Source organism: Vipera berus, assembly GCF_964194415.1.
Source record: "Vipera berus genome assembly, chromosome: 6".
Taxonomy (NCBI): Eukaryota; Metazoa; Chordata; class Lepidosauria; order Squamata; family Viperidae; genus Vipera; species Vipera berus.
Genome location: NC_138208.1, coordinates 63599180 through 63742439, shown reverse-complemented (window position 1 = coordinate 63742439; position 143260 = coordinate 63599180). Strand labels below are relative to the sequence as shown.

Here is a 143260-nt window from a genome sequence, read left to right as displayed (position 1 = left end):
ATTCTAGCATATGTTCATTAACTTTCAGATAGCATATGAAATTTTATTTGCCACAGCATGGTGCTGTTGATATGTTTTTGCAGCATATTTTGTGACTTATTTATTATAGGAAATTTTTGGATTTCTGATATATTGTATTATTTTCACTTATGTCAGATACTTGAAGACTGACTGAATGGAAAACTCAGAGGCAAATACTTCAAATACAATGATTTATAGCTTTTCTTTAATTGTAGATGCTGTGTTCCTGATTTTGTACAAGGAGTTGTATTACAGACACATCTATGCTAAAGTCAGTGTGAGTATCAGATTTAGATTGTCCTTAATGAAAAGTACATTTACGTGTTCAATTGCTCTGATTACTTAGAACTCTGAGATCATACATTCATTCAGTTCAGAAATTTAGGCATCTATTTACTCTTTTTTCATTTATTGTAGGGTGGTCCAACCCTGGAACAAAGATTTGAGTCTTATTACAATTACTGCAATCTCTTCAACTATATTCTTAGTGAGTCTCTAAAATTATATATGTATAATTCTTTGTATTGTGTAAGGGGTAATAAGAATATATCTTCTATATTTAGAATAAGATGCGGGGAGTAGGATGTTAGCATCGTAATATATAACTCTGTTCCCAGGTGTGTTTTTGCTTGAAACCTTCTGATCCCATGTGTGTGTGTGTGTCTGTGTGTGTGTGTGTGTGTGTGTGTGTGTGTGTGTGTATCTCTACCTACCTTATTCTGGTTTTGTATAGCTCTCTGGCTTTTTCTCTTCCCTTTTACATTTTGTTCTGCTAAGGACATGATCATCTATGATATAATGTTTATTTAGAATACCTAGAAGACAATACAAGTATGTAAAATTAAACCAAGAAGCAATTGTGCCAGCTCTAGTTAATTTGGTAAATATTCAGTTTTCATTAATTAATGGTGGGGATCTACTTTGGATTAAAAGTAACTGTCCATAGGAAAATGCAGCAATGTATATATTTTCCCCTAAAATCGGTAAATAAATTAGATTCTGAAGTGGGCCTTGGCATAATGCAGAGTTGTTTAATAAAGCTATAAAGTTAGGCTTCTACTGTAAGTTGTCTTTGGAACTGCTCACTCAGCAGTCCAACATTTCCTATTTATCCTTTTATCAATAAGATGCAGGGAGAATGAAAACGTACAGACTCTTTGTCTGGTATTATTCATTTCATATTCTATATGAATGTTCCTTTCTAGATGCAGATGGCCCAGCTCCTCTAGAACTACCCAATCAATGGCTCTGGGATATTATAGATGAATTTATATATCAGGTATAAAAATGGATTGTTCTCTTTGTCTATTCTGCATGCCTTTTTTTAAACGATGATGAAAAACTGCGAAAATCATTAGATGCTAAGCGCGCAAGCACTTTGCACAAAACTTTCCAAAGCAGTAAGACTTCCAGATACTTTGCGGTTAAAATGTATTTCTGTCTTTTTGTTTGATATCCAATTATATATATGCATGGATGGAGGGGTTTATTTCTATATTGACATATAAGAATTCAATTTGTATATAATTTTGTGTGCTCTGCTTAACATATACTACAGATATTTTAGATAGAAATATGCCTATTGTTAGTGATTTGGAATAATATTTTTGTGATGAGTTGTAATTTTATTCAGTGTTCTCACACTATTTGTCTTTCCTCCTACAAATTGTTAGAGTTGTAATTTGGTTTCTGGTTAGCACTGTGAAAACTTGTGAGAGGGTTTTTTTTTAATGTGTAGGGAGGTTGGTAGAGATTTTCATTTGTAAAATAATGTATAGTTTGGTTTTGTTACAATACAGCATAACATTTGTACTCATTAATAGATTGCTCTTCCTTTCTTCCTTTTGCCTTTGGGTAATTCCAATTTACTCAGTCATTTCAATTTTATTCTGATTATGTTAAAAAAAAGTATCCTAGGAGGAAAACAATACCATCCTCATTTTCTCTTGTATTCTCTATATCCTTGTAAAGTTTCAGTCCTACAGTCAGTATCGCTGCAAGACTGCCAAGAAATCTGAGGAAGAAATTGATTTCTTGAGGTTAAATCCTAAGATCTGGAATGTCCACAGTGTTCTTAATGTGTTATATTCCATAGTGGACAAATCCAACATCAACAGGCAACTGGAAGTTTATACTAGTGGAGGTAAGAGAGTAAATATTTTAAAATAAGGGGTCTTTACCACTATCAGTTATCAATAATTATCCAGTAATTTATTAATATGGAAGGTCTAGCAGTTTTCATTCTGATTGTGAGTCTCCAGCTATTTCTGATCAGGAATCAAGGTGGCAGATTGAAATTTGCATTTTTATTCATTGTTGTATTTAGAGTTCACATATATAGTTTTACATTTTTTCCCTTAGGTGACCCTGAGAGTGTTGCTGGAGAATACGGTCGTCATTCTTTATATAAGATGCTGGGCTATTTTAGCCTTGTGGGTCTGCTACGCCTCCATTCATTGCTGGGTGATTATTATCAAGCCATTAAAGTTCTGGAAAATATTGAGCTTAACAAGAAGGTAATAGAGCCACCTTTATGTGAAGACTGATTTTTTTTAAGAAAGACCTTTGGCTTCTAGAATATTTATTTATTTGCGTGGATTTATATGGGCATCCATCTCACCAATATGGCTCCGGGCAGCTGTATTTATATAAATAAAGAATTTTTATTTGGTAGGAGGCTAAATGTTCTGCAAAACAATTTTTATGTAAACAGTGGGTGTTAAGTTGAGCCTGGTGAATGTCTCAACTGTGTGGTAAGATTTTCCGCTTTCTTTTATTTTTAGTACTGAAAAGAGATGTGGAGTCTTTTTAAAAGATTCTGAAGCTTTTATATTCTCGGGCAATTAAATATTAAGTCATCATTACTGTTCATATTTTGCATTTCATTTTTTTTTCAAGCTATAACCCATTTTAACCCTAATATAATTTAGAAAATTAAGGCATATTCCAAAATTACTTCTTTTCTTCTCTGGTAGTTGTTAGCTGCGCTTTTCCCCTCATACATTAACTACTTTTTCCCCAAATCTGCTATTCCCTTGATTCCAAATAAATCAAGTAGGTTGTATACCATAAACAAGGTAATATGAAGAAAACCAGTAATCTGTATCTATATAGATATAGCCCCATCTATATTTGGGCTATGAGCTGAAAATAAACAGCTCCTGTGATTTCATATAGGATTGCCACAGTTTCTCTTGACAGCTACTTGCAATTTTTTAGACCACTAAGTACAAAGTTGAGGAAGGTTGCAATATGAGATCTTTACAGTGGTGAAACTGTTACATTGTACCTTTTAATCACAGAAACATGTGTATCTTTCCTTTTTTGCTAGCTAGCTGAAAATAACTATTTTAAAATATATATAATCAAGTTTGTGTTAAAAATGCTGAATAAATTTGCTTTTAAAATCATAGACAGGTTTAAATAGAATAAAATAACAATGTCTTGTTGCTCAAGTTTAAGATATTCTGTATCTCTTCATTATGTTTGCTGCAAGAAACTTAACAGGCCTATCTCTCTGAAAGTTGTAGGATTAAAATGCTACATTGAGATTGACAGAGCAGGTTCTCTGCTGCAGTGCTTCTAAGACACTATGGGACAGTGCATATAGTCCTCCACTTACAATAGTTCATTTAGTAACCGTTCAAAGTTACAACAGCACTGAAAAAAGTGACTTATGACTGCTTTTCAAATTTACATCCGTTACAACATTCCCATAGTCATGTGAACAAAATTTGGACGCTTGGCAACGGACTCATATTTATGATACAGTGTCCTGAGGTCATGTGATCACCTTTTGAGACCTTCTGACAAGCAAAGTCAATTGGAAGCCAGATTCACTTAACAACTGTGTTACTAACTTAACAATTGCAGTGATTCACTTAACAACTGAAAAGAAAGGTTGTAAAATTGGGCAGAATTCACATAACTGTCTCGCTTAGTAACATATTTTTGGGCTTAATTGTGGCCATAAGTTGAGGACTGCCTGTATTTCTGAACCTCAGCAAGTTTAAGATGTGTGGACTTCAACTTCCAGAATTTCCCCAGCCAACATACTACCTAGGGAAATTCTGGGTTTTGGAAGTCTACACATCTTAAACTTGCTGAGATTACTTTGCATCTACCCATATAATATTCATTTATAGATTGAATGCATTTGGAGCAAAGTTCTTAAATCGTAGCCTTTGGAATGATGCTGTTCTCTCTCCATAGAGACTGTTAACATTTCTTTTCTGATTCCTCACGTGCTGTACAATCTCTCCCTTTTCTCAGAGTATGTATTCACGAGTGCCGGAATGCCAGGTCACCACCTATTACTATGTTGGTTTTGCATACTTCATGATGCGACGTTACCAAGATGCAATCCGTGTCTTTGCTAATATTCTCCTATATATTCAGAGGACCAAGAGCATGTTCCAGAGAACAACCTACAAATATGAAATGGTAAAATGGCAGAAGGTTTCTGCCCTTCTTTCTAAGAGGTGTCCTTGGAAATTCTTTCCTATTTGCTAACAGTGCCATTTCTTCCCAGGTATAGTGATCTTCTTACAGCACAATTCTATCAGTATCTATTTCACTGATATCAAGAAGCATGTTGTGGTAGTCACTCCTATTATGAATTCTCAGAGGTAGTTTTCCTTATTGAGTTGGTCTTCAAAATTAATTTTCAAAGAGCTGAGAACTCTTTGGGATTTTATTTTTGAAGTGTTCCTGAAGAGAAATGGAAGTGGCAAGAATAGGCCAGAATAGCCTAAAAATAGGCTAAAAATAGTTTAAAGCCACCAAAAGCATAAGTATTGATTTCAAAGCACTTTTTAAAAATATGTTCTTTATATAAATGAAAAAGAAGCTGGTCCAGTTAGTTGGTTCATTAATCAAAGAAATACAGAACTAGAATGCTGCCACTGTCTGCTTAATGGATCGAGACAGCTTTTACTTTCCAATTATGTGTCTCTACTTTAGCTTCTCGAGTTTTTGCTTTTGAAAGCTACCTGGCAGAAAGCTTCATGGCAGAAGTGAGACTTAATAATGTGGCTTTCTTCTACTTTGCCAATAGCCGCTACACCTATATCTTCTTAAATGTAAAGAGTAATTGATCTTGAATGTTTCTCACAGGAATTACTTATTTTTCAGATTAACAAGCAAAATGAGCAGATGCATGCTCTTCTGGCCATTGCTCTTGCCATGTATCCAATGCGCATCGATGAAAGCATTCACCTGCAGCTCAGAGAGAAATACGGGGATAAGATGCTACGGATGCAGAAGGGAGACCCCCAGGTATACGAGGAGCTGTTCAGCTATGCTTGTCCCAAATTTGTCTCACCCGTGGTACCCAACTATGACAATGTGCATCCCAATTATCATAAGGAGCCATACCTGCAGCAGTTGAAAGTCTTTGCTGATGAAGTCCAGCAGCAAGCTCAACTGTCCACCATCCGCAGTTTCCTAAAACTGTACACTACTATGCCTGTGACTAAGCTGGCTGGCTTCTTGGACCTCACAGAGCAGGAATTCTGCATCCAATTGCTGGTCTTCAAACACAAAATGAAAAACCTGGTCTGGACAAGTGGCATCTCTGCCTTGGATGGAGAGTTTCAATCGGCTTCTGAGGTGGACTTCTACATCGACAAGGTCTGTCATTTGACTTTTCTCCAACCCTTCTGACAGTAGTGCATAACATTTGAACTTGACAATGTTAAGATGTACTGAAATCTAGTCAACAGGGTAGATGGAATGCATTATCATCAAAGTCATCTACATCTTCTCTGGAGTTCGAGTTCCTTTATACATCTGAGATAAATCTGTGTTGGAAACTGAAGTGAAAACTAGAAAGCCCCACCATTCCTTTGCCTTGACCATTTCTCAGGGGCCATATAGTAGTAGAGGTGGGGCCTCAGCCTTTCTCTGAAGGCCTTCCCTTGTGAAACCAGATCACTAGGCTGCCTCTGAGGGGCGTGAGCTTTAGATAGAAACTCCCAAACATACTAAAACCAGCCTAAGATAATAGCAGGTAACATGGCAAGTCTGTTTTCATTTTCATGAGGACAAGTTCTTATCTGGACAAACATCTCATGTTTTAGCACAATGTAAGGCAATATAAAAATAAAACCCTAATCCCAGCAGTTGTCTCCTAGCAGAATCCTAATATGTTGCCAACTTCTTCTTGTCTCTTGGCAGGACATGATCCATATTGCAGATACAAAAGTTGCTCGACGCTATGGAGATTTCTTCATCCGTCAGATTCATAAGTTTGAAGAGGTAAGTTAATGGCTGAATGCATAGGAGAAGCTTATAAACAAATAAATGGCATAGTTTCCAAAACCTGGTGGCCACGAAGTTACACTTCTTTATTGCTTCAGTCTGGGCTTTTTTCCATACAAAGGTGGTAAAATACTAAAAGAGCACCAGTTCCAAACAACATTTGTGTGCAGCCTCCAAAGGAAGCAATTGCTGGTGTTGCTGCCCTCTTTCTGAGAGAGAAGGGAATTGTCAAAAATGTCTCACGCATTCTTGGCAACCTGCTGCCCAGAGAGCAAAATGTGGCTGTTTTAGTTATCCTGAAGAGGTCACTGCATTACCCAGAAATCTATCCAAAAGATTAAAGGGGTGTGTGTGCATTTGTGTGTGTGTCTGTGTGTGTGTAAGTAAAATGGTTATCCCTAATTCCTATTTTGTTTTTTAAAAAATGAAATAGCTTGCTACCCTCTGTACAGGTCATTTAACATGAGATCATGGTGGGAAAATTGAGGGAAACTACCAGAGGACCATCATATAAAACTGCCTTGTAATTAAGTCCTCAGAGATTGTTTTACTGCTGGGAGCTGGCAAGTCTCTTCTGGAGGGGAAGAAAGGCTCTCCCCTCCTTGAATACCTGGCTTGTTTTTATTCTGGATAGAAGACTAAGAATGGAGAGCTTCAACCTTTCTTTGCCACCCCATTAGTTCAGGAGAATGCAGTTCCTAATTCTTGCAACCACCAAATTGTATATTAAATACAAGGTTCATTCAGAGTTGTGCGGTGCATTTTATCATCGTAACTTAAAATATAACAAATACCAGCCAGCTTCATAAGAAAGTGCATGGTTAACATGGCATTAATTATAACTATGCATTCTTATTTAATCCTAACCATTGTAGGTAACCATATTACTTTGAGTAAACATGTCTGTATTTATGTTGAAAAGTAGGGGTCAGGGGATCCCTACTGCACAAAGAGTTTGCCCTCGTAAAAATGAAAGGTCAGAGTTGGTGAAAGATGTTCTCCTCGACTGCAACTTTTTTGCAGAGGCTTGCCAAGATTTGAAGCAGCTTATGTTACAAATAATGCCAGGCAAATCTGATTTTTGTAGATGCTAATGAAGATCGCAAGGTGACTCTTACACTGTCAAGCAAAGGATACAACAAATGGTTTAAACAGAAATGGCTGAATTATTTTGAAAGTATTGTGTATAGTTGAGCTATGGTACATATTTATGGTCTATTTTCATATTGCTTACTGTAATAATTTCTGTAATATGTACTTTTGTTGGTTTTCTTGATTACAAAAAACTTACAACTTTATATATGCATGCCCATTATGCTGTTCCCTGTCAGGATAAGCATCATTGTGTAAGGAGCCAAAAGGAATAAGAACCAATAAACCAAAGCTGTTAAAACATCTAAAATAAGAGAAAGAAAGCAGCTGGTTTTAATTTATATCATCACTTCTGCATTTCTCTATACCTCTCTATAAATACTCACAAAGGATCTCTGTTTCCATCATATTCACACATTGCCTTTTTGTTGTTTAAACTTTGATTTTTTTGGAGGATTTCATTAATTTCTTCTGTCTTTCCCTGCATCATAATTCATCTACTTTCCCTTCCTTTTATTCCATATTTTATTTTTTCATCTGCAATTCGATCATCATTCATTTTGTCTATATGGCTAAACCAATTCAACAAATTGGTTACTTATATGCAGTTTACTATCTTATTGCATCCACTCATTTGTGACTTTATTTCCTTTTTTTAATCACATAAACCTAAGTACACCATTCCTACTCTATTTAGCTTTATGCTTCTCTTGATGTATCCAAACCTCATTCTTATATAACAAACTGGGCAGAAGTACACTTTTTATGCAGCCATTTCTGCTATTTCTGATGAACTCTGTGGAGTGGATTATATACTGCTCACTACCATTCTCCCAGTATTCATACATCTTAAAAGTTTCTACATTTTCCTTTTTTTTATTAAAGAGTTTTACAAAAACAAAATTTTACAATATATCCCCAAATCCCTCCCACCCCAAATCCACCCACTTCCCCCCCCCACTTCCCAGAGCTAAATACAGGATTATAGTTACAATAATCATATTCTAAATAAAAATTATGCATAATATACAATTAACCAAATTCATAATGCGCTTTAACTCTCTTTTAACATAACTACAAACAACATACCAATAACAATATCCCACTAAAGTCTACTCATAAGCTAAATGGAACTTTTTAGTCCCATATTTGTTTTGAATATAATTTATCCAGTTTCTACATTTTCCTATGTAAGCATTTTATTAAGATAAATTCATCTACTTGCTCTATTTTCCCCTATTTTTGTATAAAGCATGTATATTTATATATAATTTGTAACTGTTCACTGTTTTCCTTGCAAAATTTCATTTAATTTTGCTGCACCATTATTCAGGTTCTCGGACAACAGTATGGCAATAGAAATACTTGTACCAAATCAACAAGTCTCCAACATGATCACAAATATTCCTTACACATTTCTTTACAAATGCATTAAACAATCAAGGACACATCACATATCCTCCCACTTAAATACTCAGCCATTTGCTAAGCAATCTGTTTATTCCTACACTTGTGATACTTGTAGCATACACTGATTTTATTAATCAGCAGTTAATACTCCATAATAATACAAAACATTTCATAATTCTGATCTTCATCACTTTATTGGACTTCTTTTCTAATATAATATATTGGAATAATCTTTCTCCATATATATCACTTATCACCTGCTTAAGTCTTTACTGTACATCTCATGTACAGTACAATTTCCTGCATCCCACCAGCTAGGAGGTGTAGTGTAGTGTTTTGACTCGCCTTCAGAATACATAACTAGTTGGTATAATAATAATAATAATAATAATAATAATAATAATAATAATAATAATAATAATAATAATAATAATAATAATAATAATAATGTTGAAAGGGACCTTGGAGGTCATCTAGTCCAACCCCCTGCTCAGGCAGGAAACCTTATACCATTTTAGGCAAATGGCTGTCTAGTCTCTTCTTAAAAACCTCCAGTGTTGGAGCATTCACCACCTCTGGAGGCAGGTTGTTCCACTGGTTAATTGTTCTAACTGTCAGGAAGTTTCTCCTTAGTTCTAGGTTGCTTCTCTCCTTGACTAGTTTCCATCCGTTGCTTCTTGTCCTGCTTTCGGGTGCTTTGGAGAATAGCTTGACTCCCTCTTCTTTGTGGCAGCCCCTGAGATATTGGAACACTGCTATCTAATTTACATGTGGGGGGCTAACATAATTGCTGAAGGAGAGAATAAGGAATTATCTAGAAATGCATAGTATAGCACGAAAATTTGGAGAAATGGTGTAGGAGATGACATACTATTGTGCAATGAGGTTTCTGAAAGCAGTCCCAAGAGCAAAAAGATTTGAGATAACCAGCTGGATCAGTGAGTACCAATTCTTTGTAATCACCTTCCATCTTTGCTATAAACCTCCTAATTTCAATAACACAAAAAATATTTTTCAGGTTTTTCTTTTTAGCAGTTGAATAGTCATTTTCCAGGAATGATTATTTCTAAGCAATTTTGTCAGTATATATTTGGACAAAATGCTGTGAAAATCATTTGCAGCTTGTGTAATTTGCAGATGTCCATCTGTTTTCACAAACACCACAGATCTGTCCAGCTTAGTACAGTCTGCATGTGGGCTAGATTTAATTTACTCATTCAGCTGCACTCAGCATTTTGGTGGGATGCAGACACTTGTTTGGAGAATGTATAATTGGGGCAATGACACTGAAGTGCTTAACTATGTGGGTATTTCTCCCCCCCACCCCCAAATTAACTTGTAATTAGATGTCTGTCTCTTTCAGTTGAATCGTACTCTGAAGAAGATGGGCCAAAGACCTTGAAACTCTTCTTGCATCAGCTATTTGCCCAATTTGAAGAGGGTAAGCCTGGGAGAAATATGAGCTAAGAATTCTGGAATTTTCTATAATCTCTGCCATTTTTACTTACATAGCAGATGGCTGTGCTCATACCAAAAACTAGAAGGTCTAATTAAATAAATGAAATTTCTTTGTGTCTCTGGAGTTTGTTCATTTATCCCTTTGAGGGAGAAATAGCTAATCTTTGGCTTCTTTTGATATCTTGGTTGTGGGGCCTGCCTAATCTCATTCTATAGGAAGTGTTTTTTGATAGCTGTCAGAGTGTTTGCCAGGACTCAAGCACAGGTCTTCACCTCTATTTTGAAAGGTGATCTGTTTTAATGCTGATTTCGCAAAAATATGAGCTTGTCTTTTCTTTTATAACTTTAAAATGTAAAACCACAATGCCCTCCCTGCTTTGCTAAAAGAAAGAGAAAATGCTATATGTCAAAATTGTTTCTGTGAGACACTAGATTTAATCCCTCTTAAGACTGAATGCCTTCAGAGTGTCTTCCAGATCTTTTCTGATGTACTTCTTTTTCTTTTAACGTAAAGCTGAAGTCTCTGAATCAAGCTTAGCTCTTGGTGACCTCATGGATATGTCCACACATGATTTTTGGAAATATCCATGTATCCTCTTTTATTTTTAATGCCCCAAACTAGTCTACACCCAGTAGATAGTGGACATCAGATAGCATCCTTCTTATCATTTATGATTAAATTTCTCTCTCTTTTAAAAAAATGATATTGAAAAATACTGCAAACCTTCAGAGTCCTTTTATATGAAATAAAATAAATTATGACTTCAGTCCCATGTAAATTGGAAATCATTCTCTTAAACTTGGTAGTTTTGGAAAACATATGTAGGATTGGGCTGCACAAAGGATACGTTCGCTTACATTGGGTCAAATGTTAGGGGTTCTCCATGTATGACAAAGTAACACATGTTATGGAAAGCTTCTGACAGCAATGAATCAACATTACTAAAAAATAGCAATTTGTTCATGCCAGACTCCTTCCAGCTTTCCTAGTGAGGATAAGCACATGAAATTAGGACTGCCAATTGTTTCAATTGTACACTTAATGTGAGGCTAGCTAATGCCTTTTGGAAAATGTTTGTTTCTTAGAATAGGCATATTAGGAAGTGCTGAGTTCATACAAAAACTACAAATCTGCAAGCTCCTTTCCTAATACAAGGTTGCCACAAAGTAGCTAAACGAGCACACTTTACAGTTCTAGAATCAGTGTGTGTTTTACTGTTTCTTTGAAACCTTGTTAGGGATTTATTAATTTCCAGTGGTGATTTCATTGTGCTTTGTTCTCATCCTCAGTATTTTTGTTTATATATTTTAGTTTCTATATTCTTGCCAGAAAAAAGGATGAAAATCAATAATGGAAAAATAATAAATTTGTCTTGCTTCCTTTTTCTAAAGCATAGATGGAGAAGATAAAAAGCTAAAGCATTTTGTAAAAGTCCTTGTTGCAGGTGTTAATCACTCAGCTGGCGATCTGTGTATTAACAAGAATACATAAACAAATTTGAACAATTTACATTTTTCAGGACTTTGTAAATGCTAACATGATTTTCAAATATAATGAGCTGTTCTAAAAAAAAAACTTCGTCAGCTGTTCATATAAAATCTAAAGTGTATGGGCCTCTAGTAGCATCCATGTGGAGCCTACAAGAATACTCCCTACTTTATGTAGCAATATTGACATGAAAAAGTAGAGCCATGCTTCCTTTGCTAGAGATTCCATCTTACCGTAAAACATTGTTAACAGATTTTGGCAGCAGACAATGTGACAATCATAGGAATTGAATATTTCCTAACTTCTAGCACTGGAGATAAATTCCTTGGCCAAATATTCTGTTCTGTTCTAGTCTAGTCTAGTCTATTCTACTCTATTCTAGACTAGACTAACAATAAAAAATATTGAATAATTTTATGCTTTGCAGTCTAATATAGCCACACATATTTAAAACTTGAGATTTCAATGGAGCTTGTTTTGTCGTAAATGAACAGTTCTAATTATAGCTATATTGTAGAACTATATATTATGATACATTTCAGTGCAATATGAAGCCTGTTGTTGACTTCTGGCAGAGACATATGAACTAAACAAATCTCTCTGGAGAGCAGATGACTGTGGCAATGACCAAAGAACTGGTGAGACGAGATCACCCACGTGCTCCAGATTGCTGTTCTTCATGAGGAAACCACTGGTCTCCCATGGGTTTGAGTACTAACAGATGAAGGGATCAATATGTTCACAGATGGCAGGAGTTTTTTTTTTAAAAAAAATGAGTTTGCTAACTTCATTTCTAATTACTTTCAGAAATTGTTTATCTAATCATCTTAAAGCTATTAGAGATCTTCCAAATAACAAGTTTGAAAAGCCACCTGGTGAATCTCTCTTCATTAACTGAACAACTAACTATAACTTAAAGAATTTGAAATGAATGGCAAAAATCGAAAGATTTTGAACCAAAAAAGTTGTAACTGAATTAAGGGTACAGACAAATTTGGAATATTGAAACTTACTGTAAGATTTTGGAATTATATAAAACAGCTTTTTGTGGGAACCATACATTATTTTGTCTACTATAAGTCATAACAGAGATTAGAGACTTTATGATTTAAATTAGACACTAGAAGGGACTAGATTCTAGGCAAAAAGAAAAAAAACTTTTTTGATTTCATTATTTGGATAAGTTTTAAAAATTAAAAGGGAAATGCAAATGACAAATGTAGAGAATGGCCTGTATAACGACTTTCTAGTAGAGTTAAGAAAGAGACTTGTTAAAGTTTCAAGAGGCCTATCAGGGAGACAAGTTTTGGAAATCACACCCTACAACAATATTTGAATGAATTAAAGGTTTAGATTTTCAGAAGTAAAAGGAAGAAATATAAAGTTGATTTATTTGATCATGGTTAAAATAATATGTTTTTATGAAGTTCTGGCAATTCTTTATGGACTTCTTTGCTGACACCAGGATTGAAAAGTTGATGTCTTACAGATTTGCTTATAAATAAGGGATGGATGGTGGGAAGAAGAGATACCTGTTTCTAATCTTACACTGGGGTAAAGACCTACTAAACTCATTTATACTTGTGATGAACATTGGAAATTACTACTTTATGATTTCACCCTTTTATTTTTATTTTCTTTTTTTCTTTGCACTTTTCACTTTGTTTTTTACTTTCTATCTCTCTGACTTTAAGTTTGTATTAATTTTTATTACTATAATTAAAATTTTCAATAAAAAAATCATAAGGAATTTGAAGCCTGGTCTTTTATGTGTTTCCTTGGAAGTAAAAAAGCCTGATTCTACATGTGTTTATATAGAACTGATAGTTTTTGTTCAGTGGAATTCTTCCAGTAACTGAAATGCAGTTTTTAGCTTTTTTGTAAAAGATCTTTGTCCTGCCGTTTGTGTAGAAAGAAACTATATTGTAACATAGATTGGACGGCAAAGGTTTCAGGGGTACTCTGGTTGTGTATGATCTCCTGGTTATAAATAAATTCTTCAATCTTTTGCAATATTTTTGTTACTGATAGCATTTTTACAACTATATATTGTAGCTGTCAATGCTGCAAACATTGACATGTTTTTGCACTGACAATGTAAGAGACAGCCTTTTGTTTAAACTGCTTCACTTTGAATCTTGTAGGAAGGGAATTTTCTAACAACTATTTTGAGAAGATAAGAAGCCCGTGTACAGAATGGGAGGAGAGACCTCATATGTGAAACTAATTGGATAATGTGATTTATGACGTGTAGATAAGGGCGGGGATTGTGTGTGTGTTACAATGGGTTTGGGGGGAGGAGATTTCAGATTCTGGCATCCCTCCATGAGTGCCGATATTTTGTTTCATTACTAAGGCTTTTTAGGTAAATAATATGCCTACAATTTGTTTGATTTGTCTCATTCATCGGAACCATGACACCTTGCCAGAATCTCCTTTCTTTCAAAGTGGGGTCCTGAACCCCCGCCACTGTCTCCGGTAAGAGAGATAAGCTGGCAAAGATTCAGGGAAGAATCCTCAAGATGGAAAAGGAAGGCCTGATTGCTGGCGAAACTTCTGAAGAGGAAATAATAAATAGTTTTCTGTGGGAAGAGGTTTGGAGAAACACGAAAACGGCGTTACAGAAGACTTCTGAGACTTATAAAAAACAAGCTGATAAAAAGAGGGCTCCCCAAAGAACATTCCAAGTGGAGGAAAAGGTTTATCTGTCAACTAAATATTTACATCTCACATTACTCAGCAAGAAATTGGGACCAAAATTCTTGGGGCCTTTCCCCATTGTGAAAATCATCAACCCAGTCACAGTAAAATTGAAACTCCCCAGACTTTTGGAAAAAAATCACCAGGTGTTCCAGTGCAGCTTACTGAAACCTTTTCGAGCCTCCACTTTAACACCTCCTCCTAAGAAACCTCCTGGACCCCTCATAGTAGTGGGTCAGACCCATTATGAAGCGAAACATATCCTTGACTCTAGAATCTTTTTAAGGGAAAATTGCAGTACCTAGTACAATGGAAGGGATACCATTGTCTGAAGCCATTTGGGTGAAATCTAGTGATGTGAAAGCTGATAGGCTTATCAAAAAGTTTTATGAGAAACACCCCAACAAACTAAGAGTCAGCTCCTAACTTGTGTTTGTTTACATTACGGGATCTGTTCTTTTTGTAAGGGGGGCTGGATGTCAATGCTGCAAACATTGACATGTTTTTGCACTGACAATGTAAGAGACAGCCTTTTGTTTAAACTGCTTCACTTTGAATCTTGTAGGGAGGGAATTTTCTAACAACTGTTTTTAGAAGATAAGAAGCCCACATACAGAATGGGAGGAGAGACCTCATATGTGAAACTAATTGGATAATGTGATTTATGACGTGTAAATAAGGGCGGGGATTGTGTGTGTGTTAGGATGGGTTTGGGGAGAGATTTCAGATTCTGGCATCCCTCCATGAGTGCCAATGTTTCGTTTCATTACTAAGACTTTTTAGATAAATAATATGCCTGCAATTTGTTTGATTTGTCTCATTCATCGGAACCATGACAGTAGCATTGAGTATGGTATAGCAGATAGCACCTAAAATTTAAACTGAAACCTTGAATTCAAGTCCTTACTTAGCCACAAATCTTTATGGGTGATTTTTGGCTAGCCTCTTCATATTTTTCTGTTTACCATTTTTTAATAATGTTTAATTGTTATTATCCTAGTTTGCATTGAGAATAAATAAGACTTGATATAATGTTATGGATCCACTTTAAAAAGTGGCTATGTAGCACTTCAGAAATAAGAATCTCTGTCTGCATCAGACTATAGGATTACCAAATCCAGATTTCTGTCCCCTCAGTGACCAACTAGATGGCTGTTGAAAGTTCATGAAGATAACAGCATTCTTCCCAGCAATTAGTGTTAACAAGCACTCTGTCTCTGGTGGTAGAGAAAAATAAAGCCACTGTGAAAAGCTATTTTGATAAAATGTATCTGCCAATAATTTGTCAATTCTTCTCTTAAGGACTCTGCAAAGAATTTATCATATCAGTGTCATGCTATTCTTCATTTTTCCCAGCTATTTTCCCCCCAGCTATTTTAGAATTTTATAGATCAATAGGTTCACTTCAAACAGCCAGAAGAATCCCCTCAGGCACTTTCTTCTTATGAAGATGCCTCCTGCAGCATTCTCAAATCTAGTTTAGGATTATCTTTTAGCAAGTGTGCTCAAATAGTACATGAAGTGGTCTTTGCATTTGCACCTGTTACCATTCCCTCCACAATTTCTGAGAATGAAAGAGATATCACATGCTGCACATTTATGCCTGCATCACACTTCTGTTAAGTGGCAAAAGGTGTGGGTGGGTTTACTTCATCACAGCTGACCTTCTGAAAAGACCTTCTGGCCAGTTGCTCTTTGTAGCAAGTGGAAGGACAGGCTGGTTCAGTCTGTGCCTGGCACCAACTGAAACTAACGGAATTCAAACTATGCAGCCACATTAACAGAGAGCCCAATTGTTGAAATGCTGGTGAAGTTTCTGTATAGCCACATTGTTTTTAAATCTCAGCTCCGGGCTCAACTGCTGTAATAAATTCTGGGCTGATGTAGCTCAGTGATAAACCCCCCACCCCCAGAACTCTTAACTGCTGAAATCATGAAATTAAATTGGTGCTATCAGTGATTTGTTTCACATTTCTTGACAGGAAGATACTGCTTTACACTGACCAGATCTAATGTAAAGTTGATGCTGACCAAGCAAAATGACCTATCTGTATGACCTATCACAATTTAAATTGGCTCCATGACCCACTTGCATCCAGTATTAATTTAGTATGGTGATCAGTATTGTAATCTTCGAGTCATGTCATGGAAGTGCCTAATGAAAAATGATTTTGTTCAGACAAGACACCAAGCAGACATAATACTATACTGATATATTTTTATACACAATGTTGTTTGACATAAGACTGTAAACTTGACCAAAGGCATACTTCCTTATTTATGGCATCTTTAAAAGTCTCAGTATGAAGATATAGGCATCAATCCGTCTGTCAATGCCACTCTGTATACCAAGTACTCTGATCTACCTGATTTCATAAAAAAAACAATTAAAAAAATAAACAAGAAGCAAAGCAATAAATTCAAGCCTAATTTGTATTTTCAACAATTCCTCCAAGTCTTGCGTGGTGTTCGGCAGCACTCATAAAATGACAGACAATTTCAGCCTGATATTCTTATGGAATTGAGTCCACCTACTCAGAAAAAAAAGCAACACTATAGAGTGGGTGGCTTATTATGAAGTAAACTTATCGGTTTATGTTCTGGTGTTTTCTGATTAGCAGCCATTAAGGTAGCCATTTTTTGAGCAATTCCTCATTAATCCATGGTTATTTTAACTATAATTTCTTGAAAAATCCATAAAGGCTGGGTTCATACAGCATGTCTGGAAGAAATATTTATTTATATTTATATTACATTTTAAACCAAAGCCAAATAAGACATTCTATGAATTGGCATTATGCCAAATCCTGACTTATGGACAGCTAGATTCAAGTCAGTCAATAGACTTAGCAATCCAGGAATGGCTGTGCCTGTGTTTATCACCTCAGTTATTTTAAAAGTCTGGTGTTTTGCTTGCCATTTCTAATTTATTATAGAAGATGTTTACCTTAATTTGCTTTGGAATGTTGCTGGCATCATACCACTTTTGGAATCTTGAAGTCTAGTCTTAAAATGATTTCACCCTTTCCAATATTATTCTGCAGAATAAAATCCCCTTGAAAAGCCCTTCTACCTTCTTTGCTAGCTTCAAGTAAAGAGATTCAGGACCAGTTTAAAAGTTTTACACAATGAATAATTAAATGGTATTTGCTACCATCAGGTGCAACAAGAAACAGCAATTTTGATGGTATTGCAAATATGCATACAGAGGTGGTTATCAGTGTCCTTTATGTCTATAGTACTACATAGTAGTATATATGTAATACATGAAGGTAAAAGGTAAAGGTTCCCCCGCACATGCGTGCTAGTCGTTTCCAACTCTAGGGGCCGGTGCTCATCTCCGTTTCAAAGCCAAAGAGCCAGCGTTTGTCCGAGGACGTCTCCGTGGTCATGTGGCCAGCATGACTAGACGCCAAAGGCGCACGGAACGCTGTTACCTTCCCACCGGAGTGGTCCCTATTTTTCTACTTGCATTTTTACATGCTTTCGAACTGCTAGGTTGGCAGAAGCTGGGACAAGTAACAGGCGCTCACTCTGCTACGTGGCACTCGGGATTCGACCTGCCAAACTGCCGACCATCCGACAAGCTCAGTGTCCTAACCCACTGAGCCACCGCGTCCCTTGTATGTAATACATAGTATATGTTAAATACCATATGCTAGAAAAGAGCAACTGAAGAGGGAAATCAATTCCTTTCTGCATTGACAAACTTCCCAAATTCCTGTGTACTGGACTAGACAGGCTGCTGGTCTAATCCACTATCCACTCTTTTTTAATCTTATTTTGAAGACAGTCAGCCATTGAAAAAGCCCAAACAAGGATTGAAAGGCAGGTGGAGAAGGGCAGAATTATACATGTGAAAAAGCTGTACAGGACTCCGCTTCACAGAGGTAAACATATTCTGAAACCTGGTTTAGCTCACTTCAACAGGTTTGCACATTTATCAGCCACCATAAAGGATCAGATTAGAAATTTGCTTTTAAAATGGGAAAGTTTACATCTGTCATAGTCTGCAGTTAATTAGTTGTCTAAGATATTTTTCGTGGAGACAGGCTTAGAATATTTTGGCCTGGACAGTGACAATGAGTTGTCATCTAACTTGATAATAAAGGTTATCTTATCTTATCTTAATTTTCCATCTCTAACTTCAGACTCATGTTGTATCTCAGTTATGAATTATCGAATGTACTGATAATTTTGTTAATAAGTTACAGAGCACAGCATAAAAATGAGGTGAATGTGGGGAGAGCCGAGGAATGAACGTATCTTTGAAGCCTATTCTATAAATGTTTATCATCCATTTTATTCTTCTATGATTAATGCAAGTCAAAAGAAATGGTGTGCTCTGTATTATCGTGCTCTGCAAATCTCATCATTATGCAACACTTTGCGTGTCTGAAAAATAACAAATCTTGATCTTATGACAGATAGATTTAAAGAGATAAACAACTTTCACTTTGTGTAATTTCTAGCATCTTCAAATAGTTAGGTTAAAAATCCATGCAGTGCTGCTGCCTTTTCTCCACTGTTAGTATTGCTCTTAGACTTTTTTTTGAATACCTCAATAAAAAGGTGCACTTTCATGATAACTAAAAATAGATGAACTTCTTTTTCCTTCCAGCCATTTATCATGTTCACTTCCTGCCCATCCCTAAAGTACAGCTGCAGCTGGAAAACATCTCAGTATTCAGTTTCTTTGTATGCTGTTTTCCATCCTACAGCAACATTTTTTAAAAAAAATTCATTGCTGAACAGAGCTGAAATTATCACAAAGATACTAATGCCCTAATTAAAAGTTATATGAATTAACATACAGTAAGATTTAAAGATCGAGTGGTGATTCAGACAAAGCCTAATCGTAAGGGATTTTATCCCAATTACTGTAACAGGGAAAAATAATAGACCTGGGAGAGTGGAGGTCTGACCATGCCTAATCCACACTCGTGGCCTTTAGACATTTTAAGCAGTAGAAGTAGCCATTGCAATAGAAAAGCTCATGAATAGAAATGAATCAGGAGGAAGCTGTTTCATCACTAAATAAAGCATTGGGCAGTTATTGCAAAGATAAAACAAAGGGTATTATTTTGGTACAATGATGCTTCAAGTGGAGATTCTGCCAAAGAACAGCTTCCTGGCCTTGTAATATTCATAGCTAGAGGGTATAACAGGAGGATGAGCTCAGGCAATGCAGCTTCATTCCCTCCAAGGTCCCACTCAGGACCTTTCCAGTTCTTAGGAAATACCAACAGGAAGAAGTCAAAGAATGGTTCTTCTGCGGACTGTTTGGAAATATATAATTACAAGCCTAACCAGAACACAGGGGTTTGGACTAGTAGACCTCCAAGATCCCTTCCAGCCCTATGATCCTATATAACACTTCCTGCCATGGTTATGGTTCAACATCTGCAGCAACACCATAAAGCAGTGTGCAACATTCTTTGGAATTCTTTCAAATGCCAATGGTTCAGAATCTAATTTCTATTCTTTATACCTTAGATGCCACTCGATCTGATGGCTTTTTTATCTAATGGCTTTACAAACTCATGCAATTTTTGCAATCACTTAAAACAGTGTTTCTCAAACTTTAAGAGGTACGGACTAAAACTCCCAGAATTCCCCAGCCAGCATGAGAAACATTGGCTTTCATAAAGGCTGGTTAATTATAGCACTGCAAGGCTATAATCAAACATTTCTGCGTGCATACGTAAAGGTGAAGTTGATGCTTTGCTTGGCTGGAACAGCTCTAACAAAAGTCACACCCATCCACACCTACCTTGTGCAACTCCTCATTCCAGTCTTCCTTGTCTGACTGGTCTATGCAGTTTGATAAAGTTTCAGGTAAAGTCTCTGATATCCCAAACCACACAGACCTGCTACTATACTTTTATAGAAAAATTGGTGTAATTCTGTCCACTACAATCCTTATAATGCATGTTATTTGCTAACTTGTTCTAAATATATATATAGATACAGTGGCAAAGGATTTATAATGAAGTCCAGGCTTTGAACAGCACCTCTGTTCCATTTTCCTTTTCAAGCTGATCCTGAGATACTCTCATTTTTATCATCCCTATACTGTACCTTTTAAAAGTTTATACAGGAAGAAAGCTTTTATAATAGAGTGATTATTGAAGGAAACATGAGATTACTACAAGGCAATGCTTATTAATAACCTGCCTGCCTGCCCACACAATTTTCAAATGCAAGCTTTTCCTTCTTCCTTCTCCCAGATCTGTCTATTATTTCTACAAGCTTAGTTGTCATTCCTTTGTTATTTTCTTTCTTCTCCCTCTATCCCGTTACATATCAGATATTTTTCAGCCTCTTCCTTTTCTCCTGCTGAATATAAAACAAAGGCAACAAATAACACCCTGAAACTGATTTAGAACTTTCTGCCCAATCTTTCCCACAAAACCTGCAGCATCCTCTGTCCTGTTAGCCGCTCCTGAGTTGTACATAGCTATTCATCAGTACTGTTTAAATGCTATTTCCTCAGTGATTGCTACATCCCCTTTAACTGAGTGCTTTATGTGAGAAAACCAGAACAGAGGAAGTCAAGAATGGATGAATACTAAATTAATGCAGACTGGATGTAAACATGTATGAACAATACAAAGGAAACCTGTTGAAGTTTAGTCATATATAAGAGATTGAATAAGAATCCAGAAAACTAGGAACAAGGAGAGTGTGAGTTCCAGTCCCATCTTGTGCATGAAAACCATCTGGGTGACTTTGAGCCAGGGATTGTCTCTCAAGCCAACCTCACTCACAGGATTATTTTATGTGGGAAATGGGAGGTGAGCACATTATGTTTGCCACCTTGAATACACATGTGTGTACACATACATACACACACACACGCACACACACAGAGGAATGGTAAGAATGAGAATGTTGTTGTTTTATATTGGGAAGATCCTAAAAAACAGTGAGATATTTAAAGAACAAGAGGTTTCATACAAATCTGACTGGATGTCATAAAAGCTAAGATGATTTGGAAAGAAAAAGAGAAGGGCTAGCTAGAGAGAATGGCAATGATGCAAAACAAAATTTAGTTATGTATTCTTTTCTTATCATGGATTTTTTTTGCCTACCAGCTCTCTTCTGAGTTCTGCAGAGTTTTTTGTGCTTTGCATAATGTAGCTCTGAAATGGGATAACTTGATGAATCTGCCTGAATGAACACTACTTTTCCAGTGATTATGAATTCTCTTTTATTGATATTCTCTTCAATGAAATTTAATTTTTTTGTCTGAGGAATTTGCTATGTTGAACTCCATATTTGCTCTGGTATGTATGTTTAAATATATTTAGTATGCCAGTCTCTCTTGGAGACTTCCTGCAGAACAACCTATAGAATAAATAATGGGGGGCATCTGTTGGAAGGGTATGCAATTTTTTGGGGCGGCTGTGTATTATTTGATATTACAAAGCTATGCATTCCAAAATGAGCCTCTCTCTGAGGGAGATGGTTAGTTAAGGAATACAAGATATAAATAAATAAAAGGTGGGCAAGGGCAGAGAAAAGCTATATTTTAATTAAATGCCTTAGTAGGCACACAAGTAATCATATGTTTCTATTATATGACAGGGCTGTATCCAAAACATTAGGGGAGGCAGACATTATGTATCCTAGATCTAGGGTAAAGAAAGCTTTGGAAGCAATTCTGTTATTTGAATTTATAAATTGCAGGATAAATTTCCTTACTGCTGTATTTATTCCCAAATCCTCAAAAGCTGGGCATTTCTACTTGGGGATTCTGGATTTGAAATATGATTTAAAAAATGAAAATGGTGAAAGAATGGAAGTGCCTGCTGTCTGAGCGCTATTTATAGCATATTTATAGCATTATTAGACTTGACATCTTCTGATCTGAAATGTGAAAAATTAGCAGTGAAAATTCCCAAGTTTTCCCGACTGGCTTCTGCTGCAGCAATAAACTGCCCACAGTTTCACTCCAAATAAGGGAGAAGTATAGTGCAAGCAATAAAATTCCCCCCAAACCTGGTGTTTTCCATGCATCCTTAACCGGTTCTGAGGAGAAAGGCAAAACAGGAAAAACAAGATAAATTCAAAAAGTTCTTTTTGCTTGCGCTACTGAGGGGAACAGCATGGAAATAGATGATCCTTACAATAGGACAGAAGCATTAATTCTTAAAACAAACAAATAAAAATGTATGTAGCACTATTAATGCCAGAAATAAATCACCAGAGCTCTTTGATGACACTGCTGATGTGGAAATACAACTGGCTGCATTGTGAATAGGATTGAGTCTGTTCCGCTGTTTCCTGTAGAGCCATTTCATTTCTTTCTAATTTCATTGCAGATAATTCAACCTCTCAAAACAGCATGAAAACATCCATGTGGAAGCATGTACACATCCATCCACACCCTCTATTAATTCTGGATAACATGTCCAATTATTCCTATATTTTCCTATGGATAGCATAGTTACTAACAGTAAATAGTTAGTCCTCGGCTTACAACCATTCAGTGACTGAAGTTACAATGGCACTGACAAAAGTGATTTATGACTGATTTTCACACTTATGACCATTGTGACATCCCCATGATTAAATGATCAAAATTAAGGCACTTGGCAACTGGCATGTATTTATGATGGTTGTAGTGTCCTGAGGTCATGTGATCACCTTCTGCTACATTCTGACAACCAAAGTCAAAGGGGAAGCCAGATTCATTTAACAACTATGATACTAACATCTGCAGTGATTCACTTAACAACTGTGGAAGGTCAAAAAATCGGGCAAAATTTACTTAACAACTGTCTTACTTAGCAAATAATTTTAGGCTCAAGCAAATTAAAAAAAATCAGTATTTCAAATTACTAGATCTTTACCCAGAACCCCTGAAGTTGTCTCTTGTAGGGAAGGGCATCTTGATGAGGGTATGAGTCAATGCGTAGATTTCGAATTTCGTTAACTTTAGGTATGTGGTTCCCACTAAATTATGAACAATGGAAGGATAACCTGGTATGAAGTGGTCTGATCTAATTGTGAATCTTTCTAGCTTGAATGCTCAGGATCTCCATTTCCAGTCAAGCCCTAACGGTGGATTAAATCAAATGTCCTTTGGCACAGCACCCTACTTCCACAAAGGTCAGAGCCGGCCGTCAAGGTGGTCGTACTACAGTTTCCTTGCGGTTTCTGAACATGGAAGGCTCTACTGAGTGACCGTGAAGGGACGCTCCGAACTAGCGACCTCCCCAGAATCGCGAGGCGGCCGCAGGGTGACTCTTCCCGGGCCTCCGTTCGCGCCCAGCCGGCTTCCCCCGTCCCCGGGATGGCGGATGACTAAGAGGAACGCGCTGCGCGGGGATGATCATGGGCGGAGAAGGGACAGGTCTGAGCAGAGTCCGTCGGTGTTGCTGGGCGGGAGAGGAAGGAGGCGCCCCCCGGGGGTAGGAGGGGAGCGGGGAACCGCCAGTGAACCCGAGTGGGGAACGGCGGAGCTCAGCCTCCCCGCCCAGGCACCGGGCCGGGAGCCGCAACTAGCTCGAAGGCTCGGCCGCGCCGCCTTCCGTTGGCTCGCCCGGGAGGCGCGCCCAGTCCGGGCTGCTCTCCGCTCCGTCCATGCCGCTTTCCCGGGCGGAGGTTCCCTCTTCATTTCCTCCTCTCCGATGTCGGGCCCCCGCAGCGCCCTGCAGGCCTGGTGCCGCCGCCAATGCGAGGGCTACCCGGGCGTGGAGATCCGAGACCTCAGCAGCTCCTTCCGGGATGGCCTGGCCTTTTGCGCCATCCTCCATAGGAACCGGCCTGATTTGCTGTGAGTACCGGGCGACCGCCTCTCGTTCCCCACCCCTTAATCTCCGCATACAGGACGTGGGGGACTAGGCCCAGCAACCTCGAGCTCGGCTCGACCACCAGCCGCTCGAGGAGGAGCTCCTCTCCAGCTTCCGAGTGGGGGGAACCAGCGCCTTCCTCCTGGGAGTTTGGAAGAGGGAAAAGATGGGCTACTGGCTAAAAAACCTTGCTGGACAGAGGCGCCCTCTCCAAGAGACGGACATGAAGTCCTCCTAAAGTAGTACTTAGAGCAGGGGTCTTCAAACTTGGCCCTTTTATGACTTGTGGACTTCAACTCCCAGAATTCCTCAGCCAGCTGGCTGAGGAATTCTGGGAGTTGAAGTCCACAAGTCATAAAAGGGCCAAGTTTGAAGACCCCTGACTTAGAGCCTTGGAGAGACCTCCACCCAGCTGTTCATACCCCTCATAGCAAAAGCACCAACTGGCACCCTTTTACTCCATAGCAACTGATCCCAAACAAGGACTGTTTCCAACTCTGCAATCAGTAGTGCAGTGCAACTGGAAATTCGTTGTGTCAAAAGAGCTGGGCCATTCAAATGTCTCTGAAATGGGATCTCTGATTCAGAAATTTCCTGAAATAGGGTGACTATTCAGTTGTGAATAGTGTATCAATCGTATATAAAATAGTGTATAAAACTGATTCCTGATTTTTTTTTTGGCTGAAAATTTGATGGACCCCTTAATAAACTTTCTTTCTGCTACAAACTAAAGGATAACCAAAGTTCATGTTTTAATAATTGTAATTTTGCCTGTCTACAGTAATGAAAAGGATGTGTCCACATTCATGACAAAAAATTGATGAAACTGAGTTTTTATACTTAATCAGATTTAGCTGAAAGTCAGTTTCAAGTCTTCCTCCTTGTTCCTCATCTCTGAGATGGCTTGTGCAAGAAATTGAAATCTCATCCTACAATAGAATGGCATTTTTAACATCACAGACTCTTAGTTCAAGCTGGTCGACAACCTGGCCTGTGTCAAAATAGCCAATCTTTATCAATAGAAAAAACAAGTATAGAATATGTATACTTTAGAAAGTGACTTTCTAAAGCTAAAGCTAAAACTAGACCATAATCAAGGAATACTATTTGAAGCTCTATGAAATACGATTTTGTACACTCTGCTGTAAGATTCTTAACTGACATAGCCAAATAATACGTAAGAGAAGAGAGGAGGAGAACCTCTTCTTTTTGACTGGAAAAATATGAAGTCTTACTTTATGGTTATACTTTCAGAGGCTTTCTCAAATGAAAATTTCCACCCAGCATTGCTTGATGCTTTATAGTCTTTTTTGATGTTGCATGGATGTATGGCTCTATGTCTGCCATTATTTTAATTATTTTGTTATCCTAAAGGAGCTTTCCAGTTTGGAGATAGGTATTGGAGTTCTGGTATTAATCATGAATTAGAAACTCAGTTTTAGTATTCAAGATCAAACTTATTTTATCTAAGCCAAACAATAATATCTTAATTTTTATTTATTATAGCAAACACATTATTTATTAAAACTGTATGCTACACATTTTGTCAGAAGGTGCTTCTAGGTGGCTTACAACCATTAAAACACCGATATAAAGGATTAAATGTTAAGACAAATAGTCATAAAATGTTTGATTAAAATTGACAAGGAAGGGAGCCAAATGCACATTGAAGGAGGTGAGGTCTTATCTCAATTAACCACCTCCTGAAGGACACGCCCCCACTTTTGTAGATCATTTACAATTGTAAACACATTCACAAACATAGCCTTTTAACATGGTCACTTACAAAATAGTTGGCAGTACATGATTGAATTTTTTTTTTAACATTATTTCTGGTTAGTGCAAATTCAGAATTTTTGAGAAAAGAAATAGATAAATGTTCATTATCTTAGAAACTATACTGTTTAAATTAGTATGTTCCATCCCTGATATTTAACAGAACTACAATTTTCAAATGTATTCCTGCAGGCAAATATTAATGCTTCTCTTTTATAATGTTATCTTGCAAACTTGTGTTGCCCTAGCCTAGTCAAACTACTTTGTTGTCCATGATGTTATGGATGTGTTTGAAAAAAACACGGATCTAGGCAATAACCACTGAAGCTAGCAAAATATGATCCCATATGTGTCCTATATTTATTTCTGTGTTGTATATAATGGAGATGGAGCTAAATTTGTTTATTTGCTAGACTTTTAAGCCATTGCAATTGTATGACTCATTTTATAGAGAGTAAAACTTCCATAATAACAATAATATAACAATTATTATTACAAATATAACCATAAACTATAGTTAACATTTAAACTGGAATAATGTAGAAACAATTCCTGTGGTCTATTCTAAATAGTTAAAAGCCCTCCAGAAGAGCTCTGTTTTAATATATTGCTTTTTCTAATCAGAATAAGTGCTTGGGTGGAATAACAAGCAGGAAAGTGGGTGCAGGAAGGTCTCCACGCAAAGATCTCCTCATTTTTAGTTCTGGATAAGACTGAGCTGCTTTCAAACAATAGGAGTCTTTAGCCGATGATTATGTAAATACATTTACTGAGTCCTGATCCAATTTAACTCTGGGGGAAAATATTGCGAATAATTATTTAGGGGATATTTGTCTACTCTACATATCTGTTAATCCTCCTTCTCCTGTTTGCCTACCCTAATATAATGCTATGATACAACTGCAGAATTATAGAGTTAGAAAGTATAGCACCAAATTTATTTTTTTGTTTAGCACTCTTCTCTTACAACTGGGTAACTTTGAAAAATGTGATAATTAGCAGAAAAATCAAGAGACAATTGTTGCCATCATCCTTATCTCATTTTTATGCCAGCAGTTATCTCTATAAGGTTTATAATTATTGGCTATGAGAATAAAGAATAGAAATGTCTTTAGTAAATTTATGCATCTATATGGAAGTACTGTGTTAACAACCTTTTTCATCTTGGTGCCTTCCAGATATAGTGGGACTGCAATTGCTAAAATTCTTGAATTATTGAAGTACAATACCTGTAGAACATCAGATTTGGGAAAGCTAGACTAGATTGTTTATTTTTATCCCCCTTTATTTTTATAAATAATTCAAGGCAGAAAACAAACAGGATACTTCTTCCTTCTCCTATTTTCCTCACAACAAACATTCTGTGTGGTGAGTTGGGCTAGAGAGAATTACTGATCCAAAGTCACCCTGCCAGCTTTCATCCGTATGGCAGGACTACAGTTCACAGTCCTATGGCTTCTAGCTTGGTGCCTTAAACACAAGACCACACTAGCTCTCTACTACAGGGGTCCCCAACCTGAGGGCTGCAGCCCACTACCGGACAGTGGCCTATTTGCAACTGGGCCATGTGAGAGGTGGGCCAGCATGCACGAGCGTGTGCGTGCACACAAATCCCAATTCATGCCAGCGGTGGGCATCGGTGCTTGTAGCCCCCCCTCACGCAAGCGGTGGGCATGGGTGCCAGCCACTCACACAAATGAAGCTGTGTGCATACGCACCTGCCCCTCACACAAAACTATCCCCACTTCCCCTCCTCCCTCCCCCCCTCCCCTGTGCCGGGCTGCCAACTTGCAAAGGTTGGGGAACACTGCTGTATTAGACCAAAGTAGATTAGGTATGACATTGATGAATGTCTGATAAAGATACTTGGTGATAGTCATTCAGTAATTTTAACATAAATGTGATAGTGTTGAGATCCTATGAAGCAGCTGTCTAATAAGCACAAGGCCTGATGTGGCCTTGAAGCAAGTTGCTCCAAAGAGGTGAATTCAGCCCAGAGCTCTGAAATATCTCAGCTATGAATCTCTCCTCTTGCAAATGGTCTAAGTAAGCACTTCTTATTTAATGGGAGTGAACTGAGTTGCCAACCTGACACATTAGAGCCTTACAAGGACATAGCATGTTAAGAAATAACTTTCCAAGGAACATCTGAAGGGAGTGTTGAATCATTTTAACTACTTTAGCATGTCTTGACTTGGAAGCTAGAGGATTAAAGTATGGAAAGAAATGGTCAAAAATCACTCCATTGGTAGATCAAAAGAAATCCTGTATTCCCTTATTTTATCAGAGTTCTTGGTGAGCTGTTTGGGTAATAAAGTCCTGTCTGATGCTGGCCATGGGAAATCACGTCTCCCTTCTGTGACTTGTGATTCCTATGTTCTCAGCTCTTGGTTAGGGAGAGTATTCAGTTATAACTGTATTTTACTTTGTGTACTCACATGGAAAATGAAGATAGAAGTGTAAGTGAATTTGTATGAATTTGTAATATAGTCTACTTGTATAATCTATATACTACTAAAAGCTTTGTGTCTGTAACCTTTAACTGGATGAACAGTGCATTATAGGGAAAACCTTTGGACAAAACATTTTGAACCAAATGTACTAAACCTATGAAATATGTCCTAAATCTGGGATCCATGATTCCCATGGAATTGAAATTTGGCAAATTTTATAAAACGTGACATACAAATTACAAAAATAATACAAAATGTCATAAGAGATTTCCTTTAGTCAGCTGCTGCTATTTGACTATGTTGCATAGTTCAACATGGGCTGTTTCAAGGCAGATGCATCTCTGAATATCTTGCTGAATTTTAAAGAACTTTTCTAGTATATTAGAAGCTCTGCCTTTGTTGATATTAATTAGACTGTGGAAAATCCTGTAATACAATAATTGTCTAAGTTTATGCTTTAATCACTGTTGCAGGAAAAAAAAGGAAATTCACAAGTTTTCTAGTCAAATTCAAACTGAAACTAACGGAAATTGTGTCAGGGCCAGCTCAAACTGGAAGGAGTCTAAGGAGGTGTCTTAGAAAGCAGCAGGGACACACCTGGGGCTGATATGGTAGCAGAGCATTCTGAGCAGCTGGAAGCAGCAGAGGGTGAGATTTCTGATCCAGGATCTCCTCCTAGCCCAGGGGTCGGCAACCTCGGCTCTTTTATGACTCATGGACTTCAACTCCCAGAATTCCTGAGTCAGCATAGCATAGCTGACTCAGGAATTCTGGGAGTTGAAGTCCATGAGTCATAAAAGAGCCGAGGTTGCCTACCCCTGCCCTAAGGCATATAGGACTGAGTGAAGGGCAGAACAGAGGAGATTTGAGCAGCTCTTTGCCACACAAGGGTGTTCCCACTGGTAATTGCTTGCACCTGGTGGAACCACTTCTAGAAATCAGTCCCTTGTTGGGAACAACTACCTAACTGCATCTTGTGAAAAACTATGACCTGCAATTGTATCTTAGATTTTTGCCTTCTGACACTGACTCTGCATCCTGCTCTGGACTCATGTGCTTGGACTTCTCCTGAGGCAAACTGCTCAGGGAGGTGACTTGCATTTGAGGTGCGTAATTAATTATACACTCTGTTTGTGCTGCCTGTATTTCCTTTCCCAGTAACATTTACAGCTTATTATGTGCTGCTTCTTGGAGACGAGAAAGTCAGATTGGGAAAGAGAAAAATGTAGTTGAACTATATAGCCTAGGAGGCTGAAATGAAGCAGAACAACAGATTTTGTTTTTCATTGCTAGCATACTCTTTGGACGGCCAAAACAACATCTATATGCATGGACATCACCAGATAGAATACCCAGAAATCAAATTGACTATATTATTGGTATAAGGAGATGGAAAAACTCAGTTGCAAAATTGTAGCCAGGGGCTGACCATGGAACAAGTCGTGAACTATTCATGTGTAAGTTCTAAGTGAAGCTAATGTAGAAAAGCAGAGCCAAATAGTTTCCCAAAATTATATCGAATACACACACACACACACACACACAAACATACACACTATTTTCAAGGGAAATATCAGAAATCATTTTGAAGTCCTGAACCTTATTGATAGAGAACCAGAGAAATTAGGTAGTGAAATCAAAGAAGTTATTAAGGATGAATGAGAAAGCAGGCTGCCAAATATCAAGAAACAAAAAAATAATAAAAGCAAAATGGGTGTTGGAACAGATGATGGAAACTGCTAAGAAAAGAGAAGCCAAAGCTAAGAAAAAAAATCTCACGAAAGAGCTTAACAAAGGATTTTGGAAAACTGTTAGAAGATACAGAAGTAGTATTGCATTGATATTGAAGATGAAAAGAGACATGGAAAAGCAGGGAAGGACTTCAAAAATATTTCTGAACACAGAAGCTGGCTCCAACATTAAATTAATATGCCATCGGCTAGAATAGTACCTTATTCCAAAAAGATCAAATAGGGTTGGGAGGAATATATTGAAATTCTGTACAGTAAAGATTTAGCATCTGGGATATCTTAGAAGATATTCCATACTTTACAAGAGCTTCTGGTACTAAAAGATGATGGAATAGCATGCAGCAGAAGAGAAACCAGAAAGATTTAACTAAGCTATGCCAGAAATTTGAAGAATGAAACAATGTTCAAAAAATTAGAAGAAGTATGTCTATATACCAAAGCCGAAACAAGGACATTTAACAGATTATGCAAAATATCACATATCATTTTAGGATCATCCAACACAGATTAAAGCCCTACATAGAAGGAGAGATACCAGACATTCAAAATGATTTTAGAAAAGGTCAGGGAACCCAGACATGATTGCTGATGCATACTGGATAATTGAGACGGCTAAAGATTGCTGGTGATGTATTCTTAAACTGGTCATTGTTGTTTTAACTTTGGATGCCATAGATTTTATTTTCTTGTTTTAGTTTTAATCTTTGTATACTGTCCAGAGTCACTGCTATGAAATGGGCAGCTGTATGAATTATACAAAAAAATAAAACCATTTTTTAAAAAGTAAATAATGTGCTTCATTATTTGTAGAAAAAAAACTTTTGATTATATCTATCGCATCAAACTATGTAATGTCCTTAAAAAATAGGAAACCTAGGACATCTCATTGTCCTTAAGCAAGTTACACAGAGTCAGGAAGCTACAGTCTGGATGGAACATGGTGAAAGAGACTCGCCCCAGATTGGCAAGAGTGAGACAAGACTTTTTCTTCCTGTATCCAACCTCATGGCTGAATATATAGTGAAGGGGGCTGCATTTGAAGCATGGTTTTAAAATTGGAGGAAGAAAAAGCAATAACCTGTGCCATACTGATTATGTTATTCTGATAACTGGAAATGCAAATTATTTGAAAGTCTAGTAATGAAAGTCAAGGGTCACGGAGAAAAAAAAGGAGTAAGATTAAATATAAAAAAGTCACAATAATGACAACAGATACAATAACCAGCTTTAGGATTGAAATGAACATATTGAAGTGGTAGACAGTTTTTGCCTTTTGGGCTTGACTAATATCAACAGTAAAGGAAATAGCAGTCAAAAAATATTCTATAGGCTAGCCGCTAGTACTTGTTAGAGTAGTAGCGAAGGCCTTGGATATACACATGCCTTGACAATCTGTATCTAGAACAGCAATCACCAACCTTTGCGGCTTGGTGGCCTGGCTGGGTGGTGGGGGGAGAGGGGAACCAGGCTACTTGAGTGGTGGGCCTGAGCAAGCGCAAACAGCTTCACTCACACGAGAGAAAAGAAGCCTTTGGAGCACTGCTTGTGTGAGTGGAACTGCGCATGCACATGGCCACCGGCCCACCTCTCAGACAGCCCGATTTTGAATAGGCCATGGCCTAGTAGTGGGCTGCAGTTCCCTGATTTAGAAGCTCAGAATCTGTAAAAGAATTCAAAGATGATTTGGGGTGAAGTGAAAGATCCAACCTAGAGCTCTTAGTTGACATATGATTGACTGCTAAAATTATCATACTTTGGACACATTGTGGATCTAGCTCTTTGTAAAAGTCCATAATGCTGGGAAATGAGAAAGGGGAAAATGGGACAACTAATAGAAGGTGATGGACTTGATTACAGCGGCAAAAGATCCTTGTCAGAAGCCCTGAAAGGCCTGGTTCATCTTGGAGAAAGTATATCTACAGTATCTGATTATTAAGAGTTAAAACACAGACTTGAAAATACATATTAAAATCCATCAGCAAGTACCGCTGACTGAAAATGCAAAATCGTATCAAATCATACCAAAGTCCAATACTGAGGCTAATTTCTGGGATCATAAATAAAACTTAAGGAGATGTATATTTTTACTCCCAGAGTTACTAAGTTCTGCTATATAACAGTACAGTTGCTGCAATGTTGTGTGTATTCACTATTAGTACATACAGCCTCAAATTAAATTACTCTTACTAAGTTTCCATAATAAGTAAACATGATAAATAAAAAGATAAAGGCTGATCCTGCAAATATATGAGTGATAAATAATCATAAAACTCACTTCCAACTATATATGCAATTATTTGATTATATTGACATATAGTCCTGCTGCCTTCCTTTTGTACATCTTAGCAAAATAGGATTTAATCAACTTTCCCCTCTCCAAATATGTTGGGGTATTGTCATTCCTGGCTAAAGTGACTATTTATTGTATTAGAGCGCTCATAAACCCTCACTTGAAGGAAAATTAGAGTGTTCCTGAAGAATATTTGGTGAAGGAGACTTTTGCAGACAAATATGGTAGCCAAGGAACAAAATCAAGTTTAACAAAGTTTAAAAATGTACCCATCAATTAAATAAATTTTGCCTGAATTCACAGATTCATCCATACGGTACAAGAAAAAGCAACTTACTGTGGTTTTCAACTTTACCTTGGCTTCAAATGTGCACAGTATAATGTAAAAAACCCCTCTGTGATCACAGAACAGATAATGCTATTATAACCAATGAGGTTTACTCATAGCAACTTAGCTATTTGTAGACCAGTCCTAACTTGTTTATTTTCTTCTGTTGATTAGAACAACTGACTATTTCTGAACCTATTAGTAAGTTCATAGAAAAGATGTTGCTTAAGAGAAGTATCTTTTAGTGGCAGGGCTGAGGAAAAATCACATAATTCAGTCATAGCATATTCCAAAGCAGACATACAAGACTAGAAAACATGTTTATAAGATAGAAATTGATGAAATTGAAGATTGAAGTTTTGCATTGAAACATATGCATATGCATTTCAAATGTAAGTGTCACATGAATAGATATTGACATCATGTACCAATAATCTGCTTTTGTCCCCCTCCTCCCTTTATTTTTCTAATTGTTGAATGGAGAGAAAAATCTAGGCTGGAAGTTTTGCAGCAGCAAAACACTACGAATCATGAAGAGGGTATTAAATAAGTGTTGAATTAAGAATTATTTCCTCTTGACAGCATGGAAAGCATGCTTGAAACTGCTTTCTAGAAACATAATCGCATGGAAATTTAGGAATTATTAAAAAGACCCACCTTAGAACTGTAGACATGTTGGTATATTCCCTGGGTATTGTAAAAATGTATCTCCTATCTGGTCTCGGCCTTGAATTCTCTTTTTTCTTGACTTTAGCTTCATTGTCAGTACAATTGTGTGAATTCACACTTTCAGTGATTTTTCTCACATAGTGGAAATATGTGCAAGGAAACTAAAGGAATTGAGAAAATGGAATGCATCAAAGAAAAATTGTTTTGAACCTAGATTTCAGGTGAACCCATTGGGACATAAGTTGCAAAGAAAGAGCTGTAAAGCTGTTCCTTTGCTAATCAGAATGCTTTTTTTGCTAGATCTCTTTTTTTAAAGGCACTTTTATTGTGATTGTTTAAAGTTAGAGTTTCCTTCCTTCTGTATTCTTGAAAAACTCAAAATTTAAAGCTTTCTTATTCAACTGTAATGTCAAAGAATGAACTATAAAGGTCCTGTTCTCTGAAAATTTTACTGTTTACTGAGAAATACTGCAACATTGAGCTGTATAATCTAACACACTTATTTTATGACATCTCTTTTCTTTTCAATTTTCAGGGACTTTACTTCCCTCTCCAAAGAAAATGTATATGAGAACAATCGTTTGGTAAGTTCTGGCCTCTGGCTTCATTGCAATCTTACTTCATCATACTTGTTTTTTAGTCCCTTTTTCTAACTGTAGTCGATATGCCTGCTATGAAAATCAGCAGACATAGCTCAACTTGAAATGCATATGCTGGTTACATTAAATGGGTGTCATGCATGCTATGTATGGATAACTAGAAATCTGCTGGTGAAAAAAGCTAATTTTTGTTAGAATGAATTCATCCTTGTTTGACAGGCCGTTATCCAGATGAGTTGACTTATAACACTCCATATTTCTGGATAGCATGGCTATTAACCAGTTCTAAAGTTGTAAATTCCAAAGCATCTAGAAATCATCAGGTTTGGGAAAACTGCAGCAAAGACATTTGTTGAAGATACGGAGACCAGAGAAATAGAATAAAGCATCAGTTCTGTAAAGAGGGGAGGAGAAATTTCTATGTGTCCTGTTTTCAGTGTTAGGTATTTCCACATTTTTATCAATATTCATTAAGTGCAGCCTTTTTCAATATAGTATCTCTGGCAGTGACAGCAATTGATTGACTATGCAGGGTCAGAAGCTGGCTGGTTAGTCCTGATTGGGAATTTTCTTGGGAATACCAGAGCTATGGGCTTGACTGGGAAGTTGAAGAAACTCTTTTTTTTTATTAAAGAGTTTTACAAAAACAAAATTTTACAATATATCCCCAAATCCCTCCCACCCCAAACCCACCCACTTCCCCCCCACTTCCCAGAGCTAAATACAGGATTATAGTTACAATAATCATATTCTAAATAAAAATTATGCATAATATACAATTAACCAAATTCATAATGTGCTTTAACTCCCCTTTAACATAACTACAAACAAAGTACCAATAACAATATCCCACTAAAATCTACTCATAAGCTAAATGGAACTTTTTAGTCCCATATTTTTTCTGAATATAATTTATCCATCTCCTCCAAACTGAAATATATCTTTCCTGTGAATGATCTTTCAAATAAGCAGAAATCTTAGACATTTCTGCAAGATTCGAAACTTTAAACACCCATTCTTCTATAGTGGGCAAACTATCCTTCTTCCAATATTGTCCCACCAGTAACCGTGCTGCTGTTATCATATTCAACATCAAATTAGTTTCTTTAACATCACAATCTTCAACAATACCCAATAAAAATAATTGCGGAGAAAACTTTATCTTTCTCTTAAAAATCTTTTGAATGTTCCACCAAATTTTGATCCAAAAAGCTTTTATGTTTCTACAAGTCCACCACATGTGAAAATAGGTAGCTTCTGAACTACCACATCTCCAACATTTAGACTGTAAATTAGGATACATGTTGGACAACTTCTTGGGATCCAGATGCCATCTATAACACATTTTATAAAAATTTTCTCTTAAGTTTTGAGCCTGAGTAAATTTAACATTTCTGACCCAAATTATCTCCCAGGTGTCCAACGAGATTGGTTCCTGAATATTTTGTGCCCACTTTATCATACAGTCTTTAACCAATTCCGTTTCCGAATCCAATTCAATTAAAGCATTATATATCCTCTTTATATGTGCACAATTTAAATCTCTAATTTGTTTTACTAAATTTTGATCTATAATTGTGATTGGAAGTTGAAGAAACTCTTGAGGAAAAAAACATGTGCCATCTTGCTGCCAAGAGAACTACGTGGATAGGTGTATGAAGTTCACCCAAAGCTGAGCTCAACTTAAGTTTTTATATTTTTCCCAATCTGGTGCCCTTAACTGGCTGTGCTTGGTGGAAGTTTCAAACCAATACTTAAATTGGCTTATTCTTGTTGATTTAAATTTCTTTAATTTCTTATGCAAGCTTATTTCTAATTTTCACCACCACAACCTTTCTAAAAGTTGGTATCAGGGAAGAGGGATTAGGATGCAAATAATTTTCCAGGAGGCCATTAGTACATAGGTCAAGGTAAGTCTCATCACATTATAATCCAATTGTTCTGCTAGCAAGGCTCTTCAATAGTTAGAATTTTTTTCCCTTGAAAAGAAACATATCTGCATTCTAAAGGTGTTTAATCTTATGTACAGTATTGCTGTAATAGATTTCATATTTGTACAGCAAATTTGGCAGATGCAAATGTGCAATCCAGTATCATGGGCTTGTCGTGCCAATGAAAGAATGTGCTTAGATTTTACCTGTGTGGCTAGTGTAAATTATCCAATGACTGTAAATAATAATCTACACTAGGAAAACAGTACTGATGTAATTGTAAAATTCTGATTAGCAATAGACTAGTTGAGATGTAATCCTTGGTGGTTTTAATCTGAGGGAAAATGAGCAAGGACACAATATTAGCACTTTTTTAAGGTATAGATACTGATGCACGCTTTTTAACAGTATCAGTTAAGATACTGTTTGGTTTTGCTCATTACCAACTTTATGGTATCAGGTTTTTATGTCTTAACGTTTTGCATGAGTGGTCCATTTATGGGCTGTTAATGAAAACATATTCTTTTATGATGGGCATTTTCATAGATGGATTATATGCATCTGATTTTAGATTCTTTTAAAAATAATGCACTTCTTGCTAGTTTATTTACAGTTTAGTGCTGTTATTTTTAATATATGGTATGTTTTGCTTTAGAAAAGGAAGGTTAAAATATTTGTAATTATAACGTAACTATAAATTACAAATACTTTCCACTATGATTTTTGTGTAAAAGCAGTTAAGCTTTGGTATTCTTAGATTAAGGAGCACTGATTGATTTATCCAGTTAGACTTTGGTTCAGCTGAGAATTGGTCAATAGTCTAACATTCCATTTATTGTAATGGATTATATAAGAAGCAAATCTGCATCTTCATTAATCTCTTTTATTTCTGTTTCACTCATTGTCCCTGGTAATTGCTTATGACTGGAAATACTTTGCCTTGGTAATTTCATTTGTCCATTAGGAGTGTATCACCATAACTTCTTTTTAATTAAAGCATATTTAGTTGTATAATATTTTCTAAAAGCAATTTTTTGTGCGGTCAACATTTGGAGGGGGATTGAGCAGGAATTTTAGTGTTGGAAAGGAAAGGGATATTGTGATGTATATAACAACTCAAAGGAGGCAAGAGGGTTTGCCACAAGATATACATGGGAAAAACAGAACGTATTGTTTTCCATCACTTTTTATGTTTGTTTGTTTTATGTTTATTACCTTTTCATTCATTCTTTTATTGCTTTTGTGTTCCATCAAGGCAATGCTTGTAATTTTCTGTCTACATTTTATTCATGCCAAAATAAGTCAGGCTGAAAGCTGATGATTTGCCCCAGGGCATGTGATTAGCTTTGTATCTAAATAGGAATTTGAAGCTGAGTTGTCTTAATCATAGCCTGATACACTAACTATTACATCATTATTGTCTTTTTAATTATGGGTCAGTTTGTTTCACTCCGACTACAGCCAAACATATGTGGAAACAGAAATATTATACATGTGCAATTCTCTGATATAAAGGGACTAAAAGGATGGTATAACTAGGATTATGCAGACCATTCTACTCTCAAACATAGACCATTCTCAATATTGCACAAAATTGTGATCCTAACATGGAAGGTTTGACTTCATAACAGGCCATTCTGAGTATTCTGGAATAGCATGGCCTGCTCCTTGCTTACTAATGGGCAAAGTGGAAACTCCTCTCTTGTACTGAAGTGTTTATAAATCAGTGATGATTTACAGCCTTGTGAGTCTTATTTTACTTATGAATAGTGTCCCTAATGTGATGGACATAATTAAGTTTGATTTAATTTAAGTGTAGTGAAAATTAATTCAAATTAATTCAATTGATTATATATGATCAGTATTCTTAATTATTCTTGACAGTATTTTTTCTGTCAAATGTCTGTCATGACATTTGTTTCTCTTTCTTTGTTGATCATGTTGATCCACTAGAGCAGGGAACAACTTGGCTGAGGAATTCTGGGAGTTAAAGTCCACAAGTCTTAAAGTTGCTGAGTTTGGAGTTCCCTGCACTAGAGTGCATCTGCCTCTGTCACAGCTTCCATCAACTAACTGTTCTCTCCTGGTTGCTTTGACAGGCATTTGAAGTGGCTGAACAAGAACTGGGGATCCCTGCCTTGCTGGATCCCAATGATATGGTCTCCATGAGAGTTCCTGACTGCCTCAGCATCATGACATATGTGTCCCAGTATTACAACCATTTTAACAACCCCACCCAAGGTGAGAGCTTCAACAGGTTATTTATACCAGAGATAATTATATGTTGAGGAGGAAGAGTTCCTACATTTCCTTTGATGTGGCAAATTAGTTTCCTAACCCTTGCTAGAAGCTGTGGACTCTCCAGGAATCCATAATGTTATTTGCCAATGGTAAACATCTCTTAGTAAGCAGGATGAAATTTTAAAAAGCTCTGAGCTTGGTGTTTGTGTGGAGTGTAGGTACTAAGACCATAACCAACTGAGCCTCCCAAAGTCCCATTAGTGATACTTCTTACTTATGGCAGTAAAAAAAGGATAAGTAATATGTTCAAAAAGCTTAGCTATCCCTTTATGACCTTGCTTAATGTTAGAGCTGGTTGTGGTCTTCCTTCCAAATATTTCTGAAATAATAACGGAATATAAAAAGTCTCTGCCACCCTTTCCTTTGGACTTTAATCCTGAGGTTGTGGGTGGGATATTGGCTTGAACCTGTAATGCAACTCAGGGGTGCTTTGACTGTTTTCATATTTCACCCTGGCTCTCTCCTTTACCTAAGATCTTTTACAGGAGAGGCAGAATTTTCTTCATTTTTCTCATGGCACAGGAAAAGTAAAGTATTGTAGGAGAGAACTAAGTGCAAGTAACAATTTTTTTAAAAGGATGTGTACTTCTGGATCCTTAAAACACATGGGATGCTTGCCTCTGGCAAAATAATTTGTAACTATACCACATATACTGGAGGATGTTTAAGGCAGCATTCCCAATCTTATGTAAAGGTACCAGGAATTAGCCTAACTGACTAAAGAAAAGTTGCTCCATACCTTGTTTTTTTACTTATCTATTGCCTCACAAAATATTTCCCCTTTTCTCTCATTTTTGCAGCCAGAGTCTCCATGCCTATGAAACACCCAGCTGTTGCTTCCTCAATGACTCTGCCAGCTCACAAACCTTTGGCTGTACTTGAAAATACATCTACATCCCAGGTATTCAGTTTGATCAAACTGGAAACTGTCTTTGATCTCTCCAATCTATTTTAGGCACTTGCTTCTGAATCAGTGGTCTTAAGAAAAAGCAATTTGAAGTGCCTGATTTAACAACTCATCCTCTTCTGTCTTCTTTACAGTTATGGGTTTTGTTGATCACTTAACATCTTTTTGTGGGTTTTATGATCATACTTAAATTCCTCCTTCATCACGCCATGTATGATACACCAATACAAACTTGATAAATGCTTATGTTGTCTGTCTCGGATTATACAAATACAGGTTGTCAAGGACCCCACAATGCTTGAGTTACAATAATTGCCATTTAGCACGCCTCAGTTATTAACGCATTTGCAAAATCAGTAATCCCATTTAATTTATTTTACATTAAAATAACAATTAAACATTGATAAATATTATTTTTTGGGGGGGTCCCAGGGACTGGGGTAAAAATATTTGCTAGAGAGAAATAATAGTGGTGTTGAACTTGTATCTTTTATACATCTCAAACCACACATCAGTTACATGAGGAAAAGCTGCATCCAAGATTGCCTCAGAGTTGCAGAATAGTAAGACTCTTCATTGATTTGGCTATCTCCAGGAAGCGGTGGCTACCAAAGCTAATGCTTTTGTTTCCTTCAATAAATCCTAGTCTGAAACTTTCAGTATTAACAGTTTCATAGGACTAAGCCAAAGAAAAACAAGTCTTGAATGTCTGTAAAGAATAAGCCCTTTTAATTGTTTACATTATTAGTTTGATTGCTTCGTCTCCATAGTTTGCTGCCCAGAGAAGCATGTGTTTTTATTAAAGAAATGTACACTGAGTGAAAGATAATGACACATGTGAATTAGAAATAGGGCTTTATGGTTCTGAAGAAAGTTATATGTAAAGAAGCAGATACTATGTTTGCACACAGAATCCAAAACTGGGATATAATGTTTATATATAAAGCCAGTTTGGTATAATGGTTAAGGCATCAGTCTAGAAACTGGGAAACTGTAACTTCTAATCCCCTCCCTTAGATCAAAGCCACCTGGGTCATCTTGTGCCAGTCACATTCTCTCATCCCTAGGAAGGAGGCAATGGCAAACTAGTTCTGCAAGAAAACCATAGGGACGTCTCTGTAAATTGGATATGATTGGATGGAAGGGGGGGGAAGGATATCCCTCATTATATTGCTTTCTTTTAAAAATGTAAAATCTTTTTAGGATGAAACTTGTCCCGGGATGACTGATACACACACAAAGAAACAAAGCATAAATTAGACCAATATTAATATTCATCAGCTCTCAGGGTTAAAATGACAAAAAGTAAAACATCCATTCCAAAATGTTAAAAGCCCAGCTACGATTGTACCTCTGAACAAAATAGTCACTTTTGGATCAATAAATAAGTTTTGAGAGTTTTCTTAAAGGTGTCATGGTTGTTAGATGGCATCAAGTCATTTTAGAAGTATTTTACTGTATATGTTTTTATTTTTTACATTTATTTGCTGCCCATCTCATATGAAAACAACTCTGGGCGGCATTTTATAAGTGTCACTTTAAGGCACTGTAAAAACTCCTCCCATGCCTTTATCAACCTAGCAACTTTGACAGAAGGTTAAAAAAAAGATTATGTTTTTTGTGTCTTTCATATCCTTAACGGAAAGGCCAGCTCTCGGTCTCGAGTCTGCATAAATCACCAGTTTATGGAGACATTCTCATCTCAATTCTTGTCTCAGGACAGTGTTACTGAAAACCTGGCAGAGGAATCCTCGCACACTTCCCTTAGCAGCACTTGTGCAGCTTGCCAAGAACATGTTCACCTGGTTCAGCGCTATTTGGCTGAGGGCAAACTTTACCACCGTCAGTGTTTCAGGTGAGCTCTTCCTATCAAAGCCCCCGGAAAACGGGTCTCTCATCTGTAGCCCAGTAGAAAATGTAGTTGTGCCAGGGTAACTTAGAACACCTCTTACTTTTTCAATCCTGAGCCCGTGATGTCTTTATAGTTTACTATGTTACCATGTTACTTGTTTTTTAAAAAAGAAAAAAATAAATAAGATCATCTCCAGTTTTCTAGGCTCATGTGGATCCCATAATTTACTGAGCCTTGGTGGAGCAGTGGGCTAATGCCTCCTTAAGTAACACCAGCTGCCTGCATTTAGTGCAGGTTCGCGTCCCACCAGGCTCAAGGTTGACTCAGCCTTCCATCCTTCCGAGGTAGGTAAAATGAGGACCCAGATTGTTGGGGGCAATTAAGCTGACTTTGTAATAATGCCGCTTGGGGTGTGTGTGAAAGCCCTAATAAGCAGGCATATACATAGAATGAAGGCTACTGCTAAGCTTGTAAGTCGCCCTGAGTCTTCGGAGAAGGGCGGGATATAAATGGAATTAAAATAAAATAAAATAAAAAATAATTTATATCTTTGAAAGAAATAAAGAGAAACCCTATTTTGGTTTTTCTGGACTGTCTAATACAGGAATATAAAGTACAGTACTGTGAAATTCAGTAGTGTTATTTTCAGCTCCATGAGACTGTCTTGCTGAGTAGCAAACCCTAAAACCCTCAGGTCTGACCTGTTTTAAGCCTGTTTTACTATGGAGCGGTCACAGGTTCACATCACATATTGTTGTGGGGATAAAATTAGGGGAGACATCCCACTCTCTTAACACAATCTTGAGCTGTCAGAGAAAAGGCAAAACATGAATGCAGTACTATAATTACAATTTTAAAAACCAGTTTTCCATGTTATTCACGTTGGAGAATAATTGTGGATTTTAATTTCTACAAGCAGTGAGGTCAGATACAGGAATTTAGGGTGGGATATGCTAGTTCAATAAAGAGAAGCTCTCCAAGGGAAGGTGAGATGGAGCCTTACAATATAACCACACAAAATATTACAGGCTTAATAACACAAATATTGTCACTCCTGTTGTTTGGTCTTTATGTGGGCATTGTTGGTGGTGGCAGTTTTGGATCTGCTATATTCAAAATTTTATAGACCTCCAGGATATGGGACCTGAATTTACAATAGCCCTAGGAGTTGGCATAGTTTTTTTTTTCTTTTAACAGGTTTCAATGTGGTGAAGCAATAGGGGGAAAAAATGAAACTACTATGGGAGAGGGAAACAGCAAACTGCCTGTGCTACTTGTATTGGTGTGTGCAGCAAAACTTTTGCCACCCACCTGCTCTTGTCACTTAAGAGTGGGGATGATGGGAACTGATAAAAATGATAAGTGATTTTTCCCAGTTTCTTGAGTGTATCTGTAGCAAAATCGCAGATTGAATTTTATTTTCTTTGGGTGCTGCTATTATCAAAAGTCAAGCAAGAACCTGAGAGTTTTCCTCTTTGTCTTCTCTTTCTGATCATGGATTCACCTCTCTGGCAGATGCAAGGAATGCTCCAGCACGCTCATTCCTGGATCTTACAAAGCTGGACCTGAATTGGGCACATTTGTGTGTACCCACCATCGTGGTAAGCTGAGCAAACTGAGTGGGAGGACCGAGCACCAGCTAACTCCAGAACCTCTACTTGGAAAGGGAAGTACAGAAGCTGGGACAATGAGTAATGAGATGGAAGAAAAGAATGGCTTATCAGAAAGTCACTCATCATCCATGGAAGAGATGGGCAAAATGGGGGAAAGAACTGTTAATGAAGTGAGCGCAGAGCTTGAGATACCTCATCCCCAGCCAAAGAATGAAGTGCCCACTTCCACTTCCAATTCTGGGTTTTGCTTAAAGATACCTCCCAAGCCTCCTGTACCAACCAAGCCACCAACACTTATCCAAGAAAAGGTTAGCCTGCAACATGGGCAGCTCAAAGAACCTCGACCCACCCCTGCCCCGCGGAGGAGCACAGATCCAGCCAGTCTGTCGCCACTGAGCTTGCATCCTGTCCCAAGGCCCAGAGCCAATATGCAAAATGAGAGCTCCAGTGAGCCACCATCTGGTTTGGTCAATGGTAAGGAAATACGGACACCGGAAGTAAATTTAAACCTTCTAACTGGACTCCTTGTAATCCTGTATGTTGAGGCCATGTCAAAGTAAGAAAAATGTGTGTCTTTCATAGAAACAAGGAATACTGACATGTATTTATATTGGATTTTTTTTCCCCTCAAAGGAATCTTACTACTTATTTTTCTAAAACATGCTTAGAGCAGATAAGCGTTCATTCAATTTTATATTGCTTGCTCCAGCAAAGTCTGGTGCCTTCCACATGTTTTAAGTAACAAATCTCAGTATGGTCATTCTGATTTGGGATTATAGGAATTGTAATTCAACACATTTGGAAGAGATAGGTTAGGAAGACTTGGCCTACTTTAATATCCATAGTTTAATAATATTTTACTTTAATACTTCTTTGTAGTTTGAAGTCCTGTTGGAAAACCCGATGATGACTAGGAAAGCTTGATATATGAAATACATAGAAAGATTGTGGAAAATGACAAATGGCTATTCCTTGGGTATCCCTAATTTGGTGCCTTCCCATCAATTGGGCCAGAATATCCATCATTCCCTACTGGCAGTGGCCATCCTAGTTGGGATGATGTGCATTGTAGTACTCTACCTTCAAAGGGTCTTTGGCTTTTAAGCATGTGCAGAAGAATTATGGCCAAGTCCAGAAATAAGAGAAAGTGCATCTCTTTAATGTAAGATACTGAATAGATGCATAGCCAAGGTTTTATTCCTAGACATAAAGGCAAAGAGTAGATTTTTTAAAAAAAATAATCACAGTAATGGTTTTGCAAGTGGTTTTAGAGTGTAACACATAATTATGTCTTCTTTATTTCTGGAACAGGTAGACTTCCTGAGCTCAGCCCTCCAGTTCCAAAGCCCAGGGGCAGACCTACTTCCTCAGACCGGTATGTTCTTTTCTTGCAAATCATATTGAGGGGGAGGGAAAACTGTTACCAATTTTCCTCCCTCCCTCTCTCCCAGAACATGAACAGTACAGTATATATTGTACATACCCAGCAACCAACACAGCTAAATTTGATAGTGTCTGACAGATTGGCCGTCATGTGTTGACTTACTGCTGCTGATCATAAGGCCATGGTTTAGAGACCCCTGCCTTATGGTGTTCATGGCTGCATTCACCTTTGAGCTACATCCAGCAGCTCAGTATAAAGCAGTCCTGTAAATATGTCTGCATCTGGATAAGGATATCTGCTGAAGTTTAGATTGGCAAATGATGCCTCAGTCTTATTCCACCGTTAATGCATTCTATAGGAATCGTAAGACACATACCGTATATATTCCACATGATTCTCATCACTCCCTCATTGCAACACTGATGCAGGGAGTACCACCTGCCCACTGAAGTAGTGAATGAATTATGGGCAGGTAGTGTAATTAGTGTAATTATTAGTGTAACCATCCTGTTACATGCACCTAATGCCTACCTCAGTCATAAAATTACCTGGCTCTGCTTAGAAAAGATGCTGGAACATCATATGTTTCCTACTGCTACCAGAGATAAGGAAGAATGGATGAAGCCTAAATAGATATTTGATCGTCCCTGAGGTCAAAAGATGTTTAGAAGACTTCACTTGCTAATCCATGCCTCGAAATGCTATGAATTGGATTCAAGAGAGAGAAGGTGCTGCTTCTCTTGAGCCTCATTGTTAGCTAAGCAGTAGATAACAAGGAAGTGGGCTTATTGAAAGGCAAAATGTTGTTTACAGTCTAAGTAAAGGAGTGTATTTGGATTGCAAATCTCAGTGCACTATCAGTAGTAGTGTACATGCAACAGCTAATTAGAAGAATTACATTCTCCCAAGTAAACAAGCCAGCTTTATTTGGAGTGGGAAGAAGGAAGAGGTTGGACAATATGGAAAACATTGAAAATTTAAAAAAAAGGGCTAAATTGAAAAGCAAGGAGAAATGAGGCGAAGAAATACTTGTGTCTTTCTCCTTCCCTTTAATATTTCTCCCTGCACTACTCTAAAGCTAAAAAATATGCATACTTAAGTTAAAATGGGATGGAAGGAATGGAGAATATGGGCAGGTCACAGATATGCTCTCATGAGAGCAATCCAACTATAGGTGCCTTGCAGCAATTCCTGTTTTTTTCTCTTTAGTCTCTTGCCAGTAATAGTTCCAGAATGATTCCTTTATTGCCCCTTAAATGCTTGCAGTTTTCCATCCATCAGATTTCATCATCTATCTTGAATCAATAACAATAGATATATAATGTTATATTTGCCCAGGCAGAAAAATTTAAAAGGTAAGAACTCAGTTGTAAAGCATCATTCCATTCATATTGCCTAGAATATCATGCAGTACTTGGAAAAAGTGTTGTTCGAAAAGAGGCATTTTGTTGTTGTTGTTTTTTTATTGAGGGAAAACCAGCACATTTAATCCATACTTGAAACAAAACGTTGTGTTCTTTTCCAAGCTCAGAACACTCAGAACAGCAATCTTTGGATCAGAACAAATTGTGCTGGAATATGCCCCTAAACTTAACTTGCTCGTTGAACTAAACAATTTTCAGTTCAGGGAAGGAAAATTATTTAGCATTGGACTTAAAAACATCACGTTAGAAGTTTTGTAGTTTAAGAAAAGGTCATAGACCAGAGGGAAAGAAAGGAAAGGATCCTTGAGATTCAAGACAGTGTCGAGAGTATCTGAAGGAAGTATTCAAGAATTGAGTTCTGAGAAATGAAGAAATGTAGGTCTGAGGAGACTGAGAAAGCAGAGTTATAAATTATTGGCAGGAGACAAAGTGGCAAGAGGTTTGCTTTCTCAAATCTATCCTAACTTTGGATCTGCATATGTTGTTGAACTCTTAAAACATTCACTATCTTTAGTCAGCTCCTCCACTGGTCAGGGATGGTAAGTACTGTAGTTTTAAACTTCTGGAGTTCCAGAGTTATAAAAGGCTTATCTACATCATTTTAAGAGATCTTGTTACTTATACCCACATTGTAGAATGGTTGAAGGCTAAAATCTGCAGGGATATGTGAGTTATTGAGCTTTATATACACATTTGAATTAAACAGTTATTTCACTGCAGGCTTTTAGTCTGAGTTACTTTACTGTCGGGCTCTTTGGCATTTGCCTGAAACCCAAGTAAATCTTTCCAAGCAAGCTTCCCACCTTCTTTAGCAGGATTTATTGAGATGAAAGGGATAGGGTTACAAGATTTCAGCAACAGAACTATTTCCCATTGAGAAACAGTTGGTCCAAAAATACATTAGGATAAATGCTTTTTTTAGTTTCTTTCTAGCAGCCTTTCCATTATTCTGTGGGAGCTGTTTTTTTTTCACTTATCAGAGGAAAACTTGCAGCTGGACATTTACATAACTATCTACTGAATCTTTATCAATGTGGGAACTAACCCTAACATTTAAATTCGTTTTGCTTCTTTTATCTCTGAAGGAGAGCTGAATGAATGTGCGCATGGAGAAGAAATCCATTTTGTTCCTCTGAAACAATTTCTGTTCTTGTTATCATTCATTTTTAAATTTGTACTTGCAAGCCTGAAGGACATAAACTTACAAAATAAAAATGAAAGATAAAATGAAATCGCAGGAATAATTATTTTGTGTTTAGCTATTCCTCTGTAGCTTTTCTTTGTGTTGTGTAGCACACTTGCAGAATGTTTAGATTTATACATATCGGAAAGTGCATCTTGTTTGTCTCGCAAGGATACACAGGAACTCATCTGCCTCTACTCAGGCAGAACTTTCTAGATGCTGGGATTCCCGTTTTCCCTTTCCTCCTTCCTTAATGTTCTACCCTTTTTTTGCCCTCCGACCAGCGCTGGTGAATTGTTAAGGCCTCGAGACCCTCCGTGGATTGCACTGGTTCAGGCAGAACCCAGGAAGAAGCTGGCTCCTCTACCGCCAGGCAATAGCAAGGAAAGCTCACCAGTGGCCTTTGAAGAGAATGAAGATAGAGCAGAAGGAGGAAAGGCACCAATCAGAGAAGAGAGGCCTGTTCTGGAGGAGCCAAAGCCTTATAACCCCTTTGAAGATGAGGAAGAGGAAGAGGATGAGAAGGAAGTTGTCATACCGCAGAGCACGCAAAAGCAAGATCAAAGGGAGGGGGAGGGCGGTCTGAAGCCTGCTCATCCCTGGTACGGCATTACTCCTACAAGCAGCCCCAAGACAAAGAAGCGACCAGCTCCAAGGGCACCCAGTGCCTCCCCGCTTGGTGAGTTCCTTCAACGTGTTTTAAAATGGGGGAAAAAAATAATCCCTCGAGATGCGTATCCTGACTTATCCAGCATGTGAATACCTTCTTCTTTTTTACAGTATAGATCACAGGTGATTTGATCTTTCAGTTGCTTCCAAAACAAATGCATTTACCTAGTCCTTCTCCGGTTACTCTTGAAGGACTAAGGAAATGGCAGAGAGCTATTGTTGAATATTTTCTCCCCTCTCCTCCATTTCTCTTCGGATCCTTAGTGAAGGACCTTTGAGGTGAAAACTTCCCCTCCCCCATTCAGTCTTGAAAATAAGTTTTCATTCTTCATCTAAAGACAAGATGCTGTATAGTCTCTTCTTTCCTCCTATTTTTTTTTTAAAGGCGTGTTATTACTTGCCTAGATTTTTTTTTCTTTAGGTATTTTCCTTTCTTCCCTTTTCCCTCTTTTTTTTACCCGCTATAGTTTGGAGGGCACAGAGCAGTGGTGCATGACCTGAATTTCATGGTCCTGCGCGGTCTTCAAAAACCTGAGGGGAGCCCTCACAACACAGCTGCTGAAATGTAAGGTTATGTAATAGGAGAGAGAAATTACTAAATTATCTTAATAATAAAATCAACATAATTACATTTAAATTAGAAATTGTTTTCTTTCCAAGTGCTGTTTCGTTCAGGCCCCGTCTACTTTTGGAATAGCCTTTCCGGAGAGTAGCCCTTATTTTGGAGAAGGTTGCACATCCTTAAGCGACAAAAGGGTGGGGGCTTGAGGTATGGTGCTCTTCTGCCACTAGGGCTTATGCTGCAGGACTTCCATCGATGGACCTGACTAGCCAAAAGATTCTTCACGCTACCTCCAAACTGTGTCTTTCCTATTGCAGTTCACCATCCCATGTCCAGGCTTTCCCACTCAGAACCATCTTCTTCCACGCCATCTCCAGCCCCCAGCTTGGAGAGTATCACATCTGAGTGTTTGGCCAAGGCTGCTGATAACCTAAATGATGCCTCTGTGCTGAAGAGCTCCTCTGAGCCTACAGTCCACGCTCCAGCTGCTTCCATCCTTTCCCACTCGGACTCCCCACTTATCAGTGTCCCTTCTGGTGAGGGCCCTGCAGTTCTGCCTGGCTGTTCTGCCGATTCCTCCTTGTCATCATCCAGTGATTTGACTGGCTACGGTGATGAGGCACAAGGTGGACATTTACAGACTGCCAGAACTTGTTCGTCTGGGGACTTGAAAACCAGCCCTGGGGATACCTTTCCTAAGCCTCCTGCTGGAGCATCTCCCACACCCATTCTCTTGGCATCAGAGTTGAACAGTGGGTCTGCAAGTAACTCTCCTTCACCCAAAGCACAGCCAAAGGTAGGTTGCAAGCATAGTTAGAAGCTCTCTGTCTTTTTCTTTCCTTCCCTTTCTCTCCCGTCTCCCCCTACCAAAACTATTCATTGATATACAGTAGTGGCCAAAATTGTGGAAACCTTTTGGGAAAAGTGTGCAGTAGAAATGCCACCTTTGGTTAAGTTTCCACCATTTTATCTTCTTATTGTTTCTTTATAACTGTAAACTTGTTCACTTAATAATACTATTTTACATCGCTTTCTGGGCAACCAGTCAACCTTTTGCACCATTACTTTAATTTTATTATGTTTTACAAGCTCACTAAGTGAAAGAATACAAAAAACCCCCAACCAACTTGATAGCTATCACATAACCCATTGACAAATGTCCTTCTCCCAGCTGATTGGCTCTCTAAACACTCATGCTCATTGGCTACAATCAGATGAAGGAAAGCTACCTGATATCAACCTAAGCAAGTTGTGCTTCCTTTTTCTGGTTATTTGGCTATAACTTTTCATAGACTACAGTACAGATAATTGAACAAACTTTGTTGCATTACATTCTTGATTAAATTGTCTTTCCATTGATATATAATTTTATGGTACTACTAAAAAAAAGTGGTGTTATTAGCCATCAAACCTCAAAAATACTTTTCCCAAAAGGTTTCCACAATTTGGGCCACTACTGTACATATCTTTCTAGGAAACATATGGGATTTGTTCGCTATAAAGTATTCAGACAATTCCATCTTTGTCCATGAAATGCTTCTTTGGTCTCTTGGGATCACTTAGAATTACGGCCAATGGTATTTGGTTTGGAAGTTCTGTTTAGAACTGGCCATTTTTAAACTTATTCTGTTCGCTTTTGAGCAGAGGGTTCCGCAGAGGGTTAAAGAACTAGGCTCATTTGGAGACTAAAAATCTATCTCACTTTGATTAATGAGGATACTCTAGAGCAGGGGTAGGCAACCTTGGCTCTTTTATGACTTGTGGACTTCAATACCCAGAATTCCTGAACCAGCCATGCTGACTCAGTAATTCTGGGCGTTGAAATCCACAAGTCATAAAGGATCCAAGGTTGCCTACCCCTGCTCTAGATGTTCCCTTCATCAGAAATGATTATGGGAAAAATTATGTAAACTAGAGAAGACAAGAACTGCCTTACAGGGAAGGACCATAGCTCAATAGTGGAGCACATACTAAGGATTGTATTTTCAGGTAGGGCTGGGAGGACTTCATCGTGAAATCTGGGAAAAATAGTCAGTAATAATAAAACTGAACTAGATGTACCCATGTTATAAGATAGTTACCTAATGGTACTTTTAGATCTTTATGCAGTGATTCCATACCGCCTAAAGAGTCTGTATCTCTTACCTAATATGAACGAACAAACAAAATACATTGCTCAACATTCAGTTTCTGAACTAAATCCTGCTGTACAAATTCAAGCTGTCAATTAAACATTAGGGCTGGAAGGACTTTTGTCTTAAATTGTGATGAGAAGTTGCCAGTTAGATTCTCAAAGATGGATTAACAGCTTAAGTGCAATTTAGCTTCTTGGTTTTAATGTTGACAGAAAATTCTGTCTAATCCTTCAGCGTGCCCACAGTACTTGTGACTTCTTATAGTGCCTAATTTTCCTTTCTCAGAAATTTCATATTCATCTTGATGTAAAATGACCTGGACAATACACTCATTTGTTCCTACTTATTTGATCTGGAGGAGAAAATTCCTCATTTTTTAAAGGAGATGCACTCTTTTTTAGCCATGCATGTGGAGCATTTCCGTTAAAGAATGAGGATGCAACCCAAAATCACCACATGTGTTTTTATCTGTTTTATGTGTTTGTACCTAGTCATCCTGTAAGGAGAATCCTTTCAACCGGAAGCCATCACCTTCTGCTTCCCCCTCTATTAAGAAAGCTTCAAAGGGACCCAAACCAGCAAGGCCTCCTGCTCCTGGACATGGTTTCCCACTAATCAAACGGAAGGTAATTAGGATTGGGGGGAAATGGGAAAGTATTTTTGCATGGTGCTTCCTCAACTTCCTTTTTCCCCCCCCAGATGTTGGAAGAGGGTTACTAACCTCTAAGAGAGGGATTGAATACTAAGATAGCTTTTCCCATCCTGGACATCTTCCAGATAATCTTCATTTTCCAGAATTTTCATCAATGCCGATTGTGGGTGGCAAATTTTGGGAGTTGAACTTCACGTATCTGAAAGGGGCCCAGCATAAGAAAGCTGCCAAGAGATGCTATAAGGAAGTGTGTTACTATGTAATGGTATAGTGGCTTCTTCTGAAGACTGCACTAAAGTAAAAGTCACTGTTTCAGGTTCTAAAATTGTAGCCTTAGAACTTGGCTTGAACATTCCAATCTCCAATTCTCTTTTTATAATGATTTCCATATATTGTTATTGCCATAGTCAAAATTACAGCTGCATGCATAAATTTAGGCAAACTTGGTCAGATAGTATATTTCAGTGCCTTCACGGTCCCCAGACTGGAATATTATTGAGATTCTGTGTGGAGATCTCAAACTTCCTAAAAGAATTTTTAAGCTAGAAGAGTTCTAGCAAGAAGATGGAAAAAAAATCCCATAACGAAGATAGAAAGATACTTATCTGACTACAGGAAACACTTGGAAGTTTTCCATTCTTTCAAGGCTGTGTTACGAGTGGTGACTAAAAGGGTACTCTGTGCATGCAATATTCATTTTTTCCTTACCTTAAATCTATAAATACTGTAGATACACATAGATAATAAGCATGTATTCAGATTTGTAGAAATATGTAGTTTAGCTTTGTACCATGTACGGACTATGCCAACTTCTTATTGAAATGTACAATTTGACTAGAGTTGCCTAAGCTTTTATATAAAACAACATAAAGAATGACATAAATGGAGAGTGAATTGGTGTAGTGCAGGGGTCTTCAAACTTGGCCCTTTTATGACTTTTGGACTTCAATTCCCAGAATTCCTTGGCCAGGTATGATGGCTGAGGAATTCTGGGAGTTGAAGTCCACAAGTCATACAAAGCCCAAGTTTGAAGACCCCTGGTGTAGTGGTTAAGGCATCAGGCTAGAAACTGGGAAACTGTGAATTCTAATTCCCCCTTAGGCATAAAGGCAGCTGGGTGACCTTGGGCAAGTCACTTTGTATCAGCCCTAGGAAGGAGGCAATGGCAAACCACTTATGAAAAAACTTGTCAAGAAAACTTCAGGGACTTGTCCAGGCAATCTCTGAGAATCGGACACAATGGAATGGGGGGGAAAAAAGGCTGATTCTTGATAACCGTGAATTTGCTTCCTTAGGCATAAATGTTTAGTTAAATAAAATAAACCACTCCCTGCCTGCCTTTCATGGTTGCGAAGGAACTAGGCAGTCAATGCCTGTTTTAGGCAAGAAGTCAGAAGGAATTTGGCATGTTGTATTTTCTCCCAAATTCTGTCCTGCTTTCGGCTCATTATCAGTAACTATATTCCTCTCTGCCTACTCTGGAAATAGCTGATGCTTTTTTGTTTGGAATAAAACATACGATTCCTCTTTTTTTCCCCTTTTTTATAGGTTCAGTCAGATCAGTATGTCCCAGTGGAGAATATTTATGGTGAGATGGACAGCATTGAGCAACAGCTGGATGAGTTAGAACACAGAGGAGTTGAGCTGGAAAGAAAACTCCGTAGTATAGAGAATGGTAGGATAGCTAATAACTACTTATAGGGCTGGACAAAGGAAAGGAAATGTGTTCTTCTGAGCTCACTCTGTCCCTGTCTCTAATTGGCAGATGTCCCTGAAGATGGTTTGCTGGTGGATTGGTTTAAGCTGATTCATGAGAAACATATGCTAGTGCGTCGGGAGTCTGAACTTATCTATATGTGAGTACAAATAATTGACTTAAGCTGCAATCTCAAACATGCTTAATAATGTATGGAGTCCAGCGAGACTTACTTTTGAATAAATATGCTATGAATTATATTTGTTGGCTGGCAAAAAAAATTCAAAATAATCTGATAATACTTTTCCTGAAACTTAATGATTTTTAATAAATTTTATTAAATGTCATTAAATGTCCATAAGCCACAGTTCGCCTCATTTATGCTTTTGGTTATGTGAGCTGCAGCTCATGAAAGTTTATGAATTAATAAAATTTATTAGTCAGAAACAGTGCTATTAGACTTCAGATTTTTCGCCACTATAAATTAATATGGCTCTCCTTCTAAAATGTCTACAGTTTATTAGCTGGGCAGTTTCCTGCATATGGAGCACAGAATGGAAGCAAAATGGGCTAGTGTTTTTTTTCCATTTACTTATATGCCACTGATATCCCTGGAAAATTATGGAAGAATCTTGAAGCAATATAATCAGAAATAAAGTCACCCTCAAATATACTACAGAAATAGAAGTAACATAGCAGAATCTAGATGATTCAGGAACCATTTCTTGTCAAGATCTTCCAAGCTAAAATGGTAGAACTGAACAATTTAATGCTATTTAGCCCATCACACCTGCTACCTACCAATGTCTGATGCTTTCTGAGTCCGTGGTTGAAGCACTTTTTTATTGTTAAGCAACTTTCCTGCCAAACTCGTGGCATCAGACATTGAACTGGCTTTCCCTCCTACGGACAACCCTAAAGGATATTCCATAAAAGTGAATGCTTACCTATTTAATTCAATATTGTTTCAAAACAGCTAATTATGTGTAGGAAGGGCAGAGAAAAGAGTATAAAACATTCAAAGTAGCTCTTTTGACCTTTGGAAAAAGTGATTTACCTGGATTTCATTAATATTCAATAGTGACAAATTCAGTAATGACAACAGAAATGCAAATATGGGGGCAGCCATAAGCAGTTTCTTTCTTACATAGCAGAAACTGTACAAAAAGGCACGAGAGTAAAGCCTATTTTCTTTTACTGCCGATTTGAGAGAGCTATGTTGGTCCTGAAAGTTGGTATATCAGTTTTTACAATAATTAAGGCAATAATACGCGCTCTGTTTCTTCTTTGAGTTTTAAGCAGCAGAACTTGGAGCAGCGCCAAGCTGATGTGGAGTATGAACTGCGATGTCTTCTTAATAAACCTGGCAAGTCTTAAAGAGTGTTGGCCTGCTTTTTGCTTTTTTAAAAAAATGATCTTAAGTGAAATATGTTGTAGCATTAGGAAATTATTTAAATCATAAGCATCTGTTCTCTCACTGGGCTTGGCTCTTCCCTAATCCGGTTATCGTCATCCATGGGCTCTGCTGGTGGGAAATAATGAGAATTAACAGTTTGACACATCTGGGAGGAATTACATGGAGGAAAACTGAGCTGTGTTTATTGCTTTTTTGTGGTTTTTATTTGTTTCAACATACCTTGGCTGCCAGCAGGGAATACTGTTCTATAAAAGGAGAGGCTCTGTTTCTGCCCTAATAGCAAGAATCCAACAAAAAAAAGAAACTCCAAAAGTAGGCTAAAAGCATAATGACCTGTTGAAAGATATCAGAACTTACTGATTCATGAATGGATTCAAATGTGCATTGAACCCACAGTTGATCCTTTAATATAAATGCTAATAATAATTATAGTCACATAATCAACCAGATGTTTAGATTGGATTTGGCATTTTTATACACCCATCAATTATCTCCCAAGGACCTGGGGTAGGCAGATGTTGTGTGATGGTGTTAAAGGTATTGTCACAGGATGCAAGCTGTTCCAAGTAAAGCTGCCGTTTGCAATTGACTGATAAGTGATTTTGTCCATACCAATGGTGTTCAAGTGGTGATCCAAATGTTTTGGGATTATTATTTAATCCCACCTTTTAATATATTTTTGGTCAGCTCATTGTTCATTTTCAGGCAAGAAATTCAACGGCACATAAAATGTAGGAAGCTGCCTAGCATTAATTTACTATAGCCTGTTCTGATGGCAGTGGACTTCTACAGAATCCTGGTGCTGTGTTACTGAAGATGCCACTGTACAGTAAGATAGAAAAGCAAACTTTGCCCAGTCTCAGCGCTTTATAATATGTACTAAAGAAAACTCAGAATGGGGGGTCAAAAGCACTTTTCTCATGTAACATTTCATAGAGCATAAATTGTCTTTATTATATACTACGTCTCCTCTCTTTCTGTTGTGTGCTAGAGAAAGACTGGACAGATGATGACCGGATCAGAGAGAAAGTATTGATGGAAGAGCTTGTAACCATTATTGAACAACGGAATGCCATTGTTAACAGTCTGGATGAGGATCGGCAAAGGTAGTGAAATGAAAAGCAAATGGGTGTATCTTTCGTTAATTGAAAACAATTGGCCTGAGAAATGTTGATAGTAGCACCACAAAGCATAATTGCACGTGTGATTCTTACTATTAATTCTTTGATAAGCAAAGCCAGGTGATGCTAGTAATTTGAGTATATGTAGGGGAGGGGTGGGCAGTTTGCAGCTCCAGGAATCCTCTGCCACCATTAGCTATCTTTTCAAGAAGGATCCATTCACAAACTAATGTATTTAAATATATTTAATACAACTTAAAAACTTTTTAAAATTGAAAATCCAGGCCACAGCATGTGTGCGATGTATTTTCCCTATTTGGATCTCCACCTGCTTAAATATTAAACTCAGACTTTGGACACCAAATAGTAGCTCATCTCTGGTTTGTTGTTGTTCTAATCAATCCCAGTTTGGCTACGTTGATTAAAACAAAATCTGATCGTTTTTCTTGTTTTGCCAGGGAGGAAGAGGAGGATAAAATGTTGGAAGCCATGATTAAAAAAAAAGGTAAGAAGAATGAGATCCAATCAGACTTCCCAGTTTCAGATGCAGTTGTTGTTTGCAGAATTATGCACTGATACTGTTGTTCAACTACTAATTAAATAGGTTTGTCTTCTGTACAAAATATGTTAAATGTATCCATACCAACTTCAGTTCTAACCGGACAAAAGCTAATTGTATAATTAGGTATAAAATACAAACCAAATACATCTAGGTAACTTACCCTCTTTTCCACAACACACCATAGCAGCAAAGTGTACTTCTTGCTTCTTGCAGAGGGGAGGAATTAGAAGTGGGGAATATAATGTTCTCCATCCTAAACTGGCTTTGGCAATATGTGGTGTTGGCACACTTTCTCTGTTGTCAGGGAGCATCTTTGCCAAAAGGGGCTGCACATTTGCTACCATGAACCAAGGGAGAGGGAAGTTGTGTTGGTTTAGCTTCTTTCCCTTTGCCAACACAGAAGTAGCAAATCACTTTTAGCTTAGGGATCAGAGAGAGTTATGTGAAAAGAGGAAGTAAACTGAGGCATTGTACCAATGAATCTAAATCTGCCTTTGTCCTCCAGTGCCAGTACAGAAGAGGGCAATCCTCCTTCCCTTTGAAGCAGATATCTTAAGGAAAGAATGCAAGTTATGAACATTTTTCAGGGATGTGCACTTTTGTTATTTCACATTGATTTTGATAGCTGTGGAGCAAAAACAAATAGAAGTCATAGACGTTCTGCCCAAAATATTGGGAATCCAGGCTCCTTTGTGATTTTATTATGTTTTCAAAACTTTTTTGCAGTCATAAAAACTAGAAACCTGTTCTATGACAAGAACAGTTCATTGCCAAGAGAACATGATTTTTTTCTTTGACCTGGAGAATCGTAGCATACATGCTGGCTGATTCTGAGCACACTGTAATAATTCTAAATTCGGATTCTATTTTCATTCCCAGAGTGGTGCAGATTGAGTAATGAATATGTTCAGTGGCTATTGTGGTCTTAATATTTGCCACCTGAAAATCTTTCTTAATCCAATACAGGGGGGGGGGGAAATCTGAACACAGCTACAGATTCTGTAAACTTTGCTAGCTCTGATTCCAAGATGATCAAAATTTTAGAAAACATGCAAATAAATAATTTATATTCTTAGATAATAGGCATGTACAAGTTTTGAATATTACAATCACTAAATATAAAATGTAAAACGTAAAATTTACATTCCTGTGAATCCTGTCACTGAGGCGTTTTCTGGACGTATTGCTTAAGCATCTGTATTCTAAGAAAGCCTTTCCGTATGTATAGAAAGGACCTTGGGTTAGTTCAGTGCTTGATGAGGTAGGGTTAGGAAGAATTGTTTCTGAAAACCAAGAGCTTCACTATTTTGTTCAGTTTAGGCAAAGACAGATGAGTGGTATAACTGATTCTAAGTGAGCTTTCTCTGCTCCTAATCTCCCCTTCCCCTCTCTACGTTGCATTCCACTAACCCTAATCCTTTCTCCCTCCAGAATTTCACAAGGACTCTGAGGCAGATAGCAAGAAGAAAGGAAAATTCAAACCAATGAAAGTGCTGAAGTTACTTGGAAATAAACCTGACTCAAAAAGCAGATCCCCCAAGGAAAAAAGCTAAAGCAGCTGGCAGCTAGAAGATTAAGGAGGGCTGCTAGTCTGTTTGATTGCTCAGCCCCATTTAGCTAGGCACACCTGGCAAGTAGGATGGCTTCGTGCTTTTGCTGATTTTTTTAAAAAGAGGTCGTGCCTTGCCCTACACCAAAGCTGGCTTTATCTTGTAAAAAATCCAACTACCTTCCAGCAACAGGTGTTCCTTTGCCTAGAGAAGGGGAAAATATGGCAAGTCTTATGAGCACATTACATAAGGGCAGACGTGGAGGAAGAAGCTGTTTGCCATTTTCTCTTTCAAGGTGGGGATGGGAATGGACAAATAAAATAGCTTTAGACTTCCTCAGTTGCGCACCTATTATATCTTTGACTGTTCAGAACTTTTAATCATGAGTGTCTTGGGGAAAGTTGCACTAATTGTTCTCCTTTAACTGTGATAGTCACATGTGCCTAACAATCTCTTGGGGGAGGGAGGAGGAAGAGAATCCTCATTGCAGTTTGGGAGCCTCTGGATATCTCTTCTGAATTCCTTTTCTTATTCTTTTTCTCTTCTTTGATCATTCAAAAAAAACAATAATTGGGCTTTCAGGGCAGATTTTTATTGTGGGCTTAAATTTTTAAAATACTGTATATTGACCCCAGAAACGTCTTGTTATAAAGTCTGCAAAAACAGCCAAAAATCTAACCAATAATCTATTTCTGGAAGATTTCTCGGCCACCAAAGAAGATACTGTGCTGTGAATGGCGATTCTCTTGGCAACCAGTTAACAAACCACAGAGGAAAGGTTAAGACAGCTTTGGCATGTGTTATAAAGCAAACTGCAGTTCCCAGCATGACCAGCCATGCTGTCAGAGGGTAGATTTGTCCAGGTGTAAATGAAAAACAAGTGGATCTTTTTAATCCCATTAGTTGCTGCTGCTGCTATATACAGTATATATCAGGGGACACAGCAGACTAGGACAATAACTCATTGCCTGCCAAACATTAGGGCCAGAAGAGGATGTCAAGCTGTATTCAGTATCAACAAGGTACCATTGTAATTCATTCTTAGCTCCCTCCCCTCAGGTTTTATGTGCATGTTTTTTTTCTCCCTAAGAGTGCAAAAGATCTTTATAATTTTTGTAGCCAAACTCCCACCCTCTATCTGACTTTCAGCTTTGTTTTAGTTTTGTTTGTGTGTATGAATTCAGAGGGGAGAATGTCTTTTTTTCTCTTCTGGCTTCTCTAACTTGAGGAACTATTTATTGAGATGTTTGTTTGGTCTGAGTTAAATGTTGATAATGTTATAGGTGTTGGTTTGAGTTCATATTAGCAAATTGCTGTGCTGCTTTATTCAAATGTGATGATTTGGCAAATTGTCCTTGACTGAGATATTCAGCCTGGAGTGCCCTCCCTAACTTGGAGCCCTCCAGATGTGTTATACTACCATTTACATCTTGTCAGCCAGTATATCATTTTAATGCTATTTGGAGGTGATGGATAATTCAACACATCTGGAAAGCAGCAGTTAGGTGTCAGAACCTTTCAAAGCAGAACCAAATTCATTGGTGGTGTCAGCTCTGATTGGAACCACCTTCTCAGCCTCTACAAGTAGATCATGGCCACCATCAGATTCTTACTCTCAGCTACAAGATTGTCCAATGCATAACTTTCTCTCTTATAAAACAAAATAGTCAATCTTTTAAAATATCAGATACATTCCCATCAGAAAATATTGGATTCTGGTGAACATAATTATTCTGTGTTAATTGCAATCTCCACTGATGGGCACAGGTGAAATCAATAATAAAACCAATAAAACCACTATATTTTGTGTTTGTTTCTATAGTTTGAGATGTCTTGGCAGAAAGTGAATACAATACATTACGGTATATGGAAAGAAAAATAGAAAATTACAAAATTCTCAGAGGACTTTTTATTTATTTTTTTACAAGTGGAGTAATAAACAGCTATCAAAAGTGAGCTGGACCAAAGCAAAAAGTGCATCAATGAGAAAAACATCCCTTACACCTGTCCAATTACTTTTGTGCTATGAAGTCTTTTTTTTAACAAATGACAGACATGTGAATAGTCAGTCATAATGAAAATGGTCCTATGTAATTTTACTGAAGAAGCATTCATCAAAAATAACTGCCATCTAAAATCTTCCGATTCTCTCTCTCCTACTCCGAAAGAACAGTCACCACTGTTCGCTGAAGAGTTATATGATGAATGAGAAGCAAGTTTTGAGTGGAAGCAGCATCCCAGTCGATGGCAGAATCAGATATAAAATATTTTTGATCTATTCCAAGAGTTGTACTGTTCTAATTCTAAAAAAACAGCAGCACATAAATGGTAGAAACACAGATGCTTTTTTCCAGAGATGAAGTATGTAGAAATCCTTTCCTCTTGTTTGTCAAGGCAAGCAAGCTGATACTCATTCTAACCTTGTGATTCATTTGAACCCTTTTGTTTCTGGATCACATTTTTGAAAAGGCTTCTGCCATTACATATTGAAACAGATTCTTCCTACTTTTCCAGAGTCATACAATATTTCTGGACATTAAATATATTCTACAGGTACCTGCCACAAAAGAGTCAAAACTGTACTAATAAGATATTCTTCACATTCTCTTATGTCTGCAGAAAAAGTAAGGGTGAAGGAGTTATATCCTTAGGTGTGGGGGTGTGGGGAAAACTATTGGTCTACTTGAACCATGTTTGGATTGTCATGTTTGATGCCTATATTGAAAGACTTGGCTATTGCCCCTTTTAGTTCTGCTGTTCTCTGCTTGTCAATCATCTCCATCTCCCGGAGCTTCTGCAAACAGCAGAAAAAGGAGACATAATAAGAATTCAATAAATTTTAATTTTCTTACAAGATAATACACAAGTCTTACTCCAGATGAAGATGTATTACCACCTCCACTATAACATTTTTAAAAGGTTCTTTTTGCTTTAGATACACACATGACCCTCTGCCAAATCTTTCCCCACTTTCTTAAAATATCATCATATCCAATTTTCAAACGAAAAAAGATTGCATTTAAGGTCAGAATTGCCAAGTACCTGTGATATTTCGGTTTGGATAATTCCTTGATACGCTTTGCTCTGTCCCAAAGCTTCCATTTCTGACAGGAAATTTTGTCGATCTTGAATTTCATTCACCACTGAGCATAAAGACAAATGAAGCAATGTGGAATGAAAGACTAAGGGGCAGGAACATAGTTATTCTTCTGAAGTTTGAATAATTAATTTCCCATTTATTTTATTTAAAAGACCTGTAGCAGCTCATCTTATGGGCCATAATCCTGGGAGGCTTGCAACAGCATCAACATTAAATAAAAAACAACACTGAAACATGCTACATTAATTCTCTGTATGCTATTTAAACCTGTTCATGACCACTGCTTCCATTGGGGGAAAATAGATGCAATGTGTTATACATCTTTCTTGTGCATCCTCTTTGAGTTCTATGGTTTTACATATCAGGACATAGTAAAAAAAAATCATTTGGTCCTTAGCAGTTCTTAAAAGTAGATAAATCTAACCTCAGATGAACAAGAACACATGACATACTACACCACCGTTTATTTTACAAAAAGAAAACCAAAAAGGAGCAGCTATATGTGAAAAACTAAGTGCAGCCTTACTGCTTTCATAGCTACGAAGAGGCTAAGTAGCAGCCAGGTGCTGCTAATCAACTATGCTCGATCAGTTGATCATAAGCAAGTGTGACTATCTCTATAAAAGCCTAAGTTTTAGGAGTTTGCTGGTCTTCAGCATTGAGGTGTGTGTTAACATAATGCCAAAGGGGAAAGACAGCAATGATCTTAGAGAAACAATTGTTACTGCCCATCAGTCTGGGGAGGATTTTAAGGCCATTTCCAAACAATTTAAAATCCATCATTCTACAGTGAGGAAGATTATTCACAAGTGGAAAACATTCAAGGCAGTTTCCAATTTTCCCAGGAGTGGCTGTCCCAGCAAATTCACCCCAAGGACAGGCCGTGCAATGGTCACAGAAATTGCAAAAAATCCAAGAGTGACATCTCAGACTCTATAGGTCTCATATAGTATGTTAAATGTTGAAGTTCATGACAGTACAATTAGAAAAAACTAAATAAGTATGGTTTCTTTGGAAGGGTTACCAGGAGAAAGCCTCTTTTCCTCTAAAAAGAACATGGCTGCACAGCTTCGGTTTGCAAAGTTGCATCTGAACAAATCACAAGTCTTCTAGAACACTGTGCTTTGGACAGATGAGATCAAAGTAAAGATGTTTGGCCATAATGCACAGTGCCATGTATCACAAGTCTTCTAGAACACTGTGCTTTGGACAGATGAGTTCAAAGTAAAGATGTTTGGCCATAATGCACAGTGCCATGTATCACAAGTCTTCTAGAACACTGTGCTTTGGACAGATGAGATCAAAGTAAAGATGTTTGGCCATAATGCACAGTGCCATGTTTGGCAAACACCAAATATCAGCACAAACATCTCATACCAATTGTCAAGCACAGGGGTGGAAGGGTGGTGATTTGGGCTTATTTTACAACCACACGACCTGGGCACCTTGCAATCATTGAGTTGACCGTGAAGTCCTCTGTATATCAAAGCATTCTATAAACTCTTGCATCAATTGGTTTGGTGTCATCCTGGGTACAACATAGTGTCTACAACACTGTGCTAAAGTAATGATTCTGCCGTATTGCATTACTGGGATAAGGGTTGTTTTCTGTGCTTCATCCTGGAAGTATGAGCAATCTTTTGGAAAGACAATATAGCACGTAAGTTACTGATTTGACAGTGCTCAGAATCTAAGGAGACAAGCAGGAGGGAATAAATCTCTACTAGCTACAAACACAGTATTCATAGAGCATGCTTTAATCAGATCAGGTCAATTCTTAGAAGCTGCATTTTACACATCCTAATGGTGTGGATCTAACATCTAACTTGGTTAGAGTTAATCTTAGTTTTTAGTGATGGCATACTATATGAACATAGCATGTTTGCTTATCTTCTGGTTCAGTGTATGATGCCAATCCAGTAAGTGGATTAGCATTATAAATTAATCCTAAACACTGTTAGGGATCACCACACAGCCAAATGTTTACATTGGATTTGGTATTTTTATCAACCGATTGAGTCTTCCCAAGGGCTGGTTATAGGCAAATTTTTGATAGTGTAAAAGGTATTGTTGCAGGATGTAAGCTGTTCCAAGTAAAGCTGCCTTTTACAATTGACTGATGGGGATTTTGTCAGTGCTGATGGTGTTCAAGTAGTGATCCAGTTGTTTTAAGATTGCATGTAATGTGCCTATTACGAATGGTACCATCTTTGCTTTGTTTTGCCACACTCCTTCTATTGCAGTTCTTTGTGTTATATCTGTATTCCAGTGGTGCCTGTGGGTGTAAATGTTTGAGTTCCTGAACTACAACCAACCTTTTATCCAAGGGCAGGGGTAGGCAACCTCGGCTCTTTTATGACTCATGGACTTCAACTCCCAGAATAAAAGAGCCGAGGTTGCCTACCCCTGGCCTAGGCTAATGTATGGCATGAACCCTGCCAGAGTGTATCCTTTTAACTAAGGAGGTCTGCTTACATTCATCGAATCGGTCCAGCTCTAGTACTGTTTCTTCTATCTTGACTGGTTTCTTCTGAGTTTTCTTCTCCACTTTGTCCTTTCCTGTTGCTAAGATGTTTTGCAGTCTTTCTTTCTCCTTCTCCAGGTCTCCTGTAAATACAAAAGAAACAATATTACTGTTTATAAAAATATTGATCAAATATTGATAGCTGACTGTCCCCCCTACTTCATATTTGGAAAGAAGGACCATGGACTTGCTTGAATTTTGGATTGCTGAAGCTTGATGCTCAGCAATTCACGGTTTGATTCAAATCTCAGGCATTTATATATTAGTGGTTTTAGGAAAACTATTCTTTCTGACCAACCTTATCCTAACCTAAAAAGGTAAAGGTAAAGGTTCCCCCGCACATGCATGCTAGGCGTTTCCGACTCTAGGGGCCGGTGCTCATCTCCGTTTCAAAGCTGAAGAGCCAGCACTTGTCTGAGGATGTCTCCGTGGTCATGTGGCTGGCATGACTAGATGCCAAAGGCGCACGGAACGCTGTTACCTTCCCACCATAGTGGTCCCTATTTTTCTACTTGCATTTTTTACATGCTTTCAAACTGCTAGGTTGGCAGAAGCTGGGACGAGTAACAGGCGCTCACTCTGCTACACGGCACTCGGGATTCGACCCTCCAAACTGCCGACCATCTGATCGACAAGCTCAGCGTCCTAACCCACTGAGCCACCGCGCCCCTATCCTAACCTACTAAATAGTAAATAAAAGAACAGACTGTATTCAAAAGAAGACAACTTTAAAATGTCTAAGCAAATGAGTACAAATGAATCCTGATACACAAATGGCAGCAGTTGAGACTGCTAAATGGAGAGAATTTTGGTACTTCTGCACACAAGACATTCCCTTGGTTATCATATTCTCTTTCTCAGACATTTCTCTTTGAAGAGTTGCACTAATCTGGCAGATCATTTAGATTCATCAAGCCTTTCAGTGGGTAGTCCTTCTTTAACTACTGCAACTGGGAACCACCAATCAGTCATTAAGCAAAGTGGTAGCTAAGCGGAAAAAAATATGCGATTGTGTTTACAATTTTACATCAGCTTTCCTTTGCTTTACAATATCAAAAGGATATGACCTCAAACAGCAGGGAAGGTTTCTGGAACTTGACTCACAAGGAAGCCAGGTAAAAGGGCCAATCTTAGGGCTCCTTTTCACCATTTTGGGTGCTCACTTCAGTACTGGGATAATTAGCAAGGGAATTAGATCATTCATGTTTGTATCTACATTCATTGGAGAGGAAGAGATTATAAGAAGTAAGCAGGCACACAATGTGGAATACAGATCATCAGCTGTTTGCCTAGCACACGTGGGAGGCTTGAGCACTTAGGAGGCAAAAAAGGCCTTGAGTAAGACCTTGATTATGGTCTTGTCAATTTCAGACAGCAACTGTGCAGATCCAGGGGGGTTCTAATCAAGTAATTAAAATCACAGAATTGTGGTTAGCACTTTTCAGTGACCCTCTGCATTGAAAAGAGAAGCAGCTCAGGAAGAGATAGCTTGTTTAAGCAAACCTTTTGTACTGTGAAGGAGGTAAAGAAAAGAAAAGCAGATCAGGCAATGGACAACATGTACTGTGTGAAATGGTGAAGATAAATGTGATCATTAGTTGCAAAGTTATATTTTCATAGGTTGTAATTTTCATCACTGTGGTAACTACAAGTGGTTGCTGCCCAGGCAGTGCAATAGCTGAACAAAGATTACTTGTAAATAATAAGTATAATCATTGTTATTTATCTCTCAATTCCTGCATTTATCATTTGCAAATGTTTCTTGCTTACGAATGGCTTGAGGTTTGAATTTTTCTCTGATATATGCATTTCCTGCGCGACAAATTTCTGCAGGCCGGAGGTGAGGTCTACCAAAGGGACTGGTTGTCAAAACAATCTTTGATGATACAGGCTTTGGAAACTCTGGTTCTCTGCTGGATGTTGGATAACAGTGTATGGGGAAAGCATCACCACCTAAGAAAGAAGGGCAAAGATTGGTCAGAAAGGAAGTACCGTATTTTTCGGACCATAAGACGCACCGGACCATAAGACGCACCCAGTTTTTAGAGCAGGAAAACAAGAAAAAAAATTCTTTCTCTCTCTCTCCCTCTCTCTTTGTCTCCCTCCCTCTCCCATTGTCCCTTCCTTCCTTCCTTCCTTCCTTCCTTCCTTCCTTCCTTCCTTCCTTCCTTCCTTCCTTCCTTCCTTCCCTCCCTCTTTGTCCTTCCCTCTCTGCATTAGAGCAGTACCCACGGAGGCGGCCCTGCAGCCCGGCTTTCTCTTGCAGAAAGCAAGCTGAAACGGAGTGAGGGAGATTGCCAGAAATGTGAATCGGCCGATCTCGCGCTCCTGCAAACTCCCTCGCTCAGTTTCAGCTTCCCTTGCTACAAGAGAAAGCAAGCTGAAATGAGGCAGATTGCAGCAGCGCGAGATCAGCCGATTCGCATTCCTGGCAATCTCCTCACTTCGTTTCAGCCTGCTTTCTCTTGTAGCAAGGGAAGCTGAAACCGAGCGAGGGAGAGTGCAGGAGCGTGAGATCGGCGTTTCTCAGCACGTGCTGATTCGTGCTCCACTTGCAGAGGTTGGGGCTGGCCATACGGATCACCTTCAGACCATAAGACACACCCTCGTTTCCCCCCCCCCACTTTTGGGGGAAAAAGTGCGTCTTATGGTCCGAAAAATACGGTAAACATAAAGCCGATGGCATACATGTACCATTTTAAGTATACATGGCAGAGTCTCCTTTCAGTCAAACTCAGTCGCTGGCAGCTTCTTAGATATCTCCATGTAGTATTCTTGGCAGTGTCTAGATTTGACCCCAAGGTTAAATTGCTAGGTACAAATATGTGTTCCAATTTAATATTTCAGGAGAGTTTCTGTAAATTGGCTTCTTATAAATGTATAAAAGAAAATGTATAATAGGAATGATTCTTGTTTTAATATGAATTCAGAATTATTTAAAACTAAATAGTCCCTCAACCTACCTTTATAATACATGCTGAAAATCCCAAACTTTTACAGAAGAGTCCTTATGGTTCTAGAGAGTTGGATAAACTAGAGTTTATTAAGAAGTAGTCATCATCTGTGACTTAACAGTATTCCACTAATGTTCTGTTCCCTTCCTGAGTTTATATACATTTCTTTTGCAAGGAAACAGTTTGTTTTTTTAGCTGGAGAAAGTCTAGTGGCTGAACTAAATTTAGAAATTGGAAAACCAGAACAAATAGCTTTGCAGACTTCAAAAAGAAATGTAAATTTTAGGCATACTTACGTTTCATGCAATTTACAAGATGGCGTTGCTGGAAACATGTAAGCTTAGATTCTTGCATCATCTCTGAAAGAGAAAAAATATCTATACAGATCAGCAACAACAACATCGCTACTTTTGCAGAAACAGATTTACCCAAACAGTATCTACATATAAAAAGGAATCCCAAGCCTTAGAACAGATATCCACAAATGCTAAAAAGCTATAGTCCAATCTATATATAGTAGCTTTTTCCAATGAGATGTCTTCCTGCTCTCTTTTGGATGTAAATATAACTGAAGGACATCCAATTGTAGAATACTATAGCATAATTAGGACGCTGATTTTGTCGATCAGATGGTTGGCAGTTCGGCGGGTCGAATCCCGAGTGCCGCGTAACAGAGTGAGCGCTTGTTACTTGTTCCAGCTTCTGCCAACCTAGCAGTTCGAAAGCACGTAAAAATGTAAGTAGAAAAATAGGGACCACTACGGTGGGAAGGTAACAGTGTTCCATGCGCCTTTGGCATCTAGTCATGCCGGCCACATGACCACGGAGACGTCCTCGGACAAGCGCTGGCTCTTCGGCTTTGAAATGGAGATGAGCACCGGCCCCTAGAGTCGGAAACGACTAGCATGCATGTGTGGGGGAACCTTTACCTTTACCTTTATAGCATAATTAATATTCAAAATCCTTTTCAGAATATCTAACAAATTGCAACAATGGGTTTTCTCCACAAAACTATTTTTATTATTGTTGTTATATTGGAATACAGAAATCCAAAGAAGTTTTTTCTGGTTTTTTTTATTTTTATAACTTTATTGGCATGACCAGATCTTGTGATTAGCTGCTATGGAGAAAAGTATGCAAGAATTTATAACTCATATTAAGGAAGAAATTCAACACAGGCTTTTTCCTACAGTCACTAAAATCATCAAAGAGTAGGGATCCTTAACTTACATTCTCAATTTGTACAAACAGTAATTTAGGTAGTGGTTTTAAAATGCAAAAAGATAATAACCAGGACTGGGGAGCATTACTTCCTGAGATACTTTTCTATTCTGCTTGATTACCTTTTAACAGCTCTTGCGTTTCCTGGCTATATTCCTTCACAGTGGGAACATGCCAAAATCCAGTTCCTTTTACCACAGGCCTGATCCTCTCTTGGGAAGCCATTGTAATACAATATCCTGAAAGAAATTGATAAAGAGATCTATAGTTACTAAGATCACATCTCAAACATTAAAACAGTTTTTAAGTTCAAATCTTTATTTCTCCTACTGTTTTTCACCAGTATTTATTTGTCATATTTATTTTATTTATTAAATTTCTATGCTGCCTGTGTTCCTCAGACAGCAACTCTGGGAGGCTTTACAATAGAATGAAAAGATAATTGCTGAAAACAGTTACAATTAGAAAAATTCAATAAGGAAGTTAAAAGTTAAAAGCTAAGATCTTCTCTGGCAACCACCCACAAAATAGTAAGCCACTGTTGGGGCCCCAGACCAAAGGACAAAGCCGTATTTTTAGACTTTAAAATATGGGCAGAATATTCAGTTGAAGATTTTAATTGAAAATCTTAAACAGGAGGGGTTCCAAGAAACACTGGATATTCTGAATTTGTCTAACAAGTTATGTGTGGCAGCATATACTTTTTAAAGCTATGTAGCACTTTCAATTTTAAGACAAAAAGATATTTTCAGAGCATGTAGGATGTGCATACTGAATTTGTATTGCACCTCCATAAAGTTGCTATACCTTTTCCCACGACTTTGCATTTGCCCTTGGCAACTATCATATTGTATGATTCCAGAACATTCTAATCACTTCATCTGGTAAATTTGCTAGTAGAAAGCCTTCTTGAAAGACCCAAGACAGCATGATCATTTGAATTCCCTTCTTGCTGTATTACTTTTATTACCTCCTGTCTCAGTGTAATTTTCCTCTATTTGAAAAAGTGTCAATGAGTGTATAATCTCAAAAACTATTTATACAGACTTCGGAAGTAACCAAATATTATACTGAAATAATATGGAAAGACAAAGACAAAGTCACTTGTAAAGTAGGTGATTTGGCAATGGTACTCTTTTCATGTTTCATAAATTAATATAAACACAGTTTATAATGGCAATACATTCTTTGCTGGCTCACCATTATCTTAATATCTGTAATACCCAGAATTGCTTGAGCAATTGATGCAGATGAATGGATGGATGGATAAACATTTGATTAGCTTTGCAAAGACAATTGCCCAGTGAAAGGAGTCAATGGAATTTTTTTTTGTTTCTTTGTGTGTCATCAGTGATAATATTTAGCCATTTTGATTTCTGGCAATCTGTTTTATTTTTAATTATCCCAAGCATTCAAGCATCTTGCCTTCATGTTTTGTGTCCTAAATATTTAACTTTTAGCTTCATTTTTAGTCCTCTTATGGACAGCCAGGGTTCTTTTTTGTCATCTCTTATGGAATCATTTGTTTGTCAAGCTCTTGGTAGCCCACAAGATTCTCCCTGAATTTTTAAAATAGTACATGCTAAAGAGAATAGGATAAATTCTCTTTCAGAAATTTCAGCAACTGGATAGCTTTAATTTTTAGAGCCCAATTAATTCATCGAGTAGTTAAGCTGGATAGTTCTATTTTTTTACTAAGGGCCTATATCAAGACTGTTCTTTTAACTGGTAAGAGAGAAACATTTAAGTAACTAGGATATGAAAATAGGCTCAGAATACAAAGTATTTAACTATTTTTCTTTACTACAACAATTCAAAAGTGTATACTTTCTTCTTGCAATCTTTTGATCATCCAACTTTCACAGCCCAAAAGTACTACTGGGAAAATGTAGCCTTCATCATATGTATCATTGTTGCCAGAGTGATATCTTTCCCATGTATTTTATTTACATTTGTTGTACCCTTTCTCTTGAGGAGCATACATCTGTGTATTTAATGGTTACAGTCACTACCCCTGTGATTTATTTCCAGCTTCTTATCCACCTATTTACATTGCATTGTCATTATTTGTTATTAGCTATTGGCTAGCTATATTTTTTTTAATTTAATACTGAATAGCACCCTGGCTTTTCCACTTCTTTTCATCCTGAATAAGAGATTCCTTAAATCTTCTTTTATTCCAGGTGTCAAAGTGGTATAGAAGATTTCAAATACTGAATTAATTTGAATGGAAGCCTTCCCTGTGGGTACAGCTACAATTTCTGGGAAAATATCTGGACAATTACTAGGCTTTACTGTCATCTCAGCATTTTGACAGCCCAAATATGGTACTTCTAATGTCAGAAAACTGGTGCAAGTGCCAGTTTTGTGCCTCTCCCCAGCACTGTTCTGGTAACATAATCAAAACACAACAGTCTCATAAATAGCAATAGCACTTAGACTTATATACCGCTTCACAGTGCTTTACAGCCCTCTCTAAGCTGTTTAATTTAATTTAATTTAATTTAATAATTTTATTTATATACCGCCCTTCTCCCGAAGGACTCAGGGCGGTGAACAGGGCAGATATATAAAAATACAAAAATACAAAAGTTAAAAAAGAATTAAACATGTGCCCAGCTAAAAACAATAAATACATATAATAAAATGAGAATAAAAAACCCAAACCATCCCCCATCAGGCCAGGTCGGCTTGTTCAAATAAGAATGTCTTCAGATCGCGACGGAAGGAGCGAAGATCGGGCGCCATCCGGAGCTCAACCGGCAACCGATTCCATAGCTCCGGGGCGCCCACAGAGAAGGACCTCCCCCTGGGGGCCACCAATCGACATTCTCTGATCGGTGGCACCCTGAGGAGGCCCTCTCTGTGGGAGCGCACAGGGCGGAGGGAAGTTGATGCCGGCAGCAGGTGCTCCCTAAGGTACTCCGGACCCATGCCATGTAGGGCCTTAAACACCATTACCAGTACCTTGAATCTCACCCGGAAGACAACTGGCAACCAATGCAGCTCACGGAGCAGAGGTGTAACATGGGAGTATCGGGAGACTCCCAACACAACTCTCGCGGCTGCATTCTGTACCAGTTGGAGCCTCCGAGTGGTCCTCAAGGGCAGCCCCATGTAGAGAGCGTTGCAGTAGTCCAGACGAGAGGTCACGAGCGCATGAGTGACCGTACATAAGGCATCCTGGTCTAGATAGGGCCGCAACTGGTGCACCAGGCGAACCTGGGCGAAGCCCCCCCTAGTCACAGCTACTATATGGTCTTCCAGAGTGAGCCGTGAATCTAGGAGGACTCCCAAGTTGCGAGCCCTATCTACGGGGGGTAATAGTTCACCCCCCATAGAAAGAGATGGAATATTCTGAATATCCCGGGATGCCGGTATGTACAGCCACTCAGTCTTGTCGGGGTTGAGTTGAAGTCTGTTCCTCCCCATCCAGACCCGAACCGCCTCCAGGCAACGGGACATCACGTCGAGGGCATCTCTGGGGTGGTTTGGGGTCGAAATAAAAAGTTTAGTCAGCATATTGCCCCCAACAATCTGGATCCTCATAGGCATCAGTAAAATGGCAAGAGAGACTACAGTTTTTGCCTGTTGGAATACAGGTAGTGCTCATTTAGTGACTGTACGAAGTTACAATTGCACTGAAAAAAAGTGACTTATGACAATTTTTCACACTTATGACCATTGCAGAATACCCAGTCATATGACCAAAATTCGGAGGCTTGGCAACTGACTCATAATATTTATGACGGTTGCAGTGTCCCAGGGTCATGTGATCACCTTTTGCAACCTGATAAGCAAAGTCAATGAGGAAGCTACATTCACTTAACAACCCGTGTTACTAACTTAACAATTGCAGCGAGTCACTTAACAACTGGCAAGAAAGGTCATAAAATGGGGCAAAACTCATTTTAAAACTGTTTTGCTTAGCAACAAATTTTGGGCTCAATTGTCGTTAAGTCGTGGTCTACCTGTACACCACTTCTTACTTTCTCCAACTGCATATTCATTTGTACAGTATTATGGACTGCGTGTAGAAAATCCAAAGTGACGTTTTAAGGCAAAAACTCTAGATGTATTTGCTCTACATCATGGACCACAACAATTGCAACCGCCATCTTATTCCAGCCATTGCACCGTACTTGACGTCAAGGTGCAATTTAACGTAGTGGAGTTGCAACCGGGCAACTAAAACGGACGCGTGAAATCTCGGCTTCCATGTACCCCATGTGAACTATTCCCACAGAGCCGGTTTTCCGTCCGATCACGGCTCTTATCCTTTTCTGGAGGGATAACAATATAGGGTGGGAAGCGAGAGAGGTTCTCAAAGGAAAAAATCTCAATTTTCCTTCTCTTACCCGAATCGGCGGCTCCCGTCACCATGACAACCACCTCCGGCACTCGCTTCCGCCAACGTCAACCCTGACCTCGGAAGTGTTCGCACTCTGCGTGCTCTTCGACGGGAAGTGCGTGAGTTTGTTTTCCTTCGCGGGCTTGCCGGTGGGGATGTTCCTGGCCTCTTCACGTCTCCCGTGAGGTTGCTTGGTTTCTGCTGGGAATTGTGATCGTGAGAGTCCGCTCTGAACGAGGGAAGGCCTCAACATGTCGGACAACGAGGATAAGTAAGCGCGTGAATAAGAAATCAATATTTAACCTCTTGCCCAAATTTTGGCGTCTCCGGGGTGTCGGGCTAAGTCTCATTTTCCAGAGCCGATCCAGGGTGGAAGAAAGGGGGTTGCTTAGCCGGTCCACCTGCGGTCGGGAAAACAGCCTCCTGCAACTGCTTTAAGCCGAGCTGTGAGACGCTGCCCTGGATTCAACTTCAGTTCGTGATTTCAAGAAGAATGTTGCTTTTCAGCTATTGTTTTCCCCCTTATATTGCTATGATTAATATTAACACTGTTTTTATTATCAAAATGAATATCCGACGTTCACCGTTGAACCAGTCCTAAAGCGATAGCTACCCATGCACGGACTTTGGAGTAATTACATAATAATGAGCTGGGCCCATGGTTATGGAGAAATTTGAATCTTAAGTAGTAACCTTACTCAAACAATTGTACTACACACTGATTTTTCCAAACATATTTTTAACTGGCATGGCATATTCTTTCTCTGCTCATCACTGAAACTGGAGAGTAATTACAGTCTCTCCCACCCATATATAAATTTGGATCTGACTAAAGCATGCTTTATTTTGAGAAGCTAAATGACCCACATTTTCAGTATGCCCTTTAGATGTGGCAGTTGAAATACAGTTAAAGTCAAGAATCCTTTGTTTTATAATTTTGTCTTCTTTATCACCTGTCAGTGAGGAATTAGGATACCTAGTCAAATCAGACTTTTAAATATATTAATATGTATATTTTAATTAACTTTATACTTTTGCTCAAACTTCATCCTGAGCGGATGGAAGGAATTTGAGAATAGAATGCATTCTCTATATCATCTATGTTAAATAGCAATAGCCATGCCAATAGGTCATTTACTCATGTATTATTTTGCTCTAAATTTGTTAGAACTTAAGAAGGAACCAGTAGGTTATAGTGGTCTCTGAAGTTACAAATTTGGAAAGCTTAATACAGGTGAAACTCAAAAAATTAGAATATCATGCAAAAGTTCATTTATTTCAGTAATGCAACTTAAAAGGGGAAACTAATATATGAGATAGACTCATTACATGCAAAGCAAGATAGTTCAAGCCATGATTTGTCATAATTGTGATGATTATGGCATACAGCTCATGAAAACCCCAAATCCACAATCTCAGAAAATTAGAATATTACATGCAATCAATAAAACAAGGAGTGTACATAGAACAATATCGGACCTCTGAAAAGTATAAGCATGCATATGTACTCAGTACTTGGTTTGGGCCCCTTTTGCAGCAATTACTGCCTCAGTGCGGCGTGGCATGGAAGCTATCAGCCTGTGGCACTGCTGAGGTGTTATGGAAGACCAGGATGCTTCAATAGCGGCCTTCAGCCCTTCTGCATTGTTCGGTCTCATGTCTCGCATCTTTCTCTTGGCAATGCCCCATAGATTATGGGGTTCAGGTCAGGCAAGTTTGCTGGCCAATCAAGCACAGTAATCCCACGGTCATTGAACCAGGTTTTGGTGCTTTTGGCAGTGTGGGCAGGTGCCAAGTCCTGCTGGAAAATGAAGTCAGCATCCCCATAAAGCTCATCTGTGGAAGGAAGCATGAAGTGCTCCAAAATCTCCTGGTAGACAGCTGCGTTGATCCTGGACTTAATGAAGCACAGTGGACCAACAGCAGCAGATGACATGGCTCCCCAAATCAACACAGACTGTGGAAACTTCACACTGGACTTCAAGCATCTTGCAGTGTGTGCCTCTCCATTCTTCCTCCAGACTCTGGGTCCTTGGCTTCCAAATGAGATGCAAAAGTTGCTCATCAGAAAAGAGGACTTTGGACCACTGAGCAACAGACCAGGTCTGTTTTTCTTTAGCCCAGGTAAGACGCTTCTGATGTTGTTTGTTGTTCAGGAGCGGCTTGACAAGAGGAATACGACATTTGAAGCCCATGTCCAGGATCCGTCTGTGTGTGGTGGCTCTTGATGCACTGACTCCAGCCTCAGTCCACTCCTTGTGAAAGTCCCCAACACTTTTGAATGGCCTTTTCCTGACAATCCTCTCCAGGCTGCGGTCATCCCTGCTGCTTGTGCACATTTTTCTTCCACACTTTTCCCTTCCACATAACTTTCTGTTAATGTGCTTTGATACAGCACTTTGGGAACATCCAACGTCTTTTGCAATTACCTTTTGAGGCTTTCCCTCCTTATGGAGGGTGTCAATAACGGTTTTCTGCACAACTGTCAGGTCAGCAGTCTTCCCCATGATTATGATTCCTACTGAACCAGACTGAGAGACCATTTAAAGGCTCAGGAACCCTTTGCAGGTGTTATGGCTTAATTAGCTGATTAGAGTGGGACACTTTGAGCCTTGAATATTGCACCTTTTCACAATATTCTAATTTTCTGAGATTGTGGATTTTGGGTTTTCATGAGCTGTACGCCATAATCATCATAATTATGACAAATCACGGCTTGAACTATTGCTTTGCATGTAATGACTCTATCATATATTAATTTCCCCTTTTAAGTTGCATTACTGAATTAAATGAACTTTTGCACGATATTCTAATTTTTCGAGTTTCACCTGTAACTAGCTGTTGCTTATCACCATCACAGAGTACATTCAGGGGACAGAATTGCTGTAGTTTCCAAGTTCATGCCTGTTGATTTAATGACTTTTAAAAGATCAAGAATGTTTCTTTTTTCTGGCTTGTGCCACAGAATTTGAAAGAAACTCATTTTCTCCAGCCTAAAGACAGAATTGTTCCCTTTTTGACTTCTCTGTGATCCATTCACAGCCTGATTTATAAACCTGGGGTTTCCTAGTGATTTCCCTTCCACATATAAATCAAGTCCAGTCTTGCATTGTTTTGGTCAAGGTAGCTAATTGACATCAGCTGTGACATTTAGCTTGTAGTACTTACAGTGAATAATTTAGGGATGAAGGGTTTTGCTAGAGAATTATCCATAAATTATTAATATATTTCTCCTGTTAGTTTTGATGGAGATGATTTTGATGATGTGGAAGAAGATGAAGGACTTGATGATCTAGAAAATGTTGAGGAGGTAAGTGACTTCAGTTTGTGATATTCTAAAACAGCCTTCAATCTGGTGAATGATTTGAAGTAGGAAGATATTTTATGAGTGAAATAGCTTCTAGATGTATTAGAGTTAACTTCTGTCATTCTTAACCGGCAAAATGAATACTTTTGGAAGATTACATTTATGTATGTTATTAGGATGTAAATGAATATAGAAGTGATTTTAGGGAAATTATGAAAGGACTACTTAAGAGGAGAAAGAAGGAGCAAACTGTTAAAGAGGGACTTTGAGAAAAGGTTATACAGTCCTTAGAGGAGGAAAGCATGAAAAACAAACTCAAAATAACCTTACCATGATTTTGTGTACTAAAAAATGGGACAGAAAGAAACTTGGACAGGTTTTCAAAAATTATGTCAGTCCTTTGAGGTAGGCCAGAAACTGGCAGGGATTCCAGGAATATTCTTTATCATAGTAAGGCAGAACAATAGAGTCTTGAAAGTTTTGGTCATTTGTATCCCTCTTATCTCTCTCAAAGTCTGTTCTACATTTTTTTTTACCCAAGGCATATATTTTGTTTCTTTGACTAGAACAGGGGTGTCAAACTGCTGGCCCATGGGCCGGAGCGTCACAGAGAAACCGCACCCATCCCATTGCCGGCAATGGGAAAAAGTTCCGATACGTCGCGCAACGTCACGTGACGTCGCGAGTTTGACATGTCTGGACTAGAAACTAAGGACAATGAGAATAGAATATAAATTTATACTGGTAACTTAGATCTGTAAAGTCCCAATGCTTAAGTAGTATAAAATGTGAACTTTAGAAAATGGATTAGAAAATATATGAATTCATAGGTTAATGCCTGTTTTCAAAGAAAAAACTTACCATCATGTATTAGGCCTTTTACCTAATAGCATTCTTGTTGTAGAACCTTATTTAATATTTTCCATTCATACAGTAGTGGCCAAAATTGTGGAAACCTTTTGGAAAAAGTGTACAGTAGAAATGCCACCTTTGGTTAAGTTTCCACCAATTTTTCTTCTAATTTCTTTGTAACTGTAACCTTGTTCACTTAATAATACTATTTTACATCGCTTTCTTTGCACCATTACTTTAATTTTATTACGTTTCACTAAATGAAAGAACATAAAAAACCCAACCAATTTGATAGTGATCACATAACCCACTGACAAATGTCCTCCTCTCAGACATCAATAACTGAATCCTACTGTGATCTGATTGTCTCATTGCCAAAACAAGATGACACCTGATTGGCTCTCTAAACACTCATGCTCATTGGCTACAATCAGATGAAGGAAAGCTACCACATATCAACCTAAGCAAGTTGTGCTTCCTTTTTCTGGTTATTTGGCTATAACTTTTCGTAGGGTAGAGTACAGATAATTGAATAAACTTTGTTGCATTACATTCTTGATTAGATTATCTTTCCATTGATATATAATTTTATGGTACTACTCCAAAAAAAAGTGGTATTAGCCATCAAACCTTAAAGATACACTTTTCCAAAAAGGTTTCCACAATTTTAGCCACTACTTTATTCATTGGTTTCAATTTGATGACTGCTCAGATGACAGGGCATACAGCTGTGTGTGTTTACATTTTCTTTGCATTATTCCATAGGAGGGTCAGGAAAATGTGGAAATCTTGCCATCTGGAGAGCGACAACAGGCAAATCAGAAGCGGATCACTACTCCTTACATGACCAAATATGAGCGGGCCAGAGTTCTTGGTACCCGTGCCCTCCAGATAGCGTAAATATATATTTATTTACTTACTCATCTTTTATACTAATGATTGTCTGAAGGCTTCTCCAGCTTTCAGCTGTTTGCCTCCAATGCATAATGAAATTTCTTTGCAGATTTCCACCCTTTCATCTACTTTGCCATAGTTATGGCTTGGTATTCTATCTAGATCTTAAGACAGCCCCCAATTGGTCGATTCCTCTGCTTTTTTTCCTTCCCACCCATCCTAGAAAAACAGCAATTATTGCTGTCCCTTCATTGGGCATGTGTTTGAAGACTAGTGACCCACATCAGCGAATTGAAATGGAAATACCTCTGTAAAATGGAATGAAGCAGAGCAGGTGGACAGGATTGCCCTGCTTGCACCATCATTCAGCACAAAAAACACAGATGTCAGTTACCTTACCAGCAGGGTGTTAGAATATGTTGTTGAAAAAATGGTTTGTTTAACAGAGTATTATTAATACACAGTGGAAGTTGTACTGGGACTTTTAGGCAAACAGTAATGCACTAACACGAGTTTTATAACTTATTTTTACTCAGACAACAAAAAGAAACACAGTAAGAAATAGTCCAAGTATCAATCCAGTATCATGCACATAAAAGTCAGTCCATAAAAAACATAGTATCAAAATACAAAAGCTGCTTACCAATATCAAAAACAATATACACTGTAGCAAGCAGTTGATTCTTGAGAGAATAAATATCAAGTTAGCAAACAAGAGAACAAGAGGTATCCAAACACTAACATCAAACACATATACAAGAGCAACTACGTGTAACATCTAACTCTCTTTTATGTAGAATAATTACAGCCACACCCTTAGGCCGTTTAACTCCTTAAAGGTGCTTTTACTCCATTATATAATATTGTCACCCAAATCAAGTTTAATCTCTAACAATCTCCCCTTTTGGGTGGCATATTATACATATATTTTTACAATCTCAAATTACACATATCACAAACAGATTTATGCTTTATAGCACCCTGAGCTTTAGTAAACTGGTCAGCAATATTATCTTCAGTTGCACAATATTCCAGTTTAATCAAATTATCTTTAACACATTGTCTGACATTTAGATACCGTAGATCCGTATGTTTTGATCTAGTTTTCACTGCAGCATTAGTTGCTAATTTTATAGCTGCTTGATTGTCTTCATACACTTTTATTGGTTCATTACAATTTAAACCCATATCAAACAATAATTGTTTCCATACCAATAGCTCAGTACATAATAAAGATAAACAAGAAAATTCGGATTCAGTTGTTGATAAGCTTATATGCTTCTGTCTGTTAGACCTCCATCCTACTAAAGCGTTTCCCAATAATACAACCAATCCTGAAGTGGATTTTCTGGTTACAGTATCAGATGCAAAACTAGCATCTGCAAATGCTTTTAGTTCCAATTCCTTTGTTGGCTCTAGATATAGAGAATAATGTATGGTGTGCTTCAAATATCTTAAAACTCTTTTCGCACCTTGCCAACATCTGGTTGTAGGATTCTCACAATATCTAGCTAAATGATTAACTGTAAATGCTATGTCAGGTCTTGACCAGTTACATAAATACATCAAGCTGCCTATTAATGATTGATATATCTTTTTATCAAAGACATTGCTGTTATCTGCTGAACTCTCAAAACCTTGAACCATAGGTGTTTTTGCTGGTTTACAGTTTTCCATATTATAACGTTTCAGCAAACCATTAATTTTCTTAGCTTGAGACAGTTTAAATCCCTTACTAGTCCTGACAATATCCAGCCCTAGATAATGACTAATAGCTCCTAGATCTTTTACTCTAAATTTTCTTTTTAACCCTGAAATTATTCTTTCAGTTTCTGTTTCATCTTTTGCTATAATAGCAATATCATCAGTGAATAATAATAACAATGATAATTCACTATTTTGCTGTTTTATAAATAAACAAGGATCTGCAATACTAGCTTTAAATCCCAAACTATTTAACTCTTTTACTAAACATCTATTCCACTCATAACCTGACTGTTTTAAACCATACAAACTCTTATTCAGTTTCCAACAGTACCCTACCTTACTTTCTATTCCTGATGGAACTTTCATATATATATCATGGTTTAATGTTGCATGCAAATAAGCAGTTTCAATATCTACATGTTTTATACTATAATTCTTATTTGCTGCCCAAACTAAAGCAGCCCTAAGAGTGGAAGCTCTTAACGTTGGGGAAAATACTTCATCATAATCACTATTATTCTGTGCAAATCCTTGAGCAACTAATCTTGCTTTATGTATTACCTCTCCTGTAACACTTTCTTTCAGTTTAAAAACCCATTTACATCCAATTAACTTTTCTGTTTTAGGTATTTTAACCTCTTGATAAACATTAAGATCTTGCAAAGACTTTATTTCTTTATCCATAGCTACTTTCCAATTCTTTCTTTCATTCTCAGGATACATTTTTATTTCTTCAACATTAGAAGGTTCAATGTCTATTTGACAAATTAAACCTGCCTCGAAACGATCAGGCTGTCGTCTTTCCCTGTTAGACCTTCTGAGAATTATTGGACTTATAGGTACATTTACATTATTATCTTCTTCCTCTCCTGTCTCCACTATCAGTGGTTCTTGTTTGATCTCTCTAGCAGGTTCCTCCTCTTCTTTATCACTTTCATTTGAGGAGTTAGTTAAATCTTGTTGAGGAATATATACAATATCTTCTACCCTTTCCCAGCCTGACTGTTCTTGAAAAACAGCGCTAGAACTACAATAAATGTTTTTAGTACCTTTCTCCCAGAACCGATAAGACTTATGGTTTAACTCATAGCCAACAAAAAATAATTGTTTAGCTCTATGTTCTCCTTTATTTCTTATTGAACTTGGAATATGTACCCAAGCAGGTGTCCCAAATGTGTGAATATAACTAAGATTTGGTTTTCTCTTATACCATAAGGTATAAGGAATTTTACCTGTAGCTGAACTAACCACATTGTTTAAAATATGATTAGCACATTTTGCTGCTTCTCCCCATAAGCTATCAGGTAAACCAGAATCTTCAATCATAGATCTAATCATAGCTTGCAATGTTTGGCCCCTCCGTTCAACAAATGCATTATGCTGAGGTCTATAAGGAGCTGTACGTCTATGCTCTATTCCCTCTGAAACTAACAGCTCATTGAACTGTTTATTAACAAACTCAGTTCCATTATCTGTTATTATGGTTTTTACATTTAACTGAGTTTTCCTTTGTACAAACTTGAGCCAATTAGATATTGTTTGTGTAGTTTCAGTTTTTGACGTAAGGAGATAACAGAACCCATATCTGCTATAATGGTCTAGAATATTTAATATGTAGCAAGCACCCCCTAAACTGGGTTTCATAGGACCTATCAAATCCATAAATACCAGTTCTAATGGAGTTGTGGTTTTAAATCCATCTAACCTATTAGCTGGTGCTGCCCTGCTCTTTTCTCTACCACATACGTTACACTGCAGATATTTCTTACAAGCCTTTAACTTAAACCCATTAGACAAAGCTACAGTTCTTTTTAGTGTATTAAAATTCACATGACCTAATCTTCTATGTAATAAATGAATACATTCATCATGTGGTTTTTGATTTGTACAAGTAGTAGCCATTATAATAGGATCATTGCTAACTACAAACAAACCATCTTTCATATTAGCTATTAAGTTCACTTCACTCTTTTGAATAAGACATTCCTCCCCTTGGAAAGTAACTTTAAAACCTGCTTCCAATAATGCCTTAACTGATAATAGATTATAATCACATCTGGGAACATATAGCATTTCCAAATTTTGTTTTAAAAATGAACAGTAAACCTTACCCTCTCCAGAGACCTTGACTCTCCAGCCATTAGCCATAGAAATATATTTTTTACTAGACCTTATATTCTCAAAATCCCTTTTTATTTTTGAAATACAGTGTGTAGCTCCACTATCTACCACCCACCAATTGTGGTTATTAGTAGTTCTATTAGCTACAGCTACATTAATCAGCTTTTTATTCTTTCTATGGCTTTCCTTTCTCTGACAATTACTATTCTGACAAAACTTAGCAATATGTCCCTTTAACCCACAATTAAAGCATTTCCTTAAAATATAAGCAGATTCAGTCTTCTTTATTTCTTGTTGCAATGGCTCTCTCAACTGTTTTCTCTCCATACGACATCTTGATTCTTCCAACAACCTTCCAGTTATTGAAGAAACAGTTAAGTCTTCTTTGGACAAAACCTCCAAGGACGATACAAAGGCATCGTAGCTCTCATCCAATGATGATAAAATGATGTAAACCTGGTGAAGCTCTGAGAAAATAAGTTCTTTTTCTTGCAGTTCCAACAAAGTTGCTTTTATAAAGTTAAGGTGAGCTAACATATCGCCATTCTTTTCCAGTCTAGCTCTAAATAGCTTTCTGGTAAGATTTATATGAGCACCAACACTGTCCCGAACAAAAATCTTTTTCAACTTAGCCCAACATTTAGCAGCAGATTCTTCTCCACGCACATGGACTAGCTGTTGGTCTCCTAATGTTAGCCCAATGATAGATAAAGCCTTATCATTGTCTTTATTGAAGTCTATAATCTTCTTGTTATCTTCTTCATTAGTTGGATCCCAGGCAGTTACATCAGGAGGATTATGGACTATTTTCCAAAGACCTTGATTTTGTAATAGCAAACTACATTGTGTAGACCAGGATACGTAGTTTGACCCATTAAGCCGGGTAATGCAGAATGGATTGAATAGTCCTTGTGCCATTGTCTCAATTTGAAAACTCAGTTAGTAAATATAATTACAATACTGTGCCTGTCCTCAGCACCACACTGGATCTGGGCCCATAACCATTGTTAGAATATGTTGTTGAAAAAATGGTTTGTTTAACAGAGTATTATTAATACACAGTGGAAGTTGTACTGGGACTTTTAGGCAAACAGTAATGCACTAACACGAGTTTTATAACTTATTTTTACTCAGACAACAAAAAGAAACACAGTAAGAAATAGTCCAAGTATCAATCCAGTATCATGCACATAAAAGTCAGTCCATAAAAAACATAGTATCAAAATACAAAAGCTGCTTACCAATATCAAAAACAATATACACTGTAGCAAGCAGTTGATTCTTGAGAGAATAAATATCAAGTTAGCAAACAAGAGAACAAGAGGTATCCAAACACTAACATCAAACACATATACAAGAGCAACTACGTGTAACATCTAACTCTCTTTTATGTAGAATAATTACAGCCACACCCTTAGGCCGTTTAACTCCTTAAAGGTGCTTTTACTCCATTATATAATATTGTCACCCAAATCAAGTTTAATCTCTAACACAGGGTAAAGATGACACTAAGATGGCATCATACATTTCTGCCTTCACAAAACAGTGAGCGCCCTGTCCTCTTGCTGGGTTAAACTGGAAGTGTGGAACTAGCTTAAGTCTTTCAGTGTATCATAAAAGTTATTAAAGGAGAAAATTAAAATTATGAATACACATCTTTTCAGAGAAATGTCTTTAAAGCAAAAAGATCAGTTTCAATAATGGAACAGGAAGTGGCTTTCAGAGACCCAGTAGCAAAGTAAGCTCAAAGTAAGTTTAATAAATAAATAAAATAAATCCTCAAGTTGCTTAAAGGCAAAGTTGAAACAACCATAGGCAAACCTCAGAGGAGTGCAATGACTTTGCATACAGTAGTATGATTTGAATTACACATTCTTGCGTGCATCTGCAACTGAGGATGCAATGGATATATACTTTGGATTAGAGAGGAGGAGTAAAGTCTCTTTTTTAAAAAATAAACATTTTCCCTTTATTAAATTAGTCATTGATACCAGTTGCTCTATCAGAGAACTATTTTGCTATAGGCTTAGGCAAAATCTGGGCCTATAACAACTTCCAGCAGCTGAGGCTATATTTGAGAAAGGCTCTTTGGCAGAGCATGTATTTAAATTATTAGTGAGGTATCATTAAAAAATAGGTCATTTATTTTAAATGTTACTATGTACATGGCTTTCAGAGTTCATACAGGGAAATATATGAATAATGGGAGGGGAAGGCTGCTAGCAGAATATTCCTATCCAGCATTCAAGAGTTGGGCAGATGAACTTTTAGATGAGTCACTGAAAACAGATCCATGAATAAGACTGTATTTTTGGGGTTACACAATATTTTTCAGATTAAAGGTGAAGGTGCTAAACAGGAAAATTGTACTTTTTTGTGGAAAAAAAGTATTTAGAAGAATTGGCCTTTAAAAGCAGATAGATGTTTCATTATCCAATATGCTCCCAGTATTGCTCCAGGAAGGAATGTAATGCTCTTGAGCTTCTTTAAAACATCTTACGAGAGGTTTAACAAGGCAAAACTTTACAGGTTGTCCTCATTTATCAACTGCACATTTAGTGGCTATTCAGAATTATGATGGCACTGAAAAACTAGGTTTATGACCAGTTCTTAAACTTACATCACAGGGTCCCTGCAGTCATGTGATTGCACTTTGGGTGCTTAGCGACCAGTTTGCATTTATGATGGTCATCAGCTTCTGGTCACATGATTGTTATTTGCTCCCTTTGAGCTGGCTTCCAATAAAATCAGAGAAACTGGGAGTAAGTTGCAAGCTGCAGTCATGTAACATCTCAGTTAATGGCCATGGATGATTTGTTTAATGACTATAGCCAGAACTGATGTCATAACTCTGATGTTCCAACTATGTCACTTAGTGATGGAGTTGCTGGTCCCAATTGTGATTAGTGAGGACTAGTAGCTGGTTATTTTTCTTCTTCATTTCAGTAGAAATCGCCTGGTAGACAGTTGCTTTGATAAGCCAATGGAGATTGGTTTGCTAGAGGTATATAACAATGTCCATGTGTGAGAATTGAGCCTCTCCTACTTTTATTTTTGTATTTTATTCCATTTTATGCCCAAAATAGTGACCCCATTTCCCCCACTTCTATATGCAATTTAAAATTAATTTATAATTCATTTGAACATTTTATTATTGAAATATATCCAACAAATAGCAAAGAGCCAGTTTGGGGTTAAGGTACCAGGCTAGAAATTTGGAGATAATCAGTATTTGTCCCACCTTAGGCACAAAGACAGTTGGATAACCTTGGGTCAGCCGCTTTCTCTCAGCCCTAGGAAGCAGGCAGTGGTAAATTACTTCTGAAAACCCTTGCCCAGAAAACTACAGGGACTCTCCAGGGTTGCTAGAAGTTGTTCTGTACCAGCCTGCTACCGGCCCTGCAGAAAAGGCAGGGACAACCCCTTTACAAACGGCAAGAGGCTGGAATTAAGCCTGCCAAATGTATTAACATAAAACAGAGCAAAACAAGACACCAACCATGAAACAGGAGCTATGAAACAGGAACTATTCAAGCGGTTGCCTTCAGCAAACCAGCCCTCCCACGCATTCCCCTTTTATACAGTTCAGGGCGTGGCTTCTCTCTGCCTCCTTCCGAGGTGTCCCATTGCCTTCCTCTGTTTACTCCTGATTGACTGCCTCCTGCGTCGGGCGTCCTTGAATAGGGCCAGCTGTGGGTCATCTTCATCCACGCTGTCAGGCTCACACAGCTGGGTCTCCGTCGTGACCAGGTGGGAGGGGCCTGGCTGAGGGCTCTCATCAGCAAGCTCTCCAACCCCCTCAGCAAGCTCTTCAACACCCCCCTCCTCCTCTGAGTCGTCCGACCCAACTGCCGAACCCACAGGCTGACCCTGAATCACAACAGAAGTCAAGACTTGACTCAAAGGTACAACACCTCCCTCCCCCCCCAACTCTAAATTGAAAGTATTTAAAATGTCAAACAGCAAAGATTATAGCATAGGTTTTCAAGAATTAAAAACTCCAGGCTTCTTACAAATTTGACAGGAAACCAAATGGTATATCTTATTCTCATCTAACTTGATAACTTTTAATATCCACTGTTTACTCCAGTTGCAGTAAAAGTTCTTAAATCTTCTTTCCTGTCAGGATGTGTGCCCCAGTAATGGTAGAGCTTGAAGGAGAAAGAGATCCCTTGCTGATTGCAATGAAAGAACTGAAGTAAGTTGAGAAGTTTTATCCACGCGCAGGTGTGCATAAACAGTTCCCTCTCTAATTAGATTTGGACATTCTACTTTAAGGCAGGAGGGGCTGTATGGTGAACATGCTAGTTTCACTCTTCCTGTTCTTCCAGTTGTCCGTTAGATCAAGAGAATTTTCTGCACTCTGGAATCTTGCCTACCTGTATGGTTCTACAAACAGTTTAAAACCATGATTTTTGGGACATTGATGATGAGAGGAATCTCTATAAATAGTAAATATTTATTGCTACAGATGTTTGTCCTACAATTTGTAAGTGACAAAAAGGCAATTATTGGGAAGAAAGAGCTAGTTAATTTTATGCACATGTAGAATATCTGAATACAATTCCTGTTGTCCAATAAGAGACTAACAGAGTGTTATACACAGTGTTCCGTTTTGTGGGTGCCTTTACTTTTTTAAGTAGAGGAAATACTATTGTTTTGCATAGGAATAGTATTTTTATAATTATATTTTTGTCACATTTTCAGTACCATAATTTTCCCAGGTGTTTTAATTAAAAGCTTTAAAATAGTTAATGATTTGGTTCCTGCCATCTCTGTTTTTCTCCCATACAAGTATAGTCACAGTAGATGATTTCCTTTTTCTCAAAACTGAAATGTTTCAGGACTGTTATTTTGAAATTCAGGGTTTATATAGATAATAATTTGGTTGCTCTTTTTTTGTAAATGTCATTGGCTAGAGAGCTATAATGTCAGATGTTATATAGAAACTAAAAAAATGACAGTAAACTGTTCTGTTATAAGCACTTGAGATTCATGAGTTCCCATTATAGAAATACTAAAAGCTACTTTTTTCTTTCTTCATATTTGGCTCACGTGCGCACATAATGCAAGATTTGTACATTATTTAATGGAAAGGCGTTTGTAAGCCCAAACATTAATGTAACTAAACTTGCTTTAATATTTATTTGAGCTATGCGAAGCTCTGACTAGTATAACCCCAATACAAAATCATAATGTGATAATTTCCCTGAAAAATTCTATTCTGGTTATGGTTTCAGGACCATTCTGTTGAACTCCTATAACTTTTAAAAAATATTTTTATGTTTTTACTTTTCACGTATTGCAATTATAAACCTGATGTCCTGGAGAAATTCCAAGCTCACTAATTACATTGTTGACTTTAAAAAGTCTTATTTCTATTGAACTGGATTTAAATTTCTTTCCTTTAGGTTCCAAGTTGTTCAGTTTGCCAAAGGTTTTTAATAGTTTATGTATTCCACTCAGAGCATTTTTTTTTGGTTTATGGCATTACACTCTATGAGCACTTTATATACAATTAAACAATGTGTATTAGAAAAGTGATTTGTGTGATCCCAGAATGGTCTTTCTACAGTGCAGTTGCATCCCTGTCTCTTAGGAAAGTTCCATGGAAAATTAAGATTCAGAAGTCCTACATTCAGATTATTTCCTGCTTAATTTCAAGAAGTAGTAAGGAACAGTCAATGATTTTCTGTGGGTGAATTTTTAGATTTGGTTTTGAAGGCTTTGAAATGTTTTATTACACTATTGGAGTTCTACTGAATACCAATGATTTAATGTCCTTTGAGTATGAATTTCTCTTTCCCTCCTCCAGAGCTCGGAAGATTCCTATAATTATCCGCAGGTACCTGCCGGATGGAAGTTATGAAGACTGGGGTGTAGATGAACTAATTATCACAGATTAAATGTCTTCTGTGCTCCAACTCCAGTTTTTATGGAATGCACCGATGGATATATATTATATATATTGTGTAAATAAATACCAAAATCCCCCTATAAATGTCTTGGATGTTTCCCTTTTACACAAAATAATGCTAAAGAAAACCAGTGGTCTGCCTATCTTGCTCTCTTCCTTTCTTTCTCTCTTGTTTACAGTTCAGTCTTCCATTATCTTGGAAGACCCAGTAGGTTTAGTTCTGTTGTTTTTTGCAGAGCCAAGCAAGGTACCTGCTGCCTTTCAAATGCTATAAATGCAAAGGTGGCACAGGAGAAGCTTCCTCAGTGTTGTATCTAATCATCATGTTATACGCAAATGATTTTAAAGTGATCCTGCAGCTGCCAAACTTCCAGATGTCCTTTAAGACAACTGAAAGACCCCTTTGCCTTCAACCTACGCTTTTTTCCAGGGGTCTGTAGTAGAGGAGGCATTTCTGTTGCTCGCTACCAAACAGACGTGCCTTTGTGCCCGGGAACAAGTTGCCTTGGAAACCCCCAATTTCCCCTCTGATCAAGGCTGGCTCTCTGGGCTTCTCAGGAGTATCACAGAGCAACTCTCATCAAATCTTCCATTGTTCCTTTTCCTGCCCTGACTTCTTATCAATCAACAGGATCCCCTTACAGTGGGGCTGTTTTACAGCCAAAAGCATAGTTGCCTTGATGAGCTATCTAGAGAGAGTCAGCCTGACATCTGTAATCTCTGCTTTATGGTACCTATGTACCAGTACATTTCTTTCCCACCCTATCTGGCATGGCCTTACTGTAAGCGCGTGTTCATATTGGGAAGAATTACACGATTCCTAAAATGTCAGGAAAGTAAGTTTTAAATTTATATAAATAAGCGAACTCTATTGCAAAATAAATCTCCAAATCCATTGTGTCACTCAAATGGTAAAAGAGAATATTTTAAAAGTACTTTTGCAATGAAAATTATTTACGCTTCTGCAATGAACTTATTTTTTGAAGCTTTATATAAAAAAAAATATTGTCAGCATTGATTTTTAAAAAAGAAATCAGTAAAGATATTTTAACATAATCTACAAAGGCAAACATTCCTATAAGTCAGGGGTCCCCAACCCCCAGTCCGTGGCCTGATGGAAACTGAGCTGTGCAAGCGGCAGGGAAGCACACGAAGCTCCATTTTGTATAAGCAGCTGTGGTGCATGCGAAACCATCCTCTCCTCGTTGCAGCTGTTGCTGGTCCACAGTCAGAAAGGTTGGGGACCACTGCTATAAGTTATGTAATGCATGTTGTCCATAAAGATTTGCTTAATATGCAGATTACCTTGCTTTTGGCTCTTGGTGCATACTTTCTTAAAATGTAACTTATTTTAATGCAAGTTCTTTTTAAAAATATAACTACTGCTTTTTTGTATGCAACATCCCTGTATCTTTTGTTTCAGATGTGGAGTTTTGGGAGAGAAACTAATGCTAACTAGACTCCGAAGAAACATTCCTGCTGGAATATCCAGATTTGCTCCCAATATAAACTGTGGCAAAATTCTTTTATAATTCTACTTTAGAAGGGTGCATCAGACTTACCCCAGATCTGAGCTGGTTTTTCCAGTGAGTTTGTGGAATTAGGGCAAGGAATGCAGGCAGTCCTACAACTTCAGCTTACCTATTCTTGCCCCCCCCCCGCGCCCCATTTTATATGTACGCTAACACTGATATATACAAATGAAATTTATATTTGGAAATAATGATTTTTTTAAAAAAAAAAGAGTAGTTTCAGAAATAATGTGAAATGGAAGTTAACAGAATACAACAACTGTCAACCGACAAAGGCACTGCAACCACAAGGAATGTGTCGTGTTTGCTGACAGCAACTATGCCAATAATAGGTTAATCTTTAGAGTTATAACTTACAAATCTCCTTGGCCTCCCCACTCCCTCTGGCGTTTAATCATGTTTGTGTGATGAAATTTCAGTAATGAAATGTGTCTTTGTGTGATCGTTTTGGCATCCACAATGGAGCGCAGGAGTTGTTCTCCTGGTCCTCTTTTTTTTTTTTTTTTAAAAAAGCTTCTTTGTTTTAATACTCTCCCTTCCCCATCCCCCTTCCTCAACCCTTGCATCTACATCAAATACAATTAAAAGGATAGCAAAGGCTCTAGGCCAGCTCCCAGCAGACTGGTAGGGGAATGTGCGGTCTCTTTGTGCCTAGTGTGGAAGCTGGTAAATGCGGGATCCTACTTTCTTAAGACAAACATGCCACTTTGGCATTAACTCCTGCAATTTATTGGCTAAGAAAGCACATCACCTCTTCTTAATCAGCTTTCCTTCTGAGGATGCACAAAGACAGCTCTTGAAGTAAGCTGGAACGATCCCTTTTGTCCCTTGTGTGTGGTTCCTTTAGCTGTGGCAATCTCCCCATTGGCAATAGGTCATGTATTTCCAGTCTTAACTGTGCTTCCCTAGAGCTATTACAAAAGTTCTTTCGGCTGTCCCTCCCAACTTTGCCAAAGAGTTTTCCCATTAGCTTTTTCCTTATTTTCAATGAGCTTCCTCCAAATAGGGCATCCTCTGGTTGTGTGAACTCCAACTTGGAATTTTCAAAAAAGCCTATGCCAGCTGACCAATTTTGGATATTGGCACACCTACATTGGGGAGGACATAGGCCACACATCTTTGCCTTTGCTTGAACATCCCAAAGGCAACTGTTTTAAATTGCAGCATTGTATCAAATCCCAGAACTCTGGTAGGTTTTTTTTTGGTTCCGCCAAAGGGAAATTTGTAGAACGAGACAGGGCCTTTTGAATGGTGGTACCCTCTCCTTGAACTACTCCTTCCATGATTTTCAACTTGTGCAAATGCTGGTATTTCTCCTTTGTGCATAAACTTACTATTTGCACAGATGCTTCAATACTTTAAAATGGAGTCAAACATTCTTGCTTTGGTATTTTTTTACTGTTGTTTCATTATTTCATTATATTGCATTAGTAGCTTTTTTTACTCTGTTTTTTTGCCTTTTCTGTATACCTGAGTTTCTCATCCTCAGCCACTTTAAGATGTATGGAGTTCAATCCTAAAATTCTCCCAGCCAGCATGGGTATAGAATAGAATAGAGCTGGAAGGGACCTTGGAGGTCTTCTTGTCCAAGTATCATTCTTTATAATTTAGATAATTATTTAAACATGCTTTTATGCTTAAATAATTATCTACCATCAAAAGATTTTGCAAGAATAAAACTTTGCAAAGGAAGTTTCACCCTTTTCTGCGAGTCAGTTCTCTTTTATTGGATAGCAAAATGTCCATATGGATGTCCAGAATCCAGGACACAGAGTAATGAGTTCAAGATATAGTGTCGCGCCCCGTGGGCCCGACATTCAGCGGGGCCCCGACGACCAGCACCACACCCATGGACCCACTCCACCCGTCCCTCAGACGCACCTGCTATGCGGCGGCCGGCTCCTGCGCTTCCTTGATCAGCTATGCGGCGGCCGGCTCCTGCGCTTCCTTGATCAGCGAAGCACCCGTGATGGCGTCCTGCGCCTTCCTGGTCGGCTGGGGAGCGCACGCATGCGCAGGACGGCCCTGCAGGGCTCCGCCCGGTGCCAGCAGGCTCCGCGGCCTTCTTGGTCGGGGACGGGCTCCTTCCCACCGCGGGGCCTGCATTCGGGTCAGCGCCAGAGCAGACAAGAGGACGTGACCTTGGCGGGCCCGCTGAGGGGTACCTCCTGCCTCCCTCCCTCTTATACGCGCGGCAAGGGATTGCGGCTGCTGGACCTGTTGGCGTGGCTGAGGACCTGGCGGTGCCGGGGTCCGTGGGGGGTGGGGCGGTGTCCAAGGGTCAGGGCCGGGTGGGGCCTGCCCTGGGGTGGGACGTAGGGGCGGTACATGGTGGTGGTGGGTCGTGGACATGGGTGGGGGCTTACCGGGACGGTGGAGGGCACTGGGTGTCAGGGCGAGGGCCAAAAGGTTCTTCCGGGGAGGGGCGGGCCTTAAGCAGGGGATGGGCGGATGTGGGTGCGGTTGGGTGGGGTGTGGGCGTTTGCTTTTGACAGGTATTTAGCGGCGTTGGTTGCAGGTAGCGGCCAACGCTGACTTCGCTTTTCCTTGAATTGCTGTCTGTTGACAATAAACTTTTCCTGTGGACTCGGCACTAGTTCCGGTTGCATTTTTTTCCCCTGCTCTCCGGATGGGGCTGAGATATAGGAAGACTGGGAGAAATATTGGTCGCACTATAGAATTAGAGGAGTGGGAACAAATTTGGAAGAAAAATATAAAATTAACATTAGCAACAGCATTTAAAGAAAATATGTACAAAATGTTGTATAGATGGTACTTAGCTTCCGCACGAATTTCAAAAATGTTTCCCAATGCAAATGACAAATGTTGGAAATGTGATTCTGCCAGGGGCACTTTCTACCATTAATGGTGGACTTGTCCAAAGGTTAGGCGTTACTGGACCAATATAAAAAATTGGTTATTTCAAATAACAGGATATGATTTTCAATTGGACCCAGCTATTTTCCTCTTGGGGATGAAGCCACAAGAAGTACCAAAAATGTTTGGTATCTATTAATACATATTACAACAGCGGCGCATATGACTTATGCACAATATTAGAAGACGAAGGAAATCCCAGCGGATTATCAAGTAATAGAGAAAGTATTACTATGCGCAGAGTCAGATCGAATGACATATATTCTCAAAGGGAAAAGTGAATCACTTTTTAATAAAAGTTGGGACTCCTGGTATTCATGGTTACAAAATAGAATATTTAACTTCAACAGGGGAAATACCAGATGATTGTGTATTATTATTTGAGGTATAGAATCTGGAGATATATACAATTATAGATTTCTAATACTTGGTAATTAAAGGTTACTTAGCCTGGGATGTACGAGAAAAAGAAAATTAGGGGTAGTATTACACTCCCCGGTCTTGTTTAATGTTTTTGTTTTTGGGTGTATAGGGTGTTTTGGTGTTTTTCTATTCAACGCACTTTTCATTACTTTGTAATAATGTTCTTGTTTTTATTTAAAACTTGTTTAATAAAGTATATTTTTTTAAAAAAAAGATATAGGAAGACAGATGCCTTCTCTATCAAAAACGAAGCATGCTATCTAGAAAGGTGGACTGCTTTTCACCGAATATATTCAAATTAGGACTGGGAACCATCTGACTAGGATGCTTTAATTTGGATTCCTTCACAGGAGATTGGACTTAGAGGGCCCACCCACCCTCTTCCAATTCTGATTCTATGCTTCTAGTCTTCAGGATTTGTAGTAAGAGGGGTGAAGAAAGAAGCTATGGCTGTTCAGTTCTAAAATGAAGTATATCTTAAGTTAATTCATTGGTCAGATGAAGAAATATATTTGTATTGATCTTATCACTTTCCTATTAATCTCCTCTTGTTACTTGTCCTTTACCTAGGAAAGTTCAACTCAGATTGCTTAGCGATCATTGAATCATCTGGTTAAATAACTCCTAGTGCCATGGTAAACATGGCACAAGTTGCCAATTGTTGGGAATTTAAAGCATTTGGACAGACATTTAAACAGAAGCCTAGAGCCAAAGTTTTCCATCAGAGTCAAAGGAGATAATGTCAGGCAAAATACACAACCCACCCACCATTACATTTTTCATGTGCCCCCACACAGAATAAGTCAAAATGTACGCTGGTATGCAAAATATGGCAATTTCTGAATTGTAAGTATCATCTTGGCTATATATTTCCTTTTTTTACTTTGAAACCCTTTGGTTTCGGTATGATATTTCAGACTGAAAAATGTATCATCTATTCCTAATCTTAGAAATCTTGTGGAATAAAACTAAGTTGGGGGAGCAGACAAAAGTGGGAATTTGCTCCTCCTGATTGTTAAGTACCTACCTGACAAATCAGGAAGGATCAGTTGGTTTCAGGGATAGAGGGGAAGCTTGAAAGTCCATTTGTGTAATTCCCAAAATTCCCAAAATAGAAATGGCAATAATGGAGATGAAAGAAATAGCTAAAGTGATTTGACAGCTGCTTGATGAAGAAGGCCCACTTTTTCTCTGACGCAAAGGGCTGCAAATCAAGTGGGATGATAAACTGGATGGATTAATTGAATTAGAAGGGTTTAATTCTAATCTCACTTTATATATTTAGAATTTAAAATTATACAGTCGACCTGTTTGGTTGCATCACAAAAAGGATCCCTCATTAATGTGACACAGTTGATTTATAGAATGTATGCCACAAAAGAATTAGGTACAATTCTGTAAAATAGACTTATCAAGTACAGTTATCCTTGGAAATTAAAGATGTTACCTCATATTCAAAGGCAGCTGACTTTAGAATAGCAAATATAATAAAAGAGCTAGAAAAGATTGACTAGGTGCGTGTGAACACCCCAATTGGCTTTAACAGATAACCATGGAACTGGAAGAGTACAATGAAAAGCGTGCTTGGAATGTTTAACTGGAAAGACCAACGATCCTCATCTGGTCCATTGTTGGGTGAAAAAAGTGGGAATTGTAGTTCTGATTAGGTGTGAAAAGACAGGTTAACAATGCACAGGGAGAAATCTATATGCTAATAAGGTGATATGTAGTATACTAGGATTTTTTCTCTCTCTCTTCTCAGCCAATTTTGGAGGGGTATGAGGCAGAGCATAGACCAAAATAGGAAACACACATTGACATATATAGCTAAAACATTTTAAGTTTATTACTCCATACATTTGATGCAAAGTTAATGATGCTAGGACAACTTAAGTTTGTAGCATTGGGGACAGGAAAAGATGTGCTACTTGCATAAATAAGGGTGCATAGCAGTTAATAGATTATAAGGGATACAGCCATACTACATGTTCTTTTCAAATACCATAGAGAAAAGATAATTATCCATAGCTGAACATGGAAGTAAGCATATATAAGTTCATAACTCAGGGCAGGCAAGCCTCAGCTGTCTCAGCCTAAAGGTGTTGGGAAGAACAAAATGTAACTGTAACATACAATACTATGTAGCCCACTGTTTCTCAACCTTGTCAACTTGAAGATGCTGGCTGGAGAATTCTGGGAATTAAAGTCCATGCACCTTCAAGTTGCCAAGATTGAGAAATACTGCTACAGCCAGTAATGTCCTTTTCTCATGGACTTGCATAGCATCTGTTGTTTCTAGGGCATTGATGTTTTCATGCTTTTACGTTGCAGCCAAAAGGCATAGTAACACACTCCTCAGTTCATAGCAGATTTTGATGAATGATTGAAAGGTAGCAAATGATCAGCTAATATTTTTACTATCTTTTTACCATTCCTGGGTACCATTTGAACAATCTGCCTCAGGCACCCAAACATCTTGAGATCTTTCATGAAACGATAAGATTACATTAGTTAATGCTATGGCAATTTTGATCTCTAATGAAGCATGTAAGAAAAACCATACCGACTTGCTTTCTTTCCTCAGTTTCCCTACACCCACAGTATACACACTCATACATGGAAAACCCATTCATAAGCATGCCAGAAGAAAAAACATTGGCTTTGGCAGGATATCTTTTTGACTATTAGAAAGGTAGTTGGGAGAGTTAGAAGGCAACCATGAAGAACTGGGAACAGACTAGGAATACAAAATGTTCATTACCAAGAAGGAAAATTGAGTCTACTTTGCCATTTATGGTCCAGGGACCAGCAGGTGTGCACACATGAATGCACTTACATGCAAAGGTGGCCAGATCATGTAATACAGTTCCTGAGTCCAATGTACTGTGTAGTTAAGTCTTAAGAGAGCCAGGCAGCAGAGAGGCGATGGAATAGATAGGCGGAAACAGAGATGCCAAGTACAACAGGAAAAGCAAGCACAGGGTGATCTTCCAATGGAGAACTAAATTTCATGCATGTGCAACTCTGAAGCACAAACGTCCTAGAGCTCTGTCCACAACAGCTGCATTACTGCATTTCTTCTGTAACATATCTACCACAGCGTGCCCAGCTCTAGCCATAATTTACCCATCGATCGTGGCAAAGTTATGGTCATTGGTTTCTTCCTTACTGATAGTTTGGACAGTTGAGGATGGGGGAAGAGAAGGGAGGAATTATCTCTCAATTTTATTCTTCTTGTAATTACTTTAAACTCTCAATCTGTCTTACAAAAACCAACCATGACTTGTTGCTCCATGCCTAGAATCACCCTCCTTTAGAAGGCCTATGGGATCTTGAAAGCCACTCAGGGACTGGGAGTAGGGGTGGTGGTTGGGAACCTTCCTCCAGCCAGGTGAGCCATCGGTAACTGTGGTCATGATAGACATCCCCGGATATTCTGTGAATTCTGGCGAATGGATGACACCAAAAGACCTTGGAACGTGGAGGCTCATCTTCTGGGGCTGATTCTTTGGAGCCTTTCCGCTGCTGCTTTGGTCACTGCTCCCCATTCCCTAGGGTCTTGAGAGGGTTGTATACACAGGCTGTTCCCAGTGTGTGGGACTGTGGGACTGTGGCACTGAAGGGGCTGGGTCAGAGATGGCAGTGTACAGAGGACGCTGAGAGGGCCCCATATATGAGAAGGCTGAGTAGAGACCAGAAGCCTGACTAGAGTGGCTGTAATAGGGTCCTGAAGGTTGGTGATCAGGATAATCAAACTGGGGCCTGGATATAGATGGAAAAGCTGAGCCATAATGGGGCAGACCGAGTGATGTGTAAGCTAACTGGGAAGTGGAGGGTTGGTCAGTATAATGACCCCCAGGAGTAGAACCCTCTGTTTTTACTTGTGTCTTCGAATCTACCACCGAGGATGTGGCAGCAGACAAAGAGACTCCATGCTGCTTGGAGATCCAGGCAGAGTGTCCACTGGCTGCAGCCAGGGCACTACCAAGGCCATAACCAGCAGCTGTGGCATAACCCCCCACATGGCCTGGGTGAGCAGCGTGTCCATTTGGTGGAAGATATTGATCAAACTCGTTGACATCAAAGGGCTCCATGTTGGACATCACTTCGTGGCTGATCTCCCCGATATCCACATTGCCAAAGTCGATGTGAGGCTTTCCTCCTTCCCCAAGGGAACGCCCATCCCGTTTGGAGTCAGCCTTACCCGTCTGGAGCTCCGTCTTCGGTGTAGTTGGTGGAGTGGGAGGTCCATGGCTCTGACCTGTAAGTTTGATATCACAAAAGAAGGAAGAGAGATAGTGTGTAAACTTTTTACTTTATACAAATCTGACTTTATGCTTGAATTGGATCCTTTCCAGGTTACCAGAGTTTGCCTCTATGAACATGAACTGTAACAAACCAGTATTTTAGTTAATATTTTTACCTTCATTGCACAGACTACTTAGTCATTTATTTGTTTTATTTCATTTAGGCACTGCCTGACTTGGGCTGGCTTCACAAGAGGTCCCAGTGAAAGGGCAAAAATAAAAAAATAAAATAAAATAATAAAATAATAAAATAAAATAAAATAAAATAAAATAAAATAAAATAAAATAAAATAAATAATAAAATAAAATAAAATAAAATAAAATAAATAATAAAATAAAATAAAATAAAATAAAATAAAAGCTGGTAATCAGTAAAATTGCAAGATGTAACACATTCCATCGGGTGTGGCAATTGTGATACTCTTGTTATGATACTCATCTATTCCAATGTTCAGCTTTGTCAGAAAAATAAATGGTGGTTTTTATGATTCTGCTCTATATTTAGACAATTGCTGGTTTACTATATAACTGGATTTCAGATTGTTGTGGATCTGACTGCTGGCTAAATTTATAAACTAACCTGAAGAATGTTCAGGGTGCCCATCAGACAAGGGAGATCCTTCTCCAGGATGCCTATGGTCCAAATGGGCATTCTTATAGTGGGCTTGAATAGCTGCAGCTCCACCAGCTTCCCCATCAGCCTGCCCATCATTTTCTCCCTGGGCAGCCTTGCCATTTTTCCGACGCCGTGGTTGGTACTTATAATCAGGGTGGTCCTTCTTGTGCTGCATCCGTAGCCGCTCTGCTTCTTCAATGAAAGGCCGTTTGTCACTTTCATTCAATAATCTTAAAAAGATGGAGAGATAAGAGAACAGGAAGAAATGTAAGCAACCAATTTTAAAAGGGGAATTCTAAATAATCAGGATCATATCAATTGATAATACGAACCATTAATGATTATCAGACACAGCATTACAGATGGAAAAGAAGATCAGCAAAGGAGAGAGATGTTGAAAGCTGCTCTACCATGACTCTGGAAGGAGATTGACCAGAAATTTTGCAATGGAGCAGTGAGAACTTTAAGACAATCGATGATGCTACCAGAAACATCAGCAGCCATTTTTCTTTAAACTCATCAAGAATTCTACACTCAGGTAGTCAATGACCTATCTTATATCATGAACAGATTTCAATTTAACACATCAGCAAAGGTTTTTTTTTTCCATAATCATGCTTTTATGTAAAATTCACTGGTATGAGCAAATGTAAACAGTTATATATTTTATTCAGCTGAGAACCAGTCTGGTGTAGTGGCTACAAGCTCTGGGGTAGAAACCAGGAGGTCTAATCCTGTTTTTGGGAATAAAGCCAACTAGGTGACCTTGGGCAGCTCTCCTCTCTCTCAGCCATAAGAAGCAGGCAACGGCAAATCACTTCCGAAACTCTTGCCAAGAAAACTGCAGGGACTTGTTCAGACAATTGCCTGGAGTCAGGATTGACCTGAAGGCACACAGACACAAAAAGCACATCTGGTACATGTTTTTCTACTGACCTACTGAGCCTTAGTAATGCGTGAAATTTTTATTTAGGAGAATTAGTTAAATGTTTGTAATCAGTTTCACTGAAATGAAACAGAAAGATGTTCCTCAAAGATTGCATAAGTGGGAAAATTTTACATCATTCATTTATAAAAATTATAGTGTTTCTGCAATAAGATCTATTTCCATTTATATACAGTCGTTTTCAATTTATTCACAGAACAAACTCCCAGGATGAAGTGAAACTGTAAGAGATTGGTACACTCTGGTGTTTCTTTCCATGGGTCAAGGTACATCACATGTGAAATCTTTAACATGCATTTGCTATGGCAGCTTTATTTTTCAGACTGGGGCCATCATACATTGGGTAGATAATATTTTGATCTCCAGATGCCATCTTCAAAACATTCTCACAGATACTATGTAAATGGAGTATTGTTTTGTTCTAAAATGTCATTTATAACAATGAAGAGCATCCCTTCCCCTTAAAAATCCCATTCAGATGCAGGAGAATGTTTTACTTTTGATAAGCAAGAGGGAAAGAAGGATTAACTTCTGCTCTCCAGCAATGTGAATGCCCAAATCTACACTGGGTTATTGCAAGCTTTTTATAAAGAAGAGAAACTACCTCCTTAACACATTGTGGACTTTTCCTCTTAATGGGGATTGCTATTCAGACCAATTTGAGCCCAACATTAACCTTGAGACCAATCAGATTCTTATTTCATTGCCTCATCTAAATCAAGAATTTTTCAATCTCTCATAATCCCTAAGTGGCTTGTGTTCTTATTTGAGATAATATTTCTTGCTAAGTCGCTGCAAGTGGGCAGAGTTGTGAAGTTAAGTAGCATTTTGGAGCCCTGAACAGAAAACTTATTATCTGGAATTTCAAAATCTCAACATTTGTCTATCTGCTTAGATGATCATTGTTTACGGGGGGGAGGGAAGGCAAGGGGGAATATAGGGCAGGTATATCACAGGAAGGGGAAATATAAGGCAGGTATAACTTCAATATGTCACTTTGCTCTTCGTCTTTCAGCATCTACCACCTGAGGCAGTCAACTGACTAATAGCAATAGCATTTACACATATACTGCTCCATAGTGCTTACAGCCCTCTCTAAGCAGTTTACAAAGTCAGCATATTGCTTCCAACAATTTACCAATTTTGGAAGAATGGAAGGTTGAATCAACCATGAGCCAGTCAGGATCGAATTCCTGGCTGTGGGCAGAGTTAGCTTGCAGTACTGCATTCTAACCACTGACCACTATGGCTATTTAATGGTACTGTAAAGCCCATCCCAGAATGAAGGCTGTGTAAGGCTTGTTATACTATATATGTAATATTCAGATTACGGATTGTATTCACAGTGTCCAAGGAATGTTATTGTTTGCCTTAAATTTTAACAAAACAAATCTCAGATTTTTGGGATCTCTCAATAAAAATGAACTCTTTTCTCCCTTTCTCTGTCTCATCCAGTGAGGGGGAAAGCTCTGCTTGATAGACAAACAACAAACAGAATGAATCTTTTTATTCCTCAAATAACCTATGAAAAATTACTTTGGTTATTTCTTGTTTAGCAATCAGTGGATTTTGCTTTCATCAATAAGAACCTAAATACTCTATTCATTTATGTAAATATAAACCTCTCCATGGCATAGGGTTAGATTCTGAGGAACCACTGCTTCCTGATATGTCTATAGGCCCAGCATGATATGGATCCCATTTATTAGAAACTGTCATCTAGTGGGACCCAGAAAGAAAGCTTGTTGTGAAAGCTTGCCCACTCTTTGGAACATCATTAAATTAGTCCTAACCTTGTTAACCTTTTGGATGGTTTTGAAGAATATGCTACCAGGCACGGAATCAAAATGAGAGCCAATGGGATACTTGCATTGATGGTTATGATGGTTTTTACCTTGGCTGCCAATCTTTAGTATGCTATTATTGTTGCTTTATGTTTTTAATTGCTGTTCGCTGCCCAAGGTCATGAGATTAAGATGGGCAGTTCTATAAGTTAAGAGAGAGAGAGAGAGAGATTAAACCACAAATATTCTGAGCTTCAATTCATATTATTATTTAATATTATTCTCTTATTCACATGCTCTGTCTTTGCATGAATCTTGAATACATTCAGTGCTTTGTTTTTGTGTGTGAAATGGTTCTTCATGAAGTTTTGGCACATATCAGCATGCTGAAAGCATCTCTAGGTCAAGGATAGCCAGTACATCCAGAAACCCCACGTTTTGCAGCCTTGGAACCAGTGGCGGGATTCAGCCGGTTCGTACCACTTCAGCAGAACCGCTAGCTAATTTTTTTGTTGCCCAGGCCCAGAATGGACTTCCGGAAGCGGCATCCACACAGAGAACTGATTGTTCAAATATTTGAATACCACCACTGCTTGGAACCCTTCAGGGGAACCCAATTTCCCTGGTCTGGAAGTGCTGAGAATCTTCCAGCATAGTTAAAAAAAACAACCCTCAAAATGGTGTTACAGATTTGCATTTTAAAGCCAACTAACTGAGTTGTTTTAATTGGGACTGAATTTTGCAACATCCAAGGCTTTCAACCTAAGGCACAATAAATCAGGCACAGAGATTGGCAGCAACAGTGTTTAATGGATAATATGTAAACAAGGAGTTATAATGACAGAGCTTCATTGGAACAAAAGCTTGAGTTCTGGTATTTGTTGTAAATATCAAGCAGCTGCTTGAAACATGTGAAACTGTGTTTTATTAGGACTGCAAGCTTTGTTTAGTTGGTACTGCTTGCTAGCAAATGGATCTTAATTTTAATTGGTATAGAAATTACAAAACCATGCTGGTTTATTGTTTCTAGGGTTTTACAACAATGGGGAATCAAATAAAAAGATTCAAGATAATCCTAACTTCCTATATTTATATATAGGTAAAAGAAAAGTCATATAACTTTTCTCTTCTTGCCTTTGCTCTCCTTTCTCCTCATGAAACTTATGGCCCAGTTTTCTGCCACATTTGACTATCAAAATGAAATACTTAATACAATATATAATAGGTGCACAAATTATGTCTATGACAGTTTCCACTGATTGCTAGCAATCTCTGCCTCAAAATATTTCATCTTCAGGAGGAGAGCAAAGGCAAGAAAAGAAAAGGCAGATTTTTGAGGTTTTGACAAATGCCAAATTAATTTGCATTTAATTGATCGGTCATAGATGTTTTAAAACATAGATGACTAGTGAGCTAACCACTCTATAATCAAGTATTATAATAACAATCAGAGCACAGGCAGAGGCCCTCCTTGGCCTCAAAATAGTGGCATCCCTTCCCACCTCCCACCCCCAGTTCAATAGATTTGAAAAAGTTTCGATTTCTGTGCCTTGAGTCAAATAAAAGAGGCAAGCATACTCAGGTATAAGAGCTGGAAAAGCTGTAAGGCCATTCCCATTTCCTCTGGACCTGATAAAGAAATACTTCCCAGCCCCTTTGGGCATGTCATAATGATGACAGTGCATTCCTATTTTTCTGGTGGATTTTGTTTTAGATCTTCCTTTTCCCCCCATATCCTTCTATCTTCTTGCAAACATGCTTACAATCTATTAATTGCCAATTGGATTATCATTAAAAATAGGGCAATTAATTTCCAAATTAAAGAAATAAAGGACCTATGGAAATGTGGATTCATGTAGTCATACCTAATGCTTGGAACTATTACTTTTTCTCTGCCTTACAATGTCAGGTTTGCCATGTTCAGCTACACCTGCTACCATTTTGAAGTACCGGTTGGTTTTGTGCCTTTGCTCTTCAGGCAAGGTCAAAAGTTTTTAAATTGTATCATGTTATGATGTGAAATTGCTCTCAAGAGGAGGGAGCATGAGAACAGGCAATGACAATGAGTCAGCCATGGGCCTGACCCAAGCAATTCAGGGCCCGACTCATGCGGGGGGTCACACTCTCGACCTGGTGTTCCTGTCCGGACAGTGGTTGGATTATCTAGGAGGGGGTTCACCGGTCATTGTTCCCCTGTCATGGTCCGACCATTATCTCCTGAGGCTGGTCTTCTGTTATGCTACCCCCCACTGCTGGGCGGCAGAACCGACCAGGTGGTTCCGCCCCAGGCGCCTAATGGACCCGGAACGGTTCCAGATGGCGCTTGGGTCTATACCCATCGCCCTCATTCACAGCCCAGTTGATGCCTTGGTTGATGCCTGGGATAAGGCAGCCACTGAGGCACTCGACTGTGTTGTACCCTTGCGGCCCCTGACCCGGCGCAGAACCCGTTGGGCGCCATGGTTTTCTGTGGAGCTCTGGGAGATGAAGCGTCGGAGACGGGGTCTAGAGAGCTGTTGGAGATCCACCCGATCCGAATCTGACCGATTGCAGTTAAGAACCTTTATAAGGTCTTATCTTGCGGCGATGAGGACGGCGAAGGCTAATTACTTCACTGCCCTTATTGCGTCTGCAGATAATCGCCCGGCCGCCCTGTTTAGGGTGACTCGCTCCCTTCTTAACCAGGAGGTGAGGGAGGATCCCTTGCAGGGGCGGGCCGATGAGTTTAGTCATCATCTGATGGACAAAATCGCTCAGATCCGAGCTGGTTTGGACTCTGACTGGGCAGAGTCTGACGTGGAGGAATCGGACGGTCTTGAGCATGTTATCTGGACTGAGTTCGATCCTGTTTCCCCTGATGATGTGGACAGGATGATGAGGAGGCTGAGCTCCACCACCTGTTTGTTGGACCCGTGCCCCTCCTGGCTGGTTTATGCGGCTTGGGAGGAGACACGAGGCTGGTTCCAGGCAGTAATAACTGCTTCCTTGAAGGAGGGTGTCTTCCCCGCCTCCCTGAAGGAGGCAGTGGTGAGACCCCTCCTCAAGAAGCCTGCCCTGGACCCAGCTGTTTTAAATAACTATCGTCCGGTCTCCAACCTCCGCTTTCTGGCGAAGGTTGTTGAGAGTGTGGTGGCCCATCAGCTTCCTCTGTTCCTGGGTGAAACTGATTATCTGGACCCATACCAATCGGGTTTCAGGCCTGGGCACAGCACAGAGACAGCATTGGTCGCGCTGGTGAATGATCTCTGGCGGGCTCGGGACAGGGGTTGTTCCTCTGTCCTAGTCCTATTAGATCTCTCAGCGGTTTTTGATACCATCGACCATGGTATCCTACTGCGGCGTCTCAGGGGGTTGGGAGTGGGAGGCACTGTTTTGCGGTGGTTCTCCTCCTATCTCCTGGGCCGCTCGCAGTCAGTGTTGACGGGAGGGCAGAGGTCCGCCCCGAGGCCTCTTGTTTGTGGAGTTCCTCAGGGGTCGGTTCTCTCGCCCCTCCTGTTCAACATCTATATGAAGCCGCTGGGCAAGATCATTCGTGGTTTTGGGGTGGGGTATCATCAGTACGCTGATGATACCCAACTTTTTTTCTCCACCCCAAACCAACCCAGCGATGCCCTCGCCGTGATGTCCCGTTGCCTGGAAGCGGTCCGGGTCTGGATGGGGAGAAATAGGCTTCGTCTCAATCCTGCCAAGACTGAGTGTCTGTGCATACCGGCATCTCGGGTCAACCAGACTATTCCATCTCTAACGATGGGGGGTGAGGTGTTACCCCCCGTTGATAGGGTTTGCAACTTGGGCGTCCTCCTGGATTCACGGCTCACTTTTGAAGACCATATAGGAGCCGTGACCAGGAGGGCTTTTGCCCAGGTTTGCCTGGTGTGCCAGTTGCGACCCTACCTGGACCGAGATGCCCTACGCACAGTCACTCATGCGCTCGTGACCTCCCGTTTAGACTACTGCAACGCTCTCTACATGGGGCTGCCCTTGAGGACCACCCGGAGGCTTCAGCTGGTGCAGAATGCAGCTGCGCGAGTCGTGATGGGGGTCTCCCGATACTCCCATGTAACACCTCTACTCCGCGAGCTGCATTGGCTTCCGGTTGCCCTTCGGGTGAGATTCAAGGTGCTGGTGATGACCTATAAAGCCCTAAATGGTGAGGGTCCGGGATATTTGAGGGAACACCTGCTGCCAGCATCAAGCTCCCTTCGTCCAGTGCGCTCCCACAGGGAGGGTCTTCTCAGGGTGCCGCTGGTCAAAGATTGCCGGCGGGTAACACCCAGGGGTAGGGCCTTCTCAGTGGGTGCGCCTGCCCTGTGGAACCAGCTGCCTGCGGAGCTTAGGACTGCCCCCGACCTCCGTTCATTCCGCTGGGACCTGAAGACCTGGCTCTTCGAGCTCTCTGGCCCAGGCTGAGAATTTTTAAATTTTAATTTTAACTGGTTTTTTTATTATTCTCAGGGTTTTATTTAATCTTTTTAAATTTGTTTTAACGTTTGTATTGATTTTCTTTTAAATGCCCTGTAAACCGCCCTGAGTCCTTCGGGAAAGGGCGGTATATAAATCTAAATAAATAAATAAATAAAATAAATCTCAAAATGCAAAATTTTAGTCCAAGAAGGGATTGGCACATCTAACAGCACTAGAAGGAATATGTTTCATTAATACAACAGCACCTGTTTTTAGATATTTCTCTACATTCCCCCAAAAGACTCTTTTAGCTAACCTATTAGTATAACTATAGTTTTCAGAGATATATAGCTTTTAGATCAGGTTTTTACAACCTGGGTTCTGATTACTGAAAATTCCCACCATCTCAAGAGCTGCTGTGCTATATTCTGAATATCACTCCACAGTATTCCTTATTAAAACATGGACTGACTCTACTGTTTCTCTCCATAAATGCTGTTTCTTTCAGATTAAATGAGAAACAGAACAATTCCCCGGTGTTTCTTTTCTTGTGTGATTTCCAGCTAATTTAGACACAGTTGTAAATTCTCATGCAAGTCTGTCACTCTGTACAAGATTTCCAGTTAAGAATTTTGATTACGTTCTGGGAAGGAGTACTAAAATACTAAATTGAATGGAGTTTCTATGAGTCTGTGCAAGCTCTGAAGATTCTTACATTATTGAAATTAACATCCAAGCAGACTTTAATATTAGAAAGCTAAGCAGAGACTAGGTTCACACATCACATAACTCATGGTTTTTAAATGGCTTGCTGGCTGGGTTGCACATTATTACTATTTTAGTTTATAAACTAAAATTGTAATCACAGAACATATTCCTAACAATACAAAATCAATCACACATCTTCTGGCTTATTATATTAACAAGAATACTAAATACTGATGAATGATTAGCAGCCCATAACAATGTTAATGGGCAAACATAAGACTTGGCTTTTTTTTCTATGACCTGCATCAGAGTCTCTTGCAATCCTGATTTACTATCACACCAACAGGTGCTGAATGGGTGATATGCCCCAAATTTTATTCTTTTACTTCCTCATTTTAATCCAGGATATTAAAAGCACTGATCTTCCAGAAATTTAGTGTCAGCTTTCCTGTTTCTCTTTGTGGCCCTATATGGACTGCATTCAGAGATTAAAACCACCCACCTCCTTTGTCTTGAATTGTTCCAAGCAGAGTTCTTCAATGGGTCTAAAAAGCTAAGTGGAGCCCCAGCTCAACAATACTCAGTTGACAATTATTTTCTGGAAGGATGAAATCTGGGCAAGCCAGTCAACATACTTTGAAAAAGTGCTGAATATTATTCTGGAAATTGGATAAAACAAAAAAGTCACTGGAAATTAATTCAGAACCATTTAACCTGCTCGGTATTAAATACTTGTCAGCAAAAAATAGGGTCTATGCAAGATGGCTCAATGTTTTCAGTCCTTGCTTGGAGATACATAGACATTCTTGTTCAGTGCCTGCTTTCATCAGTGATTCAGTGGGCTGCTTCTTCAGTGGCATTATATATTTATTTATCATATTTAAGAACTGCCTATCTCACTCACATAGGGACTCCTATACAGCAGGATATGCTTTTTATTTAAAAGGATCACCCTTAATGGTGCTGTTTTATGACAACACAATTGACAGGAAGATCCACGCTATAAAATCAGCTTCAATTCTTTTTGTATCAGCCTTTGTACCCAGAGTTGAACCTGTGCATTTTTGTTTTCACCATCTTTCAATGAATTGCAATCAAACTCTTGCTGATCTACCCATCTCTGTGCACCTAACCAAACCAGCCATAATAAACAGAAAGTGATATGAGTAGGCAGAGAACTGGGAGGGGGTTTCAACTCAATCTTCTTCTTTGTATGATTTTTTTAAAAAGGAATTGGATGCAAACTGTCCTCCACACACACATAACCCCCCCCCAACAAGACAGATGGGGAAGGCAAATCAACCTGTAAAGCTATTAGTCCTAAGAAAGCTTTAATTGAACTCCCAGTTTCTTGACCCACAAATAAAGAATATTTCACACAGTTCAAGTGAAGTCTTCACATTGGTTATAACATCAGTGAGAGATGGTCTTTCAGTCTTAGTTTTTCACTGTCATGATAGTAAGAAATCTGGTGAATATCCCTGAAAGTGACTGTAAATGATAAAGTCACAACCGTCTCCACTTACTCATCAGTAGCTGCTGCTGCTGAATCAGTGTGGTGAACAATGGAAACAAGGAGAAAGTGGAGAATAGAAGATCACACATTCGGCATGAATACCCATAGACAAATACAGATGTGTGAACATTGTGACTATGACAACACTATTCCAACATGACATGGCTCAAAGTTATTTGGGCTGAGATTGAAAACTTTTATTATGCACATCAAAATTTCTACCATTTCATATTTGACTTCTTGATAATCTATTGAGTCAAAAACAGATGCTTCAACACCCAAAGCAAGCAACACCTAAATACGATAGGATATATTTTGGACATTTGATTTTATCACGTGCAGAATATAGAAAAGAGATATAAGAAAAATTCAGCATGAAACTAAATTAGACTTTATCAAAATCATTGGTGCTAATCTGGGTTTCAATTGAATAAAACAGTTTTCTGCCCCATCCTGGGGTTAATTAATTTAGCAATGCTAAGACAATGTTGGGACGCGGTGGCTCAGTGGGTTAGGACGCTGAGCTTGTCGATCAGAAGGTCGGCAGTTTGGCGGGTCGAATCCCGAGTGCTGCGTAACAGAGTGAGCGCCTGTTACTCGTCCCAGCTTCTGCCAACCTAGCAGTTCGAAAGCACGTAAAAAATGCAAGTAGAAAAATAGGGACCACTACGGTGGGAAGGTAACAGCGTTCCATGCGCCTTTGGCGTCTAGTCATGCCAGCCACATGACCACGGAGACGTCCTCGGACAAGCGCTGGCTCTTCGGCTTTGAAACGGAGATGAGCACCGGCCCCTAGAGTCGGAAACGACTAGCACGCATGTGCGGGGGAACCTTTACCTTTACCTTTACCTTTAAGACAATGTTATTATTTCCAATGAGTATTATTGTAAATATCTTTTCTGCTGATTGTATGTATCTGAAATTTAATTGGCCATTTTAAAGATCTGAAGTTCTTCCCAATCTGCACAATTATTTCTAACATCAAATCTAAATGGCCACATGCCAAAAAGATATGGTTATTCTCCTGTAGTTCTCTGTAGACAAAGAAAACAAAGTCTGCAAGGGTAGCTGTATGGCAAACTACATCTACATCTGCAAGGGTAGCTTTATGACAAACAACATCTCTTCTTCACAACCCATGAAGGGTCAAGAAGTCTGTCTCTTTTTGTATTTGGAAAGTTTGTCTGCCAAGAAGGCTAGATAATATCAGACTTGTGACAAGCACAGGTGGGCAAAAACGCACCAAGGTAGATGCTGACAGTCCTGGTGAAGCAATATACTTTTAGTCCAAAAAGTTAGTGGTAATTGAATAAATGAGCACCTTATCTACTCACATATTCTGGTGTAGTTTCTGCTCATCTCTGTGTTAACAACTCAGTTTATATGAAGTTACAATGAAGAGTGGTTTGAGAAAAAAATGGAAGTATTTTTAAAAGTCAAAATTGTTGCCCTCATTTACAAGGACGAGGGACTTATAATTCTCCATATCATGTTGGGTATAGTTCCCATAATCTTGGAATGTTGACAGTATTAAGATAAGATAAGATAACCTTTATTGTCATTTTTTTACTGTGGGCACAATGGCACACATCAAAAATGAAATGGATGGAAGCTGTTTCCCATTACTAGGAAAGATAATTAGTTCTCCTTTTCCAACTTGTTTCAAAAGAAGTCTAGGTGTGTGTCTGCCCACTCGTCCACTTAAATACATTTATATAACAAGTATATATTTGTTCAGTGTAATTTGTGTGAATAGTTTGTAAATGTTGAGCCAAACCTATATGACACATGATAAAAAGTTACCTTCCTTAACTGTAGGATAACTTGATCTCACAGAAACAATTTTAGCACCTACCAGATTCCACCAGTGGCCCAATTTTAAAACAGTTCCTCTCTATTCACACAACACATTGCCACATTTAAGAGCATAATTTTATTAGTTTTGGTTTCTCACAGTTTCTCAGCTTTCTACTCATGTTCTCTTTTCCATTTGCTATTTGTTTACAATTTTTTAAAAAGGCATATGTTTAAATGAATTTCTCCTAAGATGTGTAATTTGGTTTAATATATTCATTTTTCCAAGTGATTGCTTTAATATGCATTTCTATGTGCCATTCTTATTCACATATGCATTTTCCTTAATTTTCCCCAACATGCACATTAGAATACCCAATACAGAGTAGAGAATTGCTTTATCAGAAAAGTACCATTCCTGAAGGACAATTTACATTTCTGTTTGAGTATTGGTTAGAACAAATAATTTAGTGGACTGCATGCAAATACAAGCTGAACAATTTGCTCACTTTCCTAGGCTGTCAGACCTTTTTCTGTGAATACTAAAATCAAAACATTGGATGCAATTCACCCTGCTCAATTCATGTGCATGTGCTAAGGCAGGGGTCCCCAACTGGCATCTGGCTGTGGCATGTCAGAAACTGATCGTGCAAACAAGCAAAGCCCCATCCGCAGGATGCAGGCAGTATAAGAAACCACGTCCCCTCCTGTCCACAGAAAAACCTCTCTCCACGGAACCGGTCCCTGAAGCTCAAAAGGTTGGGGACCTCTGTGCTAAAGCATAATAATGAAAAAGGGAAAAGGAAAAAAAGCAACAGCAATATTATCCTTCCACAATTTTCTTGCCATGATTCCATTGATTATGCATGCCTAGGTTTGATGTGCCAATATTATTGGGTGGCTAGTGATAAAAGTAGGGCATATCCTGAGCTATTGCACCTACCTACCGACAACCTGGGGCTCAAGATTTCAACCATTAATTTCTAACCAGCATAACTATGTATGCAAACTGTGATTTTCAATTTAAATGTTGAATGATGCACATTAGGGCAACAATCTAACTTCATCTATACATTAATGTGATCTGACCTGCCCGTAAATTAATCAAGAAAAAGATCTCGGGGTCACAGCGGATAGCTCAACAACAATCTGCTTTTTTCAACAACTGCTGTGAATAGTTGGGAGACTCCTTAAAAAAAATCAAAAATAGAACATTCAGGATTCTTAGCATAGGAAGAAAGCACCTGAGGAAGTGGCGGGTGGACAACTGAAGTGTTAATGCAGCATGATATTAAGAAAGTGAGCTGGGAGAAATCTTTGTTCCTCTGTCCAAACACTGGGGCCAGTTATGATCCAGTGAAGATGGCTGACATTCAGAACAATCAAAAGAAAGCACTTCTTCAACCAGCACATAATAATCTTTATTTAGATGTCTTTAAAGAGGGAATGGATACATTCATGGAGGAAGATCAGTTAAGGGCTATTAGTCTTGAAAAGTCAGTTTTATCTTTGGATTACAGGCAAAGTTGCTCAAAAATTAGTTGCAGGCAAACAACAACAGAAGAGAAATATGTCTCCGTCTCCTACTTGTGAGCATCCAGTTGATCAACGAGAAACAAAATACTGGTCTAAGAGGGGCTTTGGTTTGGTCCTATTCTTATACGTTCATAAATATGCTGATTAGGAATAATGGGAGTTAGAGGTCAACACATCTGGAAGACATCAAATTGGGAACACTGATTTGATATAAAAAAACCTGGAAAGATGTGCAATCACTTATATACTACGATGCTGTCAAAAACTCTCAGGAACACTTTCACCAAACTGGCATACTGATTTTTGGTCTGTGTGCATGGATGTGTGCACTGCACTGTTGCTTAACATACCTTGCAATGTTCAGTGCTTAATGATCTTCCAAATATCTGAATTTGCCCATCAAAAACTAAAAGTACACCAGAGAATTTTTACAACATACCACAAGTTCATCTTCTTGTTCTCATGAATACATGCAGCAATGTGTTAATTAGGCCATCATAAGTCTAACTATTCTTTTTCTTTTTGCAACCACTGCGAATTCCTATGGATTTATTTTAGGGAACAATTTTTATTCTTGTTGGAATGTGTTATTGGATGTCTTGTCCAGGAGAGGGTGCTGTAAATAGCAGCAGTTTAGTCTACATACAGCAGCCTGGTCTTCTCACATTGTCTTTCTTTTCAAATGGATCACACTCGCACTCCTCACAACATGTACAAGAATCCACACTTACATCCATCTCTACAGTTCTTTATGGGACTTTGCACCTCTGCCTGTGCAAAAACGCCCTTTCTATTTGAAGGGATCTCAAGACTTCTACATCTCATGGATTTTCTGGGCTGGAAAAACCCTGCACTTCTGTATCTTTTCCAGTGAATCTGGCAGACAATAATTTTTTTAGCATTTATTCTTAGGCACTAGATACTATTTCCATAAAGGAAAAGTCCTTGACAAGAATCAACAAACAAAATGCATAATTCAAAAACCTGTTCTACTCTTACTCCACCCTTGTTGAAATTGGCAAAATGGATAAAAATTCTATTTTCACGGCATTCCAAATGATGTACACATACTTAAAATTCATGGATTTTAGCTTAGTCTGTTGTGTGAACATAGCTGGTTTTGAATAATCAACAAACCATTTAAAAGCAAACTGGGACTTGAACCTAATGTCTGAATCTGTTTTGATCACAATGAAAATTAAAACCATATCAAATGAGAATTATCAATATTGTCCACTAATGATGCAATAAACAGAAGAAAAACATATATGTGAAATTAGATCTCAATTTTCATTTTATTTATGTAGTAATCATTCAGATAAATCATTCATCTATTACAGCCCTTTGTCTGAATCCTTTTTATTGGTCAGCAATGAATTTTTAGAAGAGATTTAGGGATCTGTTCAATAAATTGGTTCCATAGGAATTGAAAATTCTGCTTTCTTTATCTTACCACTCAAGTACATTAATATTATTTGTAATGCTCAATTACCCACATTTTATTTTAAAGTGTCTTTAACAATTAAGAATCACATATAAAAAAATTTCAGGCATAATTATAATTCTATGTATTCCAGAACTGATCTTCAATATTAAAATCTGCCAATACATTTATTCAACTGATTATTCAACTTTGAGCAGAATCAGCATTGAACAAAATGAAACTCTATTAATCTTTAAGATGCCACAAAAGTATTGGTTTTGCTGCAAGAAATTAACAATTATCTTTCTTCTGGAGAAAAAGTTCCTCTGCACAACCAGGAACTACAAGGTAAGTATTCTGGATGTGAACCTATGCATCGAATGAAACGCAGGAGCAGTTTATGATATCCCTTCGGTATATCGTTGTTAATGCTCTCATACCAATTTACTTGTGCACACTTGTATGTAAAATGGTATCATATTTATTTCCCAACATATACATGTGGCAATTGAAAAAGATATTCAGATGCTGTCATGTATATACCTATGGAAATTAGTATAATGCAGCTAATGATATTCCTTGTTGCACTCTAAGAAGGATAGAAGAAGCAGGAGAGAAAGAATATTGACCACTTTGAATGTTGGTGTTGGAGAAGACTCTGGAAATACTGTGAGCAGTCAAGAAAGCAAACCAACGGATCATTGAACAAATCAATGTTCACATGAGGCAGAAATGACCAGGCTCAATTGTTTACTACATCAAACATCTTAAGTGAAAACCTAGTTCTCTGCTGAAATCCATTATGCTGGGAAAGGTGGAAGGAAGGAGAAGAAGAAGGGACAACCGGCAGCAAAGTGGATGGACTCAGTTTGAGTGATGAGGCGTACCCCACTGGAAGACCTGAAGGACGGGTTAGGAACAGATTGGCTTAGAGAAAATCTATCTCTGTTGTTGCTAAAAGTTAACACTAATGCGATGGCACATAATCAACATGTGGCAAAAATAAAAATGTACACATGAGGTAAGCACCTGCATGAGGTCATAAATCACAGACCGAAAATAAGATAGTTGAGAGACTATCCTAAATCTCAGTTCAGCTCTGATACTGTTTGTAAAAACTATACAATATGAGAGGATACTTTAGACAAGCTATTCTCAGTAAAGTAGGAATATTACTGTCATAAATTGTAGCCTTATTATGAGAGCATGAGCTATATTAAATAAATACTAAATATAGTAAATATACTAAAAAAATAAGTACAATTTTAAGGGACCTTAGTAAATACAGGTTTTCTCTTCCCATTAAAATATTAATTTTCCCATGGAGGTGTAGGTATTATTTCCACAATGGATAATGCAAATAGCCTACTGCCTCTATCTGTAAAAATTCAGAGGAATTTCCAAATTATAGGAAGATTCCTGATTATAGCAGACTGTGGAAGCAATAACGCAGGAATTTTGATGGGTGGGTAAGGAATATCCTTTTGGATACTGCCACTGAAAAATATTGATACGAAGTGAAGAATCTTTTTTTTTTAACCTTCCGGATACAATGGAGTTGAAATGGTCTTCGATTCTGGTTGTACAACACTTACAAATTCAACACATCAGGCAAAAGGCATACACTCTAGTCCGTAGGGAGTAAAACAGTTGCCCTTGAGCCATAAGCAGATGCTTTGGAGATATGACGAGAAGCAAGAGATAAACACCATTATGGTTTATGAAGCCAGTAAAGGTATTTGTTATGTTTTGGGTGCCTGTGAGTTATATTCTGGACCATATCTTAAAAAATAAAGAGAACTTTAACCACAGGTTTTTATTCCACACGGAGGAGGAGATGCTACCTACACTTCTAAAATAAAACTGAAAACTCTGATTTTGATTTTATTTCACTTTTGTCCAGAAAAGGCAGCGTATGAGGCAAAGTTTTACTTGTTTGTGTTAGTTGCTGGCTGAAAGTACAGTATAAAAAAATAAATGTTGATGCTGTTTGTTGGCCTTTTTAGGTTAGGATAGTGCAGGCATGCTTGCCAGGACAAGAGAAGTGACAATCCAGACTTTGACTTCAGTTTCACTTTAGGACTCAGGTAGGTTTCTGATTCCTGGATGTGTTCATATATCAATTGCCTGTTCTGGAATACCCGTCCCACAAGGTGAGGATAGCTCTCTCCTTGCCAACATTTAGGAAGACAATGAAAACTTTCCCTTTCAAGATGCAAGAATTTTGAAACAGGAAACATTGGAGAGATTTTGGGAAATATTCTATAGTTACCTAAAGTAGCCAAGATAATATGAATCAAAGTGACTTTACTAATGGTTTTGATCACTGTTAAACGCAGCATTAATCTAATGTTAACTTTGAAGCTTTTACTCTGTGTTTTATTAGTTTCCAAATTTCTCTATTAAATACATTTTAATTTGGGATCCTGATATTTATTGCGGTATTATAAATATCAGGAATTGATAGAGCAGGCAACGTATGTTTGCATGTAACAAATAAACATATAAAAAAGAGATTGAAATCTTTCCTGCATTTTCATAAGAAAAGTATTATTGTCAGTGAGCATTTCTTTAATGCAGGGTCATGAACTGTTTTTTAAGCCTTTGGCTACATTTGACCTGTGAATAGTGTGCCAAGTCTTGCACTCCCAGAAATGGACAGAAGGCCAGAACAAAACCTAAATGCAATCAAATTGAAATGAATTAATTAATAATGCTCATGAGCATTATTTCCGTGTTTAATAATTTACCTCTTAAAAAGTGCAACTCAGGGACAACTGAAGAACTCTAGAGGTTGTTTCAAACCGGGCCACCACTGCTATCCCCTTGCTCATAAATGCCTTTGTAATGCAGCTTATTTCATTTACCGTAGGAAAAAATGAAAGCTCCTCCTTGCTTTTTTGGCAACCTAAATTAGTCTTCTGTAGCTCGATGCCTTCTGGATGTATTGGACCATATCACTATCATTCTATTCCAGGGGATGGGAGTTGTAGTCCAACATACCTGGAGGACATCTGGTGGCCAAAATTTATTCTACAGAATTGTTATGGTCCATTTCCAAGTTAAGTGACTCAATCAATAAATCACTGTAGCATCAATCTACTGAAAGCTATTTACTGTGTTGTCCCTTGATTGCAATGGATGTAATGGTATGTGAGAATAACCTTGGGAAATGGATGGAAGAGATGCTACCAAGATACAACTTGCAGCTGCATAATGGGCAGAGAAAGAAACTCAGAAAGGAACAGTCCTAATTTCTCAAACAGTAAAAGAGACGGCAAAAAGTTTCTACTGTCAGACTTGGAAGATTCTCTTAATGCAGTCTTACAATTAAGTAAAATTAGCTCATCTGGTGGCTTTCCTGTCTAATCGACCTGGGAAGGCAGACATGGGGCTTCTGCCCATTCAGAATTCCTGGAAGTCTCAAGGACAAGAGTGGCAGCTGTAGGTCCCATAGAACATGGCCACGAGATCTGGGAGACATCCTCTGTGTGTCTGGGATCAGAAAAGAAAATGACTTTTCCAAACTTAACATTTTAATGACTGAAGTTCTGCTGTATGTGAGCTTTATATCAAAAGCATGAAATAAAATTGTTTTTCAGTTAGAACAAAATACTTTTAAAAACCTATTTGTTTGTTTGTTTGTTTATGACTAGTTAAGATAATATTTATTTAAAGAATATTTAGGGTGATTTTAAAATGTTGGCAGCAAGATATATAAAGAAAAAAAAGAGAAATGCTGTGTAAGAGATGAGTGATACAAGGAAGTTTTTGTTAACAAAAGCAAACAAGGCAAAACAAATAGAGACATAAATTAAGATTATTGAGAAACAGCCATTTTGATTTGTCCCTTAGACATGCTGTGACTGCTTTCCTAAAACCAGAACTAACCAAGCAGGACCACAGCAAGCGTCAATAAATATAATGGGATATTAAGGCAAAAGAAAAATATATATGATTAAGTGTTGTGCCTGAAACAAGGGATATATACCACTATATAATATTTAAAAAGAAGTCATAGATATTCTATGGAGCTCTTCATTATATAGAATATAATTAGCAGGTACATAATAACTAATTATAACTGTATGATGATCTGATTGTATGGTACCCTAAAAGTATATATATAGAAGCAGATTCTGTTGAATTAAGCATGCATCATTATTTTGATGTGTTTAAGATTATAAACTCTCATTTTGAAATGTATACAGGCAAAAATATAATAAGGCAAATATAAAAGTAAATACAGCATCACATTAATGAAAACAAAAACATAAAAATATGACTAGTATTCCGTGTCCTCTTTTACAAATCAGACATGTTCAAAAGCCAATGGCTACAATCTAGTATCATCAATGAACTTGAAGATGATTTTAAAATAAATAAAAAATTGGTATATCTCCCTCCCACCTAAAGAAGAGATGCATTTCAAAATGCTTGATTTATTTGATTTGCCCTTGCAGGAGTCACAATATTTAATATGTTTGATTTTTACACTATTGTAATAGTTTGATATTACTGCATCTAATCATCAGAGAAGAAATAGGAAGAAAGATCATATAATGATTACTGACTTGATCTAATAACAAAGTAGAAAGATACTTACACTGCCGCTTAATCTACTCATTGACAATATGATCAACACCGATTTAGCATTTACAGTATGTACTTAAGATTGATCTTAATGCAATTAAACAAAGTCATTGATGGCCTTATTGGTTTATATCTCAACACTGTCTATATCTACTAATGTACAACTAACCTATGATTATACCAGTATTAGCGGAAATAAATTTGTAGCTGGTCAAAGAACAATTCCTCACAAATAATTGTTTACAAGGATCAAGAAAATTAATATGCATTAATTTTTTTCTTCAACTAAATAAATATTTATTTAATAAATAAATAGTGGTCAGTTTTAATAAAATGGGTTGGTTTCCTAAAACTTAAATTGTCTGGGTGTCAAAACTATGTTAATCTGGTTTCAAACTCCAAATAGTAGCAGCAGCAGCAGCAATAGCAGTTGTAGTAGTAACGGTAGATTTAATAGTCTGTGCAATAGTGAATGCAAACAGGCTCCTGTGAAGTAAAAATGTCTTTGTAACCTTAAGAAGCCAGTGTTCATCAAAGTAGTTCATCATGAACTGTTTACGGAAATTCTTTTATAGGATATTTTGGGGGAAAATTAGATGTGAGCAGGATACCTTAGAAATCTTATTTGTGATTTGTGATCTTTATATTTATTTATTTTTAAGAAGCCCTTTTGCTTGAGTTAGTCAAAAGAAGTAGGAACAGATCCTGATTCTGATAAACCACAATCAAGAAATTAGTCTGTCAAATATTTTGTGAATGCTTTTCTCCAGCACCAAACAGACAAACTAAAATATTGGAGAGAATAGATTTCACAAAGGTTCTGCAACTCTGTTTTCATATCTATCTAATCCAGAAAGATAATTGCCTTTAAGTCACATGGCTAAAGAACTGAAATCCAAATCCCAGTGGGATTTTCTTAATGAAAACAAACTTAATATTAAGGATTTGGATCTCAGTTCTTTAGCCATGTGATTTAAAGGCAATTATCTTTCCACTTCTTTCCTGGCACATTTGTAACTGACTTCAGCTAAAAGACAAATTGTATGTATCAAACAATTTTAGGGAGGTAATAAAAAAAGTGTGCTGCATATAAAGTTAGATCACTAATCCACCTCAGTTGCTTGTCCTATTAGCCAGTGGCTCTTTAAGGTTTAAACATTTTCAGCCCTTCTTGAGAAGAACACAGGAAGTTCGGTATGCAATATGTACTATTGCACACTATTGAACTCTAATCAATCATTTGCCTTTTAGTTACAAATGTGCCAGGAAAGAAGTGGAATTCTTAACCCAACATCACATGGGTACTCTGTTGCTCCCCATAACCAAATTGCTTAGCAAAATGAATCACATGAACTAAGACGTATTTAGATCTTTTGAAGGAATGATAGTCGGGTGGGATGGGGCAAAGTCTTGAAAGCAAGCAGTGTGGCTAGATTCTGGAATTTCGAGTCCCTTGTTGTTTATATTTCCTTGTCTGAAAGAATCACGTGATATGATGAAAATTATATATTTCAGTTTGTTTTGTTCCAAAGCTGTTTTCTAATATTCCACTATCTGGATAAAAGTAGATTTTTTTAAAAAAACCCAATTCTGAGAATCATATTAGAAATAATATAATTAATTTAACCTTTATTCAAGCTTTTGTTGTGATGTTTAATTGCTTCAAATGTGTTACACTGAATTGAAAAGAATATCCCTCAGCAACAGAATCCAACTTTAAGGTTTATTTGGATGATCAATCAAAGCAAGTCTGCCTCATCTGAGACTTCACACGAAACTCCTGCATATCCAGAATTCTGAAGTTATAATGCAATATGACAGGAAGAAAGGCAAATTTTATACTTTCCCCTTAATCATCTTTTTAAATGTTTGATTAAACTTCAGTGTATAAGTCAGCTTATACTTTCCCCACAAAATGAAGAATCTAAAATCAGCTAACCTCTAATGCTAAAAGTCCCATGCTAAAATAACCATCTTAATTATACAAATGAATCCTTAGGCTATAGCATCAGGATTATCTGATGTGAAGATGAAACAATCAAAGGCCTTTCCATGCTTTGTTTCCATCTACTTAATTTCAGCTTGATTGTGAGTCCTCTTTTCCAAGCTATTATTATGGCACATATATATTGAGTTATATCTGTTTTAAATCAATGATGTCATGGACACTCTCCAGTGGATACCCTTGATGTCCTCATAATTGTATTCTAATAGGTTCTTCTAGATGTGATAATTAATTGCATTTTTCTTCCAGCAGCAATCTAATATGATCTGAATGCTGTGAAAACGTAGTGTCTCTGAAATGTAAGTGCCTCCTCAAGTCTAGGTCCATGTAAAAGAAGGGCATGGACAATGCAACAATCCCTACTGTTGGGTAGGTGCTGGCTTATTCCTGCTAAGTGTGGAGTAGTATAGTTCCATAAAGATAACTCTCCCTCAGTTTGATCACCCAAAAGTTACAAATGCCCAGTTGATCAGTCAAGTATTACCTATTTATAAAGGAGGAGGGTGGTTAATTAGCAATATAAAGGATCTTATCTTTAATTTTAAATTCCTCATTTCTCCACTAATCCTTTTTTTTCCAAGCTTATCACCAATCTTATACCAAATTCCATCATCATATCACTTTCAGACAACTGCAAATTATTCATCCCTGTGATTAAAAATAGGATGGTTTCTAATAAGAACAAGCTGCTTCTTTCATTGTACCTGCATCGCACTATATTATTAGTAATCATTTTGTTCTTTCTTTCCAATAGAAGGATTTGTTTTCCCTCATGGAGAAAAAAGGTAGTTATTTGAATTGTTTTAGAAGATATTCTGTAAAACCTCTCTTTTCCAACATTGTTGGATTCATGAAAATCATTGCTCCAGTCTTAGATGCTCCCCAGCAGAACAAAGAGCTTTGGTCTGTCAAGGAAGCAAAGGTTTAAACTTGCCTATCCCACTTGGGTGCCCTCCAAGTGCCTCCAAATGTAATTTCCATCATTCCCAGCCAGCATGCCAAATGCTTTGGATTAGAAGATGATCAAGAATTCAGACTGAAGTAACACATCTGAGAAGGGTCAGAGTACATAGTGTCTGAAATAAAATCTCATGGGCCTAAGACTGAACGGCCAGGTCAACTGAGCCTCATGGCAGAGATAAAAGAATAGACAAGATCAAAATATGAGCTAAATTTTAAGTTGACAGCACTCGGGATGTTTCATCTATTGGCTGTCTGCTTATTCTTTGACACTCCCTATATTAACACCATAAATTGCAAAGATAGGTACACTAAATCAATACTTGCTGAGCTTCTCTCACTCTCCATTATGCCTCTATCTGATCTTGCCCTTATGTGGTTTCTTTAACCCCCAATTGTTCTTACCTCCAGAGCTTCCCAAGCGTCTTACTAAGTTCTGCATTGTGAAGGTGAGGATACTGATCAGCCAGCTTCCTCCGGGCTGCTTGAGCCCACACCATGAAGGCATTCATAGGCCGCTTGACATGGGGCTTGCTCTTGCTGCTTCCATTGACACGCACAGGCATGGGCACTAGGGTCCAATCATAACCACTCAGTACCTGGCTCACTGCCTCCCGGATGCACACTGGAAACTTATCATCATCTGCTTCTGTGTCTTGTTGTTCCTTCTTCACTTTCCCCATCTCACCACTGGCAGAGTTGGTAAGATGAGAGTTGGTGTCTGATGCCATGGAAGGTCCTGGTGAAAGGCAGTGATGGTCTTCAGAATCAACAGGACTCATTTCTACTTCAGAAAGGTCTTGATCATCTGTCATTGTTTCCTCTTGATTTTACCCCTCAAAAATCAAGTCTTCAGGCTTGAACTACCATTAAAAAAATAGATGTGAATATTAAAGTCAAAAGTGTTCAAAATTCCTGAACAATCAAACAAACAGCCAGTAACCATTAAAAAAAGAGCAGGGCTATATTTTATCATTTGCAAAATCAAAAATGATGATCAGAAATGGGAGGTCAAGGTCTAAATTAATTGATGCTTCCCATTTTTGTTGGGAAAGTTTCTAATATGGCAACTGACCTTTTGAGCACATGAGCATGAAATAAAAATTGGGGTGTTCTTAGAGGGGTGAGAATAAAAAAAAATCTCCATGTTCTAATTTGTCCTTCTACATTCCAAATATGGCTTCTAATATAAGCTTCTTTTGAGACTGGAGTTAAGAATATTGGCAGCGAAGGAGGAATAGGTGGTTTTAGTATTAAAGGATCATAACAGGAACGCCTTGTGATTTTGTAAGACGTACATTTCAGAATGCGTCTTTACATATTGTGCCCTCTGAAGCCAACAGGTAAAAGCAGCATAGAGGGGATACAAATATTTAGTCTTTAGGTTCTAGTCCTGTTTCACTTACTCTATGATTAAAGGGGGGGGGATCTTTTAGGAAATTCAAATCTGTTAGCTTTAGTTCGTCATTACTTGTTACTTCTACCACCACCTAGTTTCTGTGAGATATTATCCAACCATAGGGAAACAATATTTAAAAATAAAGTTGACTCAAACACCTTCAGTGAAATTAGCCAAACTAAAATTTGGCTTCCAGTTACATATTTATAGTATTTTGAAAAAAATAGTAGTAACTTTGATCTACTAAAGGAATAAGTGAAGTGAAAGCTGTCAGTTAAAAAGAAGGGAGAGAGAAAAGGAAAAAAGAGAAGAAGCAAGTTACTAAGTACAGGTAAGGAAACTTACATCAGCCGGTCTCTCGGGCAAATCCTGAGTTAGCTGTAATTTGTGTCCCACTAGCCTCTCTGTTCTCTCTGTGTCTGTTCTCTTTTCACGAGGCTGGTAGCTTTCAAGAGCTGTGTGCTGGGAGAACTATCAGAAGTGCCATTCCTGGAGGGAGGCTTGGTTGCTCCTAATACCCTGCATGAATGTCTCTGTGACTGGCTCGTTGCTTAACACTGGGGGAGGGAAAGTCAAAGGGTGGAGCTAAGAGCTCTCTATGGCCCAAATACATCCACTGTATGCAGACAGGAGACATTTGGCATCCCCATCAACTACATTTCAGCCCCCATCTCAAATTAACACTTTTTTATTGTATGGCCTATTTAGAAGGTGGCTATAGTCAACTTTTATTTCATCTATTCAAAGTTTAGCATCAGACCTTCCTCCCTTCCCCCCCAAATACCCCTTTTAATACCATCTTTTAAGGACCACTTTGTTTTATCATTCCTCTACAGAATGAACAAACTTTGTGTGTCATTCCCTATGATGGCTACACCAATAGTTTTATTTTTATTTATTTATATATATGAATCCATGAGTGTGTGAATAACAGTCAATTATTCGATACATGCATCTACTGAAAACATTATAGTTTCCATGTATGTGCAATTATATGGAATTGCCTTTAGAATGAAGCTTACTGTTCTGATATTGGGTAAGCTTCCAATACTTGAGTGTTCTTTGAGCCCTCAAGATAAATATTTTTCTCCTACACAAAGAGTTCAGAACATTCTAGGAAATACAAAGAGCAATTTAGAAAAAGTTATAATTGAATTGCCCATGGCCAGTTGCAGTTAGGCCTGTGCAACTTTAAAATGCATGGACATCAAGTTCCAGAATCCCCCAGTCTACATATTGAAGGAATTGAAGTCAACACATCTTAAAGTTGCCGAAATTGAGACACACTGAGGTAGGTTACACTTCTCTTGTTGTAGATTCCATTCTTAGAAGATACTGAGGGCAAGGAATTGGTGGATTGATTAAGATGATTTGGGACAGTTTGGAAAACTGTAGTTTTGTGGGAGGAGGTAAAATTTGTATGTTTACAGTTACGTAGTTTATTGTTTTTGTTCAACCTATCTTTATAAACACTCCTGAAATGAAGATAAAAATTAAACGTACCTCAGTGCAGTGGCTAATACATGTATCTGATGACTGGAATTTATCGTTGGGCTAAAAACCATCCCTCCTAAGATTTTTCCACATTTTTGTGGAGAAAACACATAGACAAAAAAATCTACATTTTTCTTTCCCTTTGAATTACTATTTGAAGTCTCCAATGATTCTTGCAATATTAATATTTATACTGATAGAATAGGATTACAGACATTTACTACAATCCTCAGGAGACAGTTCCAAAGATGCAATAAAACTGAGAAAAGACATTTGCACACCAAAACCATGAAGTATAGATTCAAGTATAGATGATTCTACAATGTTGTGGAATTCTCACTATTTCTGGCATTTTACCACAGTTGCAACAAAAATGTTTTTTTTATCATCTGAACCCTGGTAACTGTCACGTGCAACCATTCCAATAAACATTTTTTTCCAGTTAAGTACCCAAATGATCATTTAAACTGTGATGCCTAACAATCCCCATTCCACACCAAAAATAAATATAATACAGGTCAGATTATTGTATATTTGGGACATTAGTGAAATCTAGTGTTGTGTTGGCTGTACTATCTTTCTTTCTTTTTGGTCAGGAAGCTGAGAAATCATGCCTCAAAACAGGAAGTTGCTATATTTTTGTCTAGGCTACTCTTGCTGTTTTTCTCTCCTGTTTGTTGGGAAGTTACTGTAATAACAATATTGTAGTATTTGCTCCAGCAAACAAAGATGGGTGAACACAATCTTGGGATACTAAGATGCGCACTAAAAGCAACTGTGATTTCAACATGATAGCTGGACTCACTACTGTTGCATACAAAGCCATAATTTGTTAACCATAATATATTTAATAAATCAAAACTAGCTAGTTTCACATAACATGTTAAACTAAAGCCAACTGAACAATATTATGACTTAAGGTGCAGTCAGTCTGTAGCAATGGTCTAAGAATTAAACAACCTGCAGATTTTGTGGATGTAATTCAGAATTGGTCAAGTACAGCTCTTAAAACCCTTCCATATATTGCCATCCATCCAACAATAATTTTAATATGACAGAAGAAGAAAATTATTAAGCCTATGGAGAGGACTTTTGTTATGTTTTATTCCTGTGCCATTTTCCTTGACAGAGAAGCACAGTGATTTACAAAATACTGTAAAGGAGGAAACTCTTTAATAAAATTATACCCTCGTGTTTAAAAATAATAAATGCGTACATTCAAAATATATAATTAAAACAGATATAGATCATACAATTAAATAAAAACAGTTCCAACATAGGAAGCGGAAGCCAATAATAGGATACAATTTGGCTTTCACATGTATGAACTCAGCTATTGTCCTAATGCCGTCTTGAATTATTACAGAAGGAGAGAGAGTGGACCCACTGGGACACCAAGACTCAATGCTTTCTCACTCATGTCTTAACTAAACTCCTAACGCCAAGCTGCCTTTTGCCCCACTATGAGCAACATATTCAACTGAACAATTGCATTAAGGACGGTAACAGAAGCTAGGTTCATGGTGGGCCACCCAAATGAGAGGAGTCAATCTGAGGGTCACTGAGTGGTATAAGATTGCATCAGATTGCACTACAAAACAAAATTAGCAACAGAATGGTAAATTTTCTCTCTTTTAACAATAGTTAAAGACATGGTTGCAGCAAAGATTATGACTGACCTATATTATACTTCTGTAACAGTAAACCAACAACAATGGTCAAATTGTCAACATGGGGTTTGGTAAATAATTGATGTTGTAGCAAAGACCCTCCCCCACCTTTGAATTAACTTTTAATATTGAATTTTAACTATCTTTGCCTCTTATCTAAATTCTGTACAGTTTTTAGGATTGAATATTTTACTTGCACACTGCCCAGTGAAGGAGAGGGATGATTTTTAAATTTGATAAATGAAATAAAAAAAATAAAGTGGACAGATTAACAGGACAACACATCATAAAAACTGACAAGTAAAATTGATTGGTTTTGTTAACAAATGTGTATTTATTACACATTACTACTTTGGATTATAATAACCATAAACCCTAACCAATACAGCAAATTGTCGGGGATTGTGCATGTTGTTGTTGTTGTTGTTGTTAGTTGTGAAGTCGTGTCCGACCCATCACGACCCTATGGACAATGTTCCTCCAGGCCTTCCTGTCCTCTACCATCTTCTGGAGTCCATTTAAGCTCACGCCTACTGCTTCAGTGACTCCATCCAGCCACCTCATTCTCTGTCGTCCCTTTCTTCTATTGCCCTCAATCTTTCCCAGCATTAGGCTCTTCTCTAGTGAGTCCTTCCTTCTCATTAGGTGGCCAAAGTATTTGAGTTTTAGCTTCAGGATCTGGCCTTCTAAAGAGCAGTCAGGGTTGATCTCCTCTAGGACTGACCGGTTTGATCGCTTTGCAGTCCAAGGGACTCGCAGGAGTCTTCTCCAGCACCAGAGTTCAAAGGCCTCAATTCTTTGGCGCTCAGCCTTTCTTATGGTCCAGCTTTCACTGCCATACATTGCAACTGGGAGACCATAGCCTTGACTATACGCACTTTTGTTGACAGGGTGATGTCTCTGCTTTTTAGTGTGCTGTCTAGATTTGCCATGGCTTTCCTCCCCAGGAGCAAGCGTCTTTTAATTTCTTGGCTACTAGTTATAGCTTAAAGCAGTTTTTCTCAACCTCAGCAGGTTTAAGATGAGTGGACTTCAACTTCCAGAATTCTCCAGCCAGCTTTGTTGGGCTCAGTTAGTTTCCTTATGTGAATGATAATATATGATTTTATTCTCCAAATATATAAAATGTATATTTGTGAAAACACGAACATGTTATTTTCTGTTAGCTCTAGGACAATGGATACGTCCCTATACATCCCAGACTGGCATAATTGTTGCACAAAAACTACAAAAATGGTTAAGTCATACCTAATATTACATCAAAACGTACCACTTTTAAAAATATATTATGATACACTATAATTCTATACCTGTATCTAAATTCTGTAAGTTCTGACTTTATTTTATGAAAAATATAGTGATAATTTTATGTTTTTCTAGAAAATGTGTGCTAATTGGGAGAAATAACTTTGGCATTTTAAAGCAGGCCCCTCTGCGGCCATAACCTGAATATCTTCATCCCACCACTTAAAAAGAACAAACAAGAGTTTGGTAATTTCTACCCAGGGGAACTGTTCATTTCCATGGCCTACTTCAAATGGTGTAATTATATTACATCAACTCAGCTGTATCAAGCCTGGTTTGAAAGGGTCATCTTCAGCCAGCTTGAGAGATGGGAGACTCTTCAGATGGAGCAATAGCCTCAGGGAGGGGAAGGCACGGGGGGAGGATCTTTTGGTCCCCTGAGATATCACCATGGCTTGGAAACACTGGCCCGATTGTTCCAAAGTCAGGCTAAAATTCAGCTTAGAGTAGGGAAGTGCAACTTGGGAAACAATGGGGAAAAAAAGAGGTAGGGCAGCAATTTTCCCCGTGCCCAGGTGCACTTTGCTAGTGAAAGACAATAGTATTTTGGATGCCATAGCTATCTTCAAGCATCTGGAGTTACATGATCAAGCAAGAGGAAATGAGTCATCAACTGACAGAAGAGTCCACTTCATGAAAGGGGACTAGACCTCGAACCTGGGAGGGCACCCCAAATCTCACCTAAAAAGGAGAATTTTGCCAGCTTGCTTCTCATAAGTCTTTATGATGGAAAAATAGACACCCACAGAAGTTTCTCTTTGTTTCTATGTTAACTGTGAATGAAGCTGCTTAACTAGGCCAGCGCAAAGAAAGATATATTTCAGAGAACAACATGTATAAAACATTGCTTCTTTGAATCTCAGAAGAAAAGTGGATCCTAGTTAAAATGAGAACAGGACTCTGTAGCAACATGACTATCCAGGTTCCCTGTTTTACTTGCCCTTATTTTTTAAAAAGATTCTTTAAACTGTAAGTAAATGGGAAGTTAGGATGCAGCTAAGCCAACCATTAACCTCCAAAATATCTTCATTTCTAGGAATCATCTTGAGCTGCAAACTGGTCCCCTAGATATTTTTAGCCAATAACAATGGTGGATAATTTCAACTTAGTGCTCTGTTTTGAAAGGTGCTCATTTGCCAAAAACAACAACAACTGAGATTGTAGAAAATAGACTGGAATGTCACAATCAGAACACAAATCATACGGCAACCATTTTGTGAAATAACCCATAGAATGCTCTAAAAGTGCCCAAAGGTTATCTACCTCTAGATTTCAATTATTATCTCCTGCCCCCATCAGTCATGCTTTACAATCAGAGATAGCTTTTCCCATCACAATAGAAGGTGAGGGGGGAGTTTTGGATTTGAGAACCAGAAGAAATTTTTCATAACCACAGTTATTTTGGAAAGCATCAACGTGGTAATTTATGACATGAGAAACCTGGAAAATGTAACTTGTTTACTTTGTTATTTTTTTAACTGGCTAATTAAATAGTTAAATGGTTGCATTGTGTTTAAGTTTAGAATGCACTCTTCCATGTTTTATTATGGTTTTTAGCTGTTTTAATTGCCTTTTTAATGGTTTTGTTGTTAATTTATTTGAAGGTTCAGGTTTTTTTGTTTCTTGACAGTGTACACTGCCCAGAGTTATTACGTGAGATGGGCAGCTATATAAATTTAATAAATAATTGTTGCACCAGGAAACAGCCTATTAGTGGAGCTGAAACACATTCACAAGTCCATGGTCACAAATAAATTTGATGTTTATTTTTTAAAAAAAAATACTACAAAGACAAGGAAAAATTCTGATTCTCACAGCTTCTCTGATTTTCAAGTAACAAGTAACAATATTGAGTTTATTTCCAGTCTTCTTTACACTTTATGTGGCATCATCCCTGTGGATTGGGCTCCCCCCCTTACACTTTGAATGTGAAACCCTGCTAAACATGTGGTACCTTCCCACTTTCTAAGGACAGTCCTGCAACTACAGGCACCCCATTTAGTGAACATACAGTGTCAGTATGGAGTTTTCTAATATATTTTCAACTGCTACATATTACAGCTACAATGAAAGTGACATTGCAATCTTGTGCTACTCTGATTAGACTAGATCTCATGCTTGGAAAAATAGTTTTCCAAGTTCATTCCTCACTTCTTCATGAACATGTTGGCAAGACACCTGTCTATAAATCTGGCTATTTACAGATAGGCAGCCTTCTTATTTGTGCTCAAATTGTCTGATTTCTTAGCATAATTTTGGTGGAATGTTTTTGCTGTTTAAAATTCCGAGGTTGCTGGCTGACGAGGAAATATGGAACCAACTTCTGCTGAAAACAAAAAATTAAGTAGCACACCTGATTACTATGAAAAGAAGATCCCAGAACAATACACAATAGCACCAACTCTCAATTCAGGTGGGGAGGGGGTTCAATTGATTTTAATGTTGCAATTGCATCCTTGTCTGAAGGAGCCTTTGGTTAAGGGAGCTTTTGTTCATTCTATTCAGCTTTGGGCTGAATAACACCTGTCTGCAAATCTTAAACGAAATGTATCTTTTCCCAGGATTATGCTGTAGTTATGGAGGGCAGATGTGCAATCCTAGGAAAACACTCAGCTGCTTCAACAGTTGCAGAGGTGCTACATGAGCAGCCCTGCCTGCTCTGAAGTCCTTTTTTTGCCTCTGAAACCGAAGTCTTGCATAGTTTTACTAGACAGTGCTTGTTCCAAATGTGTGGAATTACAAACTGGAAATCCTGGGAGTTGTAACTCCAGTGTTTTTGTAGTCTCAAAGCAGGTCAAGATTAGAAAATAAGATACATTAAATACAAAATAATATTAAGCCACTCAGATATTTTAGAGTTAGACTGTCTGGAAATTTGAAATAATAAACAAAGATAGGAAAATGTGGACTCTAGATTCTGAATTCCATTTTCCCACAGAGCTTACTTAAACATAATTAATATACTTACTTCCCATGTATTTCATGATTTCCATTTTCTGTTGTATTACAATTGCAATTTTGTAGCAACATTAATAGGCATCTGGGTATCACATACCAGGCTTTTAAGAGTCGTGTATGGCCTTCAATTCTTTGTCTCTACTGGAGCTAAGAGCAGTTCTTCGGGATCTCTGGCACATGATTTGCTAGCACTTGCTTATTTCTAACTGAATTTATTTCTAATTGAAAGTGTCAGTGACTGAACTTCAGATTTTCTGAGTGAGAAAGATACCATTAAACACTAACTGTATTAAGGTTTCTTCTCCTTTAGGCTGGCACTAATGAAAATGCAATACAAGTATGTTACATTAATAAAAATTGGGGTACTGTGGTTGTGGTAGTCAGTGTTCAGCATTAGTCTCCTTTACACTGATATTATTCTACTTTTGATATTTTTTTGATATTGGATAGTATGAACTTCTCTACATAGTGATGTCCATCTTACCTTTCTCTGTTCAAACTTTACATCATCAGCAGAAAGAAAGGTCTAATCTAGTCCTCCCCAAATGAACTAATTTTCTATTCAAAATTAAATAGAGAAATTAGTGAATACATCAGAAAAACCACTTTTCAGAAGAGAAATTAATCAATAAATTCCACATATGAAGAGGAACTGAAGGAGGAAAATTAAGCTTCCATGATATTCTTTATTTTCTTAAAAACTTTTCAGCCACTGGTATTTTAATCATCTCAACCTTTGGGGGAATTATACACACAGGTGGGTTATACTCTCAATTGCATAACCCATGTGTCCAGCCACTTTGTAAATACGATAGAGGTATATGTTGCAGATGATGCTTGTCTTGGGGGTAATGGACTGATGTCATACCCCTTAGGAAAATTGGAGGGACTCTATTAATTATTTCTATACACTAGAGCAATAACGGGTGAAAGAAAGAGGGGGACATGTTCAACACGCAATGGCTGAACAATAACGCCAGTGTGCAGACAGAAAGAGAGACCCATGAATTGAAAGTTTGATAAGGGCTCTCTCTTTCTCTCAACAACCCTTTCAATTTCTCCCCCCTTCTCTTGCCTGCTTTCTTGTTTGGGCTTTTTAACAGTGCACTGCCTTTGTTCAAGATACAGGTGAACAATAATCATGTGATTAAAACACACACACACACACACACACACACACACTCCACACACATGCCCACAGCTTCTTAAAGGCCCGTCCTTTCTTGCCCAGAACCAGGGAGCACTTAGGGCTGTAAGAAGCAGAGACCACAAGAGCCGGGTTAGTGGCCACAGCACAACTATGGCTGAGCCTTTTCTGATGGGTATGGACTGTTCAGGGCCTTTCTGGAATGAAATGCTTCCTCACAGAACAAGAAGTAGCCTCAGACAGTGAGACAATGTGAAGAGAGGTCCATTTTATTCCTTGCATCAGAGGGAACTATAAACCCCTGGTTGGTGGCACCTTTTTTATATCTTTGAGATTACCATGATGGTTTTCTGCTTCTCCACCACTTTCCTAGGTCACAGTGGTAGAGCAGATGGTTGGCACTACTTGGAATTGTCAACTCAATCTGCCACTTGCCAATGTTTGGAAGTCTTGCTGGAGTTAAATCAGGGGAATGAAGGTTAGTTTTATTTATTTTTATTTTTATATCTGTAGAAGCAGGAGATGTATAAAGAGATCTAGCTTCTCTTCAAGTTCTGATAGATACTAAGATGCTGGAATCCATTCAAGAAAGGACTCACGTATCCTCTTCCTTTTTCATATGTTATGAAAAACGTCTAGGTTCTTTGGTAGAAACACAGAAATAAATGTCACCCTCTACTGGGTTCTGTGGGCTAGGCTCCCTTGCAAGAGCAGATAGGCAAAGAGATGGGGAAGCTGATTTCCATTAGACTATTTCATACTGGAGTTAAGACAGAAAGTTACAAATGGGAGCCAATGACTTATAATCTAATGGAGATAAATTTAAATGATTTTGTTGTGATGACGTCTAATGTGTAAAAAAGTAATACAGCCACAGGTGTTGAAGAATTGGAAGAAGTAACAGAATATTTGTATGTATATATGTGTTTCTTCTCCTTTATCATCATTATCATCATCTCCTTATTTCCATATTTTCTACTTATTTAATTTTTTCTGTATTACAAATAGTGAAACATGTTTGCTGCAAGAACTTTTAATACCATCCACCCCCCAACAGAAAATCCTGGGATTTGAGAACTGCTGCAACAAAGACAGTGAGAGTTTCTAATGACAAACTGAATCCTTATCCCAAGTCTTTACAAAAAGAAATGCCAAAAAAGTCCGACAAATTTACAAAGGATCTGTAAAACATTCCTTTTGTGCAATATAGATTCAAATATGATGAGTAGAAGGAAGGGAGAATGGAATGCCACCCTTAGGAGGATGCTAAAACTATGTCTTTAATTATGAACATAAATGAAAATTGGCTGATTATTCCTCATATTGTTAGATATTGATCTTTACTTTATTAAGTACATTTAACTTCTGTGACAGTCTGAAGTCTACCAGGTCTATACCACAAATATACAAATGTTCTTTGAATTGGATGTTAGGTACTGCCACTACAAAATTAGTGGATGAAGCTAAAAAAAGGAAATTTGATTTCCATTTATTTGCATTAAATGTAATTGGAATTAATATAATTGATATTATTGTCTGATATTATGTACACTATATATGTTTTTTTCCTCACAAATTGATAACCATTCTGAGATATCTCTATGAGTTGTATTCAAAATTTTCAGGGATATCATGGAGCCTAAGGCCTTGGAAGACACTTTTATTTTTATAAAGGTAGCTTATTTATTAATTTCCTTGCTTAGAATGAAGCTTCAGATTTGTAATCTCTGTATTGTGATTATATGCACTTAAAGAAACAAGTCTATTTTAACATATTTCTTTTTCAGAAGTATGAAATCTTAATGAACTCTGTGGAGAAATAGAAGATATAGGACACAATCTGAGTCTTCTGTGTAGTTACTGACTTTTTTGAGGCTACAAATGCGTGCTACGTCAAACTGTAATTGGGAAATTCTAATTGTAATTACAATTCTGGAAGCAGCAAGGCTTGGGAAGTTAATGTAATGTGTAGTTCAGCCTAGACAGATCTTGGGGGCAATATTAGTTTTCCTAGAGTCTCTTCCAGATTGGGATTAAGTTGCCACATTAAAATGTATTAAAATTAAGATGCATTTCTCCATATGCATTTTCCTGGCTGCAACCTGCTGCAGTTGGGAAATTTCTTGGAAACAGGAATTTCCATTTTTAGGCAGTAACTATCATTGCATAAATCTAAGTGCTTGTGGGATGCCCTTACTAACTGACTGACTGACTACCTAGCTAGGTGTATCTGAATGATATTGGATCTCTGTGAGCACATTGGACTTGCAAAGGAATAAACATGCAAATTCCCATATTCTTCTTTATCAAGAAAGCCCTTGCTAATCTTGTTTCATTTCATGTTAAAGTAAGATGATTTAAGCCACAGAAAACTGGAAGCATCATGAGATCAGTAGCAGCTATATAGAAGCTATGGATATCCTTCCTCAAAGAATTTTGGAAAATACGATTCTAGTTTGGTATGGTAGCCACATAAATCAATTTATTTTATACGTAAGAGTTCACTTGGAAAATGGATCATTATTACCAGGGATGTATTTAAAGGCCATCTTGGTCCCAATTCATCTTCATGTCTATTTAACTGGTTCAGAAATCAGAGTGCCATGCTTTCTATTGACAATTACTGATAAGAATCACTCTGCATCACAGGTTAACATAAGTTAGACAGATATTATAGGATCAAACCTCCAGGATATTGATTAGCAGTTTTAACTTTTTTCCTTGAAAGTATTTCCAACTCTCCTAGAAATCCATGTACTAGATGAAATCTAATTATTTCTCTTGTGAAGAAACCTGACCAGGGAATATCTCTGAACATTAATGTTCCTGATAAATTTTAGTAGCTAAGTAATTAATTATTCTGATTCTTCTCTAATAACTTATTTAATAATTTAATAAACAACCTGGAGTAGACATTACAGTTGATTTAGTCTTTTCCATGGCCTTATTCATGTGCTGGATTGCTGTGTGTACATACTCAGTTCTTAAGGAGATTAAAGGAAAGCTTGGAAAAAAATCATGCCCTTCCATGTAAGAGTAATTTTTTAGCCTGGATTCTCAGATATTGCAGCTAAGTTTTAGTAAATGCTATTAATCATATGAGTGGTGACAGAGTATTAATATCTGCAATATATGCAAAGAGGTCTGTCAGTCTGCTCTGCTCCTCAAGGCTCCCAATACAGATGCTTGGTTATCTTGTGGTTTATTGCATAAAGAGTGAAGGAAAGGGCCCTCGGTTGTGGATTAGGTCACATGCCTTGTGTCAGTCCTATTTGGGCAGTATAATTTTCTAGGATTAGAAGAACCATATGTTCAAGCTGGGTATCTTTGTGTTTCAAAACATCTTTTAGGAGTTATATTATAGTTTACACATGGTTCCTGCCATGAAATGTTGTATCTCTGCTGACTTGGGGTGGAACGATCAGAAAAGGTTTATGATCTACAGGTTATCCACCACTGGTTGAGATGAATTTAGAAGATCATAGTTCAAAATCATGGTACAATTCTGAATTTTACTGACATCTGTAATATTTTTACTTCTTGGCATGCTTGCCAAAAATGTTATAAATATTGTATTATGCCTCTCTGAATTGAAAGTAACTTCAGTTTTGTTCTTTTTAGAAGGGAGCTGGAAATTTGTTGGCAATAGATAGCTGCTAGATGATGGATAGATAGATGGATGGATGGATGGATTGGATGGATAGATAGATAGATAGATAGATAGATAGATAGATAGATAGATAGATAGATAGATAGATAGATAGTAGCTAGGTAGGTAGGTAGGTAGGGAGAGAGAGAGAGAGGGATATATATATATATATGTTTTAAGTGTTTGTTAAGTATTTAGAATACCTTGCTAGGCCCCAAACATGGGACAAATCTTATTTCCTGTTTCAGCCTAAAAAAAAGAAAAAAATTTACACACACACACACACACACACACACACAAACATATATATACTGGGGAAAACAAGGAGGAAATAAAGGAGGAAGACTGAACTTTTTTTCACAAACAAAACAGAACATTGACTTTTGGTAATGTTTGTATTTATTTACAAATATATGATAAACAGATGGAGGTGGACTTTTAATATTGAATGCATGCATACATACATTTGAATGTGCCATTGAGTGCCCTTCTCTCAAATGGAATCTATAACCCCTTGGATAGCACTCAGAGAAGCCACATATACACACAACTGCCCAGGCTTCCTGCTTCACTTAATTTTGCACATTACAATAATAAGTACATAGGAAGCTGAGATGGTACAAAAGAAAAGTACTTTTATTTCCAAAAATGTTTTGGAGGCACAAATGGTTCCGTGCTCTTTTTAAAAAAAATTAAATATCTGTGCATGCACATGCAATCATTTCATAATGGTCTACCCTACCTCAGCAAGACTTTTAAGAAAGTATTCCAAATGAACCCATCTTAAGATAATTAAAGACTAAACTCAGGTTTATACCTCCCAGTGTCTTTCTCAAGTCACATTCAAACTATGGTGATTTTGTCTTTACTGACAAACATTTTGCCTGTTTCCCTTACATAGAGGAGTGAGGGTCTGTTGATCGCTTCTGATCATCATCAAACCTTCTCACCTATCATTTAGCACCATAGATTGTTAGGACTATGTCAAAGTAAAATATTGCTTCTGTGCCAACCATACTGACAGGCCTACATGCAGATAGTTCAATCTAACAGAAGAACATAGGAATATTATCAGTATCACGTATCTCATTGTGGAATACCGTATACCAGAAGTATTGCATGCTGTATCTTTCCCTCTTTTAAATGTTTATAGGCAAAAGTAACTGGAATGATTTTTATGAATTTAGGAACCAAAATGCATCTAGATTATGCTTTTTGTACACACTGCCTGGCAAATTACCCATAATATTTTTTGTGGGGACCCAGATATATCTGTTCACTATTTGTAAATTTTTCAACTTTTCAAACATTCTTTTGTGCATGAGGAAAAAGTAGAATAGCTATGCAGTATGATTTTATTGAAATCTTTGGATTGATCTGGAAGACTTAATTAGAGAGTCAACATAACATACCCAACTATTTTAGAAAGTGTTTAAGAAGAAAACAAGGTCTACAATTGCTGAAGGATCCATTTCTTTGCCTACTTCCAGCTTCAGAAGATGAAAGAGGACAGGTGTACCTCTTTGCTTCCTATTCCTTTGTTCTTAACCCTTCATGCCCTGATGTAGAATAAGAAGTTTCAAGTCTGAACTAGAACACCAGTTTTAATAGCTTTTAAAAAGTAGCCCTTACCCGCCCAGACTAGCATTATGTATTCTACTGTAAGATTACGGGTATCTTTTACCATTAATATAGGTTTTGGTATCATAATCAGTGTGACAGAGAGTATCTTTAAAACAATTTGCTAGGCTGAAAGTTAGCATGTATGTGTAAAACAGATAGGGGTGTTTGGCGGATGTTTTGGCAAGACACTCTTCTTTTAGGGAACAATCATGGAAAACCAGAATCACGCAGCAGCACTTGTGTCTTTGGCACCCTTGCTCTATGAAACATCCCAGGAAGTCAGGGAAAGGGTTAAGCCAGGAACATTTCAGCTTGCTGCCTCCTTCCTTGTAATTCCTCCCAGGGAATAAGAACAAGGAGCTCTTTCTGTTTTCAAGAATTAATAGCAAAGAGTCATCTGGGGTGTCATTCAAACCCTGATCGGCTTCCAGAAGTGTGTGTCTGTGTGTGTGTGTGTGTGTGTGTGTGTGTGTGTGTGTGTGTGTGTGTGTGTGTGTAAGTAAGAGAGAGAGGGAGAGAAGAGAGGGTCCCTGAGGCCGAGATGCCAAAGTGAGGGCAGAAATAATTCTGTTGGCAAGTAGAGAACAAAATGGAAAACGTTCAGGAAGACATTTTTCCTTTGTTTAAATAGTTTCCATCCCAATGGCCCAGCACGGGATTAAATGCTTTGAGCCACATTGACCAGATCTCTCTCCTTTAAAATATAGCTGTTCTTTCCTTAATTGCTATGCCTGTGCCTGAATCTATATTCTGACAAATTTCTGATTAGATCAATGTTACTTGCTTTAAAATATGATGTGCAACTTTTTCTGGCTCAAGAGTCATAATTGGGGCATATTTGGGGCATGTTGCACATTCTTCACCTACAAAGTTTTATAGCCTCCAAGTCAATTTTGTCAAATTTGGTCAAATTCTATAATCTCTGTTGGGGCAGTAGATTAACTTTGCCAAGTTACAGTAGAAAAAGAATCACTGTTAATGTATCTTGCAGGTGGATTTTCCCACTGACAGGGTTCCCAATTTCTAAGCTTTTCCCCCTCCCTTAAACTTCTCATCCATGTTACCTTTGCAACTGTCTTTTTAAACTGGACTCAAGAGGCACTATGCAACTTACCCTCACAATGGCAGACAGTGTTTTTTTTTTGAAGCTGCCAAGGGAAAAAGCATTGCACCAAAATCTGAGTAGGAGTAGGAGCTGGCAGGATGCGTTCCCTTCTTGGTTAGTTGGAAGGCCAGCACAAATGGCACTGTGGAACTCTCCTCAGATAGCAGAATGAATTCCAATAATACCCAAATACACCAGAATTGCTATCTTTTTTATATTACAATGAACAGATATTTGCCTTTCCTAGTACAGAATTATGGAACTGCTAATTAATTCTAAATTCCAAATGATTGGATATGAAAGTCCTTTCAGTTTTATGTGTGATATGCGAAGAGACAGAGACTCTTGCTATTGAGATGGGCAGCACATAAATTTAAAATAATAAAATAAAATAATAATAAAATAAAATAAAATAAATAATATGATCAGTCTTATAAGTTCACACATTAATCTTCAGAGTTTGATATATTTAATCAAGAATGCCTACATATTTTTTCCCAGGACCACCTGCAGATTACAAATATATTTTAGCAACTAGATGTTGGAAAGATACAAAACTCAACCCCCTATAAAGTTGCCAATTATGCTGTCAATGAAACTCTCAAATTATAAAATGAATATAGAGAGTGGAATGGTAACTGCTATTTTGTAACTACTGATTGATGTCAACATTTGTAAACTGAAAATAATAAATAAATAACTGAAGGGACAAATTTTAAATTCTGTTAATACATTTTTCATAATTTTTAATTTATCAGACTAGTAAAAAAGTAGCAATAAAAATAATTCACACCTATTGTTCACTCTGTGTGATTTGCTAATATGTAAATCTGTTATATCACACCATGCTTTTCTTTATGTCCTCTCCATTTCAGTTTCTGCATTTTCTCAGTTTTAATCTTTTATCTTCGGGGCACATTCTTTGGGGCTATTCTTTTTCCCCTCTGTTTGCTATTAATTTGCATTGTTTAATCATCAATTTTATAAACCGGGTTGCTATTTCATACCAGCCATCATCCATGGGAGCACAAAAATGGAAGAATGCCTACAGTTGAATCTGTGTGTGCTTCTTCCTCAGTTCCTCAAAGATATTCTGAATATACAAACTCTTCACCCTATAAAATAAGGGCCCATTGTAAAGGAAGGGTTAATAAATGATGTAAAGAGGGGGCCATTTAAGACACGACAAACCTTGACCTTTCATAAATCATACTAGCTTGGGTGCAAGTGTGTGGGGGCTCTATGCAGCTGCGCGCGACGTTGACATTGTTCCCACCATCTCTAAATGCAACAAATCCCTCTATTGTCTTCCTGGTTTATCTGGTTCCTCTTGTTTATTAGCAGAGGTTGTTTGGCACTGGTTCCAGCTCTGGGCGGGTGGAAAGAGTGCTGGCACGCACCAAGGAGGGAGGGGGGAGCGGGTGATGAGAAGGCTATATCAATGGCGTTATTGTCCCACCATTTTTGTTTCGCTGTAATGATACGTTTGAAAAAAAGGGGGGGATTTAAAAAGAAAAGGAGAGAGAGAGAGAGAGAGAGAGAAAGAGAGAGAGAGAGAAATCTGTGCAAAGGACTTGGTAGGAATTGTTGTCTGGGTCTTGAGCGGATGCTGCTGCAGCTGGAGGATGGCCCAGGACAGACGCATGACGGGGCTGCAGTGGCCCTTTATTCTACTACTTTGGATTCTGATCTGTCACCCTGTGACAAGTACTGGAATCCACAGGTGTCAATTATTTTTAAAAAATAATCAGTGGTCATCCTCTGACTTTCACATCCGTTCAACAGAAGCTTGCTGTGACAAGGAGTTCATACAACATAGATATCAAGGACATTATTGTAAAGTTATTGCTAATGTGTTTTTGTCACAACTCTTCTCTCTATCCCTCCTTTTCTCTTCCTTCCCCTTTCCAGCAAAGCTATATTTATATAATAATCCTCTCATGGGGTTAGACTCCATATATCTGATGATTACACTGTCAACAAAAAGGTAATAATAAATTTGCTTTTATAATGCCACAAGATTCGTCTTTGAAACACTTCTTAATTATTATTGTAAAAAGGAGCAGAAGTGATATTTACTACCCATTTCATTTTGTTTTTTAAAAATTAGCACATTGTTTTAACCAATCCCCACTGGCATTGCATCTCGATTAGACAGATAACTTAGGGCTAATTCATGCATTGTGTAGGATGGGACACTTTTGACATGGTAAAAATTTCTCTCCAAGTTTCATATAAGAAAGTATTCAGTTCAAGAAATATTCCATCTTCTTTTTCTAAACTTGACAGAATTCTAGATTAATCCTTCTTTCTGATCCATGCATATGGGAATTTTTTTTAAATACAACAGTTTTCATTTAATGCCTATCCATTATTAAAAAAACCCAGAACCCTGAACTAATGCAGACATGTGAAAACTTAATTGCATTATGGATACAACTTTCGGAGAAAAAAATGAAGTTATAATTCCAAAGGCTGACAAGAGATTATTGCCAAAAAAGGGAAAATGTGTGGCAAAAATGAGTTTAAAACATAATAATAATTTGCATGTAATGTGTGCTAATTTATATATTGAGATGCACATGTAGAAATGTATTATTATATAAATAAAATGATTTTATAAGAAGGAACACTGTGATGGGATAGTTTATGGGCTAGCTCAGACTGCTGCCCTAGTATTAAAGGTTCCTGCTCAACTTTCTTAAGGTTCTTTATCTTCTCATTGAATTTGGACTGGGCAAATATTAGGACTGTTCTTAACAAATTCTCACAAATAGATCACAGATGGTCAATCAATGTATCATCTATAATTTCATTATTATTGCTCATTTGTATTCCCAGTATACTAGCCTTCCTTATCTTGGCACTTTCCATCATTACTAACTAGGAATTATGGCATTATAATTCATTATGTCAGGATGGCACCCAATAGGATTAGATTTTCAAAGCCTATAATACAAGCTAGTGGACATCTAAAAGATTTAAGTGGTATTATTGGCATACCACCGGCCTGGTCTGATGGGTTCGGGGTTTGGGTTTTAACATGGCTTTTAACTATTGTATTATATCGGGCATAATTATTTAATGTTTTTTAACTTTTGTACTTTGTATTTTGATATTTATTGCCCTGTACACCGCCCTGAGTCCTTCGGGAGAAGGGCGGTATAAAAATTTAATAAATATAAATATATGAATAGTACAAGGTAAAACATGAATGAAAGTGTTACATCCAGAAGACAGACAAACACTTTATTTAATTTTTAAATCAATGTCAATATTTTGATTTTTGGAAGAATATGAGCCAATGAAATAGTAAAAATGGTAATGTACCTTATTTGGAAAAGGTGAGCAGTTTTTCTTTTTTAAGAGTTATGGGATCACATCAAACTTGACTATAGAATACAAATCTTATGGGCCTTCCTTCCCCAAATCATCATCAATTAATTGATTTGCAACCAAAGATATTTCTCTTATAAAGTTAGGTTTCAGGATCATCCACTGAAATTAACTATAGAGAAATGTAGAGCTGAAAAAAGTATTTCTTATACAATGTATTGAACAAATTATGTTGAATTTGTTTCCAACAAATATAGATGGTTTTAAAGAGAAATAAACAGACTTAGGGAGAATCAGACTATCAATGGACCCAGTGTTGTTGGTTGGTTTCATAGGCAGTAGGCCTTGAAAATCACCTGCAAATGGAGCAACATCAAAAGAAAACTATCACTCTAATGTCCATGCTTAGGAGTTTCCTGAATGCTTCTGAATAGTAACTTATATGGCAAAATGCAGAATTAGATGGAAAGTTCTGATCCAACACCGTTCTTCTTATGCTAATTTCCACACTAAAACTCCTCTGGGTCCCTGACTTTGTTCATTCTGCTGTACTACTTTGCAGAAACCCAAATGGCTGCATTGGATGATACTTCTGTATCAGTGTTGATAACCTACTGCTAGTTTATTACTCAGTATATTGATGCAAGTGGGGAGATCAGGGAGTGATTATGGGCAATAGAAACGTCATGACTTTTTGCAATCTTTAGAATCCAACCTCAAAGAACCAGTCCATCCATTACCAGTAGCTTCCCACCCTTCTCACAAATATGCATTGCAAGGAAATAGATTCAGATGGAAGAGTTTCACATGCTTTCAGCTAGATTTGTCCTTGAAACTGAAAATAGAGATAAAATAATCTTTGTTGCAGGATCTAAAGGAAAAAATATATGATTTGTTCCAGAAAACAAATTGAAGGAAGTATTACTTCTTGGGTTATATACACTCATTTTGCCTCGCCCTCTAGCAATCAGATGGTTGTTCTATTTCAGAAACTTTTTGGCCTCATTTTTAAGATTGAACGCACTTCCGCATATCTGTTTCCCAGTCCTTCACTTCCCAAAGCAGTATCAAGATGATTCATAATTGTCTACTTTTGAAAAGATAAGGAATCCTTGTATGGATGTGCCTGGCTTAGTCAAATAGAATCAATGTGATGAAAAAACATTTTTCTCAAGTTGATGACATTTTTTAAACTGTCTTTTTCCAGTCCTGCATAATTATAAATTAAAGTTAGTTCTATACATTCACATACTTTCTGATATTTGACCAATGGGGACACTGCCCTTGACTATGATGCCTAAATTCTTAAGCCAGAATCTCTCCCTAAGAGCTTCACATTACTGAAGAGGTCCTTTTTACAAAGTTTATGTGTCTATATAGCAAAGTCAATTTTAGCTATGGTATTAATTAGCTGGACAATAATTTTCATAATCCTCAGCCACTCTGATTAACAATTAGGAATGTTAGGAGTTTATTTATTTATTAATCACATTTATATCACAATCATGAATAGATTCTTGGTGGCTAACAATATCTAATAGAACAATACATATTAATACAAGTCAGGTGTACAAGCTGAAAAATATGTGGCATCAACCCCTACACGCCTCATGGAAAACATCATTTTCAGCTGCTTCTGGAATGTGACCAAAGTTGTGGGTGAATTGGAGTTCAATGCTATTTAGGGTCCCAAAACTGGAAAGCACCAATATAGGGGTTGTTTAGGACTGTGAGTTAATTGTACTATGAAAGTTGCATATTGTGGTAAGCTGATGAGTCTGGAAGGATTTGGCAACATACAAATTTAATAAATAAAAATAAATCATTATCATCATCCTTGGTCAGGACTCGATAGGTAGACAAAAATGCCAAATCCAGTCTGAACATCTGGCTGACTGTACAATGATTAATAACATCATCATCATCATCAACAACAACAACAACAATAATAATTCAATACTTCCTATCACAGGGGGCCTGATGGATTTCCAAATACTCAGATTCCCAGGCAGAGGTCTTTCCATCACGTGCTTCTTAATCATTTTCATCACAGATCCCTGAGGTTGAATTTGAGATCTTCGTGTCAAAGCAAATATCATGAAAAGCAGATGCTCTATTACAGAGTCATCTTTTCCCTCAGGTTGTTAACTGAACCATCACAGTTTCCTGTGTGACTTTCAAGATACGTTTCATGATCTGTCCCATCAGATTAATGAATACTAGAAACAGGACTTGTTCAATAGTTGTGCCAAAACTTTGGAATGTCTTTCTTTGCAAATCTTTAGGCTCCTTCATACAATTTTTGAGGGTTGTTGTTTATTATAACTTCTTTTTAAATGAATTTTAAATGTCCTGATCTGCAATTATGAAACACTCTGTGTTTATTGTATTGATGTTTTCAATACCGCAACAGGATTCATTTCTGTATTGATTGTTAGTGTTTTTAAATAATAATGCTTTGTTTTGTTCAAGATAGATATTTGGTGTTACTGCTCAAAAAGCAATGTGGTGGTGAACTCAGTTACAATAATAATTATACTGCAGTGCGTCCACGTTTAGTTATTAAAGACTAGCTGGAAGTCATGATATAGTATTTAGCGCCTGAATATGCCCCAACTGTGAAATTGGCAGGACAGGTTTTGTTGTTGTTATGGTGTCTTTACAAATGTTCATTTGAGTTCAGACAGTTGCAACCTGTTGCAATCAAGTAGTTTATTTAGGTGGTTTACATCCTTTATTTTATTAAAATGCTTAAGATACTGTTCGTAGCATTCTGTTGTCCATTTTTTTCACACTTCCTTGAGATATGCCGAACTAAATAATAGTGATTGTCCCAAACTTATCTTGTGAGCTTGTATGAACGTGGATCTTTATGGATTTAATCCAACATTCTAACACTGGTGCATCACCACATAATGGCTCCAGGCAATCAAGGAGATATATCCTCCTCCAGCAGGCTATTTGTTTGCAATGGATAGTCCTTATTCTGCATGGATGGCAGAGTTCATTTCTGGATTATGTCACTTTTGTGTCTGCTCATAAATCAGAAACATTCTACTTCCTTACATATTCATTTGCAGTGTTACAAAATCTGCATAGAAATTTGCATTCCAATACATTTTTGGGTACATTTTTCTAAAAAATGCGAATTTCTCAAGATGTGCTCCTATAGCATGGAAGGGTGTAGCAATTGATGCTAAAGAGATTTCCAAGTCCTCCTCTGACTGATCAGGGTTTTTAATGCTGAGGCGTTATTATTATTATTATTAATAATAAAATGACAACAACAAAACAACAACAAAACAACAACAACAACAACAACAACAACAACAACAACAATAATAATAATAATAATAATAATAATAATAATAATAATAATAATAATAATGTGGCAAAGGCAAGCAAGGGTAGTACCAATAGTAATAGGTGCCTTGGGTGCAATCCCAAAACAACTGGAGCATCACTTGAACACCATTGGCATTGACAAATTCGCCATTAGTCAATTGCAAAAGGCGGCCTTACTAGGAACTGCTTCCATCCTGCAACAATATCTATAATACCATCAAACATCCACATCTGCCTATCCCAAGTCCTTGGTAAGGACTCGATAGGTAGACAAAAATGCCAAATCCATTCTGAAAATCTGGCTGACTGTGTGATGATTAATGATAATAATAATAATGGAAATAACACAGTAGACACATCATTCATGAAAAGACTTTTTCCTCTTCTCTTTTTTAAAATGAAATTATTCCAATAATTAAAAAATATACTTTTTATAGTTTCACACCAATAAGTGTGAACCTATATTTGATTGTATTTGGTGGAACTCATCTGGGCTTAGAAGCTTAAGGAGGTTTGGTTACTATTTGGGAGGTTACAAGGGAATCCCAGGGCTGGAAAATAAAATAGGAATCCTGTAATGTATTGGGATTTTACTTGAACTGTTTTCACATGTCTTTTGAATGCTGCTTAAGGTTGCTCAATTGAGGTGTCTGTGTAACAGTCGCTGACTAGCCAGACATGCAGTCTCCAAGAAGATCATTGGATCATTTGGGGCGGGAATGGGTTCCTCTAAACCTATTGGCCGCCGCCTAGTGGCCAACCATATAAGTAGCTGCGCAGAAGCCTCTGATTCAGTTCTGTTCCTTTTTGCCTCAATAAAGAAATGTTCCTGTTTGAAACCTCTCGTCTTGTTTCCTGCCTCCAAAGAACTCACTACACAACAAATCCCTTTATCTTTTGCTTCTCAGGTTGACAATAATAGCTCTCAAATGGCTGGAACTTGCTGGTAAATGGTCCTCAAGGGACTAACCAGAATAAGCTGCTCAGTTTTATAATAGCTCCCTGAAAAATGCTCTAATGCTGGGAAAGGTAGAAGCAAGGGGGGGGGGAAGACACTAGAAGGATAAACTCATTTGAAGTGGTGATTGGTGCATCTTTGGAACACCTGAAAGAGCAGGTTAGAGACAGTTCATCCTGGAGGAAATTATCTGTGTGGTCATTAGGAATTAAAAATGGCTTGATGATACATAAGCATCATCTTAAGCAGAAATATAAATAATAAAGGTAAAGGTAAAGGTTCCCCCGCACATGCGTGCTAGTCGTTTCCGACTCTAGGGGCCGGTGCTCATCTCCGTTTCAAAGCCGAAGAGCCAGCGCTTGTCCGAGGACGTCTCCGTGGTCATGTGGCCGGCATGACTAGACGCCAAAGGCGCACGGAACGCTGTTACCTTCCCACCGTAGAGGTCCCTATTTTTCTACTTGCATTTTTTTTATGTGCTTTCGAACTGCTAGGTTGGCAGAAGCTGGGGCGAGTAACAGGCGCTCACTCTGTTACGCGGCACTCGGGATTCGACCCGCCAATCTGCCGACCTTCCGATCGACAAGCTCAGCGTCCTAACCCACTGAGCCACCGCGTCCCCTAATATAAATAATATATCTGTTTAAATACTGCTCTAAAATAATTATTTCTATTGTTCTTTTCTACTTTGGGGGACTTTATCTTCTCTTTCACCCACCTTTTATTTTTCTCCACCAACCTCCAAAAAGTGTAATAACTAACTACCTTTTTTCCAACCACTAACAACCTTTTTCAGGACAAGTTATTCCCATTCCCTCTTGTAAGGAAAAATAGTTATGCTTTAGCCATGAAAACCAGCTGGGTAACCTTGGGCCAGTCTCTCTCTCTCTCTCTCTCTCTCTCTCTCTCTCTCTCTCTCTCTCTCTCTCTCTCTCTCTCTCTCTCTCTCTCTCTCTCTCTCTCTCTCTCTCTCTCTCCTCTCCCTCTCCCTCTCCCTCTCCCTCTCCCTCTCCCTCTCCCTCTCCCTCTCCCTCTCCCTCTCCCTCTCCCTCTCTCTCTCACCTCAGGGTGGTCTTTGTGGGGAAAATAGGAAGAGAAAGATGCATTGGATAGCAGAGCTGAAGAAGTGAAACATCTTCGAAGAAAAACAAGAAAGTCTGGTTGCCTCGTGAAAAAGCACTTTTGGGATAACTATGACCTGGATGACAGAATCTCCATAGACATTCATTGGATATGTTCACTGCATTGAATAATTTATAAAAATGATAAAGACGAGACACAAATAAAGATATAAAATATATCTTTAGTGTGATCAGATGCTATACTCAGTAGAAGGGAAAATGAATACACTAATCCCAAGTTTTATGTGCATGTCCCCATTTCCAAGACACATTTGGGAAAATGAGAACTTCCTCCAATCCATCTCATTCAGAATTCCTAATTTTGCCCACCAGGATCAGAACAATGGCAGTGAACCTTTCTACTGCAATTTAAAAAGCACTTCACAAAATAAATATATAAATGTAAGATTGTGCCTCAAGGAAGAAGCTCAACGATCAGAGTGGAAAGGCTCAGTTGTCCCAGATGCTAAAGCTTTATTGTCAACCTTGTATTTATTCAAGAATAAATCATCCATAGACATTAGACACCTCTGTAGAGACAAGGGGTAATGAAATGAATAAAAAATGGATTAAATTATATAATTGGAACGCTTACTGGGTAAGTTATCATTAATTCCTATGGCTTCCAATTAAGGTATGGAAAGTACAGGTGGTCGTTGTTGCCACAGTTGTTAAGTGAATCACTGAAGTAGTTGAGTTGGTAACGGTTGTTAAGTAAATCT

The 143260-nt window shown here is 38.0% G+C and overlaps 5 protein-coding genes and 1 long non-coding RNA gene across 9 annotated transcripts in view; 4 read left to right on the top strand and 2 right to left on the bottom strand.

Annotated features, from left to right (window-relative positions):
• EIF3L (eukaryotic translation initiation factor 3 subunit L) overlaps positions 1–10358 on the top strand; it is a 13581-nt gene extending 3223 nt beyond the window's left edge. Inside the window, exons 5-13 of the mRNA XM_081330538.1 lie at positions 237–298; positions 439–508; positions 1227–1300; positions 1993–2164; positions 2383–2537; positions 4294–4464; positions 5155–5652; positions 6199–6279; positions 10148–10358. Of these exons, the coding sequence (XP_081186664.1) occupies positions 237–298; positions 439–508; positions 1227–1300; positions 1993–2164; positions 2383–2537; positions 4294–4464; positions 5155–5652; positions 6199–6279; positions 10148–10186 (1322 nt within the window). The 3' untranslated portion in view covers positions 10187–10358. The remainder of the gene's footprint in view (positions 1–236; positions 299–438; positions 509–1226; positions 1301–1992; positions 2165–2382; positions 2538–4293; positions 4465–5154; positions 5653–6198; positions 6280–10147) is intronic.
• A 13383-nt stretch (positions 10359–23741) lies between these two features.
• Positions 23742–57164, top strand: MICALL1 (MICAL like 1). Of its 2 annotated transcripts, none has more exons than XM_081330495.1 (16): positions 23742–24215; positions 34034–34082; positions 38128–38269; positions 39130–39230; positions 40955–41091; positions 42604–43175; positions 44013–44076; positions 46995–47371; positions 48241–48719; positions 50550–50684; positions 52259–52385; positions 52476–52566; positions 53699–53772; positions 54815–54929; positions 55403–55449; positions 56938–57164. In XM_081330495.1, exons 1-16 carry the CDS (start codon positions 24070–24072, stop codon positions 57057–57059), a joined length of 2778 nt encoding a protein of 925 aa, XP_081186621.1. In that variant the 5' UTR covers positions 23742–24069; the 3' UTR covers positions 57060–57164. The 2 variants fall into 2 exon arrangements, with proteins under 2 accessions (XP_081186621.1, XP_081186620.1); XM_081330494.1 differs by having other exon boundaries at positions 46977–47371.
• A 2472-nt stretch (positions 57165–59636) lies between these two features.
• On the bottom strand, positions 59637–71260 carry LOC308669662 (UPF0193 protein EVG1). Of its 2 annotated transcripts, none has more exons than XM_081330500.1 (7): positions 71214–71260; positions 66978–67094; positions 65931–65993; positions 64451–64633; positions 62632–62763; positions 60099–60199; positions 59637–59850 (listed from the first exon to the last, which is right to left on the bottom strand). In XM_081330500.1, the coding sequence occupies exons 1-7, from the start codon at positions 71236–71238 to the stop codon at positions 59728–59730; spliced, it is 744 nt and encodes a 247-aa protein (XP_081186626.1). In that variant the 5' UTR covers positions 71239–71260; the 3' UTR covers positions 59637–59727. The 2 variants fall into 2 exon arrangements, with proteins under 2 accessions (XP_081186626.1, XP_081186625.1); XM_081330499.1 differs by lacking the exon at positions 71214–71260 and adding an exon at positions 67663–67917.
• Positions 71261–71284: 24 nt separating this feature from the next.
• Positions 71285–89777, top strand: POLR2F (RNA polymerase II, I and III subunit F). Of its 2 annotated transcripts, XM_081330493.1 has the most exons (6): positions 71285–71477; positions 74447–74516; positions 76131–76261; positions 84214–84285; positions 84419–84538; positions 85903–89777. In XM_081330493.1, the coding sequence occupies exons 1-5, from the start codon at positions 71458–71460 to the stop codon at positions 84489–84491; spliced, it is 366 nt and encodes a 121-aa protein (XP_081186619.1). In that variant the 5' UTR covers positions 71285–71457; the 3' UTR covers positions 84492–84538; positions 85903–89777. The 2 variants fall into 2 exon arrangements, with proteins under 2 accessions (XP_081186619.1, XP_081186618.1); XM_081330492.1 differs by lacking the exon at positions 84419–84538 and having other exon boundaries at positions 85903–89774.
• Positions 89778–92692: 2915 nt separating this feature from the next.
• On the bottom strand, positions 92693–119338 carry SOX10 (SRY-box transcription factor 10). The gene is made up of 4 exons (XM_081330523.1): positions 119173–119338; positions 117834–118291; positions 95724–95989; positions 92693–95097 (listed from the first exon to the last, which is right to left on the bottom strand). Exons 2-4 carry the CDS (start codon positions 118241–118243, stop codon positions 94388–94390), a joined length of 1386 nt encoding a protein of 461 aa, XP_081186649.1. The 5' UTR covers positions 118244–118291; positions 119173–119338; the 3' UTR covers positions 92693–94387.
• Positions 95945–110261, top strand: LOC308669676. The gene is made up of 3 exons (XR_014026825.1): positions 95945–96297; positions 96902–96971; positions 110025–110261. It is a non-coding gene; the product is annotated as an uncharacterized lncRNA (long non-coding RNA).
• Positions 119339–143260: the final 23922 nt, after the last annotated feature.

What these genes read in the sequence shown, in the direction of transcription:
- LOC308669662 (XM_081330499.1), bottom strand. Translation starts at nt 67,702, where the DNA reads ATGATAGTTGCCAAGGGCAAATGCAAAGTCGTGGGAAAAG. An exon ending in AACGCAAGAGCTGTTAAAAG is followed by an intron (nt 65,994 to 66,977) that starts GTAATCAAGCAG and finishes TTTCTCTTTCAG; the next exon opens with AGATGATGCAAGAATCTAAG. An exon ending in TCTTGTAAATTGCATGAAAC is followed by an intron (nt 64,634 to 65,930) that starts GTAAGTATGCCT and finishes CTTCTTTCTTAG; the next exon opens with GTGGTGATGCTTTCCCCATA.
- POLR2F (XM_081330492.1), top strand. Translation starts at nt 71,458, where the DNA reads ATGTCGGACAACGAGGATAA. An exon ending in ATCTAGAAAATGTTGAGGAG is followed by an intron (nt 74,517 to 76,130) that starts GTAAGTGACTTC and finishes ATTATTCCATAG; the next exon opens with GAGGGTCAGGAAAATGTGGA. An exon ending in ATTGCAATGAAAGAACTGAA is followed by an intron (nt 84,286 to 85,902) that starts GTAAGTTGAGAA and finishes TCCCTCCTCCAG; the next exon opens with AGCTCGGAAGATTCCTATAA.
- MICALL1 (XM_081330494.1), top strand. Translation starts at nt 24,070, where the DNA reads ATGTCGGGCCCCCGCAGCGCCCTGCAGGCCTGGTGCCGCCGCCAATGC. An exon ending in GAGTCTGAACTTATCTATAT is followed by an intron (nt 52,567 to 53,698) that starts GTGAGTACAAAT and finishes TTCTTCTTTGAG; the next exon opens with TTTTAAGCAGCAGAACTTGG. An exon ending in ATGTCTTCTTAATAAACCTG is followed by an intron (nt 53,773 to 54,814) that starts GCAAGTCTTAAA and finishes GTTGTGTGCTAG; the next exon opens with AGAAAGACTGGACAGATGAT.
- SOX10 (XM_081330523.1), bottom strand. Translation starts at nt 118,243, where the DNA reads ATGACAGATGATCAAGACCTTTCTGAAGTAGAAATGAGTCCTGTTGAT. An exon ending in ACGCTTGGGAAGCTCTGGAG is followed by an intron (nt 95,990 to 117,833) that starts GTAAGAACAATT and finishes CATCTTTTTAAG; the next exon opens with ATTATTGAATGAAAGTGACA. An exon ending in GCACCCTGAACATTCTTCAG is followed by an intron (nt 95,098 to 95,723) that starts GTTAGTTTATAA and finishes TCAAACTTACAG; the next exon opens with GTCAGAGCCATGGACCTCCC.